The sequence below is a fragment of the Eumetopias jubatus genome, unplaced genomic scaffold, assembly GCF_037043125.1.
Source record: "Eumetopias jubatus isolate StellerSeaLion01/CBP00866 unplaced genomic scaffold, mEumJub1_p1.0 scaffold_9, whole genome shotgun sequence".
Lineage (NCBI taxonomy): Eukaryota > Metazoa > Chordata > Mammalia > Carnivora > Otariidae > Eumetopias > Eumetopias jubatus.
Genome location: NW_028274815.1, coordinates 130,092,360 through 130,235,833, shown reverse-complemented (window position 1 = coordinate 130,235,833; position 143,474 = coordinate 130,092,360). Strand labels below are relative to the sequence as shown.

Below are 143,474 nucleotides of genomic sequence, written 5' to 3'. Positions count from 1 at the left end.
TGTACCCAAGAAGCCTGGAAACCAGCCAGGGAAACACTCAGAAGTACACAGATGGTAATAGTGCAATGTAGCAGGTGACCAGATTGATCAAAAGCCGCAAACAGACCAGGAGTCCTGGGGTCTCCCTGCAGGAGCGGATTTATTCCGGTGGACCTTTAAGGACAGACAAGATTGAGAGGCGAGGGTCCGGGATGGAGGAGGGACAAGGACAAAGGCCAGAAACAAGAAAGTGGGGCTGAGTGCAGAGAGGAGTTCATGTCCATTCAGCCGCCACATGCAAAAGATCTGAGGGGGCCAGGGTTGGGGGGCGTGGCTTAGAACCACGCGGAGAACCGCAAATGCTAAACTGCGTTCAGACTGTCTTCAGAGGGAAATAACAGCTGCACTCTGAGAAGGATTTGGACTGCATCGTGAGGAATTTATTTGATTCCAGGGGGGAGGCAATCAGGGAAGCAATTGCAATTATCCAGTAACAAGTTCAGGGGCCCGAACGTGTGGGGAGCTAGAGTTACAGAGAGGTAAGCCCTCAAATCCCAGGGAAGTCTTTTAAATCCAGACAGTGTGCCAAAATCAGCCACCCATGAATGGGGATGTCTTCCTTGCTGGCTGAAGGAGACACTGCCTCCTAGCACTGACTCCTCAAGGGAATGAGCTTTCTAACTTTTTTTTTTTAATTTTATTATGTTATGTTAGTCACCATATGTCACACAATACATCATTAGTTATGTTAGTCACCATATGTCACACAATACATCATTAGTTTTTGATGTGGTGATCCACGATCCATTGTTTGCGTATAACACCCAGTGCTCCATGCAGTAGGTACCCTCCTTAATACCCATCACCGGGCTAACCCAGCCCCCCACCCCCCTCCCCTCTAGAACCCTGTTTGTTTCTCAGAGTCCATAGTCTCTCATGGTTCATCTCTCCCTCCGATCTCCCCCCACCTCATTTTTCCCTTCCTTCTCCTAGTGTCCTGCATGTTATTCCTTATGTTCCACAAATAAGTGAAACCATATGATAATTGGCTTTCTCTGCTTGACTTATTTCACTTAGCATCATCTCCTCCAGTCCCATCCATGTTGATGTAAAATTTGGGTATTCATCTTTTCTGATGGCTGAGTAATATTCCATTGTGGAATATACGGACCACATCTTCTTTATCCATTCATCTGTTGAAGGGCATCTCGGCTCTTTCCACAGTTTGGCTATTGTGGACATTGCTGCTATGAACACTGGGGTGCATATGGCCCTTCTTTTCACTACATCTGTGCCTTTGGGGTACCCAGGAGTGCAATTGCTGGGTCATAGGGTAGCTCTATTTTTAAATTTTTGAGGAACCTCCACACTGTTTTCCATCAAAATCCTAGAGGAGAACATAGGCAGTAACCTCTTTGACATCACCCACAGCAACTTCTTTCAAGATACATCTCCAAAAGCTAGTGAAACAAAAGCAAAAATGAACTTTTGGGACTTCATCAAGATAAAAAGCTTCTGCACAGCAAAGGAAACAGTCAACAAAACAAAGAGGCAACCCACAGAATGGGAGAAGATATTTACAAATGACACTACAGATAAAGGGCTGGGGTATCCAAGATCTATAAAGAACTTCTCAAATTCAACACCCAAAAAACAAATAATCAAGTCAAAAAGTGGGCAGAAGATATGAAAAGACACTTCTCTGAGGAAGACATACAGATGGCTAACAGACACATGAAAAAATGTTCATCATCATTAGCCATCAGGGAAATTCAAATCAAAGCCACATTGAGATACCACCTTACACCAGTTAGAATAGCAAAAATGGACAGGGAAAGAAACAACAAACGTTGGAGAGGTTGTGGAGAAAGGGGAACCCTCTTACACTGTTGGTGGGAATGCAAGTTGAGCTCTCTAACTTTAAAGCACTCTGAAATCCAATTTTCTAGCTACCCCAAGCATTGAAGAAACGGCTGGCCTGTCAGCAGGTGTGATGGTGAGCATACCTGCACAAGCATGTGAAAGACAGCTCTGGCCTACCCAGTTCCAGACACGAACCCCTCCAACAAACCTTCCTCAGGCTCCAGCTGGGCAGAGGGAAGATGCTTTTCTACGTAGTAACTGACATGCTTCTAGTCTGTAACTATAAAGCAGAGTCATATTTTCCCTGATAATTCAAGGTTCACTGACCCTAAGCCATTACTTGCCCATATTGGCAGGGAGATCAGTAATATCCCGAGGGACCCCTCCACATTCTTTTTGTTTGTCATTGTGGTAAAATACACATAAGGTAAAATTTACCATCTTAGCCATTTGTGAGTGTGCCGTGTCAACTACATTCACATTATTGTGCAACCAATCTCCAGAACTCTTTTTACCTTGCAACTCTGCAACTCTGTATCCATTAAACAACTCCCTGAATCCCCTGGTAACCACCATTCTGCTTTCTGTCTCTATGAACTTGACTGCTCTAGGGACCTGATCTAAGTGGGATCCACAGTATTTGTCTTTTTGTGACTGATTTATTTCCCTTAGCATAACGTCCTCGGGGTTCATCCATGTGGTAGCCTCCGTCATTTCCTTCCTTTTAAAGGCTGAATAATATCCACTGCATGGATATACTACATTCTGTTTATCCATTCATCGGTGGACACTTGGAATGTGACTGATGGACATTTGGGTTGCTTTCATCTTTCAGCTATTATGAATAAGGCTGCTATGAATATGGTTGTACTAATATATTTTCCAGTCTCCGCTTTCAAGTCCTTTGGGCACATACCCAGAAGTATAGTTGCTGGATCATTTGATAATTCTTTGTTTAATTTTTTGAGGATTCATCATACTGTTTTCCGTAGCGGCTGCACCATTTTATATTCCCACAAACAGTGCACAAGGGTTCCAATCGCTCCACATCCTTGCCAACACTTGACATTTTCTATTTTTTGGCAGTAACCATCCTAATGGGTGTGAGGTGATATCTCATTGTGATTTGGATTTGCATTTCCCTTGTGATGAGTGATGTTGAGCATCTTTTCATATGCTTGTTGGCTGTTTGTATATCTTCTTTGGAGAAAGTTCTTTGCTCATTTTTAAATTAGGTACATGTGATGAGCACTGGGTGTTATAAGCAAGTAATGGATCGTTGAACACTACCTCAAAAACTAATGATGTACTATATGTTGGCTATCTGAACATAGTAATAAAAATAAATAAATAAATAAATAAATAAGGCTGTCCTTTTGTTGTTGAGTTGTAGGAGTTCTTTATGTAGATATTAGCCCTTTATCAGATATATGATTTGCAAATATTCTCCCTCATTCCATAGGTTGCCGGACCCGACCACATCCTTAAGGACCACCATCCCCAAGATGTTTCTATCAACCTTTAAATCATACCTATTTCCAAAGTTGCTCTTTCTGAACAGCTCCATCCTAGACCCAGCTCCCGACCTCATTCTCAGCTCTTCTCCCAGGACAACTGACAATGAGAGTGTCTATTCTCTTCAAAAGATCTTACTCCCACCTCCCATGACTTCAACTGACAATCACAAAATAATCCGGAATGAAGATACTTCCCATAGGCGGAGTGATTCAGGTTCAGATTTATTCAAGGGCAATTTATTATACATATATTCTTGAAATTGTACATGTGCGTTGGGTGGTAAGGGAGTGAACTTTTTGTCAACAATCTGAAAAGTGTTGGAATTTTATGCTAAATTTTGCACAAACTGCAGCATTAAGAAACTGCAGCATTAAGAGTTTTCCAGAACAAGAAAGAAGAAACAATTTATAACTCTGGACATAAACAGACTGATTCAGTAGCATTGATTTTTCAAAAAGTCCATAACTTGCAAAAGTTAACTAAATGTGAACGCCAACCGCAGAGTAAATTAGCGTTGAAAGGTATTATTGGATTCCCTACATTCACTGTGAAATATCTTGGGGATTATGATAAAGAGATGTTAATAAAATTAATAAAAAAGGGGGGAAATGTTGTCAACCAGAAAGTCACACTATATTTCATAGTAACATTCCTCTAATTATGATAAACTGCTGAAGAACAATTAGGTATAATAATCATACTATTTACGTGTAACTCCTATGTCAAGACCCACTGCAGCATTTATGAATCTTAGGTAGTTTTCAACGTTAAGTTTTTTTTCACCCAATCTGATTATCCTCTTGAGTGTTTTGCTAAGTGCAGTACACAGGTAAAGCTGTGGTGTGCAAGATGATTTTAGGTAGCACACAAAAAAATTATTTTATTTTAATCTAGTAACATCAGAGAATCTTGTATTGCATTTATATTTTGGATCTGTTTTTTGTTTATGTCAAGTGATTTTGATTTTCCCTTTACCGCAGTGATATAAAATTTCTGTTTAAAATAAATCTATTTAACCAAAAAGAGTAAGTTGTTATAAAGAAAAGCTCTAAGTCAATAATAGCACAGCTATTATGCTGCAGCATGGATGTGGTAAATAGATATGACAAACATAAAGGCAGAAGGCAGAGAACTAAAGTTTGCAAAATATTGCTCTTAAATGAAAGGGAATTTTGATGGGATCTAAGGCAGCTTCTTGGGTATTGTTTCCCTCTAACTGTATTCTTTTAAAATGATCTCCTACCATTACACTATCTTAGCATGGCAGGCTTTAATGCATATTTGTTGGGTAATGGAGTGAACAATGTATCAGTAGAAGAAACTTACCGGAAGACCCACAATATCATTCCTTATTAATTCCATTCACAGGGACAATAATAAAAACATTTACAATACATTATTTATTGTATGCCAAGCACTTAGACAAATGTTTACATATATCATCTCATTAAATCTCCAAAACAACTTTATTCAATAAGTATTTATTCTCCTCTTCTTACACAAGAGTAAGACAGAAGGCTTTTGCCCAAGTGTATCAAGTGTGGTCTGAACCTCAAGGACATTTGTGGCTTATTTAACAAGATGCCTGTAGGTGGATGGTTCCAGGTTCATTCAGCGGCTCACAGAGGTCAAGCATCTATATGATTCTCCTGACTTACCTCATGGTTGCAAGATGGCTGCCACAGGCCCACTCATCACATCCCCACATGAGTGCTCCAGGAAGGAGGCTATGGGGGTTGACACCAGCCAGCTCTCCTCTCCAGAACACCTCACTCTAGGAGCAGTCTCTTTTCCAGAAGCCCCTACCACATTTCCCTGTGCATCTCATTGGTCAGAAGTGTGTCACATAGTAGCTTCTCGCTGCAAGGGAAGCTGGGAAGAGGCCAGTATCTAGCTCTGGGTTGTGGGCATCATGAGTCACAGTTCATGTCTGGTAAAGACTAAGCTCTTCAAAGGGTGAAGTACCCTAGACGTCAACAAGAATAGAGAGGAGAGTTACATTCAAAACAACGCGAAGGGAAGGAAAAGTGGTCCCCAGCCTATGAAGTGGTCAGAGCTCCAAAGGCTGGGAACAAAGAGTTTTGTGAATCTCTAAAGGCAGCGTTTCTCAATCCAAGCACACCTGACATTTGGGGAAGGATAATCCTTTGTTTTGTGGAGGGCTTTCCTGCAGCTGGACGATGTTTAGCAGCATGCATTGCCCCCAGCTAAGGATGTGTGTCCTAGGAAGGTGCATTGGGACGCCCACCCTCGGTGAAGATACCTGTGCCTCAAATATGGGACAGAAACAAGGGTGTTCTCGCTGCTTTGATGATTATGGGGGAGATAGAGAACCCCATGAATGACTGAAATTGAATTTACCAGCCTGAAGAGCGTGTCCAATTTTTGTGGGCTAAGATTTAAACCTACTGCAAAGAGACCCCTGAGAGGTCAAGATTAGACATATGCCAAATTCCCTGGGCTGGGGGGGCACCCTAACATCCCACGCGAATGACTCAATGTCCTTCTGGCCACCCATCACAGGTCCCCTGTTTTAAGGCTGGTCACATCGATGCCTGGTTGTTCCACCTGCTTGTGAGTTTGGTCCACGCAGCTTTTTCGTTCAGGTGACATGGACCAGGCTCCCAAATTATGAATCCAGGTGTAAGCAGCAAACTGGACACAGGCCTGTGTGAAGACAAGTCTTGGCTGGGAACGTTACCCTACAGGATTGTATTTATACTGAGGTAATTAATTAATGTTCTGTGTGTGTTGGGTGGGAGATGAGAAGGGCGTTCTTCCTTTTTGTCAACTATTTGAAAGGTGCCAGAATCTTGTGCTGAATTTTGCAGAAAGCTGTGGCATTAGGAGTTTTCCAGAACAAGAAAGAGAAGACAGTTTATAACTCGGGACATAAACAGCCTGGCTCAGTAACATTGATTTTTCAGGAAGTCTATAACCTGCAAAAGCTAAGTAAATATGAATGCTGAACGCGGAGTAAACTACTGTTGACAGGCATAATAATAATTATTATTATATTAATTAAATTAATAAATTTGTAAAATTAAATTATATACAATTATAATAAATTAATAAAATATAAATATTATTATTATTACTATCACTAATAATTAATGTAATTATTATCTGGAGACTTTCCTAATCTCACCTGGGCATGTTGGGGTTCTCGGCCAGCCTGAGTCACATGCAACCCTATTATGCAGACCTGGTCATGAAGATTTTCAGGGTTCGTGTTGGGGGCCACTCAGCAGATCTCAGGGTTTCCCTTGAGTCTTCAGAAGAAGGTAGGAGGTTAGCAAGGCATCCAGAGGGAGCCCAGGAGCCGGCAGGGAGGCAGAGCCCAGTCAAGACCACCAGGGCCAGCTGCAGGGGCATACAACCTGTGGGCCCCCCATTCAGAATGACCCTGCATTTGGTTGAATGCCCTGTTACTACTGTCTTAAAATTATTAATATTTTTGCTTAACAAGGGCCCTGCATTTTCATTTTGCACTGGACCCTGCAGATGACACAGCCAGTCCAGAAGACCTCCCACCACAAGGGGCAAAGTCCTTTGAGGGGCCAGGTCTGGTTCACTGGCCTCCAGGTGAGGCCCAGCATGTGGTCTGCAGAATTAGCTATGGAGAGCAAGGCAGGGGAGCACCTTGGCTTGCGAGGCAATTTGCCTGGGTTCATCTCCTTCCTCCGCCACTCAGTAGATCTGAGACCTCAGACCATTACTAACCTCTGTCCCTCAATTTCCTCATTTGAGCGAGAACGATGCTCATGGTATTACCTCACAAGGGCTTATGGGAGGAATACATGGGATGGTACGTAAAATCACATAGCCCCAGGCCTCTCTTATACTAGGAATGCCGGAATCCATGACACTTACTGGCATAACCACAGCTGCCAGATATAGACTTCACAAATATTTCACGAACGATGCTGAAGACGCAACGATCCTCAGTTTGCATGAAGCATCTGAGAGACCCAGCAGATTAAAGGACTCACGCACGTCCTCAGAGCTAAGTGAGTGGCAGAGCCAGGGTTCAAACCCAGAGCCACCAGGCTCAAAGCCAGTCATCTTTCCACCATGGCTCATTCCCTCTGGGCTCTTCTCATCCTTGCCAACATGTCCCACCCCTGGATCAGGCTGGTGGGTGTAGAACAGGCACAGGAATCGTCCGGAGGTTTGCAGCCCGGGGCAGGTCCCTGCTAAGGCTACTGTGTCTCGGGAGTGTCTGTCCCAACCTGCAGGGGGGCTCAGCTTCCCAGCCCTAGCCATCCATGGCAGCACCTGGCGTGTCAGTTTACCAGTTGCTCATACTCACAAGCCCGCGCTTGCCGTTACCTTTATTGAAATGCTATCAGATTTGACTTTGCCTGACAAAAATTAATGTTTGCCAAGCCCCAGTGAGGTGCCTGGCGTGGTGCTGGGCGTCTGATGGAGTGGTCGCAGCTGGGAAACAAAGAAACAGCAGATTGGTAGCCCTGCCTCAAAGAGCCCATCTTCTTCCTGGAAATTCTGATCTAGTCACTCATTCACTCATTCATCCAACTGCTCAGCTTATTCACTACAAATGTTATTGAACAATTCACAAAAAAGATATGCAAAGGTCTATTAACCACACAAAAAGATGCTCAACCTCACTTATAATAAGAAAAATGCAAATTAAATCCACACTGGTAACCAACCTCTCCCTACAGATTGGCTGAAGTCCAAAGATTTGAAAATATGTGGTTTTGAACAGGTTTGGAGGAAAGCAGCTCTCTCGAACATTACAGGTGGTGATGCGAAATGTGACACCCCTATGAAGGACATTGACGGTACCTACAAAATGACATATCACTTACGATTTGATTTCAGAATCTATCTCAAAGACACACTGGCAAAAGTAGAGAAGACATACACACTGCCAGCCCTATTTGGAGGAGCAAAAAACTAGAAGCAACCCAATGTTCACCAAAAGAAGAACACTAAATCAAATTTGGTACCGCAACACAATGGAATTCTATAGAGCAGTAAAAGAGAAAGAGGAATATCTACATGCTGCTGTGGAGTGATCCCTATAATCTATGGTCAAGTGAAAGAAGCAAGAGAAAGACCATGTATAAATCGCTATTAATCTAAGAAAAGGACACAAATATATATGCATTTGGTTATATATTTATGGTTGATAATATATACATTTGATATTTTTTTAAGATTTTATTTATTTGTTTGAGAGAGATAAGGAGCTTGCGTACGAGTGGGGGTGGGAGGGACAGGGGCAGAGGGAGAAGCAGACTCCCCACTGAGCAGGGAGCCCGATGTGGGGCTCCCTCCCAGGACCCTGAGATCATGACCTCAGCCGAAGGCAGACGTTTAACCGACTGAGCCACCCAGGTGCCCCTATTTGATCATATTTTTAAAAGATAAAAGGATAAACCAGAAATAGACTTTAAAGATTATAATGGAAGGGTACAGGGCGCCTGGGTGGCTCAGTCATGAAGGGTCTGTCTTCGGCTCAGGTCATGATCCCAGGGTCCTGGGATCGAGCCCCGCATCCGGCTCCCTGCTCAGCAGGAAGCCTGCTTCTTCCTCTCCCACTCCCCCTGCTTGTGTTCCCTCTCTCACTGTGTCTCTCTCTGTCAAATAAATAAAATCTTAAAAAAAAAAAAAGATTATAATGGAAGGGTAGATTAGAGTGGAGGTGGCAAGAATAAGTGACAAACCCAGTTTGGGGAGCTGCATGAGTTTCGCACAGCTGCTGTTAACAAATTACTATGAGTGTCGGGGCTTAAAACAACACAAATTTATTCTCTTACAGTTCTGGAGATCAAAAGTCCAAAATGGGTGTCACTGGACTAAAATCAAGGGCCTAGCAGGGCTGTGTCCCTTCTGGAGGCGCCAGGGGAGACAGGCTTCTAGACTGCCAGCCTCTGGAGGCTGCCTGCATCTCTTGGCTGAAGCCCCATCTCCATCTTCAGAGCCAGCAATGTAGCAAGCACCCTCTCCTCTCTGAGCTCTGTGCACATTATCTCATTTCCTCTCTGACTCTGACACTCCTGCTTCCCTCTTATAAGGACCCCTACGATTCCATTGGGCCCACCTGTTTCATCAAGGTGATATTTGAAATTGTGTTATCACACATGTGGTTACATGAATATTATCTCTTTGTCCCCAAGCCCTTTCTAGAATATAGGTTTCGTGTAGGCAGGGACAGACCGGTCTTATTCATTTTTTTAAAGATTTTATTTATTTATTCATGAGAGTCAGAGAGAGAGAGAGAGAGAGAGAGAGAGAGAGAGGCAGAGGCAGAGGGAGAAGCAGGCTCCCATACAAGACTCAATCCCAGGACCCTGGGATCATGACCTGAGCCGAAGGCACCTTATCTTATTCAATTTTATATTCCCAATATCTGACCAACTGAGCCACCCAGGCGCCCTGTCTTATTCAATTTTGTATTCCCAACGTCTGGCACATAGTACACAATCGATCAATCAATCAATCGATAGTTAGATATGCATATAGTAACTAATAATGATAACAAGTTACCCTCCAGAGTAATACCCAGGGGAAATATTTCCCACAACCCACAAAACCTTCAGCATACCCAAAATCAAGTCGTTCTCCACCTGGCACAATTTTGCTCTCCAAGGGATTTTCATCATTATTTTTTACTGCAGTGGTTTTTGTTTGTCACGACTTTAGGGGTGGGTGCCGCCGGCATCTAGTGGATAGAGACCAGGGGTGCCGCTAACTCTCCTACAGCGTACAGGAGCCCCTCACAACTAAGAATGATCCCGCCCCAAATGTCAATATTGCCGGGTTGAGAAAACTTGCCTAAAAACACAACATTTTCCCATTGGAAGAAACATCTCATATCAAATACAAGTTCCTCATTTGACTAGCGGGCAAACTGAGGCCCAGGAAAGGAAGCAACTTGTCCAAAGATATGGGATAAGGAGGTGGCAGAGCAGGCTGCTGAGCCTCGGGACCCTGCGGTAGGGAACTAGAATGTATTCAAAGCTGCCATACAGAGAAAATGAGGGCCTCTTGCCCCACCCCCAATAACAAACACGGCTCTGACTGGTTCTCAAAGCTGGAGCCTGGCAGCAGGCAGCAGGGGCTGGCTGAGAACTGCCTCTAACCCTCGCACTTGGCACAATGTGCGGTACCCAGCACTGAATGCCAAATCACAGCAATTAGCCGCGGCGTGCCCACTAGCCGACTTCACACTGGGCTAGTGGCCCAGACTGCTAAAGAGACGTGCCCGGGCGCCTGGGTGGCTCAGTTGGTTAAGCGACTGCCTTCGGCTCAGGTCATGATCCTGGAGTTCCTGGGATCGAGTCCTGCATCGGGCTCCCTGCTCGGCAGGGAGTCTGCTTCTCTCTCTGACCCTCTTCCCTCTCGTGTTCTCTGTCTCTCATTCTCTCTCTCTCAAATAAATAAAATCTTTTAAAAAAAAGAGAGAGAGAGAGAGAGAGACATGCCCTCTGCAGCTAGAGGCCTTGGCAACCACAGGCAATGTTCTTGCTATCCCTGGAGCCGGGACCACAAGCCTCTGGCTGCGGGGTGTCTCCTACCTGCTATTGAATGGCCCGTGGGCCCCGGAACAAGGAAGGGAAGATTGCAGTTCCCCCCTTGCTCTTCCTGCAGCTTTGTAGGGAGCACGCAGCCCTGCCCACCACCCTGCTGTCCTCCCTCTCCGCCAGAGAGGTGCTCCCTTTGGCTTGAGTGAAGGAGGAACGAGGGATGAGCACCGGTCACTGCTTGAAGCATCTAACAAGCTGGAATCAAGATCTTGTCCGTAGGTCCCCCCAGAAAAAGCTGGGTATCTTACGTACTGATGGGTAACAGAACATCTGGGATCTTAAGAATTTTGTGGATTTTTTCATCAGAAACCAATTTCAGTGGACCAGTTGGCTGAAAACATCTGTCACTCCCAGGTCCTCATGGTGACCAGTAACACATTTTGCATCTAGACTTGGAGTTTCCGAGTCAACAATGGAAGCATGCACTGGCAGCTGAGATTAAAATAACCAATTCTGTCCAAGATTCTGCCATTTGCAAAGCACTCCCACATCCTGAATTGTACTGAATCCTCACAACCATCCAGAAAGAGATGCAGAGCAGAGATTTTTGTCTGCATTTAACAGATGAGTATCTGGGCTCAGAGGGCACCGTGACTTGTCCAAAGTCACAGACCTGCTTATTGGGAGAGGTGAAGTTCAAATTCAGGCCCTGTAATTCTCTGTTCTCTCTCCACCGCACACATACTGGTGGAAGTGTTGGGGGTTAATCAAAGTCCTATCCTTCGGGCTCCTCATTTCCCACTACGATGTCCCCAGAACTCTTTAGCAAAGCCCTGGGGCTCCAAAGAAGAGTTTGCTTGATCACTTTCTCCCAGCTTCTCTGCGCCCTTGGAGGCCGACAGGTATTGTCCCCATCCTCTGATTGGGCCTGGCCAAGCGGGAGCCTCAGCAAGATCAGAGGGAGAAGGGGAGTGGGGTTGCATCAGGCTGCCTGGGTCCCTCAACAGGAGGGTCCCTGGCCCACTCAAGACAGCTCTCTCTGTCCGCACAGCACTCTCCCTCTGGATTCCAGCAACTACTCCCTCCTCTAATTGCTTCTGACCTAAGGGTAATAAGTGCTAATCAAAATATACAGTGGATCAAATGATGACAAAAAGCTAAGGAGAAAAGGAAAGCAGGATAGGGAATGGAGAGGTCTAGAGTGGGGGTGGCGTGGTTGGAATTTTAAACTGGGAGACCAGGAAAGACTTCACCAAGAATGTGACATTTGAGCAAAGACCTAAATACAAGTGAATGATCAAGCCATGCAGATATCCTGGGGAAGAACTTGCGAGATGCCTGGTGTATCGGAGCAAGGGCAGCTGGAGCAGATGCACAAGGGGTGATCCGGGGCACGAGGGGATTGACGGACCCAGCTGAGGGACTGGGTTTGGGGGAATGCACGCAGGGCAGGAGCCAATGAGAATGGGGTGAGGGTGAGGGTGGCTCAGCACAGCGACCAGAAAAAGAACACAAGGGACATGCGGCATGGACACAGCATCCGCAACTCAGCTCTAAGCCCTTCAAGAAGTAATTGCTGAGTGGGTTGAGAGTACCTGGCCTTGGACAACACTCTCCCAGAGCTGCCCATATCACGCACCCATGTTACTTTTCCACCCTTCATTTATCATTATCTGTCATTCCATATGGATTCGTTTACTTGTTTAATATTTAAGGCACATGAAACAGAGACCTTACCTCTCATAGCCGAAGCCATAGCCCCAAGATCCAGTCAAAGACTTGGCACATAGCAGGTGCTCAATAAATGTTTGTTTAAAGGTGAACGGGTGCATCGATGGCCATGCAAACTATTCCTACTGCTGATCGCTAATTTTTTTTTCCTCCAGATTTTTCATTTCCAGCCCATATGAATGGAAATGCAAGAACCAAGGATTTATCACTGAGAAGAAAGTATATCTTTTAAGCACTCAAGGTCCATGAATCAACAAAGCATTTGGCACACAGTAGATGCTTAATAAATAAACACAGACTTGACCAGGGATGTCACCTGGAAGCCCTAATTCAGCCCCAATCCCATCCCACAATTCCTGAATAGCAGTGTCCTATCTTAAATATGAGTATTTATATTTTTGTTGCCTTCTCTGCCCACCCCTCCCATAGACTCTGCCCCAATAAGTCAGAGGGACCCACATTATGTGGAAGAGAATAGAAGCTGTTTCTGCAGAAATTAAAGGAGAAATTGATAAGTTTCCTTTGTTTTTTTTTCTCCTTACTTCAAAAGGAAGCTCTTGAAAATAAATGGGAGGCCCCAAGGGAAACAAGGCATAATGTGACGAAAAGAGAACAAAGAAATTGCCAGAGACAGCCAGCCCGGGGCGGCCGGAGGAGATTCGACTAGCCTGAGAGTCTGAGGGGACCAGACCTACAAGGAGCGAGACTAGGATTCCAGTCAGCATCAAGAGAGCCTAGGAAGACAAGTCTACCCCCACACACCGCCCACATCCAGCGAAGTAACCTTCTGAGCTATGCAGAGCCAGGCAAGGGCCGCCCATTGGCAGTTGCTCAGAGGCCCCGAGTGATCCTGTTGCGTGCTAACTGAACTGCTGTGGGTCAAACTTCTTGTCAACAGTCCACGATGCTTCTACACTCCACCCCCATCCAGCCCTCTTGATGGCCAGAGGGCCGCCGGTACTCTATGGGAACAAAAGTCCCAGCACCTGGACACATCGGAGCCTGGAGAGTGAGTGGCCAAACCCAGGGCAAGGGTTACATGAGACCTTTACCTCCATGAGCCTCTGTTTCCTCTTCTGGAAAGTGGAGAGGGTGATACTTGACTACCACAAGCCAACAGCTGGCAGATCGAGAGAAGTGGGTCTTTCCACCCCTTGAAGTGTCCTTGGTAGCCTTGGTGCAGGAGGAGCTCCTTGGTAGCCTTGGTGCAGGAGGAGGTGGGAAGAAGAGGAAGAACCAGCCTGGCACAAAGCAGAGATGGCTCCCCCAGGAGCCTGTTTCCAAAGAGCTGGGAGAGTAAGCCAGGCCGTCTGTTCCAGAAGTGCTCTTCTTGAAGAAGAGGCAACGGGATCAAGGTGACCAGCATTCATTTACCAAGCCCTCCATTCGTTCTACAAATATTTATTGAGCATTTCTTATGTGCCAAGCGCACTGTGTGAGACCCTGGGAATGAAGCCCTGAAGAAGGGAGCATTGAGTTTAGTGAGGCAGACAAGGACTTAAGCATACTTAAATAAAAACAACAGAGATTGCTATTGTCAAGAACTCTGGAAGGTCTGAGATTGACCCTCCTTGCAGCTAGTGAGTTAGCCTGCCGCAGCTTTATGGATGCTGGCAGAAGACGTGAGAACCCTGGGTCAGAGACGAGGGACAGTTTATTATTCACAGCACAGCAGTAACCAGAGTATCAGCATTTTCCTGCTCCCATTCCCCAACCTCCAGTTCCCATACGGTAGTGCAAAGACGTGCAATGAGTCACCTTACAGGATAAGATAGGATAGGAACTCTGCGCTTAGGAAACCCAAAGTGTGTGTGTGTGTGTGTGTGTGTGTGTTAAATACACATAACATAAAATTTACTATCTTAGCTATTTTTAAAAAGATTTATTTATGATAATTGACTTTCTCTGCTTGGCTTATTTCACGTAGCATAATCTCCTCCAGTCCCATCCATGTTGATGTAAAAGTTGGGTATTCATCCTTTCTGATGGCTGAGTAATATTCTATTGTATATACGGTGATTTCATTTATTCGTGGAACATAAGGCATAGCATGGAGGACATTAGGAGAAGGAAGGGAAAAATGAAGGGGGGGGAATCAGAGGGAGAGATGAACCATGCGAGACTATGGACTCTGAGAAATAAACTGAGGCTTTTAGAGGGGAGGAGGGTGGGGGGATGGGTTAGCCCAGTGATGGGTATTAAGGAGGGCACGTACTGCATGGAGCACTGGGTGTTATACGAAAACAATGAATCGTGGATCACTACATCAAAAACTAATGATGTATTGTATGGTGACTAACATAACATAATAAAATAAAATAAAATATTTATTAATTTATTTTAGAGAGAGGCAGAGCAGGAGGGAGAGAGAGTCTCAAGTAGACTCTGTGCTGAGCATGGAGCCCAGTGCCAGGCTCAAACTCAGGACCCTGAGATCATGACCTGAGCTAAAACCAAGGGTCAAATGCTTAACCAAATGTACCAGCTAGGCATCCCTATCTTAACCATTTCTATTAAATATATTCTTGTTGTTATACAACAGATCGCCAGAGCTGTTCCTTCTTACAAAACTGAAACTTCATACCCATTAAACAACAACTCCTCATTTGCCCTTCCCCCAGCCTCTGGCAACTATCACGCTACTTTCTGTCTCTCTGAATTCAACTACCCTAGAGACCTCATCTAAGTGGCATCATATGGTATCTGTCTTTCTTGTGACTGGCTTGTTTCACTTAGTGTCATGTCCTCAAGGTTCATGCATGTTATAGCCTGTGTCAGAATTCCCTTCTTTTGTCAGTCTGAATAATATTTGGAAACCCAGATCTTTCATAATGGACAGTAGACATGCCTACCTTCTGCTCTGGAGAAAGATACTATCTCTGTCTTCCAAGGCTGTTCACTACACAAACAACCTCTAAACTAATAGTCGGAAAGGAAGGCAGTTAGTGCCTCTGCTTGCAAGATACGCAGAAATGCAAGACACCCATGGAGAATTGTCTCCAAACAACTATCATTCCAAAATAGATTCAGCCTTCCACCTACTCATCGATGCTGGGTATGGACCAGCTACTCAACACAGTGCTTCGAATTACTATGGTCTGGGCCCCTACACAGTTCACAACCAGTCTTCGGTCACACCTACAGACAGAAGCCTCCAGCACAGGGAGGTGGTCTACCATTGCTATTGAGGACACGGGATTTTTGGATTTTTCTCACCTACATTCCGCAAGTTCTTGCCTAGGAATTTATTAAAAATGAGTGCCCACGTCCACAAGAAGAGTCCCACATGGATGTTCGCAGCAGCTTTATTCACAAAGCCCATAACTGGAAACAACCCAAGTGTCCGTCAACAGATGAAAAGAAAAACAAAATGTGGTGGGTCTGTACAAGGGAACACTGCTCAGCATGGAGTAATAGGGGGTGAACTTCTGACACTTGCAACAACATGGACGTTGAGCACCAAACTCGATGCTAAGCAAAGGAAGGCAGTCGCAAGAGGGTGCATTCTGTACGGTGCCATTCCCTGACATTCCAGAAGACACAAAGCTAATCTATGGTGAAAGAAATTGGAAGAGTGTTTGCCCCTGGTACGGCAGGGCTGGGGAAGGGCTTGCCTGGAAGTGGGGAACTTGAGGGAACTTTCTGGGGTAATGAAGATGTTCTATTCCTTGACAGGTGTGTGTTATTACACAGGTACATGCATTTGTCAAAACTGGTCAAACCATACACTTAAGATCTGTGCATTTCACTGTATATAAGTCATACAATAATTTTGTAAGTAGCTTTGGAAGAGTGTAGGCTTTGGGATCAAGCAGACCAACACCTAGACTTTTCAACCATGTGACCTGATGGATTTTCCTTTGTGTTTAAGCCAATTTGAGAACACTCCTGGTGAACCCCGGCTTCTCCTGGTCTGGGCATGGCCAGCACCCTGCACAGGGCATGCCATGGCCCCAGCACTTAGCAAATGGTGTCTGATGCACCAATCCGTGGCCCTGAAGCATGTTTAAGAGTGGATTTTGTTTACGCAAATAAGATCTTATCTAAAGCAAATGAAGGTGTTTCTGCAGATGTTTCAATTTTCATTGCTTACTGAAAACTATTTCTTTGTTTAAGGAGTCCCCGAAATCCACCTAGCTAGGTTTATTCCTGTGTCCCACACATGGTTATGAAGCCCTCTCGTGTGCCAGGTGCTTGAGAAAGAACAGTGAGTAAGCTAGCCTGCACGGGGCACCTGGGTGGTCAGTTAAGTGTCTGCCTTCGGCTCAGGTCATGATCCCAGAGTCCCGGGATCAAGCCCCACATCAGGCTCCCTGCTCAGTGGAGAGTCTGCTTTCCCCCTCCCCCTGCTCATGTGCTCGTGCATGCTCTTTCTCTCTCTCTCTCTCTCTCAAATAAATAAATAAAATCTTAAAAAAAAAAAAAAAAGCCGGCCCACAGTCCTACCCCCATGGAGCTTGTGTTCTGATGAGAGAGATCATAAAAACGCAAGCTCGACCCTAATAGGGGATCATTTCAGGTGCTGATCAGAGCTCTGAGCCGAGCTCTGAGCTGACGAGAGAAGTGGAGGATGTGAGAGAACGTTGGTAGAGGGCTGGGTTGGTGGGGGGGGGGCGTTGGGGGCAGCCTCTCTGAGGAGGGAACATCTGAGATGCGAGCAGACTGGGAGAAGGAGCAGCCTCTCAGAGAGCTGGGGGAAGAGCATGCCAGGTGGTTGGTGCGTCGGGAGGGGGCCCCTGAGGCTTGGCCTCCTGGGACCCTCAAGAGGCTGGGATAAGGCAGAAGGTCTGCGGCTGGAGCTGCCGGTGGTGCTCTGCCACTCATTTGCTATGTAAAGCCCACAAGTCTCTCACCCTCTCTGAGCCTCGTTTGATTATCTGAGCCCTGAGAGAAGGTCTAACAACGCCATCTCTGGGAGCCCTTCCAAATCTGATGATCCGGGAGCGTTTGACAGGACACTTGCAAAGCGCGGGCCACACTCTCTTAAGGTTTTGAGTCCCCAAGGGCAGAAGATGGAGGGACAGAGTCCCCCAGGGCAGTGCCCTCTGCGGCAGAGGGGATAGAGCTGAGACTCTAAAGCTCTGACAGCTTCGCTGCTCCAAAAGGAAAACGCTCTTCTGTCTCCCATCCCTATCTGCAGGAACAAAAACAAGGTGGCAAAAACCCAGAGCGCTCCGTTTAGCAGTCAGCAGCCTTTCGACTGGCTGCAGCCTTGGAGATAAATGGTCCCGTCAGCTGCTGAGGAGGGTGAGCTCAGGATTTCAGATGAAAATGAAATAAGAGGGAATGCAGCCCAGAAGCAATGCAAAGTGACAAGGGTACTAAAATCTTCCACTGCAGCAAGATGGATGCTCAACAGGGTGCTGACCTCAGACACGGGGACACTGGCAATGAGCTCATACCCAGGGGCTGGCTGGTGGGCCCTGGGCTTCCAGGATCCAGGCACACTGTCTAAGGGCACCTGGCCCCGGCTGGTGTGGGACCACTGCTTTCTTGCCTCCCCCCTACCCCACCCCATGCTCCCCTTGTTTCTGAAGCCTCTTCCCCCTGCGTGTCTCCGGATCTAACAGACCCTCAGGCCGGCTCACTTCAACCCTGTACCAAGGAAAGAACGCCCCAACCTGACAGGAGGGAGACAGGCAACATCCTCAGAAAACGAGGCAACAACCCCAGCAAGAGAAAACAACAGTAACGAACCCATCATCTACCGGTGCCCCGAATCCTGCCAAAATCGAGGTTCCTGGGTCATTCTGGCTATGCTGCAACCACAGCTTCGTGTTTCCTGGTTGCATGATCCTAAGCAAGTTACCAGCCTGAGTCTCCACTCCCTTGCTCGCTCTCAAATGGGGGAAATAATAGTACTGCCCGCAGAGGGTGAGAAATACATGTAGAAATCTGAGAACGGTAGGCTCTCCGTCAGTTAATTTTAAATTTTTTTAATGTATTGTTTTATATTTACACTAAATATATCTCTACATGTTCAGATAAAGCAAAATAGTACCAGCCAAGTTCAAACCCCCATGTGAGTTCACTGATCCTAAAAATCTATGGACTGGATTCATAGTGAGCACCCTCCTGACTTTCCCCTCCCCCCCTCTACCCAGCAAATCTTCAGCAATTATGGCCAGATTCCCTCTAAGCCTTGCTAAGCATGTGCCAGGACAGAGTGCTCTGATGAGCCAGCTCTCCTTTTAAAGAAAAAAGCTGAAAGCAGGGGTTAAAATCTCAAATGCCAATGCGGGCCGTGACAGTAAGCTGGATGAGTAAAGGGGGCCCCCTGGTAGACATTGAGGAGTAGTGGGGACTGTGGCAAACCAGAGAACCCAAGGTCCATCTAAAGGAAAAGTTGCTACCAGATCTAGCCAATTTTTGCCAGGGAGGAATATAAGGTTCAGAGTTGGCACATCTTCTACGTTTTCAAGGGATGCCAGAAATCCAGATTTTTATGTGAGTTCTCCTGATTTATAAATATTGGCACGTAATTCATTATGTTTAAAACATGGAAGTCCTCGCAAGGTGCATCTGTTTGCATCCTGGGAGCGTGGGGGGCGGGGAACAGAGCCCTCCCAGCTGTTACTGACTACCAGACAAGTAACCTCTCCCTGCAAAAATCAGAACACCCTGGGTGCGCTAAAGCAACAAGGAACTCTAGACAAAATCTTCATTAAGCTCCAGGCACAGCGCCTATTAGTTGACAAAGGCTTTGGACAAGAGTGAGGGAGAGTCCCCTGAGGGCTGGGGCAGTGGAGGAAAGCCAGAGAAGGAGGAGGGCTTTGAGACAGGGTTTGAGGGCCATCAGGACTAGAAAAAACTAAGGAACGAACCACAGTCCAGAGGAGGGATGGAGGGAGAAAGGGCGTTAGAAGGAACTGGAAGCTCTAGGTCAGAGCTTGCCCATTCAAATGTGGATCCAAAACATAACCCTTCCGCACTCCCTAGAGGACATTCTATCAGGAAGACAATCATCCGCTGCTCTGGGCTGATGGCATTTGGAGATAGCACCGAGGACGCAGGGTCATCCCAGGAGAAAGGACAGTGCACAGTTCTCTCAGTGTGGCCTTAACTGGGCTGGAAGTCCTCTACCTCATGCAGATTGCTCGCAGCACACGGATCTGCTTATGTGCGGTCTCCCTCACTAGAATGTAAGCTCTTCTAGGGCTGGAAATGTATCTTTTGGATCCCGAGTGCTTGCTCAGTGCTTGGCTCATAGAAGGTTCTTAATGAATGTGTGTCACGTGATCCAATGACTGAAACCAAAGAACAAAAAGTAAGACATCAAAGCATAGGGGGTAGGATCACACTTCCAAAACAGAAAATTTCCCCCAGGACAGAGAAAATGAGCAAGAAAATTAACGCTCATTGCTCACAGCAGCCATGAAGATTTGGTCTGTGCACAGAGGAACGCCTCACTTGGGATACCCACAAAAAGACAGTGGCATCCCATAATGACCAGAGTCAGCGAGACCTAAAACCGCCACAAAGCCCCCAGGAGATGCACACAATGCACAATCCATCAGAGCTCTACCGAGTGTCCTGGATGGTTCTGGAACTAGAGCCAGGTACAACCCCTTCCCTGGATAGATGGTACAGCTGAGAGGCTCAGGGCGCCACGGAGGGGACTCGTGTCCATTCACACACCTCGTCTAGTAGCACAACCTGAACCAGAACCCAGCTCTCCTGACTGCCAATCCCGAGCACCCCAGACGAGGAGCCAAGCTGGGCAGCACTCACTTGGGGTGTGGAATTTAAGAAGGCACTAAAAAGCTCGGCAATCAAGATAAAAAACATCTTGATACAATACTTTTTTAAAAAATCAAAATTTAGTGCAAAACAAATCCATGATGAACAAAATACCAACTTTAAAAAGAAAGACTTGAAGACAGCTGCACGCTTGCGCTCCTCAGCCTCACCCTCTGCGCCCTGATCCGGGCCCGTAGTCCCAAGGGGACAACTGAAACTGGGAGGAACTGGTTACATGGAAAGCTGGGGACAGATCTTTCCAGGCACAAGCACAGAGCTTGCTTGGGGTGTCCGAGGCACACAAAGGCAGAGTGACGGGAGGTGGCAGAGGTGGCCCGGAAGGCCCCCCATCCCGCCCCACCCCCACTCCCAGAGCTGCACTCTTCCCACTGCGTGCACACCCCTCAGACACCTGGCACATCCCCTGCCAGGAGAGCCACCCGTCACCCCTTCTCCAGACTCCTCTCCTAACTGTTGCCAGTTGTCTTGCAAATCGAAGCCCTCCCATCTCAAGGCAGGGGACGGATTAAAAAAAAAAAGTTTGGACAGCTCTGGATAACCCTTCCTGCCATGGAAAAACAACCTGGAGTTTTATGACTTCCTGACAGTTGGTTATGAATGGGAAGGAAACCGTTTGCTTAAACCACTGACAGTAACTCCCTTTTAAGGTATTTCTCGGGGCCAGCGAGACCACACCCTCCTCCTGCCCCCCATATTAATAGCAGCTTTCTGCCCTTGACGGGCTTGGGCTTTTAGGTCAGATGGACCTGGATTCCGACCCATCTCTGCCATTGACTGTGGGCCCCTAGACAACCCACCAGCTCGTGCTTCCAGGGGCCCGGTGGTCATGCTAATGATCCGAGGTGGGCCGAGGGGCAGAGGGGTGGAGGCAAAGGGGTGTCCCCAGCCCAGCAGCAGCACACCACTCACTTGAGAGATGTCAGCCAGATCTCTCAGTGTTTCAAAAGAAAAAATGTCATGTGAAATCTCCCAATTTTTAAAGGCTGGCAACTAATTCATGATTTTTTAAAAAAATGAATCCAGCAGAGCCAAAGAAAACAAGTCTCCGAGCCAGAGCCAGCATCCATTTTGCGCCCTTGACGCCTACAAACCCCCCGGGAACCTGCCTGGCACCTAGAAGGTGCTCAGCAAGCATCGATGGTTCATTTCTTTCCGGAAAACCTTCACTGGCGTCAACATGCATTTCCACACAACAGCTTGGGAAGGAATGCTTCAGGAGGGAAATGAAGATATGAAGAGAAGAGCTGAAAATCTGGAAGGCTCTAAAGGGAGGGAGAAACTGCAAAGAGGGAATTCCTTAAAAGGATTTAAAAGAATTTTATTGGACATAGTTTAGCACAAGTCAGGGATAAGATCAGGCAGTAATTTAACTCCTGGGCACAGCAAGTGAGTCTGTGCGTGTGGGTGGAGTAGGGGGTGTGGGAGGAAAGGACCGTCCCTACCGATGATCTCCACCCAGTGTTTCGGGGTCTTCTGTCCACAGGTCACCCCAACATTTGACTCAGGCACATAGTGTTCTGATAGGCACAACCACCGGGGACAGTACCCCTCTCCCAGAGGTGCTCATAAGGTCCAGCTGACCCTACACCCCAGTGGGTCTCATAGATCATGGAGGCTTTGAAGTCAGACCCAGCTGGGATGAGCTTCAAGACTTCAACATCATTGGTTCTCAAAGTCCCAGACCAGGAGCATCAGAATGACCAGAGAACTTACTAGAAGAGTCCCACTCCAAACCAGAGAACTTACTAGAAGCGTCCCACTCCAAACTGAGTCAGAAATCCGGGGGGGGGGGTCCACTTCCATTCTATATCTTCATCCTGTGCTCCTCAGCAAGTCCTATGTCCCCCTGGGATGATCAAATCTACCCCCAAAGGATTGTCCTGAGTGTTCCTCCGTCAATTATATTTCAGAAACCTGGTCTGTCTGTGCCTGGCAGTGTGGAAGATGCTGGAGGGATAGCACAAAAATGGAGCTTGATGTCTAGCGGAGAGACGAAAAATAAGCAAGGGCAGGAGGCGGGGGGGAGATACAAATGCCCATTTTCAGACGGGATAGGAAGGCAGGGACCTGATCCACCACATAGGGCCTTGTTTCTCAAAGTGTGCTCCGGGGACCACCCGACCACCAAAGTGCACACAGCTAGGAAGCCCTCTCCCACACACCTTCCCCAGCACCTCTCTCTGATGTCCCTGCCATCCCTCAAACATGCCTCCCTCTCCTTCCTGCTGCAGGGTCATTGCCTTTGCTGTTCCATCCACCTGGGAAGCTCTCTTACCAGATCTTCCTTGTTCACGGCTGTGTAAATGTTCCCTCCTCAGAGGTCTACGGAAAATGGTCTCTCCCCTCACTCTGTACCCCCCAACCCTGCTCTGGCTTCTTCCTTGCCCCCCTCACAGACTGCAGTCCTGCTTGTTAGCGGTTTTCCTGGTTCCGCCTCTCCCCGAGCAGAAGGTGAGTTCTTCGGGACAAGTCCTGGACTGTTGTGGTCACTTCCGCGGCACCAGGAAGCCACCCTTTGCCTAATGGACACTCGAACCCTGTTTCTCTTCATCACGTCCCAGAAAGCATGGGCATTCACCTGCCGAGCCTGCTCCCCACCCTTCAAGAGAAGGTCTCAGGCCCCGCCCACAGTGGAGTTTCTTCACTGCCTTTCTGGGCTCCCTGCTGGCGGGAAAGGCGGTAGAGACTGGAAGGAGAAGAGGAAAGGAGAGTGCGAGGCAAGCGACCCTAAGAGGCCGGCTCTGCGGTGGCTCGGGCGGGGGAAAGCCGTCCAACCCAAAGCCCAGCAAAAGCGCAACTACTACCAATTTCGAAGCGAGGCGTCGCTCCCCACCGGCTGCCTGTGCACCACGAGGTGCTGGACCCCGGACCCCAGGCCCCGGTGTGAGTGCCCCGCGTCGGCCGGGCGTGCAGGCGGCCGGGCCACGCGGCCCCCGGAGGGAAAGGCGCCTGGCGCGGCAGGTGCCGTCGCTAAGAAGTTGGCGTTCTCAGGCGCGTGCAGTCCCCGGCCGGCAGTGGCCCGAGGGGCCCGAGGGCCCGGTGCACCCGGACCTCGCGGGAACAGCACACGACAGGCGGCATGTGGCCCCCAGAAGGTTGAAGGGCGTGCCGCCCCCGGGGCCGCGGAGCGTGGGGACTTCACGTGGCACGTGTAGACCCGTGGGCCCGTGGCGCGAGGGGTGGAGGGCCAGCGGGGCACCGGAGCGGCGGGGGAACGCACGTGACGAGGCGCGCGACCCCGGGGAGGCGGGGGTGGTGAGGGCGCGCGGACGGCCTCGGGGCAGCGAGCGCGGGGGAGCGCCGGGGCGGGCGGAGGGGCGGCCCGGGCGAGGGGCGTGCAGTCCCGGCCGGGCTCGGTCAGGGCCGAGCGGAGCGCTGCCCACCCGAGGCGCGCGAGACCGGCCGGAACCGGGCGGCGGGGCGAGGCCGGCGCCGCGCTCTCCGCCGCGCGCCCACTCTCCCCGCCCCGCGCGCAGTCCCCTCCCTCCGTCCCGCCTCCTGCCCCGCTCCCTCCTCCCTCGGCGGCTGCGGCGCGGCGCTCCCGGCGCACTCGGAGCCCGGCGGGGACCGGGAGGCGGAGGCGGGGCGGCCCTGGGTCCGAGTGCGGGAGCTGAGCCGGGCCCCGGGGCCGAAGTTTGCCCGCGGCTCCGGGAGGCGGCCCGGGCGGCTCCCAGCCCCTGCTCGCGCCCTCGCCCGGGACCCGCCGGCCGCCCCCGGGGGACGGCAGCCGCGGCCGGGCCAACTCCGCCGCGGGGACGCCGTGACGGGAACTTGAGGTGGGAACTTTGCGCGCGGCGGCCTCGCCGGGCGCCGCCGAGCGGCCCCCCGCGCTCACACGCTCGGGCTCCGGGCTCGGGATCTGGGGGCTGCACGTGGCCGTGACCGCGGGCTCCCCTGCAGGGGGCACCGAAAGCCGCGGGGCGGGGAGGCGCGGGCGACCGGGGACCCGGGAGCGGCTGCGGGCGGCGGCGTGGGGCGCGCTCGCCACCGGCACGGTGCGGGTCCGGCTTCAGTTCTTCCCGAGCCGTCCCCGGGGTGCGAAGCGCTGGACGTGCTCCGCCGAGGTGACGGGGCGGGGGGCGCAGCCTGGCTGCGGCGGAGGTTTCTGGATCCCGGGGGTGGGGGTGGAGCGGGGGGAGGAGGGAGTGTTAGGGGGAGGTGGAAGAGGGGGCGCCCGTCTCTGGCTTATTCACTCCATCCTTGGGCACAGAATGGAGCATCTCCACCAGCGGGCTTTATTAAGTCGTTCATTTACTCAACTAGCTTTTATTGAGCGCCCACTGTGCGCTCGGCGCTGGGGATCCCAAGACAGCTGTGTTCACTGGAGGTTCTAGCATCTCGTAGGAAAAGTGGGTGGTCGCCTCCTCAGCCTCAGGGGCTCCATACCCGGGAGGGGCTCAGGCTGGATGGACTGGAGTCTTTGGGTAAGGAAGGAAAAGAGAAGTTCTTTTCATTCATGAATTGGACAAAGATGGGTTGAGCACCTACTGTGCGCAGCTCACCGTGCCAAGTGCCCAACATGCATTATTTCATTCGTTTAACGAACAGTTACTGAGGCTCTGAGCTGAAGGAGAGGGATGGGATGGATGGGGTGGAAGCATCTTGCCGCTTAGAGAGAAGTAGGGTTTAAGCCCCAGCCCTTGCCTTGAGGAGGCCCCAGCCTGCCCGGGGGTGGCTGACTGCAGCAACCCCCACGTTAGAGGCAGAAGCCGAATAGCCTTTCCTTGGTTCATGTAATGCAGTCATTCTCAAAGAGAGCAGGAAAGCTGGAATAGGTTCTTGGATAGGAAGAAAATGTCTTCAAAAATCTCCTTAGGGGAGACTGACCATGGAGAGGGGGTGTTGAGAAATACTTACCTAAACTTACTGATGAATGCAGGCTCCCACCAATAATGGTTTATTAAAGTTGTTCAGCAGGCATTTTCTGAAGCACTTAAAGGGTGCCAGGCACCAAAGTCACCCAGAGGATGAGACAGACACGGTGACCCCTCCTTCGCTCATACCTTGAAATAAGGGCAGGGGGAGGTGCCATGAGGGAGCAGGAACTGCTCTGATTCATTGGGGGGGGGGTGTGTGTGGAGGGCCTCCTGTCTCCATAAGTCTGAGCAGAGATTTATTCACTAGGGTGTGTCTGATACCCCCACACATGACTACAGTCAGAGTCACTATGGTGAGCAAGTCTCCAGGGGAAGTTTGGCCTGCTGGAGACGCAGCACCTATGCTGGGGCCAGGGGACACTGTGGGTCATGTGGCCAGGGCCCCACTCTCTTTCTTGAGTGGATTTCTTGGGTTCTCCGGACCTGAGCTTGGCCCTGGTGTCCTCTGTCTCAGACCTCTGCAGAGGCCCCTGCTGAGTGGGGAGTGAGGGAAGGTGTGTCTGAAAGACAGGCTAGGATGGCCCTTATGGGTCATTCCCTAACGCAGCCCATTCCAGTGGAAAGATGTCTGTCGCGGGACACACTCCAAACCTGTGGGGAGCTGTGAGTGGGCTGGACACAAGGCAGCCTTGATCCCTTGATCCCTGTCCCAAAGTTTGAGAACGCAAGCTGGGGGCACCCTGCAGCCTGGTCAGGACAGATGTGGGAGCCAGGCTTCAGTCCCGCTGCCACTTTGAATCCTCTGCATCGGACACACAGCTGGGCCCCCGGCAAGAGGCTCAACTGATGCCCCCAGGGAACGTGAGAGCAGAGAAATGTGTCCTGGATGCAGGGCTAAGACACTCAAGCCAGAACGAAGGAATGAATAATCCCCTGCACCCCTAAAAGTGTCTTGACTGGGCTGTCCTTTCTCCACTTCCCCTTTCTGAATACATGACGAAGCGTCAGCATTTCCGGTCGCCAAAGACAGAGGGGTCTGGGAATCCACTCTTGGTTGATTTATTAAACCCAGAAATGGAGTCCCTGGGTGGAAAATGGTGGCTGGAAAAGCCGCTCTACATAGAATGAATAAAAAGGGAGCGGCAGGGAAGGCTAGCCTGTAAGCACTCAATCACTATGGGCCATTTTGATGATATAGCAGACAGTACATGGTTAACAAAATCAGAACACAAAGTAACGTGCCACAGACAGGATCTGCATTTTGCCTCGGATTTGTCCCTGCTCTGTGGTGACTTCGCCTCACACCTGCGCCTCCCCAGGCAGGCATGTACATCCAGGCTCCCCCTCGTTCCCCACTGGGCTGCCAGGGCTTCCCGCAGACACTGCAGCCTTAACACTTACTAAGGAAAAAGATCGGAGGGACTGCGTACACAGGTGTCCCCTTCCAGCTGCCAAGGTCCCCGCTGCTCCCCCAGCCAGTTCCTCCGCTAATGCCTGCGGTCCCAGGTTTCCCGCTGCAAGGAGGCAAATAGAAAAGGACCCTCGGCTCCCACACCAAAACACCTCTTGGTAGAAGGCAAATGTGCATTTGCTGTTATTTTGCCAGAAGCAAAATAAGGAGGCTCCAGAGGCCACTTGGTCTTTTTTATGGGGGGAGGGGGGAGACCCTGGCACATTTTCTTTTGGGGGGCAGGTGGCAATGGAGGGAAAAGCCCGGCTCCCAGCAAATACGTCACTATCACCAGTGTCTTGGGCCCCAGCTCTCAAGAAGCAGGGCTGAGATCCATCCGGCATGGTTGCATGGTGATGAGGATGGACAGCAGGTAGCTGGGAAAGACAGATTCTCCATGCGGGTGCTGCATCTCGAGGCGGTCCAGCACACTGGGACCTGGGCCAGCCTACTGGCTGGATCCATTTTGATTAATGTTTTAATTGGGAATTAATGCAGCATGACCCGCCTCTGAGTCAGCCCAGCCAGGAGCCCTACCCCTGACAGATGAAGCCACACTGGCAGGGGAAGGGCAGCGTGGGGAGATCTCAGAGTGAGGGAACGGCACAGGCTGAGAATCGTGGTGGGAGAGGAAGAAACCAAAGCCTGAGTTGCTCAGGAGAGAAATGCTTTTCTTTTAGAAAGTTGCCTTTGAGCTTGTGTTCGTTCCCTCCTGCCACAATATTAGCTCCAATGTAGTGGCTTAAAGCAACACAAATTTAGCATCTTACAGAATGGGGGATCAGAAGTCAAAAATGGGTCTCCCTGGCCTAAAATCAAGGGGTCGGTGGGGTTGTGTTCCTCCTGGGGGAGAACCCATTTCCATGCCCTTTCCAGCTTCTAGATCCTGCCCACACCCTTGGCTCCTGGCCCCACATCACTCCGACCTCTGCTTCCGCCATCGCATCTGCTTCTCCGACCCTGACCCTCCTGCCTCCCTCTTTAAGGATGCTTGTGATTATATGCGGGGCCCCCCCGGATCATCTCCCCACCTCAAGATCATTGATTTCATTAATCACACCAGCAAAATCTCTTCTGCCACGTAAGGTCACACATTCTCAGGGCCTGAGGATCAGGACATTGACCTCTTTGGGGACCCATTATTCTGCCTACCACAGGGGCGTGCATCATCAGTTTATGTTACAGATGGGGAAATTGAGGCCCAGCCAAGTGAGTGACTTGACGTCAGTGCGGGCTGAGAGGAGAGCCAGCACAGAAGCCCCCCTTCTGGAAAGCGTTTTCCGCCTCACAGTCCTCCTCTGAGAAAGGAAGCGCGAGGGGAGGTGCCAAACTTGCTACACAAAAGTCATTCTAGCAAACACAGGGCCCTAACATGTGAACTCACAGCTCCAAGCGCTTACAAGCAAGTGTGATGATGACCCCAGCTGATGGCCGAGAACACTCAGGCCCAGAGAGGTGAAGTCATTTTTGTAAGGGTGCACAGCCAGGAGGTGGGGGAGCAGGCAGGCAGCTAGGCCCAGAGGCCATCCCCTCACATCTGACCTGTGTTTACAGCACAGGAGGGCTCTTCTCCCCGGAGGCCAAAATAGCAACTCAGAATTTGACAACGCCACGGCTTTTGTTGATTTCTAACTCTGCTTGTGTGCAAATATACACTAGGAATAAACGTGTTTCCCCCAGCCATGGGCAACTGCCTGCTTCTCCCCAACACGAAAGACTTTCCAAAAGCTTGTCCGTAGACATAGAGAGGAGAGATCCAGTCCCTAGCTTGCTGCAGGTGGTGGAGACCTCCCCCCTCCTCTGGGAACCAGTAATCCAGGGAGACAGTAAAATGCAGAGGTCAAAGAGTCCTACAGGTGTAGATTGATTCTGGCTTTATCACTTATATCACCAGAGTCCTGAGTTTTTATTTACCAAAGCCTTGATTTCTTCATCTATAAAATGGGGGTGTTAGTGGTGATGCCTGACATGGCTCTGTCGATTAAGGCTTTTAGCGCAGCACCGCAGCACTCAGTACGCAGTTAAGGGTGGCTGTGATGGTTGTCACTATAGCACCGTGAGTGTTCAGCACTGTCTCTGCATCCCCCTCCCCCTCTCAGAAGAGGGACAGAGAGCTCCGTCCCAAGGGAGGGGCACAGGACTGGAAGAACAGAGTCGAGAGAGACCCGTGGTATGTTAAGGATCAGTGCAGTTAGGATGAGTGCACACCAGTTTATGGAACCCGTTCATGACCTTGACGGGATGTGGCCACGGCGGTGAGCGATCGGGCGACACTGCTAATCCCTGCAGCAACCCTCCATTCACTGGGTCCTCCCAACAGCTCTGTGAGATGGGCACGCTTCTCCCACTTTACAGGGAAGAAAGAGGCTCAGAGAGGGCCCGGCGAGTCGGCGGGTGCCGATGGCTGTCTCAGGCCAAAGGGTCGTTGGCAGGAGCAGCTGTGGTGGCCAGGCCAGCCCGATCCAGACCTTTACCCCATCCTGCCCTCCCTTCCTACCTCCACTCCCAGGCCTAGCATGTCCATTCGGAGCAGATACTGACCACACAGCGGCCTCTGCCACCCAGAACTCCTTATGGTTTGATGACCGTTTATCTTTGGAAATGATACCCAGCCCTCCGTCATAGCTTGTGCACATCATCTTTCTCCCAAGGGGAAGGAAAAGAAGTTGCATGGGGAGTTTCAGCAGATCTCTGGGCTCCCAAAGGGGAATTGGATCAAGGCGACCCCAGTACAGAAGATTTTTCTCTCAGAACAGAAGGGTTTCTCCTTCTCCAGTGAAGTTTCCCAAGACTGGGACCCACAGAGCTTTCCAGAACCCCCAAAGAGGTGGAGAAGTTGGTCAGAGGGCTCCCCACCAAAATCCAGAGCAGCTCTTGCAGCCCCCAGCCCCTGAGGGGGTGTGGGCTCCAGGTATTCAAGGCACCCTCTCTGTCTCTCTTGAACTTGAGCATACATGAGCATCCATCCATAAGGGAGCCTGTCAAAAATGCCAATTCCTGGGCCCCCCTCAGGGATTCAGACTGCAAAGGTCTAGGGATGGTCCTACGAATCTGTATCTCCACTTAGCACTCGGGGCAATTCAGAGCCTGGTGGCTTGGTTGGTTTCGTGCTCTTCATTTCTCTTTACCTGGATTAAATCCCAGAGTTGTATTAACCACCCTCTTCACTTCTTGCCACCATTCATCACTGGCCTGTGCCAGGCTGTCTTATTCATTGTTCCCTCGTTCCACACACCACCCTCCCTTGCTTATCCCCTGCCCCTGTCCTGCCAGGCACCCTCCCCGTGGTTGATATAGATCCTTCCAAGTGCTTGAGTCTTTGTCAAATTTGTAATGTGTGTGTGTGTGTTCATTTATATAAATAGCATAGTGCTATAAACTTCTGTTTCTTTTCCACTCGGCATCATGCTTTTAAGATCTAAATGTGTTGCTAAACCTACATCTAGTTCAATGCTTCTAATTCCTGTGCAATGTATAGGAGTCCACCATCTGTGTCTACCACGACTCACTTGCCCATCTCACCCCACTCCCCCACCCCCTGGACCCAGGATGGACGCCAGGGGCCACGGGGAACATGGGACAGGCATTCTTGTACTTTGGTCCTCTCTTGGATCTCAGTCCCCAGAAGCAGACCCTGAGCTCAGAAGAGATCTGAGCACAAATACTATATTATTGTGTGCCACAACCCCTGCGAACCCAGGTCTGTTCTCACACCCGGGACTGGGATTCCTGGCTCATACAACAGCAACATCCTTCACTTCCCTCAGCACCCCTGATGGCTGTCCCTGAGGCTGTACCGGGCAGTACTTCCTCCAGCAGGGAGCTCTGGGGGTCAGACAAATGCTGCGTTCAAATCCCACTGGATCAGGTCAGGAAAGGAGTCACCCTTGGCAGGTTGAGAGAAAGAGTCCAGACCTCCCTCATAGCTAATGATGCAGCAGGTATTTGTTGAGGGTCCCTGTGTGTCAGGCATTACGCCAAGCACATCACCCAGGTCATCTGCCTTGGTCTTCACCATAACACAGGGAGGTAGAAGCTATTCATATCCCCATTTTACAGATGAGGGTAGTGAGTCTCCGAAGTAAGACATGACTTGCCCAAAGTCAGAGTGAGCGGCCTTGAACCCAGGTGTTCCTGATTTCAGAGCGCATGGGCTCTTCTGCTTCCCCAGCTTGGAGTAGTCAGCAAGCTGTCCCCCAAGCTGGAGTAAGACCTGCTTTTTCTCAACATCCCCTGTATTACTCTTCTGAGTGGCTGAAAACAGCACAAACTCATTACCTCACATTTTGGGAGACAGAAGTCTCAAATGGGCCTTATAGGGCTAAGATAAAGGAGTCAGCAAGCTGCATTCCTCTCTGGAGAGCCCAGGAGAGAGTCCGGTCTTGCTTTTTCCAGCTTCTAGAGGCTGCCAGCTGTCGTCAGCCTGGGGCCCCTTCCATCTTCAAAGCCTGCGGCAGCCGGCCAAACCCTCCTCACACTGCATGGCATCCAACACACTTTCCTGTTTCTCTCCCATCTTTTAAGGACCCTCGTGATGGCTTGGGTCCCAGAGAATCCAGGATCATCTTCCCGTCTCAAACGCAGCTGATTGGCAACCTTAATTCCTCCTCACCTGTAATCGAACCCATTCACAGGTTCCAGGGATTAGGATTAGGGCACCTCGGTGGAGGCGCGGCACTCCGCCTACATGTCCCCCCCAGTGGTGTCTACCTGCACTAACCAGGCCTGGTGTGGAGTGCAGCTTCAACAGGGAAGTGGGTGCTGAGTGCTGGGCACAGGGAGCGCCTCGGCCTCCTGGCTCTGCCATTTCTCTGCTAGCCTGGCCCTCCTGCCCTCTGTAGCTCAGCCAGGTCAAAACTACCAGCTGAAACTCCCACCCCACACACACACACACACACACACACACACACACAGTCATCAGGACAGCTTTGATATGGTCCAACTCCGTCTTTCCATCCATCCATCCATCCTTCCATCCATGCGAACCACCCTCATGCCTGCTTTCTCTCCCTGATTTGCCCATCTGCCCTCCTGTCCATCATCTCACAACCAGCAAGTGCTGCCTCTTACACCAGTCTCATCAAAACTCCACCTAGTGTCTCCTCAGTGAATGGCACCACTGGAATCCATGCTCTCCCCCCCGCCCCTCACCACACTCCCGTCCCACAAGTCTTAGCCCCAATTCCTCCAAAGTCCATCCGGAATGCAGCCAATGCTCCAGTCCCTTCCACTGACCCAAGTCTTAGTTGACTCTTTCAAGAATGACTACAGAGAATTCCTGCCTGGTTTCCCCAGCCCACCCATAGTCTACTCCTGAGGACCCCCCCACCATGGAGAGTAAACCCCAGCCCCTTGTCATGGCCCACTAGGCTCGGTTCCATCTGGTGTCTGCTGACTTCCCCACGCTCAACTTCTCCCACCTTCCCGTCACTCACTGCACCCCGCCCCTTGGCCTTCTCTGGCTTGACCAGCAAGCCCACCCCCAGGTCAAGGAGCAAGCTCTTCCCATTCCCTCAGCCTTAGACACCCTCCTCCAGGTCCTCACAGGGCTGGCTCCTTCCCATCCAACCTCAGCCCCGAGGCTGTTTCCTCCGAGAAGCCCTCCCAGACCCCTCCATCTCCTGTTGCCATCATGTTCTTGCTGTTTCCTGAAATGATCTGTTTAGAGACCACCTCCACCACTCGGATGTCCGCTCCCTGAGGACAAGGGCTGGGTCTGCCTTGGTCTCTGCTGTGCCTGTAGATCTGGCCCAGGCCCAACACGTGGTAAGTGTGGAATGACATCTCAGGACTCCTTGTCATCCTCACTATCACAGCCCCTTTCTCAAATGGCTTTCTCTTCCCAAGGACCCACAGACCCTCAGAGACAAAATCACTAAAATCAATCATGCTGTAGGACTGACAGACCTAACACTACAGAGAAATGTTAAAAGACCAAACTTCTCATGAGGGTATCGGGCTGAGTAAAAAGTGGCATTGTTTTCCGGAAGCAGGACCTTGGGGCCTGTTTGATTTATAAACTTTGCTCAAGACTCTAGAGTCTAACATGCAGAGCCATCCCCCCTACACCCATCAGACTGGGTGTCCCCCCAAGACCCAAGGCCAAGGAGAAGTGTGCCCATTCCTCATTTGGCAAATCCCAGCATCTGGCCTTCTGTGTGCAAGCAGGCTGCCTGACGCGGGTTTTTTCCTTCTCCATGCTAAACAGTATGCTGGGACAGGGTAACTTTCCACATAGGAGATGCTGAGGCTTTAACTCACAGCTGACAGGGGTCATGAGAGAAAGAAATGAGGGATCACTAATTGGGGGAGCTTTATGCCAGAGGGAGAGCTGAGAGCTTGAAAGAAGACATTCTGTCTGTAAGAGGTGATTACAGCCAAGGGGGTTTCACAAGGGCTCTTTGGGGCTTGCAGGACCAGAGGAAGGTTCCTTTTCTTCTGTCACCATTCTTGCCAAACAGAATGTCCCTTTTCCTCTTGTCTTTGGTGGCAAAGATAAAGCAGCAGAGCTGAAAAGCGGTACCACTCATGTGAAGTGCCTGAAAGGGATTATTCTCGCTCCTCGAAGGGATTCTAGCAGGCTGCGCCCGAGGAGATGGGTTCCAATTTTAGGTGAAGTTAAGAAACATTCTCAACACTCTAAAATCAGATCATTTTCATTTCAAGTGCAGGTATACCTAGTTTTCCAGAACCCAATCTGTGAAACTGTATCTTTCCCCAAAGATAAATGAGTGGAGTGATGATTTGCTTTATGTACAAGAATTTCTGTTAGGAAGGATCCTCTTTCAGGTGGAACCCCCCCTGGCTCCTGTCGAACACTTTCTCGTCCCTACAGGTGTGTGTGCACATGTGTGGGCACGTGCATTTTCCCAGCACATGTCCACGGCACAGATCAACACTCAGGTATTGGAAATGGAATTGGTAGACTTTGCTGGTACTACTTGCTTCCATGGGGGACTAGGCTGGAGGGAAGGATGGTGATTTTAAAAAAGCCGAGTATTAGTCTTACTTTTTCTATGGATCAGCTTCATTCTGGAGAGCTCAGTTGCTATAATCTGGGGGGGGGGGTCTCAAACTCAAACGCCTACAGGGGCCAGGAAGGAAACATCTATGAGTGAAGGAAAGTGGGTATTAGGAAGACAACAGGGAAGGGTGGGGACTGTGGTAGATTGCCACATGCATGCCCTGCCAACGGGGGGCAGTCATTTCTCAGCTGGAATTTAAGCCAAATGTTGCCAAATAGTCTGATTTTTCAAGAGAAACCAAGAATATGAATTTCTACAGAAACTTCCTCAATTTTCAAAATCTTCTCCAAGCCAGGAGAACATTTGTGAACCAAATTCAGCCCGTGAGCTATGAATGAATAAGCAATGTCATTCTAGTAGCACACACCCTTAGCTTTGAGAGTTGGGAAGGAAGGAGCCTGTATAAGCGGATATTTTGACCTCAGGTTTTCAGAAGTGTCTTCCTCATGTTGGCCTCATTCAGCAGCTACTTCTTTGAGCTCTTACACTGCTGGGCACAGAGATTCAGAGCTGAGTAGAGCCCAGTTCTTGTCCTACAGAGCAAGCAGTCTCATAAAGGAACCAGGCTTGCACACAGTTATAGTAAGGATGGTGATGCAGGTACAGGGGTGGGAGGACTCGATTTAGCTGGAAGAGCCAAGGAAGGCTTCCTAGAGGAGTGGTCATGCCTGTGCAGTCCACCCCTATACCCTCAAAATGTTTGATGATATATGAGCAACTCTGGCACTGTTGTGATAATTATGCATTTCTTTGGACATTGCCTCTTATTTATGGCCAGTGATCTAGGTTTTCCACTTACGGAAGCAATACAAGTTGTCCCTTTAAGGTAAACACAAATAGTAATAATAGACAACAATGATTGAGTACCTGCTATGTGCCAGGCACTGTGTTATTAAATGCTCTTACGCACATAATTCATGGATTCTTCTCGTAGGGGAAATGGTTGTACCCATTCTACAGATGAGGAAATTCAAGCAGATCAAGGTTAAGTAACCTTCCCTGGGCCATGAGGCTCCAGAGTCTGTGCTTGTATCCACAAGTGCTTGGAAGTCCAAGTTCAGGGTGCCGAGGTGGCTGGCTTCTGGGGAGGACTCTTCCTGGCTTGTAGGTGGCTGTCTTCTGACTGTGTCCCCACGTGGTGGAGAGAGAGGGAGCTCTGGTGGCTCTTTCTCTTCCCATAAGGGCACTGATCCCGCCCCTCACGACCTCAGCTAAACCTAATCACCCCCCCACCCCCGCCACCAAGGCCCTGCCTCCTAATACTGGCCCACAGTGGTCAGGCTTTCCCCCTGTGAATCCGGGAAGGGGTGGAGGAGGGGGCACACGGTTCAGTCCCCAACAGCGAATACCTGCAGAAGCGGCACGGGCAGCCCAGACTCGGGCCTCGCTGAGGGTCTTTCCTCCCTTCTCCAACCCAGGCGCGAGGGGGATGTGAAAGCCCAAAATGACCCTCCTACCGGGAGACAACTCCGATTACGACTACAGCGCCTTGAGCTGCGCTTCGGACGCCTCCTTCCACCCGGCCTTCTTCCCGCAGGGCCAGTCCCTCAAGGGCGTGTTCTACCGCCGGGCGCAGCGGCTGCGGCCCCGGCCCCGGCCCCAGGACGCGCCCCGCCAGGCCGGCCAGCCCGAGGACCGGCGGCGGCAGATCATCATCAACGTGGGCGGCATCAAGTACTCGCTGCCCTGGACCACGCTCGAGGAGTTCCCGCTGACGCGCCTGGGCCAGCTCAAGGCCTGCACCAACTTCGACGACATCCTCAACGTGTGTGACGACTACGACGTGACCTGCAACGAGTTCTTCTTCGACCGCCACCCGGGGGCCTTCGGCACCATCCTGACCTTCCTGCGGGCGGGCAAGCTGCGCCTGTTGCGCGAGATGTGCGCCCTGTCCTTCCAGGAGGAGCTGCTCTACTGGGGCATCGCCGAGGACCGCCTGGACGGCTGCTGCAAGCGCCGCTACCTGCAGAAGATCGAGGAGTTCGCCGACGTGGTGGAGCGGGACGACGATGAGCCGCCGTCCAGCGAGGACCCCGGCAGCGAGGGCCCGGCCGAGGGCGAGGGCCGCCTGGGCCGCTGCATGCGGAGACTGCGCGACATGGTGGAGAGGCCGCACTCGGGGCTGCCGGGCAAGGTGTTCGCCTGCCTCTCAGTGCTCTTCGTCACCGTCACGGCCATCAACCTGTCCATCAGCACCCTGCCCAGCCTGCGGGAGGAGGAGGAGCAGGTAAGAGCCACAGCTGTGTGCAGGGGAGGCTCGATGCGGGGATGGGGAGGGTCCTCTGAGTTCAGGGGACAAAGCAGTCTACAGGACCCCTCTCTCCAGAAGTCCACCTCCTTCACGCCGGCGCGGTCACCTCCACCAGGAGGCCTTCCCTGACTGCGCTGGCTGAGCAGCATCTCCAGTCCCTTCTGACATCCTGCTTAACATGTGTGTTGTCCACCTCCATGTTCCACCACCAGCTCCGTGCCTGGCCTGCTCTGTGCGGTGCCCCCAGGGTCTAGAACAGTGTGGAGCATGGACAACTCCGGTCCACTCCGCCACTCCGTGGAAGGAACAGATGAGCGGGTCCGTGAATGATGTGATTTATGATGAGCCTGCCCCTGGGCTAAACACATAATAATATATCATCAACATTTACTTCACATGAGCCCTATCTCAAGCTTCCTAATTCCCTTGTTTAAAGATACCCCAGAACCATTTTCTGGGTCCAGCATATAATTTTTATTGATAGCTGTGTGTGTACATGCGTGGGCTCAAACAGTGAGGGTCTCTGTGTTAAGCAAGAGAAGTGTGTGTCAAGTGTTTACTCCGTGGCCTGACCAAGGTGTGACCTGGATTCTCAGCCGGCAGTTACTAGCAGCCAGGGGCTGGGCCGTAGTTCTGCCTACACCTCATGTTCTCAGCGAAACTTCCAGCAACCCTGTACGGGAGGCATTCTCTTACCAGCTGACAGATGAGAACAGTGAGGCAGAGCAGCTTGCCCAGACCCAGGTCTGACTGAGTCGCAGTTCTGTGCTCTTGAACAAAGAAGTATGAGTCCCACATGGCAGCCTGGGACTTCATATACCTCCTCGGAAGTGTGTGATTGGCCCACACTGTGCTCCCTAAAAATTGTACTTGCTTGCCAACATTTAAAAGTAAAGTGTCTTGTATTTAAAAATTCAAACTCTCAGCTTCTCAAAATGTATAGGGTCTGGCCCCCTGGCCTGCAGTCCACACAGCAGCTCTGGGTGGGAGCTGAGTCTATGGAAAGTGTGTGCTCCCCAGTTCAGTTTCCTAATATATGAGACCTTTGGGCCTTTTAAGTTGGGACCCTTTCCCCACATGGGGGTGGGGAGGCAGGGCACGGCGGGGGGCGGGGGGGTTGTTCTAGAAGCAAGTTTAAGACAGACCAAAACATTCCAACAAGTACAAATTGTATAGGCGATGGAGAAATAGGTATGGCTGTATGAACTCAACATAAATATCATGCTGGCCAGCATTTAATGAGCACTGGCCATGTACCCGGCATGTGCTGAGCGCTTCACATGAACTCTCTGATGGAACATTGGAACTACTCACCAGGGGAGGGTTTTTCCGCATATATAATGGAGGAGGCAACAATGGCTATTGCATTTATAACACGGGGTTGGGGGGGGCGGGCTTCTGGCACTTTTTTATACATTTAATTTTTAAAGTGAGTTTTAAAAATCTAACACTCAACCAGTAAAATTAATTTTTGATAAGCAGAAGCGGGAGTGATGAAGAGGGTGGGGCTAGAACCCAATGGCCTGAATTTGAATCCCATTACGTCCACCCTGGCTGCGCACCTGTGGGCAAGTTACTTACCCTCCCTGTGCCTCAGTAGGGTTGCTGTGCAGAGGCTCAGCTCACAGTGTTGTGAGGATTCTGTGAGTGAGTCCACAGGAAGTGTTTGGAATAATGCCTGGCGCTGGAGCGTGCAGGCAGTACTAACTATAAGGATTACATGCACCTGCCAAAGAGCGAGCGAGCAAATGCTTATCATTTGAGACCTGTCTGGAAGTACCTGTACGTGGTATAAATTTTTTCTTGGCTCCAACATATGCAGTCTTGACTTTATCAGGAAAATGCTAATAAAGCTACAGTTTTATTCACCTTCTGACACTTGCTTTTTTATTTTTTTTAATAATACTTGGACTTTTTCTTGATTCAGTGATAATGCTGTTCTTTGACTTCATTTTGGAGACCAGTGAGGTTCACTGTTTCACTTGCTGCTTGAGCACATATTCGAGTGCCTACTATGTTCAGGCATCACCTGGCATGCAGGGTGACCAGAACAAGTTTTCCAGCTACAAGGACTTCAGGTCCTGTGGAGAAGGGACAGTGATACTCTGTGACCATAAGCCCAAGGGGGCTCTTATGAGAGGCCCATCAACTATGCTGGGTATACTTGGAGGGGGCCCACTCCAGGAAGGCTTCCTGGAGAAGGAGGCTTCCCATACCAGAGGGCTGAGACCTCATGGCCCACTGAGTACTAGTTCATTTCTGCAGCCTCTAACTTATTCCTAGAGAGAGAGCTGCTAGGGCAGGACTCACAGAATCCAGCTGTGCCTAGGAATGACAGATGCCCCAGGCTAAATATATGTGTGCCTTCCCACTCTGTCACAGGCCCCTTTGAGACTGAGGTCCAAAGCCACTGGGGACAGTCTCCTGTCCAGTTCCATGGCAGACCAGAGAGACAAGCTGGCAGCCCGCATGCCAAATGCAGCACACAGATAAGTTTGAGTGGCCCACAGAGTGTTTATTTGTATTGAATTATCACAACATTTAAAACCCAGGAGGTTTCACGCGAAACTCCAGCCTGAATTCCCTTGGCGCAGCGATCAGGAGGTACTTAGCAGAAGAGCCGTGCTTTCTGGCTGACCTCCACCCCACCTGGCCCAGCTTCCTCGGGCTCCCTTTGCCCACCTGGCCTTGAGTTGGCACCCCCATCTAAATGCCAGTCCCATGCGCTTCCATCCACCCTGGTGACAAACGTGAATTGGTCACTTGTCATGTGCTAGGCTGTTCCAGGCACTGGGGTCCTAAGAGTGAACAACACACGAGCTGGTATGGTTGCCGGGGGGGGGGGGGGGCGGCTATAATCTGCTGGGGCAAAGGGGCAGGGGAGGTGGAGGGTGGAAACAGATACTGAACATGATACATAAGTAACTTATAAAGCATTTTAAGAGATGATGAGCCCTCTGAATAAATAGAGCAGGAAAAGGAGAATCCGGATGGAAGACAAAGGGGGGGACTTTTAATCGAGGGGGTCATGAATGGCCTCCCTGGGAAAGTGATATTGAAGCAAAGAACTGGAGGAAGGGAGGGTAGAGCCATGTGGGTATCCGGGGGAAGAGCAGAAAGTCAAGGTCTGGCTTGGGGGGTGGGGGGACGCTGGGGGGGGGGGGTAGGCTGGAGCACACGAACAAGGCAGACAGGGGGCTAGGAAGTGGGAGAGGTGGTAGCCAGGCCATGTGTGCCCCCGGAGGACTTGAGCTATCTCTCTGAGCCATGGAGGGTGCTGAGCAGAGAACGCACAGGGTCCGATCCACGTTCTTAGCATCCCTCTGGCTATGTGCGCAGAATAAACTGTAGGGACCAGGGAGTCCAGGAAGGAGGTGCCTGCAACTGTCCAGGCAAGAGAGGATGGTGGCTGGACCAAGGTGAGGGCAGCAGACATAGGAGAAGTGGTTTGATTCTGGAATCATTTTAAAGGAAGAACCAATGGGATTTCCTGAGGACTATGAGAGGTGTCAGAATGAGGCTGAGTCTCCCATCCCGAGCAACTGGAAAGGTGGGGTTGCTAAGAAGGGAAAGCACTGGTGGGCGGGTGTGCAGGAGAAACCAAGAGACTGAAGAGGCTAAATCTTAATTGTTTCCACCCCAAAAAAGAAATTATAATTACGTGACATGATAAAGGTGTTAGCTTAAGGCTACGGTGGTAATCTTATTGCAATATATAGATGTATCAAATCAACATGTACACCTGAAACTGACACAGTATTTTATGTCAGTTATATCTCAATAAAAAGAATTTTTTTTTAAAAAAAAACAGCAGCCCAGTTTGGGACATGATAAATTTGAAACATCCATCGGACACCCTAGGAGTGACATCAAGGAGGTAGGCCTTCTGGGGTCTGGAATCCAGGGGCAGCAGGCCTCGGCTGGGGAGAGAGAAGAGTGGTGGTTGCGGGTGCCTCAAGCCCTGGGCGTGGCCAGCCCCCCACCCCCGGGGACGTGAGCCTCACTAGGGCGGGGCCCCGGGCAAACACACGGCCTGGCCAGTGGCGCGGCTGACCTCCCCCCCAACCCCGACCTCCCCCCTCTCTCCCAGGGCCAGTGCTCGCAGATGTGCCACAACGTCTTCATCGTGGAGTCGGTGTGCGTGGGCTGGTTCTCCCTCGAGTTCCTCCTGCGGCTGATCCAGGCGCCCAGCAAGTTCGCTTTCCTGCGGAGCCCGCTGACGCTCATCGACTTGGTGGCCATCCTGCCTTACTACATCACCCTGCTGGTGGACGGCGCCGCCGCGGGCCGCCGCAAGTCGGGCGCGGGCAACAGCTACCTGGACAAGGTGGGGCTGGTGCTGCGGGTCCTGCGGGCGCTGCGCATCCTGTACGTCATGCGGCTGGCCCGCCACTCCCTGGGGCTGCAGACGCTGGGGCTCACGGCCCGCCGCTGCACCCGCGAGTTCGGGCTCTTACTGCTCTTCCTCTGCGTCGCCATCGCCCTGTTTGCCCCCCTCCTCTACGTCATCGAGAACGAGATGGCCGACAGCCCCGAGTTCACCAGCATCCCCGCCTGCTACTGGTGGGCTGTCATCACCATGACAACTGTGGGCTATGGCGACATGGTACCCAGGAGCACGCCGGGCCAGGTGGTGGCGCTCAGCAGCATCCTCAGCGGCATCCTCCTCATGGCCTTCCCGGTGACCTCCATCTTCCACACCTTCTCCCGCTCCTACCTGGAGCTCAAGCAGGAGCAGGAGAGGGTGATGTTCCGGAGGGCCCAGTTCCTCATCAAGACCAAGTCGCAGCTGAGCACCATGTCCCACGATAGCGACCTCTTGTTTGGAAGTGCGTCCTCGGACACCAGAGACAACAACTGAGCCCAGAGGACATACCCCGTCGCCACCGCCAGGACACCCCCAGCTCTGCCTGCCCTCTGCGGCTTGAAGCTATCGCCGTCACTACAAGATGCCCTCAAAGGCGCCTGCTGCTCTGAGTGCGGTCCTGGCACAGGACCCACTGGAACCACACCCCGAGAAGGACGTCTGCAACATCCACAGAGGGGTCCCTACCCCTCCGCCTCCACGAGAGAAGCAGAAGCTGGTCAAGAACCCAGCACACAACAGCCCCCTCCCCGCCCCCATGTCTGTTTCCCCCAGTAAGGAGATGGCTTTGTTCTTTCCACCATGTAAATAACATGCCCAGCAAAGACTTGCTTTATGGGTCTGCCGGGAGGGAAAAAAAAAAACAAATGACAGCAGGAACATGTCTGTGTTTAGTGTGGATCATGTGCAATTAAAGAAAACCGATGAAAAAGAGAGAAAATGCCTTCCATGGGGCTCTGAAGAGGGGAAGGTGCTTGCCAGCAAAGCCAGCCAGTGTGCGTACTGGGAGGACAATGGCCTGTTTCCTTGGGTCGTTCAGACCTGGTTGCGCCCAGTGGGGTTAGAGAACAGGGAGAGAACAGATACCTTTGGGGAAATTGTCAGTAAATACTGTGTTCCCTTTCTGTTTTTCTTTTATTCCTCTCCCCTCCTGACCTCTCTTCCTCCCTTTTTCCTTCTCTTCCACCCCTGTTCTCTTCTTTTGTGCCCTAGGCTTCTCAAAGTTTTCCCCCAAGACACCCCAATGGTTAAGTGGACACCAAGGGGCCTGTCCGCATTGCCGACTACAAAGGTGAAATCGCTTCGTTTTATCTTTTTAAAAATACGGTGGATTTTCTTCTCTACTCCACATTCATTTTAACAGTCTTTAAAAAAAAAAAAAAATGCTTTAAATCACTTCCCTGACCCTAAAGCTAAACGTAGAATGGGATCGATGCTTTGAGAAGGTGGGTCATGGTTCCCCCGGAGCAGTCTGAGAGGCACTGCCTGGGGCCCCCTAAGGCCTCCCTGTGCCCTCCAGAGGCCTCTAAGAGCACCCACCCGGCTGGGATCTGCTCCTGATGCACATTAGAGAGGGACCCCTCCCCCCACCGCCAGCCAACAGATTTACTCAGCCCGAGGGCATCAGAGCCCCAGTGCTGGGACAGGGAGGGGGCTTTACCCCCACGATATAGCCACAGCCTGGCTTCACCCTCGCGGGTACAGCGACATTGCCTTCTTCATCCCATACCCACTGCCGCCTTGGCTGTGACCCCGCCCTTGGGCCGGCAGCAGGAAGCACGCTCTGACACAAATCTGACCCGCCTCGCCTGAGTCCACCCGGGGCCGTCCATTATATTGAGAATAAAACCCCAATGCCCTGAGTGACCCGGGCCCTGTCCTCTCCAGCTTCATCCCCGGCTTCTGTCTGCTTTGCTCGCTCCACCCGGCCACAGGGCCCTCTGGCTCTGCCGACACACCCAGCCCCCTCCCACCTCGGGCCTTCACACCTGCGGATCCCTCTATCTGGAATGCCCTTCCCAAAGAACCCTCCATGGCTGCCCCTTCCCTCACTCCCCTGACCACCTCTCGGAAGAATGCACACCAGCACCTCCCCCTTACGCCCTCCTATCCTGCTTGATCTTCTTCATCCACCTGTCGACCTTCCAAGTTGCCCCGTGTATTCCCTGCCACTCGGTTACGGTCTGTCTCCTGCACAAGGAGCTCGGTGCTGCTCCCACGCTGTGAGTCCCTACTGGGCAACGCAGCTCACCGCTGGCTCCCAGCACCTAGCCCAGGGCCTGGCACCTAGTAGGTGCTCCCGAAACGGCTGGGGAGTGAATGAATGGGAAGGGAGACGGGAAAGATGGCCAGGAAGTAGAAAGGCCTCCAAGCACGTCTTCTCCCTGTCTTGGGTGGGGAGGCATGGCGACCTCAGCATGATGTACATGCAGTGATGCAGAGTGGAAATACCATTTGAGTCACGAGGGCCTTGTTTAAAGGTTCCCGGACACCTGCTGCCCATGACTCATGCCTGAAAAGTAAGTTTTCCGCCTAATTAGCTCTATCTTCCCCAGCCTGGTGGGTGTCATAGCAATCGGGCACTGCCATCATGGTAACAATACCTTAGATTTAGGGAATGACCTTTTCCCCCCCTCCAAAGTGGCTGTGAGACATGCAACAATTGAAAAGGCTAAACAGACAGATACGTGACACAGAGCCGTATACAATGGAGCCCTTTAAAACTCAATGGAGTGGAAAGCAAATACCATTTGGGGTGAAGGATGGAGCCCCAAATGGGACAGCACTGGTGGGGGAGCTGTGTCCCCCACACACACGGAGGACAGAGTCTAGGGTTGTACAGAGGAGGAACTGGGGTCACGGAAGGGTTGAGACTTCTGCATCTTCTCTCTCGCACAGGTTCTGATCGGCGCTGGGTGTCCAAGATAGAGACCCAGACTTAGGCAAATCTCCAGACCTCCCCTGAGGGACTGAGGAGCTCTAGACACTGACCTGCACACCCAGAGGGCGGCGTAGGGTCTTTGGCCCTAATTAAGAATTAGGAGGCCTTGGAACTCCTAACTAGCTGCTTCTAGGGCAAAAGTGACCAACTTTATGATTATGGATTTCTGCTTTTTTTCTGGCAGTGTGGAATCTAAGGCAGAAAGCCCAGCTATAAATCACACTGAAAAACAACCCTTCTCACTGAAGTGCGGGGGCAAATTCCTTGCCCCTGCCCTAATGGGGCTTCCCTTTTGACCCTGGTACAGGCAACTGACCCCATACAGCTGGGCAGGCAGTGTGCGAAATTCACTGCTCCAGGAGAAACAGCAAAGCAAGCCTTTCCAGATTTATTTTTTTAGGTCACGTGGTTATCCTGCATCTCCGATTTAGCTCACAGCTCCTGTGAGCCTTGCAGCGGGGGTTTGGGAAGGCAGATTTAACAATACGGATTCTCAGGCCCCACCCCTGAGCAGGTTCAGGACTTCTCGCCTTGAACACAGAATGTAAAGGGAAGTCAAAAAAAACTCAGTAATCAAGATAAATCATATTTGAATGCAGTATTTAAAAAAATCAAAATTAGGGGCGCCTGGCTGGCTCAGTCGGGGGAGCGTGTGACTCTTGATCTCGGAGTTGTGGGTTTGAGCCCCACGTTGGGTGCAGAGATTACTTAAAAAAAAATAAAATCTTTAAAAAAGAAAAAAATCAAAATTAATGCCCCAAATCCACAATGAACAAAATATCAGAATTTTAAGTACAGACAGGATCTGCCTTTGCACTTAGGTGACTCGGCCCCACTTGCCCCTCCCTGGTTCTGATCCTGCCGCACCCCCTTGGCGTATCCTGCAAGACAACTCCAGTTGGCCAAGGGCCAATCGCCTGAGAAGTGCAGCTGGAAGCCTTTGGCAACAGGCACCCACAGCTGCTGGGGCATGAGCACCCATCCCACTGAGGGGGCTGAGGGCAGGCACCAAGACCACCTCCCACCAAAGAACCAGAGCCCACAACAGTGGGTCATGTGAACTGAAGACAATAACTTCTGATGTTGGTAAGCACAGAGTGACCTGGCAAGGGGTGACTGGGACCAGGGAGAGGTGGAGAGCAGCCACTTAAGAGGGTCAGGGAAGGGGACCGCCTGGCTGGCTCAGTCGGAGGAACATGCGACTCTTGATCTCGGGGTTGTGAGTTCGAGTCCCACGTTGGGTGCAGAGATTACTTAAATAAATAGGCTGGGGGGGGGGAAGAGGGTCAGGGAAGGTCTCTCTGAGGAGGCGGCCTTTAAAAGGGGACCTGGAGGGGGGTTGGACAGCAATCCAACCAGAGGGGACAGCCCGTGCAAAGGCCAAGAGATGAGGAAGATGGAGACATTTTCTAGTTGTCAAGGGAGCACGTGGGCATGGCAACTTGTCCCTGCTGGGCGCAGTCCTTCCTCCCAGGGAGAAAACTCAGATCTGCAAAGTAGACACTCTGAACAAACATTTCCAGAGAACTTCCTCTGAAACAGGCCTTATCACAGCAGCTGCGGACAAAACAACCAAAACAGAACTGGACTCAGCCCCTTCCCCAGAGGTGCTGATAATCTGATGGAGAAAAAGACAACATGAGTAAGATATTTCCAGACGTATGGAATGACAGGCATGTAGGCACGGGGGCTGTCGGAGCGTGGAGAAAGACGTCAGTCAAAGAAAGCATGGTTTTCACTCAGATTTCCATTTGCTAAAATGGCTTCACGTATGTTTTCCTTCAGAAACAAATAAAGTGTTCCTTCTAACACAAGTTCTGTCTCTCGCACTCTCTCTCAAACCTCTGCCCATCCAAGCTTGTCAGCTGCTAGCAGGAATCTGTCTCCTTGGGTCCTCCAGTGGTGCAGCCCGTAGCCTCTTCCACCTGGGCTGTTGCCAGAGCCTCCCCCCTGGTCTCCCTGCTCTCCCAGCTCCCCTCCCCACCCCCTCTCTGCACAGCAGCAGAACCCAAGTCAGATAATCTTCGTCCTCTGCTCAGGGCACCTCACCTCCCACAATGTGGTGACATCTCATCCCACACACTCTCAGCCCTACCTCCCTGACGATCTTTCCTTGTCTCTCCTGTAAGCTATACCAACCTCTTCTCGAGTCACTGAACAAACCAAATACAGTCCCACCTCCGGGCCTTTGCACTTGCTATGCCCTCCACCTGGAAGACTCTTTCCTAGGATATATCTGCTCGATCCCTCTCTTCATTCAGTTCTCTGCTCAGATATCACTTAAACAGAGAGACCTTGTCTGACCTCTTCCCCCAGCCCTGGGAAAGACCACATTCCCAGAACGCCCCCAGTGTATTAACCTTGTCTTTTATTTTCTGTATGCTGATGCTTTGATAGCTGAGGACTTGCAGACATTAGACGGACTGCCCCCCCCGAGATTCACCAGTTCCTAGAGATGATAATGCACCCACAAATGCGCTTTGCACATACAAACCAATCCAGAGCCTGCGCCCAACTGCCCCTTTTTTCAGGCTCTCACACTCCTGCCCGCTCTCCACCTGCTCTAATCACCGCAGGGCCAGATTCCAGACAGCCAGGGACAGTCTCTCCACGCCAGAGCCCGCTGGAATCATTCAACTAGCCAATCCTAAGCCTGCTTGCCTGGCTTCATCTCTTCCTTCCCTCGGGGATCACAATAAAGACTCTTGCCACAGATCTCCCCAGCACCACCTCTGTCTCTGACCAGCTCCGGTGCTTTCCCATGTGCCCCCCCATTTTGTGGTGTGCCCCCTCTTCTTGGGAACTGTGAGTATAACAAACTAGCTTCTCAATGGCAATTTCTTCTGATCTTTTGGCCTCACCGTACCTGTGTAATAAAATCCATGTTCTAAAGCACCGAGCCCCCTTACCCTGCTTCATCCTTCTCTAAAACCCTATCACCTAACACATTATATATTTATTTGTTCATGGTCTTTTTCTCTCCACTAGATGTTTAGCTACATAAGAGCAGGAGCCTTCACAGAAGTATCCCTGGTCTAGGACAGCAGCTGATACATAGTAGGTGCTCAATAAATATTTGCTGAATCAATGAATCTGTAAATCCCTCACTTCTATGCAGAGTCCTACAAAATATATACACATATTGGGCATATCTGTTCATATACATGGTGACATGAATCTCATTAAAATCTTTTCCTATGGGGACGCCTGGGTGGCTCAGTCGGTTAAGCGGCTACCTTCGGCCCGGGTCATGATCCCAGAGTCCTGGGATCGAGTCCCACGTCGGGCTCCTTGCTCAGCAGGGAGCCTGCTTCTCCCTCTCCCACTCCCCCTGCTTGTGCTCTGTCAAATAAATAAAATCTTTAAAAAATAAAATAAAATAAAATCTATTCCTATGTATTGACACCACGATTATGGCAGGCAGAACACATGACCCCCCCCCCCACCCAGGTCACCCAGTGGTTTCTGTTTAGAAACAATGTCTACTGTATGAATTTAGTCCTCCACCAACATCCTTGAATTTTGAATTAAATGTATGAAAAGATACTGTGGGACTTTGTTTGCAACCATAGAAGAGAGCCTGAAAGATTTTTTTTCATTTCCTTTTCTGGAATGAATGTGCCGCTTATTCAAAGGACCTATAAAACCCAAATAAATGAATTTCTTGAAGTAAATTTAAAGCCATCAACTGGCCTTGCTTTAAGAAATAAGGGGTAGGGAGGAATGTAATAGGACTAGATCCTAGGTCTCAGTTACTGGTTATTAGGTTTATTTATTTTTTCAATATTTTATTTATTTATTTGAGAGCGAGAGAGAGCACAAGTGAGGCGGGGGGGGGGGGGGCGCAGAGAGAGAGGGAGAAGCAGACTCGCCGCTGAGCACGGAGCCCAACACAGGACCCATCCCAGGACCCTGGGATCATGACCTGAGCCAAAGGCAGATGCTTAACTGACTGAGCCACTCAGGCGCCCGAGGCTTATTATTATATATACATGGGACCCAAGAAAAAGTAATTAGAATCATTCTCTAAATGACAAGTGCATTAAATAGGTGGAGAGAATTGCTGCTAAATGGACAGAAACTGTTTCCCATAAAGTTGATTAAATAGGAACTGCCTCCTCACCTTAGAAGCTCAGAGGTCTTTTGCAATTGGCATAAAAATTACTCAGCTGTGACAGTCAGTCAAGGTATCTGGGGACAGTTGTGGGGAGGAGAGGGGAGCCTGCAGAAAAGAAGCAGTACCTTTATTCTCTTACCCTCTGCTACTCAATCTTATCCCATCAGGGGCTGCTGGGCTATGTTTTGCTTTCAAAGGAGAATAAATCTGGAGGCCCAGCTGAAAGCACACTCCCAAAGGCTGAGACTGATGATCTACAAGCAAGGACTTGGAGTGGGCCCTCCAACCTCCTCCGCATACATAAAGCAAGAGCCCGCCTTTGCCCAGAAATTGCAAGACAGGGTCTGGGACGGTTAGGAGGGTACTCCTCTCCGTTAAGGGGGGGGGGGGTCTAACATATTTGCCTGCAGGACCTCGGAAAGATCTAGAGGGGAAGTGACAACCACCTGTGTCTGTGATCAGTGCTCAGACTTCACACCCCCAGTGTTGGGGGGCAGACCCTGCTGGCTACCTACGTGAAAGCCATTCCCCCGACTTCCGCATCAGGAGGTTGAGCTTTTGTTCCGACCCAGGGTTTATGCCAACCATGCTCATCCCATCACCGTTGGCCAATGAGTGTTAGGGGTGGGCACATGACCAGCCTGACCAATGAGATCCCAGAGGAAGTCCGCCTGGGTGGTCACATGACCAGTTCTGGCCAATGAGACCCCAGAAGTCTGACAGGTTGCTGCAGATGTTTTCCATCTGATGAGAGTAAGTTCTTCTCTTTCCTCCCTTCTGTCCTGGATGCTCTTTTTTTTTTTTAATAATTTTTATTGTTATGTTAATCACCATACATTACATCATTAGTTTTGGATGTAGTGTTCCATGATTCATTGTGCATAACACCCAGTGCTCCACGCAGAACGTGCCCTCTTTAATACCCATCACCAGGCTAACCCATCCCCCCACCCCTCCCCTCTAGAACCCTCAGTTTGTTTTTCAGAGTCCATCCTCTCTCATGGTTCGTCTCCCCCTCTGACTTACTCCCCTTCATTCTTCCTCTCCTGCTATCTTCTTCTTTTTCTTTTTTCTTAACGTATGTTGCATTATTTGTTTCAGAAGTACAGATCTGTGATTCAACAGTCTTGCACAATTCACAGCGCTCACCGTAGCACAAACCCTCCCCAATGTCTATCACCCAGCCACCCCATCCCTCCCACCCCCCACCACTCCAGCAACCCTCAGTTTGTTTCCTGAGATTAAGACTTCCTCATATCAGTGAGGTCACATGATACATGTCTTTCTCTGATTGACTTATTTCACTCAGCATAACACCCTCCAGTTCCATCCACGTCGTTGCAAATGGCAAGATCTCATTCCTTTTGATGGCTGCATAATATTCCATTGTGATATATACCACATCTTCTTTATCCATTCATCTGTCGATGGACATCTTGGCTCTTTCCACGGTTTGGCTATTGTTGTCCTGGATGCTCTTGAGCAGGGACATGGATCGAAGACTCTCTGGGTGCCTGGCCCCAGCTTCTGTGTGTTGTTGTGCCTCAAGGCAGCCCCCTCTCTAGGGAATGGCCTCTCTCTCAACATGCAGAGAGGCCTGTGAGGTCACACCCCCCACCGCACCGAGGCAGCTCACCCAGCCAGTGACCCACTGACTCGAGCACGCAAGTCCTCAGCCCTTTACCTAGAGGCGGAATGTGTCCTGTGATGGGGTGCGAGCATCCCAGCTACCCGTGTTGTCAATCCGAAACCCAACTCCAGCTGAAACCACATCCTCATTTCTCCTCTCTCCCACCCAGTCCTGCTGCCCTCCTCCCTTGCTGGTTTCTTTTGCGAGCATGCCTGATAAGGTCACAGGGACCTCAATCCTCATCTCAGTCCCCCGCTTCTGCTTCTGGGGAGCCCGAGCTCAGACAATGGGTGGTGAGCTAGAGGGAGGAAATCCAACCTGTGAAGGAGGTGGGGCTGAGAAACGCAAAGAACCTGTGGGGGACCTCGCAGACATGATTAAGCTGCTGGACCCACCCAGGAACGCCTACCTCCAAGCAATAAAGGTCTTTATGATTTAAGTTACTGCTACTTGGGTAACCATCCTGGTCCGCCCAGGCCCGGGGTGGTTCCTGGGATGCTGTGTTCAGTTCTGAACCCAGGAAAGTTCCCAGGAAACCCAGATAATTTGGTCACCCTACTGCTCGTCAGGCATTCTCAGCTTGCATCCAGAAACATATCCAGCTGATGTGATTATTATCCCCGTTTTACAGTCTGAAGACATGAGAAGCAAAATGATGTGTGTGTGATCACACAGCCAGTTACTGGCAGAGCTGGAATTAGCGATCAAGAACTTATGGCCACTATTCCAGAGCTCTTTCTAAAATATCCATTTCACTGAGGACGAACTATAAGACCCCAGCACAACACTATCTGCCCACATAAGTGGACCCCTGCAATTCCTCTCCCCACCAGCATCTGGCAATGGCCACGGGGACAGAAACTCTGGTGGCCCATCCAACAGCCACACTCCCCTTCCTTCCTAATGTCAGGATAAAATTCTACCAGTTTAATCCAGACACGCTGCCACCAAGAACAGAGATTATGTCTCCTAGCCTCCCTTGCAGCTAGATGTGGCCAAATGGAAAAGTTCTGGCCAGTAAGATAGTCTTGTGGGGGATTTTGAGAAGGTTCCTTAAAAGGGAGGAGATGGTACTTCTGTTCTTCCTGTCCCTGGAACATACATGTGATTGCCGGATCTCTAACAGCCCTCTTGGACCACGAGGTGGCCGTAGAGATACAAGCCAAATGCTGAGGGTGGTAGAACAGGAAGATGGGAATCTGGGTCCTTGAGGATACCTTAGAGCTGTCACCTTCCTGGACTCCATGCTCTAAATGGATGTTAGGATTCTTACAGGTCCTATCCACAAAGATCTCTCTTGCTCACTGAATATAAACCTGAGTGGTATAGAGATGGGAGCCTGAGAATAGAGCCAACACAGAGGAAAGAGATCCAAGGGATGGAGAGAATGAAACGAGGTTCTAGTCAATGTTACGTCTCTAGAACCAGCAGTACCTGAAGCCATCTCTTCCCTTGGACTTTTATTTAATATGATTCAATAGATTGGGTTTCTGTCATTTTCAGTGCATAGTAGATACCTGAGTCTGAATGAGAAGTCCGGGAAGGGTCCTGTGAACTTTAGCATCTATCAAGACAGCCTTAACAAGAGAGTGTCTTAAAGCTGAACTTAGGGGGGCGCCTGGGTGGCTCAGTCAGTTGAGCGTCTGACTCTTGATTTTGGCTCAGGTCATGGTCTCGGGGTCCTGGGATCGAGCCCCTCATCGGGCTCCATGCTCAGCAGAGAGTCTGCTTGAGGATTCTCTCTCTCCCTCTCCCTCTGCCCCTTCCCCCATGCTCCCTCTCTCTCTCTCTTTAAAATAAAAATAAATAAATCTTTAAAGCTGAATTTAGCACTCTAGCCACACTGAGGCCCACTTGCCTTCAGAAGAGTCAATCCACACAATTTTCTTAATTAAACCACCCCAAATAGGCACATACTAATATATGAGTGGGACAACTTGGAGTAACAAAAGGTGTTGCAAGTCCCAGAACAGAAAGAAAGATCTTGGGCTTTGGAGCTAAGAAGTTCAATTCCCTGACAAGCTACAACCTTGCTGTGTATCCCTGGGTAAGTTACTAAAGCTCTCATTCCTCCTCTGTGAAAAAGGAATAACAATACCCACCCTACTGGAGTGACAAGAGGATTGAATGAAACAAAGAATATAAAGCACCAAGAACAGAATCTGGCCCATGGTAAGTGTTCAATAAATAGTAGCTATTCCTATTGTTGTTCATTACTCCCAAGATCTCAACTAGCAACAACGAAAAGAGTCTGGTAAATTAATAGTATACACAATATAACAAGGGTATGCATTAGCCTGCTTTTTTATAACATTTCAAGGGACTTTCACACATTTCTCATTTGCCTGCACGGCGGCGGCTGCTAATTACAAATGCATGTTCGCACTTCGTTCCAACAGATTTGGCAGCACCACGATTTGGAGATCTTTTCATTAGCAGTTAGGTAATGAATGTGGGGGGACTGCATTGTTGTACAATTACTCACCGATCCAGATTTCGCCCCTGCCTCCCCAGCGGCCAGAGAGTCCTCCCTCTGTTGCGATGCGCGGCTCTGGCCGCTTGAGAAGGTGGACAACTGGCTTCCCTCTGCTGGGAGGTAGCATTAAGGGCTTATCCTGCTTCTGCCGCTGACTAGCTGGGTAGCCTTGAGCTAGTTACCTACTTCTCTGAGCATTGTTTTCTTTCTTTTAAGATTATATTTATTTATTTGAGAGAGAGAGTGAGGGTGTGTGCAGGCACAAGCAGAGGGGGAGGGACAGAGGGAGAAGCAGACTCCCTGCTGAGCGTGGAGCGCGCCACAGGGCTTGATTCCAGGACCCCAAGACCATGACCTGAGTGGATGGAAGTCAGATGCTTAACCAACTGAGCCACCCAGGCGCCCCAGAGCATTGTTTTCTTCATCTGGAAGGGGATAATAATAACAGCTTCCTCCAAGGCTGTGTGGGGATGGGGAAAGGATCCCATATCATAATGCAATCAAGTGCTTGGCAAGGAGGAGATAGTTAATCATAATTTTTTCCTAAAGCCATTTTGTAAAAATTAAATGGATATTATATCAGGCAGGATTATTATATTTCTAAATAGCAGAAAACCCAACTCAAACTGGCTCAAGTGGGGGGTGTGGGGGAATGTGTTGGTGGAGGAAGAAGTGTGGAGAAAGGACATTCAGAGTTTCACATAACTGAAAAGTCCAAGGTCCTGCCAGGCTCAGGTGCAGCTCAATGTCAGGAGGAGTCTGTTTCTCTCCATCTTACAGTCTCCACCTGGTCGGCTTCACTCTCCTGTTCCACCTGGCAGCTCAAGACTCTCCCCACACGGTGACAACATGGCTGAAGCTGCCCTGCCTCTCATCTCCTCAAATTCAAATCCAGCGAGAAGGAGCAAGGCACGTCTTGGGTAGCTCCTGCCAGAAGTTCTGAGATTCGCTCAGACTGTGGAGTAGCTTAGACCCTGTGCCCACCCCTGAGTCCATCAGGGAGGCCCCCAGGAGTCGGTGCTCTGATTGGCGAGGCCTGGGGACATGCTCCACCTCCTGGGCTGAAAGTGGGCAAAGGATGAAAACAAACAGAGCCAGCTGTGTCCCTCTCGCGCCCTCTATGGATGGAGCTTAACATTGCACTCACTGCAAAGGAGAGACGCTTACGGAACCCTGTAAGTATCACAGAACAGGTAGTATTGAAGTGTGAAAGGAAAAAACTCTGGCAATTGGAACACATCCTCAGGCCTGCAGCTATAGAGGCATCTGCCTGGCAGGAGCTGTGGTCAGACAGCAACACACAGCTTCAGGCCAGAGCAGGGAGGAAACAGGTAATAAATCTCCCCAACACCCATCTTCTGCTGGTGCCTCCCTTAGCATCCAGAGGACAGAATGCCCGAGTGAGGCAGTCTCTCTTCCCCCGGGGGCAGAGAATGGGTCTGGGGAACAAACAGGGGATGCCCAGCTCAGTAGACCCAGCTGCTATCCCCACATTACAGGTAGGATAAGAAACTTGCCAAGGTCACAGCCCACCCAGTTCCACCATGCTGAACCGGCCTGGAGCCATCCTATGTAAGCAGTCGTGAAAGGAAACAGGGGCGATGGGGGGGTGGGGGGCCGAGACTCCTGCTCTTCAAAACAACATTCCTAGAACTCAAATGTCATTGTTGTCCCCTCCAATAATGTCAATAAACCTGCCTGTACTTGCTTAAGAGAGGGAGAGGGGGAAAAAGCTTTATTTCAATCTCTCTCCAACAGGCGGTGTTCTCATCTTCCCTGGGATTGTTTCCATTTGCACATGGACCCAGGCTACTGTGGGGTGGAAAGTAAGTGAGCTACAAGGCGGAGAAAGGAGAGAAGGCTGCCGGAGGCAAGCCCACTGCACACAGTGAGAAAGCAAACCAAGTCAGCCGTGCCTGTGATGGCTGTTGTCCGTGAGTGGTGTGCGTGGATTTCAAACCGACATATATTCAGCAGCTGATCTGCAAAGCAAATCTGGGGCCTGGACAATCCAGTGGAAACGCGATTGTGCTTTTGGAAGGAGAAAAGCCCCCCTCTCTCCCCTAGTTGTGGTCAAAAGTAGCTGGTTTACAATGAGCCTAAGTATGCTCTCGGCCCTTGCTACTCAAACAGCGGTGCAAGGACCAATGGCACCCATGCCCCTGGAAGCCTGTTAGAAATGCAGATTCCCAGGCCCCTCCCCAGATATGGAATCCATCTGCATTTCAGCAAGGGTCCAGATGATTGATGTACATGGTGAGGTTCGAGAGACACTGGTCTGCACCCACACTGGCAGGACCTGGAGGGATGAAGTGCAGGGACACTCGGCTTCTGCTGGGGTGACCAACTGTCCCGGTTTGCCTGGGGCTATCCTGGTTTGACACTCCGTATCCTGTGCAAACCAGAACAGTTGGTCACCCCCACTGCTACTCCAACCACCTTTACCAGCTTCTGAGGCCCATGTGCTTAAAAAAAAAAAAAAAAAAAAAAAAACTCGGCTTAAAAAAAAAAGTAAACATCTCAGCCCTCAAGCTAAAGTCTAAGAGGCCTTGGGCCATCTTGAGTCATCTATGGCCAGGTTCCAGCTCCCCTGCCCATCGTCTTCCTTCTCCACTTCTCCTTCCCCTCTTGGAAGCTCCAGGCACGTAGGGGTCTGCAACCAGACCATGGGTGTGCGGAGGAGAGGAGGCTCAGCCCCAGGCAAGCTGCCATCGATGGCGTAAGAGTTCATATCCAAACCTTTCAGGTCCTCTAGCTGCCACTTCGCGGAGTTCTCTTTATCTGGGATGCTCTTGGGCGCCTGGGTGGCTCCGTCAGTTAAGCATCTGCCTTTGGCTCAGGTCATGATCCCAGGGTCCTGGGATCGAGCCCCACATCAGGCTCCCTGCTCAGCGGGGAGCCTGCTTCTCCCTCTCCCTCCGCTTCTCCCCCGGCTTGTGCTCTCTCTTGCTCTCTCTCTCTCTCTCAAATAAATAAATAATATTTAAAAAAAAGTCTGGAGTGCTTTTCCAGCCTGCCTTCTTTCTCACTTCCTCCTCCCCTCCCCAACCCCCTGGGAGCATCCTGTCTCTCCCCTCCCTCACTGCTGCATGGGCCTTGGGCCTGCCAATCCAGCAGGTGGATGGTGTGTAATCAGGACTCATCACACTGAGCTGGGCTGAGATTCCTTCTGAAGCTATCCAGAGGTTCTCAGCCATGCTCACATGAGAATCTTCTGGGGGCTTCTTAAAAAATTATTGATACTGGAGGTTCTGGTCAGGGACCACTAAAATAAATCTGCAAGGCACCCCTGACCCCCATTCCTACCCCAAAGGTCTCAGGGAAATGGGCAGGAGTTGGAAACTCAAAGGTAAAACTACAGGGCCCGGACCAACAACTTGCACTGGAAATCGGGAGGAGTACCAGATGATGGAGGGTGGAAGGGCTGTGGAGTATGTGACCACTCAAAGGCTGTCATCATGGCAGCCCAGGCAAGGCACAGGCGATAAATGAATGGCATTGAAAGTGGTTGAGAGGGAGCCACTTCCCCTTTCTCAGACTTAGTTTCCTCATCTGTAAAATGGGTATGCTAATGATAGTAACTATCTCACAGAGTTGTTGTGGAGATAAAATAAGTTACTGCCCATAAAGTGCTTAGAATATTGCTTAGTAGTATTGCCGTAATTACTATTATCCGCCAACCACAGCCTCCTGCCTGAGCTGCCAGAAGCTGGCACCCACTGAGCAGCCAGATTTATATTAGGGTTTGTAGTAAACTTGATTTTGTTTTGTTTTTGTTTTTGTTTTGTCTTCTGAACTTCCTTCCAATTTTGAGAAACCCCCACCTTCATGGTGTGACGCCAGCCTCCTACGATTAGACTCACTTTCCCAGCCTCCCTTGCAGCAGGGCACAGGCACGTGACAGAGGATCCACCAATCAGATGCAGTGGCCCAGGGGTGGCCGGGAAAAGGCAGGGATTGTGCAGAATTCCTCCCCTGCCTGGGCTCCATCTTTGGCGGAAATAATGGGGGAACCGACGGTGTTCCGTTGAACTTAAAAGGCCGCAGGAACTTTAAAGAGAATCTTTCTAAGTAGGCTCAGCCATTAGCACCAACACTTCTGTTACCATTTCTAGGCATGGAGCATAATGGTTGGGAGCAGAGGCTGCGAGTCATTCAAATCCAGGCTCTAACTGTCTACAGAAATGCTCTTGGCCAAGTTAATTTTCTGATCTTCAGTTTCTTCCTCTGCAAAAAGGAAGTGCTTAACAACAGCACCAGCTTCAAAAAGCTGTTTTGAAAAAATAAATAAGTAAATAAACAATAAATAAATGCAAGCTCTTTAGGGGGCATCTGGCTTTTAATCTCAGGGTCATGTGTTCAAGCACCACGTTGGGCATGGGGCCTACTTAAAAAACTAACACACTACCTAACTAAATAAAAAGCTGTTTTGAAAGTTAAATAAGGCAGGGCATGTAAAGCGCAGCACTTAAAACACGGGCACTTAACCATTTTGTGCCAAGGACACCTGCTCAGAACAATGGTTTTCAATTCAGAAAATAAAATGCATAGGATTGCAATAGAAACCCATCATACTGAAATACAGTTTTCAAAATATTTTCTCAAACAAATAGGTGGTTCAATAAATGAGCTTCTTTATTCACCCATTAACAAGATATAGCTGTCTTTCAAATTAAGCATAATTTGGAGGTAATGTGGAACATAAACAGTATTTCAAGACACCTGCAGCAAGTGCAAAGAATTATGAAAATATCTGGGATTTCATCCGTGATCAGCGCAGGAGGGAGAAAAATCTTTTTTTCTTCTACCCCTCTAGGTTCTCAGCTGGGTTGGGTAACAAGAGATAGATTAACAAGAAAGAAAGCACAAAAATTTATTTAAGGGGTGCCTGGGTGGCTCAGTCGGTTGAGTGTCTGACTCTTGGTTTCAGGTCAGGTCATGATCTCAGGCTTGTGAGATTGAGCCCTGTGTTGAGCTCCACGCTCAGTGGGGAGTCTGCTTGAGATCCTCCCTCTCCCTCTGCCCCTCACCCCCACTCGCATTCTCTCTTTCTCTCTCTTTCTCTCTCTCCAATAATAAATAAATAAATCCTTTTTTTAAAAAGATTTAATGAAAGTTTCATGTGACGCCAGAGCCCTCATAAGAAGTGAAGACCCAGGGGGCGGAGCAAGATGGTGGAGGAGTAGGAGACCTGGATTTCGTCTGGTCTCAGGAATTCAGCTGAATACGGATCAAACCATTCTGAACACCTACGAACTCAACAGGAGATCGAAGAGGAGAGTAGCAACAACTCTCTGAACAGAGAAGCGACCACTTACTGGAAGGTAGGACGTGCGGAGAAGTGAATCCGAGGCGATATTCGGGAGGATAGACGGCGGGGGAGGGGGCCTCCATCGGCCGCTTCTGGCAAGTGCTAGAGCCGCGGAGCACAAAATCGGACCTTTTAGAAGTCGGCTCCGCGGAGGGACGTCGCTGCAGTGGCTAAGCGGGGCTGGAACCCTCGCGGGACAGTGTGGTCTCAGGACCCTCGGGGTCACAGAAAGACCGGGGGTGCCTGAGTGCGGCAGAGCTCCCAGGGATCGGAGCGGGGAAGCCGGCTGCAGAGACGGAGCCGAGGCGCGGGCTCTCAGCTCGGGGTGGCCATAAACTGTGATCCGCGGCCCAGTCGGGCCACTGCTCCTCCAGCAGGGACCCAACAAGCGGCAGAGCCGGGGAGACTCCCCTTCCTCCCCCGGGAGGAGCGGTGCGGGAGCGCACCACAGGGATCTGCTGGGTTTGGAGACTCCACACGGGGTCGGGTGCCAGAGATAAAAATGCTCGGTCACAGGCCGGGTGAGCACGGAGAGCGGCCGGAGACCGGGGACACGGGAGTGACTGCTTTTCTCTGGGGGCGCACTGAGGAGCGGGGCCCCAAGTTCTCAGCTCCTCCGGGTGGGATTGGGAGGCCACCATTTTCACCCTGGTCCTCCAAGGGTGTACGGAGAGCTTGCAGGGAACAAAAGCTCCTGAGATCAAACCCGAGCAGCCTGCTTAGCCCGGACCGACAAGGTTGGGGCAATTCCGCCTCCGGCAAAGACATTTGGGAACCACGGCAACAGGCCCCTCCCCGAGAAGATCAGCACGAACAGCCAGCAAGCCAAGACCGAGTTTACCGATCAAGGAGAACGGGAGAACTCCAGGCTAGGGGAATACTGCACGTAGAATTCATGGCTTTTTTTTACCATGATTCATTAGTTCATCAAAGTTAATTTTTGTTAACTTTTTTTTCTTTTTCCCTTTTTCAACCAACATCTTATCAATCTCTTTAAAAAAAAAACATTTTTTATTTTTCATTTTTAGAGTCATATTTTATCCCTTCATAGTAGTTACCCTTATTTTTGGCATATATATATATAAGTTGTTCTCTCTTTAAAATTTTGAGATACAGTTTCTTCTAACAGATAAAAATATACCCTAAATCACTAGTGTATGGCTCTGTTCTAGTCTCCTGCCTGATCACATTCTCTCCCTTTTTTCTTTTTTTTTTAATCTTCTTTCTTTTTTCAAACAACTTCTTATCAAGTCCTTTTATAAAATCTTTTATAATTTTCATCTTTACAGTCATCTTCTATCCCTTCATTGTATCAACCCTTATTTTGTACATATATGTCTTTCTTCCTTTAAAATTTTAGGAGGCACTTTTTTCTAACAGACCGAAATACGCCCAGAATCTAGTGTGTGGCACTGATCTATGCACTAGCCTGATCATATTTGATCACATTCTGCTTTTTTTGTATTGTTCTGTTTTTGTTTTTATCTTTTTTTTTCTTTTTTTTTTCTCTTTCTTTTTTCTTTCTTTCCCTCTCTTTTCCCCTGGTTTCAGGTCTTTTCTGATTTGTATACAGTATATTTGCTGGGGACGTTGTAAACCTGTTAGCATTTTGTTCTCTCATTCATCTGTTCTCCTCTGGACAAAATGACAAGACGAAAAAAATCACCTCAGCAAAAAGAACAAGAGGTAGTACTGTCAGCCAGGGACCTACTCAATATGGACATTAATACGATGTCGGACCTAGAGTTCAGAATCATGACTTTAAAGATACTAGCTGGGCTTGAAAAAAGTGTGGAAGTTATTAAAGAAACCCTTTCTGGAGAAATAAAAGAACTAAAATCTAACCAAGTTGAAATCAAAAAGGCTATTGATGAGGTGCAATCAAAAATGGGTGCACTAACTGCTAGGATAAATGAGGCAGAAGAGAAATCAGTGATATAGAAGACCAAATGATGGAAAATAAAGAGGCTGAGAAAAAGAGGGAGAAACAACTACAGGATCACGAGAGCAGAATTCGAGAGATAAGTGATACGATAAGACGAAACAACATTAGAATAATTGGGATCCCAGAAGAAGAAGAAAGAGAGAGAGGGGCAGAAGGTATATTGGAGCAAATAATAGCAGAGAACTTCCCTAATGTGAGGAAGGAAACAGGCATCAAAATCCAGGAGGCACAGAGAACCCCTCTCAAAATCAATAATAATAGGTCAACACCCCGACATCTAATAGTAAAACTTACGAGTCTCAGAGACAAAGACAAAATCCTGAAAGCAGCTCGGGAGAAGAGATATGTAACCTACAATGGTAAAAACATTAGATTGGCAAGAGACCTATCCACAGAGACCTGGCAGGCCAGAAAGGACTGGCAAGATATCTTCAGAGCACTAAACGAGAAAAATATGCAGCCAAGAATACTATATCCAGCTAGGCTGTCATTGAAAATAGAAGGAGAGATAAAAAGCTTCCAGAACAAACAAAAACTAAAGGAATTTGCAAACACGAAACCAGCCCTCCAAGAAATATTGAAAGGGATCCTCTAAGCAAAGAGAGAGCCTAAAAGCAGCAAAGATCAGAAAGGAACTATACACCAACAACAAGACAGAAGAGAGACAAATCAAGGAGTCGAAAACCCAAAAGACGCCACCCCAAAACTGCTAGCACTCATACAGGAATTCAGTCAAGTAGCAGGCTATAAAATCAATGCACAGAAATCAGTGGCAGTCCTATACACCAACAACAAGACAGAAGAGAGACAAATCAAGGAGTCGATCCCATTCACAATTGCACCCAAAACCATAAGATACCTAGGAATAAATTTAACCAAAGAGGCAAAGGATCTGTACTCAGAAAACTATAAAATACTCACGAAAGAAATTGAAGAAGACACAAAGAAATGGAAAAACGTTCCATGCTCATGGATTGGGAGAACCAACATTGTGAAGATGTCAATGCTACCTAGAGCAATCTACACATTCAATGCAATCCCCATCAAAATACCATCCACTTTTTTCAAAGAAATGGAACAAATAATCCTAAAATTTGTATGGAACCAGAAGAGACCCCGAATAGCCAGAGGAATATTGAAAAAGAAAAGCAAAGTTGGCGGCATCACAATTCCGGACTTCCAGCTCTATTACAAAGCTGTCATCATCAAGAGAGTATGGTACTGGCACAAAAACAGACACATAGTTCAATGGAACAGAATCGAGAGCCCAGAAATGGACCCTCAACTCTATGGTCAACTTATCTTTGACAAAGCAGGAAAGAATGTCCAATGGAAAAAAGACAGTCTCTTCAACAAATGGTGTTGGGAAAATTGGATAGCCACATGCAGAAGAATGAAACTGGACCATTTCCTTACACCACACACAAAAATAGACTCCAAATGGTTGAAAGACCTAAACGTGAGACAGGAGTCCATCAAAATCCTAAAGGAGAACACAGGTAGCAACCTCTTCGACCTCAGCCGCAGCAACTTCTTCCTAGAAACATCACCAAAGGCACGGGAAGCCAGGGCAAAAATGAACTATTGGGATTTCATCAAGATAAAAAGCTTTTGCACAGCAAAAGAAACAGTCCACAAAACCAAAAGACAACTGACAGAATGGGAGAAAATATTTGCAAATGACATATCAGATAAAGGGCTAGTATCCAAAATCTATAAAGAACTTATCCAAGTCAACACCCAAAGAACAAATAATCCAATCAAGAAATGGGCAGAAGACATGAACAGACATTTTTCCAAAGAAGACATCCAAATGGCCAACAGGCACATGAAAAAGTGCTCCACATCGCTCGGCACCAGGGAAATCCAAATCAAAACCTCAATGAGATACCACCTCACACCCGTCAGAATGGCTAAAATTAACAAGTCAGGGAACGACAGATGTTGGCGGGGATGTGGAGAAAGGGGAACCCTCCTACACTGTTGGTGGGAATGCAAGCTGGTGCAACCCCTCTGGAAAACAGTATGGAGGTTCCTCAAACAGTTGAAATTAGAGCTACGATTCGATCCAGCAATTGCACTACTGGGTATTTACCCCAAAGATACAAATGTAGGGACCCGAAGGGGTACGTGCACCCCAATGTTTATAGCAGCAATGTCCACAATAGCCAAACTGTGGAAAGAGCCAAGATGTCCATCGACAGATGAATGGATAAAGAAGAGGTGGTATATATACACAATGGAATATTATGCAGCCATCAAAAGGAATGAGATCTTGCCATTTGCAACGACGTGGATGGAACTGGAGGGTGTTATGCTGAGTAAAATAAGTCAATCAGAGAAAGACATGTATCATATGACCTCACTGATATGAGGAATTCTTAATCTCAGGAACAAACTGAGGGTTGCTGGAGTGGTGGGGGGTGGGAGGGATGGGGTGGCTGGGTGATAGACATTGGGGAGGGTATGTGCTACGGTGAGCGCTGTGAATTTTGTAAGACTGTTGAATCACAGATCTGTACTTCTGAAACAAATAACGCAACATATTTTAAGAAAAAAGAAAAAGAAGAAGATAGCAGGAGAGGAAGAATGAAGGGGAGTAAGTCGGAGGGGGAGACGAACCATGAGAGACGATGGACTCTGAAAAACAAACTGAGGGTTCTAGAGGGGAGGAGGGTAGGGGGATGGGTTAGCCTGGTGATGGGTATTAAAGAGGGCACATTCTGCGTGGAGCACTGGGTGTTATGAACAAACAATGAATCATGGAACACTACACCAAAACAAATGATGTAATATATGGTGATTAACATAACAATAAAAAATTTAAAAAAAAAGAAAAAAGCAGAGAGGACGGAAAAAAAAAAAAGAAGCAAAGACCCAAAGAAGTGGCAAGGCCTCAGTGCTACACGAGGTTGAACAAAGAGTAACAATTATGGAAAAGTGACTAAAATATATGGGAAGGCTAAAGGAAGATGAGTTATTTTAACGAAATTTGTGCAGATTTTTCTCAGCCAAGGCTCCCTGTCTCTGGCGATAAGAATGTTGCGTTCCTCCTGGTGCAGGGAGGAGACATCTTTCACGTGGGAGTTTATCCTCTGCTTTCAAAAAGAAGCAGGGAGGGAGGTCAGAGTGCCCTTTTTTGCACCGGCTGTTTTTCCAGTGCCTTCAGCCCAAAATAATCAATATGTCAAAGCCGCGCCTTTGGAGGTGGCATGTCTTGAATTCCTTCACGTGTCCTGGACTCCATCATGGGCCAAGGGCCCTGCTGATACTATGGAGGTTCGTTGCTATGTACGTGGTGGAAGAAAATGCTAATTTTAGTTAGAGGTTAGTGAAATAAAGATGGGTTTTTTTTTTCCCACGCAAGCTCAAGCACCCCTCAGAATTCTAGCTCTGAACCCTTGGCCCAACACACAGTAACACTTAACTATTAGCTAACCCCTTAGCATAAAATAGTGGCTGCCCCACCTCCCCTGAGGTTTAGTTGGCTTGAGTGAGTCTAAAGTGTTGGCTTGGCCACTTACGAGGTGTAGGGCTTGGCCGCGTTTCTTAAGAACTCTGTGAATATTTTGCTCCTTCTTAATGTACCCACAGTGCTCAAACCCGGGACCTGTAGCATCAGCCTCGCCTGGGAGCCTGTAGAAATGCAGATTCTCAGAGCCCCGCTGAGACAAATTGCATCAGAAATTGCATTTTAGGTGACTGCAGGTGACTGGCGGGCGCAGTAAACCTTGAGAGGCACAAAGGCTATCTCAATCCAAAAGGGGAAGGGGATCCACAGACTGATTTCCCCCACCTCCAGGGGCTTCTCTCTCTTTTTTTTTTTTATTGTAGTAAAATACACATCATGTAAGATTTACCATTGGTGACATTTAGTACATTCACAATGTTGAGCAGCCATCATTACTGCCATCTAGTTCCAGAACATTTTCATCATCCCAAACAGAAACCCCATCCCCATGAAGCATCATCCCGCCCCCCATTTTCTTTCCTCCCAGCCCCTGGCAACCACTACTCCGTTTTTCTGTCTCTATGGATTTGCCAACCCAGGACATTTCATAGAAATGGAATCACACCATATGTGGCCTTTTGCGTCTGGCTTCTTTCACTTGACATCATGTTTCTGAGGCACATCCATGTTGCTACACGTGTCAGAACGTCATTTCTTTTTAGGGCTGAGTAACATTCCATTGTGTGGCTAGACCTCATTTTGTTTATCTGCTCACCAGCTGATGGACATCTGGGCTATTGCCACCCTCCAGTGATTGTGAATCGTGCTGCAGTGAGGCAGGCTAATTTTGAATGGGTGATTTCCAGATGTCCTGGTCACTCGCTTCTGAAGGAGGCAGTACAGTCAACTCTTCTTCGTCTCTCATGAACTGAGCAACCCCAGGCCGTGGCTTGAGCTCTTTGGCTTTCTCAGAATGACCACTTCGTAGAGTGGATAAAACAGGAACGTGAGGTAACAGACATCAAGTCTCCTCCCAGGCACCTGGTGACACTCACTAGGGCTCCCTTCGTCCCCCAGTCAAGAGACCAATAGCAACTCTTTCCAGAGGTGGAAAACTTGTAGCATGGAGACTGCCTTTAGCCCGTGGAAGCCTTGAATTGGGACTGCAAAGTGTATTGTGAGTTGCTAACATTTTAAAACCTGGAGCTTTTACATAACAATGTAGATTTCTGGCTTCTCCACAAAACTGGAACCTCCGGAAGCACCAGACCTGTATTCTAGTCAAGCTGACACTCAGGTGCAGCTGAGTAACAGCCATCCCCTCTAGAGGGACATGTGCTGTCCTTTGGCTCAGAGTTCCCACCAACAGCAGGCAAACCAGTCACTGCCCGACCTCCAGCCAGAGTATCTCTTGCTTCTCTGAAGCCTGTAAGGTTTCTTATAATAGAAAAATCTTTCTCTGTGTTTATGATGCCTACCCAAAATGGAGAAATGAAAACACTACAAAAGGGCATATGCTTCTCAGCTCCCATGGCTTATCCACTTGTCTCCATTCCCTGCACGATCCCTGGTTTATATAGTAGTGGGAAGGAAGAGGGAGATGCTCGCATGCAAATAAACTTGACGTGCCTCAACCCATAACAGGTACTACATAAATGTCCTTTAATTTCCCTCCTGTGGAGCTCATACGTTCTCAGAAATATTAATGTAGCAGAAGCTGCCATTCACATGCTGTATATTTCGCGTTGAGTGATTGGCTCAACCCGAACTGCAACAGTCTGGACGCTGCAAGGTTTTGTCTGTTCCTTATCATTCAGCTCCACCTACAGGTCTTTCCAAGAACTACAGCCGTCAAGACTCAAGGTCAAGACTGAGCTTTTCCCACTGACCTTGCTTGTAAGTATCCAGGTTTAAAGACCTCCATAAAGAAGGTAAGAACCCTAAAATATCTATGCTTCTGGAAGGAGTTCTCTCTATGGCCCCCCTTTATTCCCCATGTTCTTCTGAACCCTTCCATATCCACAGGGAGAAATCATTCAGGCTGTCTATAGCATGTGTTCTCTGTCACACGGAGGCACTCGGTGGGCTCTCTTCAGAATAGTTTTATGGTTTCGACCTCAGATTAGACATCAATCCCAAAACCTGCATAATGTAAGCACAAGAGGAATACAATCTTTTCCCAGATCCTCACATGCCCGGCTACTTCTCTCTTCAGTCCTCAAACTCCGAGACCACCCACTCTGTGGGATTACCCTGACCTCCTTTTTGTATGAAGCCACCAACCACCTGCCCATCCAGTCAGTCCCTCTTATCACATCACCAGGATTGATTTCCTTCATAGCTAAAATTATTTATCATTTGTTTTCTACCTGTCCTTCACCTGTTGACCCCAATAGAACATAAGCATCCTTATATTTTAGTCTAATTTGCCCTCACTACCACCCTTTAGGACTAATATTATTGTTATAATACCCCTTTTTAATGTAAAAGTAGTGCTTTCTCATGGTAGAAAATTGAGATCTGTGTCCCAGCCACTCCACATCTAGAGAGTTGTCCTAGAGAAATAAGTAGGTATTTGTACATGATGTTCATTGCAGCTGGGAACTGGGAAGCAGTTAGGGGTCCTTACCTCCGGGTCCAGACTCCCACAGTGCCCATGGAGAGAACTTCTATACACTATAATCAGCTTCTCTTGTACTCCTGTGTATTTTTCTTTATGCACATAAAACACTTTTTTTTTTTTCTGAGATGTCCATAGGTTTCACTGGACTGCTAGAGGAGATTATGAAAGGATAAAGCCTCCTTCATCAAAAGAGACGAGTTAAAGGCATCTGGATGGCTCAGTTGGTTAAGCCTCTGCCTTTGGTTCAGGTCATGATCTCAGGGTCCTGGGATCGAGTCCCAAATCGGGCTCCCTGCTCAGCGGGGAGTCTGCTTCTCCCTCTTCCTCTGCCTGACCCCCTCCCCGTGCTTGGGCTCTCTCTCTCTGTCAAATAAATAAAAATGTTGTTTTATTTTTTTAAGAGACTAGTTAATGCAGTTATGGTACATGCATACAGTGGAATAGTAATTGAACTGTTAAAATGAATTCGGTTTAGGTACATGTGTTGATCTGGAACAATCTCAAAAGTACATTGCTAAGTGAAGCAAACAAGGTGTAGAATGGTGTGTAGATATGCACACATGTGGAGTTAAAAGAAGGAGGCTTGTTCGTCCATACTTTTACACACACAGGCCATCTCAGGAAGGAGACACAAGATGCTGATAACCATGGCTGATCTAGGGCCAGAGTCTGGAGGGGGACCTCAGAATTTGGGGGGGATAGGTACTTACTTTTTACTCTTTTTGTAATTTTTTTTCTTTAAACACTGCAAGCATCTCTTTTTAAAGAGTTCAATTTGGAAAGTGTAAATATATCTGAAGCTTAATCCTTGAAGCCACAACATTTAATAGAGTCTCAGTACATTTGCTGGGGAAACGATAAGTACATAGATACATGATAAAGTGACTACATACTTAGCTTTAAAAAAAAAAAAAGGCGGGTGCCTTGGTGGCTCAGTTGGTGAAGCGTCTGCCTTCGGCTCAGGTCATGATCCCGGGGTCCTAGGATCGAGTCCCACCTCCTGCTCCCTGCTCAGTGGGGAGCCTGCTTCTCCCTCTGCCTGCCACTCCCCCGGCTTGTGCTCTTGCTCTCTCTCAATCTCTCTGACAAATGAATAAATGAAATATTTTTTTTAAATAAATAAAATAAAAATGAGACTAAAGTGTATTTTTAATTTTTTAAAAGTTGATTTAAAGAATGTTACTTGAGGGGCGCCTGGGTGGCTCAGTTGTTAAGCGTCTGCCTTCGGCTCAGGTCATGATCCCAGGGTCCTGGAATCGAGCCCCGCATCGGGCTCCCTGCTCGGCGGGAAGCCTGCTTCTCCTTCCCCCCCTCCCTCTGCTTGTGTTCCCTCTCTCGCTGTTTCTCTCTGTCAAAAAAAAAAAAAAAAAGTTACTTGGAAAAAAAAAAAATCATGACACTTTTTAAAGTGATCTAGCGCCCCCTCCTGGTGCTGAAACGGCAGCTATCTGGCTGAGCCTCTGGTTCAGAGCAGAAAATCAGCAAGACGGAAGAGGTGATGCTCTGGATGGCCAACCCCAAGAAACGTGGCCCCGCAGTGTTGAAGTAGCTTATCGCGAACCGCCCCCCCCATGCCGCTGTTGTTCAATGGTCATTAAGGGCTCAGTGTGGCCCAGGGTGGAAGCTGACCCAGACTCAGCCGGCCGCCCTGCATCTACTCAGGATCCCTCTTTGGTTTCCCAGTCTGGCACAGCCCTGGACAGTGGTGTTCTCCAGGGAATGTCTGCAGGCTTGAGGAAGCCCAGGGGAAAGCCCGCCAGAGGGTCCTCCCCACTCCAGCTGGGATCTGGACCCCTCCAGCAAAGACACTTCAGAAGGAAGGACTCATCTTTCCTGTCCTCGCGCCCTTGATATATTGTGACATTTCCTTGGTAGGTTCACAGGACACAACGTTCTCACAGGCTCCCCAGTCCCTACATCCTCTGACCCTGACCTTACCCTGCCCTCTCTTCTCTTCTCTCCTTACAGCAGCATGCTGGCCTCTGCCCGCCAATGTAGGGAGCTTCTTCCCACCTCAGAGCTGGTGCCCTTACTGATTCCTCCACCCAGATTTTTGCACTGCTCGGTCCCTGCCTACAGGGGTCTACCTGGTGCCATCCCCTCCTGAAGGCCCCACTAACACTGGCCCCCACCCCAGCTCGCCCCCAGCTCTCTATGCCACTGTCCTGTTCTAGTCACTTCATGACATTCTCAATAGGGCAATTATGGTCTTGCTTTCCTTCCCTGTTTGTCACCTATTTGTCTCACCAGCTGTGAGCTTTGAAGAAACAGGTGCCTACCTGGCTGGCTCACTCACCCTCTCCAGCTCCTACTTCGTGTTCAATACATACTGGTTTCATGAATTAACATTATGCCCACCTTACACACAAAGAAAGCCAGAGAAGCAGAGGACTTGCCAGATAGTTAGAAGTGTCCTTGAAGGTCATGCCTTTGACTTAAGCCAGGCCGCCCGGGTCTGGCATGGCCACACCAGAGTTGGGTCAGGCATCTCCAGTGGAATTACTTTTCCCTTTTGGTGGGGAGTGGGACTGTGAGGCTGGTGGCATCACATGGGGGAGATTTAGTCATCGAGCCAGCTCACTGGCCAGCTCCATGGTACAATCCTTCAGCCCGTGACTCATCCCCACTGACATTTTCAAAGAATGTGTAGACACATCATCAATGGAACTTTTCACTCACAGGCAAGAGTAATAGATTACTCATTCCCTCAGCCACCAGATTGGCTAGTGAACTGCCTCTGGGAGCTGTGGACAGAAGGGGAAACCTTCTGCATCCTCAAAACTCAGACAGATCAAGCAGATTTTTTTTTAAAGGGTCATCAACTCTTCTAAACCCTTATTCAGACCATAAGGTGGTTGCCAGGGTGATCGGATCAATCATTTGACAAATATTTATTGAGCACCTACTGTGTTCTAGGCACTGGGATACAGTAGGGAACAAAACAGACACAAGTCCCCACCTTGGCAGAGCTGATGCTCTAGAGACAGATGGTAAACAAATAAACAAGGGAAGCATATGGTACCACAGAGAGTGACACGCCATGGAGAAAAACAAAGCAGGAAAGGCCAAGAGGAGGTACAATTTGAAACCTCATCTTTAATTTTAAATTATTTAAATTAGCTAATTAGGGACGACCTCCCTGAAAAGCGACATGTGGGCGAAGCAGGAATTGCCTGTGCAAAGGCCCTGAGGCACACATCTGGTATGTTGAGGCACAGCAGTGAGGTGGTGTGACGGGAGCTGAGTGAGCAGGAGACATGAGGAGAGCAGATGGCAGTCCTCTGGGCAATTTGGGTTTTGCTCTGAGTGAGATGGGAGCCAGGGTCTCCTTGGGCCTGCTTTAGAGCACAGGTGTGACAGGAAGCACCTAGGTGCTAACAGATGCCCTCTGGCTGCTGTGACTGAGGTGGGCGACAGGATGGCAGGGATAGCAGGGAGGCTAGAGGTGGTAGTGCCCCGGCCAGTGGAGGCAGGGAGAAATGGGCAGGTTCTGGCAGTATTTTGAAGGGAGAGCCAACAGGGTCCGACGACAGATGGGATGTGGGAAAAAGTGAAAGACAGGGGGCAAGGCTGATTCCCAGGTTTATGGCCTCAGCGCCCAGAAGGATGGTGCTGTCACTTTCAAAACTGGGGCTGCTGTAGGAGGGGCAGGTCTGGGAGATCTGTGTAGCAAACCAAGCTTCTTTGGGTCCAGAAAGCTCAAGATGATCCCAAACCAATCCCTCACAAAAAAACAAACATCAGTCCAGCAAGCGGCAGAGAAAACAGTGCAAAGTGGGTGTGCAGACACTCCTGCTGGCATCCGCTGAGGAACAAAATGGGCTGCTAAAGCCTAGAGAAGGATGAAGGCTGAGCACAAAAGCCTCCTGCTGGAGGAGCGTGGCACCCAAGCCCTCTCTCCCAGGCTCAGGGCCCTGACTGATCAGCTCCCCATCCAGACGTGACAACCACAACATCACAAAGGACGCACTTTCTGATCTGCAGCTTCTGATGAACGCCCAGCTCCCTGGGGAGGGATCTCAGTAAGGAAGGAGGCAGAACAAAGCGGGCAGGGCCCCTGAACACACAACGTGTCTTGAAACCTGACAGTCCTTTCTCAGCAGAAACCGTCCAAGTGGCAGCAGCCCCAGCGTGCGTCTCTCAGGGAACTAACATGCCCGTTAACGCCTGAAGACAAACATCTTAAATTGCTCAGATCACCCCTTGCTCCCGGCGACAGCAGGCCCAGTTTCTGGGCGGTTTTCAATAAAGCAAGAGGGTCTGGTGCCAGGGGAGGTGAGAACGGCAGCCACTGTCAACCGTCAGCCTTTCCCAGCCATGGTCCCGTATGGAGAGCAGTGGCAGGTGCCCCCGGCGGGCCCTGTGACCTGGGGCGGAGGAGCCTGGAGAAGACCTGCCCCACTTTGTCAGACCCAAGGAGGGCTCCCCGGAGGCCCATGGGGGCAGCGAGCCCCAACAGCAGGGAAAGGCAGCCCTCCTGGGAGCGCGAGGATAGAAACTGACAAGGAAAGCAGGGCTCTAATTTGGGGCCAGAAGTGGCTGGAACTGTGCTTCTGTAGCGTGTCTCTTTTGTTTCTGCCTGCCCAGCATCTGCCCGCAGAACCTGGATTTTTATTTGGAGAACTCTATTGGTTATGTCTTTTCATTATGTATTTTTTATGCCTTCCTCTAATGGGGCCTTGCTGGCGGTGGAGGGGCTGCCTCTCCCAAAGTTCACCAATTCCTAGAGACAGCAAACACCTCTGGCCTGGAGCCCCCTCACCCTGCCCAACCCCAGTGCTTCCCCATGAGGCTCCCCCTAGCATGCCCCCTCCATTTGGGTGCTGTGGATATAAAACCATCTTACCAACAGCAGTCATCTCCTGATCTGCTGGCCTCCCCACTCCTGGATAATAATAAAACCTGCATTAGCAAGAGCCACCTCTCCCCCACTTGCAGTCCGTGGAATTAGATGGAGCTTACCTACCCCAGCCCAGTTCCAGGGGAGCATAGGTGACCAGACCTGGCCAGTCAGGACATCCCATCCCTGCTTGCCCTAGTTAAATGCCCAGCAAGAGTCAGTCCTCAGTTAGAGCAATTGGGAAAGTGGTCGAGAAGATGATCTCTCTTGTCTGCTTTGCTCTTCCACTCAGTTCTCAAGCGGATTCTCCCCAGTGGGCGGCCAGACCCCACTTGGCTGAACAATAACGCCAGTCAGCACGGTGGTGTTTTCTCCTGCCATGCTGAGCTGCCCATGTGCAGGAATAGACCAGAGTCTGGATTGAGTTAGCTCTTGGACTTTGCCAAAGGTGCATATAACACAGCAGGAGGGGCAAGGGTGTGGAGTATGCTAGAAAGTGATCATGGTGATGGGCAATGGAATCTAAAATGGGTTGGAGGGAAGTGAAATGTTGGGTCAGGGTGCAGTAAGAAGGCTGTAGGATCATGGATTTGTGAGGCCCCAGGGTCAAGGCATGGCTGGAATTGAGGCACTAGAGGGAGTGAGTTGAGAAGTAGAAACAGGGTGGATCCAAGGGTGAGAAGCCTAATGCTCCTATAATTTAGGGATCCTCATGAAGAAAAGGATTACAAAATTCTAAATGAGAAATTAGTAGGATCCCATCCAGGGCCTTGAAGAAGGGTCCAAAACTTAAGCTTTATTAGCTTCATGGTGAATCCACCACTGGCTAGGATATTCCTTGAAATTTGACTGTGGAGGATACGTGATTGATTGTTGGTACTGGTCGGGTCTGGGTCCAGGTTGTGATGAGATTGTAAGTGATTATCTTTTGGTTCCAGTAAAGCTTCACCTCAAGAGGCAGAGTTTTGATGACGATGGTTGTGGCTTGCAGCCCTGTCTGCAGGCTAGAATTCTCAACCATATTACAGAGAGTCTGGCTTTAAATCATAGCTGCCAGGCCCATGTTGGTTCTGCTTCATTTTTTATTACTCAAATTTTATTACTATTTTTGAGGGACTCTGCTTCCCAAAGTCAAATCTGATCAGGGAATTGAGGAGGAATGGAGATGGTTTGAAACCTCTGAGTTTCGTTCCTACCATCAGAGCAGAAATAGTGGAAAAATGAAAACCTATACAGGTCACTCATCATTTTGCAACTCCCGACGAACATATCCTCCTGGGCCACGAAGGGCAGCTAACATCACAGACAGAGAGGCACCCAGACATTCCCGGCCTCCTGTTGGTGGCTATCTACGAAGATGATTTGCCCCCAAAATTAGTCCTAAATCTGATTCAGCCACTAGCTCTAACAACCAATTTACAGGGAACACAGAGGATAGAGGAACATTTTAAACTATACCATGGGGCTGCAATCAGCCAAATCCAGACTGTGGGAAACTCTACAGGACACACCACCTGGGGGAAAGAAAAGATAGAGCAAGAAGTCTATAGGTTAAAAGATATGAAAGACATATATCAACCAATTGGAATATGTGAACATTATTCAAATCTTCATTCAACTTTTTTTAATGCTAATATTTATGAGACAATTGGAAATTCGAATACTTATTGGATATCCAATGATATTAATATCCAACCATAATTAGAATTATTTTTAAGATACAATGATGGTATTGTGGTCATTCCTTTTTTTAAGTCCTTGTTTTTAAAAATATGGATAAAATGATGTGGTAGGCAGAATTCAAAGATGATCCCCAATCTCTCAAGCCCTTGAGTATGGGTGAGATCTGTGATACGAGGATTACCACTCCCACCGTATATCACCTTATAGGCAAAAGAGATTGTTGCCATTGTAAGCATGGTTCTTAACCAGTTGAAGTCATCACCAAAAGGGAGGTTACCTTGGCTGGGCCTGACCTAATCAGATGAGCTCTTTAACTGCTCTCTGGAGGTCAGAGACAGAGTAAGTTAGAGAAAGGTGCTCCTGCTGACCTGGAATAAAGCCAATAGCCATGTCGTGAACTGTCTGTGGGAGCCACATGGCCGGCAATGCCCAGCAGAAAGAAAGCAGGGATCTCAGTCCCACAGCTTCAAGGAAATGAATTTTGCCAAGAACCGCTGACCTTCAAAGAGCACTTCAAGCCCCAGATGAGAATTGCAACCTGACCAGGGTCTTGACTTCAGCCTGGTGAGATTCTGACCAGAACAGTGAGCTCACCCAGACCCAGACTCCCGACTCGTGGAAACTAGGAGATCATAAGTGTGTGTTGTTTGAAGCTGCCAAGTCTGTGGCGATTTGTTACACAGCAACAGAAAACCAATAGAAGTAACCATGTTTGGGGTTTCCTTCAAGCTACGAAAAGCAAGAGAAAGTGGGTGGGGTCACACCTAAAAGGGTCGTTCGAGAGCTGACTGATTCTGGGTGAGGGGTACATGGGGTTTCATTTTACTATTCTGTCCCCTTTTGTGATTGAAGGGTTTCATCAAAAAAAAAAAAAGCCAATAAAAGAAGGGGGTATAGCTCATTAAGCTAAGGATGAAATAAGGTATTTCCCTAGAGATAAATGTCAACATCTAAGAAGACAGCCAGACCAAAATGAAGAAGGAAATGGGAAATGAAAGGCCAATTTTTTCCTTTTTTTTTTTTTTTTAGAGAGAGAATGAGTTGGGGGGAGGGTGCAGAAGGAGAAGGAAAGAGAGAATCCTAAGCAGGCTCCATGCTAAGTGTGGAGCCCAACACAAGGCTCAGTCGCATGACCCTGAGATCATGACCTGAGCCGAAATCAAGAGTCAGATGCTTAACTGACTGAGCCACCCAGGCGCCCCATGAAAGGCCAAAATCTTAAAGGGAAAGGGACTACAATCAGGTCTACCATATCCTACAGCGGTATTTGAAGAGAGGAAAAGCCCTCATTGCTACTAGGAATCAAAGAAGCCGACCAGGAGTAGAAAGGCCAGATCTGGACAGCCTGGAGCAGCCATCAGATATGGAGCTAAGATATTGGAAACCTTTAAAGCTGCAGAGAGAAACTCCAAATTAAGAATGATAAGGGAATCACCCGTTGAAGGTAGGAACAGCTAGAACAAGTGGTTCAGATTCAAGGGGAAAACATCATAGTAAAACAAATCAAAATTATTATTGGACATAGGACTTGCCTGTGTCCGAAGAAAAGACAGGCTTGAAAATGTTATTCAGTCGCCTGGACGGCTCAGTCAGTTGGGTGTCCGACTCTTGATTTCGGCTCAGGTCGTGATCTCAGGGCTGTGGGATTGAGCCCTGCATTGGGTTCCTTGCTCAGTGGGGAGTCTGCTGGAGGTTCTCTCTCTCCCTGTCCCTCTGCCCCTCCCCCTCCAAATAAATAAGTAAATCTTAAAAAAAAAAGATGACTTCAGCAAAGATGAGACAAATTAAAAAGGAAGCATAAGACCAAGCCCAGGCTAGTTCAGAAGTTGGTCTGAAAGGAGAATGTCTCCCAGGGAAGACAGCCCAAGTCAAGGAGGAAAAGGGGCTAAGACTCGTTTAACTGTGGATGCTCTTGGCAGACCTAGAATTAACTTCTTAAGTCTCACTCTGAGAAATCCCACAAAGAACAAAGAGACCCCAGCAGAAGAATATGGAAGAAAAAAAAATGGCAGGGCCAGAAAGCAGAGGGAAAGAAAAGAAAGCCAACCCACAGGTCTAGCAGACAGTGCTTGCCTTCCTTGTGGCAGAAAGGGAAATGGACCAGCCTTGAGATACAAGTTAAACAAGGGGTTGGCCAACCTCGACCCACGAGCCAAATCCAGTTCTTGTCTGGCCTGCCACTAAGAATGGTTTTTACATTTTTTTTTAATGGTTGGAAATAAAAATCAAAAGGAAAATAATATATCATGTCACATAAAAATTATATGAAGTTCAAATTCCAGGGTCCACTGATAAAGTTTTATTTAAACCCAGCTACACTCATTCATTTACATCCTGTTTCTGGCTGCTTTCATGTTACAGCTGTGGAGGGGCGTAGTTGGGACAAAGGCTGGATGGCCTGCAAAGCCAAAAATACTTACTGTCTGGTACTTTACCAAAAATGTTTGCCAACCCCTGAATTAAACCATTAAAACTCTAAATGAGTCTTTCCTATAGGATGAGACCAGCAGGAGAAATGCAAACTGAGTGCAGGTGTTCTTAAACGAGGTCCACAGACTTCTAGAAGCACCTAGGGTGTCTCTGAACTTGGATCAGAAAAAAAAACTTTATTCTCACCAACCTTTAACCAACATGGTACACTTCTGGACCAGCAGATTAACAGTACCTATGACTTGGTGACCAGTAGAAATCATGGATATTTTTATAATGCATTAGAGTTGTCACAGGTATTTCAAAATACTGCTTCTGCTCAGAGTTAGGGTGGTTGACCTTGCCATCAGATTGTTATTCAGTGCATCAATAACACAAAAATACAAGAAGCACAAATATTCCATCTCGCAAATTTGTTTCTATAAAAATTTAACTGTGTTTCACTGGAAACCACACAGAGGCTTAACGAAGGAAGCCAACTGGATATTCTAGGAAGGGATTCATGGGCATCCGTAAACTGCCAAAGGCACCAGGGCACCGCCCCAAAATTAAAAACCCCTGTTAGCAGAGTGTAGCCCACTCCCGCAGAAAAAAAGGGAGGCCAGAATATCCTCCTGCGGATGAAAAGCCAGACCTTGACATAGGTTCTCACCAAGAGCCCAAGCCTGCTTCCCATTAGGGCTCTGGAAACACAAGGTTCAAAGGGGAAACAAACATAAAGAGGCTTTAGGCCAGTTGGACTGCATGGTCCTCTTTACTGCTACCTCCCAGTTGTGTAGACTTGGACCCAGTTATCTAACTGCTCTGTACTGTAGTTTCCTGCCCAGCAAAACTGGAAGAATAACAGAATCTACTTAATGAGTTCTCATGAAAATCATTAAGTAAAGAAGTATACGGCACTTAGACCTGCACAGGTCCAATAGCTGGATCATTATTTGCTGTAAATGATGATCCTAAGTAGGAAGGAAAAGACCTCAAATAAGATCCTCATGTCTTAAAACTTGGCAAAAAAGAAACATTTAATGGCTACTCTCAGAGGAAGGAGTCACATGAGTTAATGGATTTGGCCCCCAGATATGGTAAATGGCTAGTGCCAAGAGTAACTTTTTGGTGGGAGATTCCTCCCAGTTAAAGGACTGGTGGATTACAGCCCATCCTGGTTTTATAAATAAAGTTTTATTGCAACACACTCATACCCTTTGGCTGAATACTGTCTGTTGCTGCTTTCATGCTGCAATGGCCAAGCTGAGTAGTTGCAAAGGAGACCATATGCCTTGCAAAGCCCAAAATATTCACTTTCTTGTCCTTTACAGAACAAGCTTTCTGATTCTCTTTCCAACTGGATTTACATTTACTAGCTGTGGGCGTGTGGAAATTCAGCCTGGCTGCATTGCATCCTAAAGAAGCTGGTGTTTTCTGTTCTTGCCATTATTAATAATAATGAGGGCCTGGGTGACGCCAGGTGGTGAGTTGTGGCACGATCATTCTGCTTGAAGAGCTGCTCAGAGTGGGAATAGGTTTCCTCAGAAAATGTTGTGGGTATGGGGCTGGTGCTGCCATATGCTGGTTTCACTTTCCCTCTTTTGGACCCTGAAGCAAGGGCCCCCGGGAGACTAATTCAACCTGTGAGATCCTTTGGGAACTACACCTGTTCAGGAGGAAACAGCCCAGACCACAGCTCCTGAAGGACACCCAGTTCTACCTGCCATAGCAATGAGACCCCTCGCGGCTGAGACTGAGCTGAGTGAGAAAGTAGGGAAAATGAATATGGAGCCTAACTGCTTTGGTCTTACAACTTAGAAGGCAAGTGGATTGGAGCTCAGCCTTTAATTCCTTTGGACTTCAATTTATTTGCACTTCCAGTTACAAGGAATCTTTGGACGTTCATTCATTCCAGGGAATATAAAAAAGACTTCATCTTCAAATGTGGGGGAACATACTATTAGCTTTTATGCTGGGAGTATATATAACCTCATTACTGAACCCTCAATGAGCCACACTGGATAACAAGGCTGGACATAATCTGAGATAGAAAAATAAATAGGGAATTCATTTTTGGTGAGGAGTACTGAGTAAGCTTTGTGTGGTTTTAAAGACAATGCTTTTCCCAGCCCACTGCCGAGCCAGGAGGATCTTCAAGGAGCACTAGCTGATATTGGGGTTCAAGAAGGCAGGACTGATCAGAGAGACTGCTATCCCCCCCATGGGGACAGCCCAACCCTGGTTGTCCACAGGCTTGATAGTTATGCTTAATGGGTCAAGAGAACCAAAGGCAAGAAAATGTAGGACAACAATTTCCCACGCTTCCTGCTTCCTTGGTTCGGTGGGGCTTAAACTTGACTGCAGGTGGAAATCATCTGGGATCACAGGGTTGCCAGATTTAGCAAATAAAAATACGAGATGCCTAGTTAACTTTGCATTTCAGATGAACAACACACGCATTGATAGTCTAAGTCTGTCGCATGGGATCTTTGGGATATACTTGAACTAAAAAAAATGTATGTGTTGGGGCGCGTGAGTGGCTCGGTCGGTTAAGTGTCTGCCTTCAGCTCAGGTCATGATCCCAGGATCCTGGGATCGAGCCCCACGTTGGGAGCCTGCTTGTCCTTCTCCCTCTGCTGCTCCCCCTGTTTATGTGCTCTTTCTCTCTCTGTCAAATAAATAAATTTAAATAAATTTTAAAAAACTTTAAAAAAATGTATGTGTTACTTATCTGAAAGTTAAGGGCATCGTGTGGTTTTTCTGACAACCCTGGGTGGGGGAGCTTTAAAAAAAAGGTGCCTGACCCCTTAAATTCTGGCTTCATTGGGCTTGAATGCTGCCCTGGCAACAGGGCTTTTCAGAGGTCTCCAGGTTATTGTACTTCCCTTGACCTTCACTTACCCTCTCGCGCCAGCTGGTGAGTGGCCAGGGGCCGGCAGCGGGGGACTACTGGTCATATATGCCTTAGCCCCTTCCTGTCTTCTCTTTTTGAGACTGGTGGGGGGTATACTCTGGTGACCGCCGAGCAGCTCTGTCCCTCGGGGGGAGGCTGCCAGCTGGTACAATAAGTGCATGGTCAGAACAGCAGATTAGCAAGTGTGGTCATACCAAAGTACAGTCCCCGAGTAGCTTTTCGAGTTGTAAAAGTGTCACCTTTGTCTACCTTTGCCCCGTGTCTCTTTCTCACTTGGTTTTGAACCTCCGTAGGGATGAAAAGGATGTTAAGAATTGACACCGCCCCCCCCCAAAAAAAAATCTCAATCGCTGCCATCCCCTCTCCTCTCGAGCTTGGCTAATTCATACCCATTCTTTGTGTCTCAGTTTAAAGGGTCTTTCCTCCAAGAAGCCTTCCCCAGACTAAGGCAGGTACCCCGGCTGTATGTTGGCAATAAAACCCTCTGAGTTTTGGGGGGTTTTTCTGGCACATATTAAAACTGTCATTAACTGAAGCAGGATTTCTCAACCTTGACGCAACTGAAATTTGGGGTCAGATAAATCTTTGTTGTGAGTCTGTCCTGTGCATGACAGTATGTTTAGCAGTAACCCCAACCTGCCAACAACCCCCTCCCCTGCCCGTCCCCAGCTGTGACATCACCACATAGCCTGCACACGGTAATTATGCTCAAGCCCTGCTGCAGGTGCAGTCTCGGAGTCCCACATACGGTCTCCTGCTCTGCCGTCTCCATTATGAGATTCTCGGCAGTGTTTGAATAAAGGGCCCTGTAAATTATATAGCTGGTTCTGGTTGTGTGCCTGTTTGTTTTTTTAATTTGGGGGGGGGTTGTTTGTTTTAGTGTTTCTCTCCCACTACAACATGAGCTTTGGGAGTGAAGAGTGTGTCTACCTTATTTACTGCTGGACCCCAGTGCTGGCACAGAGAAAGTGCTAAAAATATATATATATATATTTGAAGAAGACAAGGAGCAAGGCAGAAACTGAATGGAGGCCCTGCAGCCTCTCCTGGCTGAGGAATAGAAGGGAAATATAACCTCAGCCAACCTGCTTAAGTTGCTCTATTGAATAGCCCGCCTTCCCAAGGCTGCCGGGACATTCTTCCAAACTCCTCATGCGTGTCGAGCAGCAAGTGTACCCTGTGTGGTCTGTAGGTCTTTCACGTGGCCCTCCATATGCCATGTCAGCTGGACTGAGCAGCAACCCCCAGATGTAAGAAGACAAGGCCAAGGCGAGAGTCCTAACGCTGAATTTCTAAACTCTGCCCATTCAAAGCAGGCTTTCACTTTGCATTAATTCTGGCCAGTTTAGCTTGTGCCCCCATCCAAAAATCTGGGTCCACCAGGTTGCAATTCTTAGAGCCAGATGAGCTAAAGACAGCAGGCCCTCGCTAGGCAAGTATGGGTAGCACCAGAAAAGTGCTGTTGATAGTAAGTCTACTTAAAAGGGAGACCCACATTTCAGAGTAAATAGTGGAGGGGAAGAAATTTGACTGGGGCTTTATCTTGAAAAAATGAAAGCAAAATTTATTTTAAAAAGATAAATCTATTTATGCTCGTAGCAGCTTTCTTCATAATCGCCCCAGACTGGAAATAACCAGATGAACGATTAATCGAGTGGCTGTACCATCCTCACCACAGACCCCACTCGGCAATGAGAGGGATCCTCGCAACAACTTGGATGGAGTTTCCGTCAGTTTCCTAAAGTGACTGTAACCAATTATCATGAATTTAGTGGCTTTAAAAAGAGGAACTTTATCCTCACAGCTCTGGAGGCCAGAAATGCAATACAAGGTGTCGGCAGGGTTGGTTCCTACCCGAGGCTCTGAGGGAGAACCTGTTCCAGTCCTGTGTCCCAGCTTCTGGTGGCCGCCAGTGACTCTTAGCATCCTGTGGTTGCATCATGCCAATCTCTACCTCTGCCTCCCCTTGGCCTTCCCCTCCACGTGTCTCTGCGTCTCACATCTCCCTTTTCTCTTATGAGGACACCAGTCATAGGACTTAGGGCCCAACATATATCCAGCATAATTTCATCCTACGATCCTCAAATTAATGCTATCTGCCAAGACTCCATTTCCATATAAGGTCACATCCACAGGTTCCAAGGGTTAGGACTTAGACCTATCTTTTGTGGAAAAACTATTCAACCCACTAGCGACCTCAGGGAAATTATTCGGACTGAAAAAGAGCCAATTGCTAAAGGTTACATACTGTATATTTCCGCGTATATAACAGTCTTGAAATCACAGAATTATTGGTGGTTGCTGGGGTTGGCACTGGGGGAAGGTGGGTGTGGCTATAAAGGGGTAGCTGGAGGGATCCTGGTGGTAATTGAATAGCCTTGTATCTTCACTGCTAAGAATCTACACCTGATAAAATGGCAGAGCTACACACAAATGAACGCAGGTAGCTGGTGAATCTGAATGAGCCCTGGATTGTAATAATGTCATTTCCCAAGTTTTGATGAATAGTTATTTGTTGAATAGTTATTTATGCAAGTTGGAAACTGGGGAAGGGAATGTGGACACCCTGTACATGTTCCGCCACATCCTGTGCTTCTATAATTCCTCCAAAATAAAAAATTCTTAAACTAATTTTATTTAATAAAAGTTAGGTTATTGCAGACCTCATTCTTAGAACAAAGGCTAGAACAAATCAGGAATAGATTTTTTTTTTTTTTGGTAAGTTTTCAACAAAAACCATCCCATGGTCCAACAAATTATCCACTTCACTTTCATAGCCCAAACAGAAGGAGGGTTGTTTCAGAAATATAATTTCTGGACACTCCTGGATATTACATGAAGGTTCGTTGATGTTCTAAAGGACTCTCTTAATTGTTATCACATCATTCTCCTAAAGAAGTGCCACTTGGAGCATCATCCATGTGGATTTCATCTTTGCTGTTGTCTGCCAAATCCTCATGTAGTACCTTTGGGAGTTTCAAGCAGTTTTCCAACATCACCTTTATTAGCCTTATGAGATCCTGCATCTTTTGTGAGATATTTGCAGTAGATTTGATTTGCTGGGTGACTGTCATTGGTCAGTCTCCTGCTGACCATCTGATGTCCCCAGCATCCAGCCAAGCGAATCTGCCAGCCTGGAGCAGCAATGGGCATGAGAGGGCATTTGTTTCTGTCTGACCACTGCATTACTGAAGAAGCCAGTGATGGGACAGCTTCTGCCTCCCCATGCAACCTTGTGGCTGGGGGTCCCAGCCCAGGTATGGGGGGGAGCCCCAGCAGAAGTCCCTTCTGTGTGCTTCCTAGAGGCCCCAGGAATAAAGTTCCAGAGGAGAAGAAGTTCCAGTATCTGGCATGTAGAAGAAACCAGAGTATTTGTAGAGTGCATAAAATGTAATGCAGTCCATTCAGGTAAAATCCGGTGTGAACCAAGGCAAATATACTCTCCAGTCCTCCTTTTAAAAAGTAAGTCAAAACCAAAACAAGAAGAAATGAAATCCTAAGGTTCCATGCCAGTCTTTCTCTATATACTTCAGCTGCCAGAGGCATTGGTTTAAAGGGTTTCTGGACACCTGCTGAGTGTCAGGTCCCAAAAGAGAGTTGAGTGAGAGGAGGGGTCCTGAGACAAGAATCGGGGGGAAGCCATTGCTGTGGGAGGAGATCCTAGATCTAGGAGGGCAATGGAGGAATGAGACACAAGGACTTGGAAAAGTGGTAAGTGCTAAGCCATTATCCTGGTATATCCAGCTTTCAGAAATCCAACCAATGAGAACCAGTTCCCACGATATGTTTGTTTTCAAATCAAGAAACTCAAGTGTGAAATTATATCATAAAGACGTACCCAGGGAATCTCAAAGTAGTATATGCAACCCATGCACTGGAAATAAAGAAGGTGCATCAGCTAATGGTCTAAGTGTCCCAAGTGTCCTGACCGCAACTATCTCCTCTTAAATTAAGACCCAAGATGGCACCGACATCATCAGGAAGCCATCAACAATGGACCAACCGGACACAAGCCTCATTACAGTGGCATTCATTGCTTACAATGACCCACCGTGGCTCCAAGAAAAAGATTTTCTGATGACAATCAGAACACATAAAACACTTGGGAAGAGTTGAAAAATTCACCCAGGCTACAGTACAATCTTTTCTAAAATGCTGTACAGGGACAAGAGAGGCTGACCTCATTAGTGATGGAAAGGTTCCACTTTGAGAATAAGGCTCCCCACCAACTAAGTTATTTCAAGGAAATCTATTACTGGTAAGAACACGTAAGAGGAACCTCTGAACAAGAGATAGTTCTCTGTATCTCAGATAAAGGACTGAATCCCTGTTGAAGGACTGGATGAAACAATGTAGGTGGGAAAGGCTCCGTAAATTACATGTGTAAAGTTGTAAAACGAGCTACGAACACCTGGAAGGCAAGCCCCACCCCCTATCTCGTACCCAGAACGTGGCCAGTGCCTGGTACATAGTAGACTTTCAATATAAATCTGCAAAAATGAATTCATTCAAAACCATTTTGCTAAGGAATACAGATTTTTCCCCCAAGTGGTCTTTCTTAACTATATATATCAATAAGAAGAGATCACACAACTCAGTAGAAAAGTGAGCTAAGAATAAATAAAATTTTTATTCAAAAACACTTTTAAGCAAATGAAAAACTACTCAAACTTATAGTAAACCATGTAAAATAATACAATTAGATTTTTTTTTAACCATCAGATTGGCAAAGATCTAAAAGTCTGAAAAGACTAAGTTGGCAAGGGTGTTGGGAAGCAGCCTTTCTTAGGCATGTTGGAATACATTAATATAGCCCCTTGGGAAGGGAATTTGGCACTGCCTACTCAAATTCAGAACTGGGCATACTGTGTGATACAATACCATGGCAAGGAATTTATCCTACCCATATATTCTCACAGCTGTTCCTAGAACCATACCGGGCACGTGGTAAGCACTTGACTATTTGTTAAATGTATTTGTACAAAGATGTAAATATCAAGATATGCTTGGAAGTATTATTACTAATAGCAAAAGGACCGTAAAAATCCTGAATGTCCTCCAATGGGGGAACTGGTTAAAGAAATTGTAAGGCATGTATATGATGGTGTTCTAAACATTGGATAAAAAGCATGAGGCTGGTCTATGTGAATGGAGAGCAAAGTGGCCAATGTATAATACTTTTTTATAAAACAAAGTACAGGGGTGCCTGGGTGGCTCAGTTGGTTGAGTGTCTGATTCTTGATTTTGGCTCAGGTCATGATCTCAGGGTCTTGAGACCAAGCCCCACATTGCGCTCTGTGCTGGGCATGGAGCCTGCTTGAGATTCTCTCTCTCCCTCTGCCTCTGCCTCGCCCCTCCCTGGGTGTGCTCTCTCTCTCTCTCTCTCTCTAAAGAAAAACAAACAAACAAAAAACCAAAGTATACACGGACGCCTGAGTGGCTCAGTCAGTTAAGCGTCTGCCTTCAGCTCAGATCATGATCTCAGGATTCTGGGATCCAGCCCCATGTTGGGCTCCCTGCTCAGCGGGGAGCCTGCTTCTCCCTCTGCTCCCTGCTCGTGCTCTCTCTCACTATCTCTGTCTCTCTCTCTCAAATAAATAAATAAATAAATAAAATCTTAAAAAAAAAGTATTGAAACAGTGTAAATACCATTCATATTTAAAAGGTATATGCACAAAACGGTGTGTATAGGAACACACCGAGACTGGTTACAAAGATGGTCTCTGGGGAAGGAACTGAGAGTAGTTAGGAGTGGAAAGGAAGACACACTTTCTGTGCACACAGCTGACCATTGAGCAACATGGGTTTGAACTGTGTGGGTCCACTTACACGCAGACTTTCTTCAATTAAGATACACTACAGTACTGCAAATGTATTTTCTCTTATGATTTTCTTAACATTTTCTATTCTCTAGCTTACTTTACTAGAAGAATATAGTATATAATGCATATAACATACAAAATATGTGTTGATCAACTAAGTATTGGTAAGGCTTCCAGTTAACAGTAGGCCATTAGTAAAGTTTTTGGAGAGTTTTTTTAACTGCACGGGGATTGGTGTCCCTAACTCCTGCGTTGTTCAAGGGTTAAATGTAGTACTATTTTTTGTTTTGTTGTTAAATTTTTATTTTCTAATAATTTTAGAGTGGTAAAAATAGTAAAGAGAGTTCCCTTCTACCCAGCTTCTCCTAACGTTAACACCCTGTAGCCCAGGGTGCATTTGTCAAATCGAAGAAATTAACTAAACTAAACCACAGACTTTACTTGGATTTCCCGTTTTTCCATTAATATCATTTTTCTGTTACAGGATTCCATCCAGGATCCCACATTGCATTTAGTGTACATACTTTTGAGCTGTTCAAATTTTACCATGAGCATCAAGTATTTTTTTTTAATTAAGCCTTTTTAAAAACTGAGTGTATGATCGTATCACTTATGTTATATTGATGTTTTGAAGGTATATTTTGCTCTTTAAAATTAGGAGTAAGGGGCGCCTGGGTGGCTCAGTCGTTAGGTGTCTGCTTTCGGCTCAGGTCATGATCACAGGGTCCTGGGATGGAGCCCCGCATCAGGCTCCCTGTTCAGTGGGAAGCCTGCTTCTCCCTCTCCCACTTCCCCGCTTGTGTTCCCTCTCTCGCTGTGTCTCTCTCTGTCAAATAAATAAATAAAATCTTTAAAAATAAATAAATAAATAAATAAAATTAGAAGTAAATGTTCAAAAGGATAATAAAATCTCTTTTTCAGATAATCATTATGAATCAACTATCTTTCAATAGTTTATTTTTCTTGAGAAAACTTAACCCATTTTTTTAAGATTTTATTTATTTATTTGAGAGAGAGAGAATGAGAGCCAGAGAGCACGAGAGGGAAGAGCGTCAGAGGGAGAAGCAGACTCCCAGCTGAGCAGGGATCCCGATGCGGGACTCAATCCCGGGACTCCAGGATCATGACCTGAGCCGAAGGCAGTTGCTTAACCAACTGAGCCACCCAGGCGCCCAAAACTTAACCCATTTAATCACTCTTTTTTCCTGCCGTTATTTGAGGTTAATTTATGAATCTAATACAGCCTAAACACTACAGGTGCAAATCTCCAAATATATCATGTGTAAACTCCCCTTCCCATTACAAGTGTCCATCTTCACTGTCATTATCTATTTTACAGGTACCTTTCTCTAAGAAATTACGCTCAAACACCAATTCACCAAAATACTAGGAAAAGCAGAGCATAGATTGGCAGTGCAAGAAAGACCCCAGTTCCAATTTTTCAGTCTTTGAAAAATATCAATCTCAAACCACTTTATGTGATACTAAATTTACATGGCATGAAAATGAAGAAAAAAAAATAATCTTTCCTTCAAAACTTTAGCCACCTAGGATGATCAGCTTATAAATACAATATAAATGAAAAGCACAAAATACAAGTGTTCAATTGTTAAACTGCTTTAGGCTACCCCCAACCCTCAACTCTGTCTCCACCAAATTAAATAAGACCCAAGTCATGTTTTGTTTCATTTTGTTTTGTGTTTCTATTTACACCTAAAGGCTTTATTCACGGACACCTGGGTGGCTCAGTCAGTTAAGCGTCTGCCTTCGGCTCAGGTCATGATCTCAGGGTCCTGGGATCAAGTCCCACATTGGGCTCCTTGCTCGGCAGGGAGCCTGCTTCTCCCTCTGCCTGCCGCTCCCCCTTCTTGTGCTCGCTCTCTCTCTGACAAAGAAGTAAAATCTTAAATAATAATAATAAAGGCTTTATCCAGCCTACATCTGTTTCAACTGGTAAAACAGTTTTGGAATTTTAAAATTCATCTTTAACATTTTTTTTTTTAAGATCTATTTATTTGTGAGAGGGAGAGTACGAGTGGGAGGGTCAGGGAGAGGGAAAGAGAATCTCCAGCGGACTCCATGCTAAGCACAGAGCCCGAGGCAGGACTCCGTCTCACAACCCTGAGATCGTGACCCAAGCCCAAACCAAGAGTAGGATGCTTAACCGACTGTGCCACCCAGGCGCCCCTTCAACATTTTAAAATCAGAAGATTTCACAGAAAACTCCAAGAATCAGTTTTCAGATCTACAAATGTCCAGATTTTTCCTCAATACAGAAAGATTTGGGAATATCCCACGCACATTCCTGCATGGCAACGTTGGCTAAAGCCGTACCGGTACTTCAGATGTGCTGTGTGTCCTTGGTCCACCACCTTCCCTTGCGGGCCACCCTCACTCAGGTCTTTATTTGGCTAGCCCCTGTAGGTATTGAGCTTACAAATCCCTTTAAGCTCTGTGCAAAATAGATATTTAACTGTTGTTCATTATGTCGAATGAAACTTGTGATCTTAAAGTCCAAGGACACTTATATTAACATAAATTTGAGGCTGTCATCCCTGCTTTACAAAGGTACCTCTTTTATTATCTTAGGACCTAAGTAAGATCTATATAGCACTCTGGGCACTCAGCCGTGCAACTGATGGTGTGTGTGTGTTTCTAAAGGCTATACATTTGATGGAGAGATGACTTGACTAGGGTGGCAGCCGTGAAGGTAAGTGAGAAGTGAACAGATTTGAACTGTATTTGATGGAAGAAATTGTTCAGAAGGGCAGGTTCTGGGCGCCTGGGTGGCTCAGTTGGTTAAGCGACTGCCTTCGTTCGGGCTCAGGTCTTGATCCTGGATTCCTCGGACCAAGTCCCGGATCAGGGACTCCGCCTCTCCCTCTGCCCCTCCCCACCTCATGTGCTCTCTCCCTCTCTCATTCTCTCTCTCAAATAAATAAATAAACAAACAAACAAATAAAATCTTAAAAAGAAAAAAAATAGAAGGGTAGCTTCTTCAAAACTGCAGGGGAGGCTAAGAAGGGATATTTTCAGCCCTGCCAGCGAGGAGGAAAGTGGGAGTGGGGAGGCTGTTGGGTAGACAAGCCAGAGTTTGCCCCCAGGGGATGCTTAAGTCCAGGTTGTAAAATACGACTTCCGGACATAAAGCAAACCTTGCTTGGGAGTTTTATTGCATTTAAGAGTCCACTGTTGTAAATCATCTGAACTTTGGGCTGCTAAATTCTACTTCGTTTCTGGTCTCCCTCATCTGGGAAGCATCAGGGAAAGAAAGCACTGTTAATTTAAAAATATGCCCAAAACACCTTCCATCAATGTCACCCTACTCTGGCACCTTAGTTAAAAAGGCAAATTTTAAGACCTAACACTTTTCTCTTTCCTTACCTTTAGCACCCTGTCCAACAAATGGCATTAAAAGTAAGGAATGAAACACCTGAACAATTCATGATTCATTGTTATTGTTGTTTTTTTACATTCTGAGTAATTGGGCTGAAGATTAAAAGCCAGAATCAGTATCACTACACAGGACTTCATAGTAAACGATAACCTATCTATCAGATAACCCCATTTCTGGGCTGGCTTAATTAGCTTTTCTCTCACATCCTGAGTGCTTCAGAGATTATAGCTCATCGAAGGCATGAATTAACCCTTTTTACCATTTTGTTTGCAAAATACTTGACCACCCCTGCACCGTTTTCCTAATATTCCAAACTGACTCCAGAATTATCCTGAATCTGAAGGCAGATGCATGATTTCAAATGATGAGATTTTATTCTTACCTGGACAGGGCTACCTCCTGTTACATATGGAATCCTAAGATACAACATATAAAAGCAAAGAAATTTTCTCCTGGGTAGAGCAAACTGGGCTACATACATACCTGACCTCAGGCTCTGAGGGGCCCCTCTGCTGCTGTAGGAGGGAGCAGCTAATTAAAAATAAACAACCTTGAAAACAAATAATCCCTCCTCTCCGATGGTAACGGTCTCGGGAGATTTCCTGCCCTTTTTTGACCCCCCTCCTTGGCAACCCTTCTATTTACCAGCTGTGGCTCACGTTGAGAACTTATTTCTCAATTTCCTTGACCAAAGTGGCTCATTATTAACTGGACATTACCTAGGTAACACATCGGCGTCAGAGGGCTCCTAGGGATTTCACTCTGGGTTTCCTTCCCTAGAGAGAAGTCTGCAAGCCAAGTGCATCGGAGTACATTTCTGCATCTGAAATCCAAGCTCTTCTCATCCTGATGCTTACGGCATAGGTGAAAACATATAAAACATGTACAAAGTTTTTCAAAAGTGAAAACATATAAAACAAGTACAAAGTTCTCACCAAGAATCAGTATAGTATATTGCTTAGAGCATGGACTCTCTAGCCAGACCATCTGGGTTCAAGTTCCAAATCACATAGTAAGCGTCCAATAAATGTTAGCTGTTATTTTCACTTGGAATGAAAACCAAACTTCTGGTCTACAACCTACTTGATGTGTTCCCAATCTCCATAAACCTCACCTTGTTCTACCTTCCTCAACTGTTCATAACCCACATGCCTCTTCCGTTTCTCAAACATTATAAGTTTATTTGCCTCAGGGCCTTTCCACTTGTTTTTCTCCCAGTTAGGGAGGTTCTCCCAAGTCTAACTGGCTCCTTATCACCATTTAGATTCTGGGTTTCATGTTAACCCTTCTGCAAAGAGCTTTCCTCTAATTAATCTACCCAAAATACATCCCCACCCCAATACATCAGTTTCATTTCTTTTATGACACTTAACACTAATTTATTTGTTAATTTGTCTCCCCCATTTACATGTAAATTCCAAAATAGGAAATCTCTTGGTCATCTTTTTTCTTGTTCATCTTTATCCCAGAGTTTAGAATAGTAACTGGTACACTTGATGTCTGTTAAATGAAAAGGAAAAAAATATATATATATATCTAGTTAAAAATCCCATCTGAATGTAAAAAAAAACTGGCCACAATCCCCAGAGAAAACAAAATTTCAAAGAATAGAAAAATTTGGATCCTGTAACAGATACCGGTCATACTGATATCCCAACTTTTGAAAAAAAAAAATCTTTCACTAATTTGAGAAAATGCCAGATTGGGCTCTGTCTCCCGATTGCAGATGTCAGGACCCAAATTCCCAGACGCTCTTGCAGGTAGGACGGAGGCATGTGACTAGGCTCTCCCTACCAGACACACCTCAGAAGACTGAATCAGAAGAGCAATCGACGTAAAGCGATTCTGCCTTCTGTCCCCCGAGCAGTGGCTAAAGTTCTGAGCTTTCCGGGAGAGCAGTGAGACTATGCTAGCAGTTTCCTCTAGTGCTAGATGGGGCAGCACAGCATACAAAGTGTTCTCAGGTCACTTCTATGCATGGTTTGGGGCATCACTCCTGGAATTACAGCTTTAAGGCTGTCCACAAAATTCTCAGAAGCACTGTCTTACTTTAATAAGCCCCTTTCCCTCTTAAGCAGCCAGAGTTGTCTTCCGTTGCCTGTCCTATTGAGAACCAAGTTTGCAGGAACTACCGAAACTGCTTAACTTTAGGACGCCAGCCTTTAGAATAGGAAATAGTTCCCATGTCAGTCCCCTTTGTTTCTTTGTATGTATCAGAAGTGGCTTTTGTCCTGGTAGTAAGAAGCTGGAACACAAGCCAGCCATCTTTACTCTCCTCTCCTGGTCTCGGTCATTTATTTCCACAACTCCTTGGGAAAAACAGTCTAAGAAACCTGCTCCACCTTTACAAAAAAGGTTGAGGCATACCCATTCAAAACATGGGTTACAATGTTTTTACAGTTAAAAGGTAAGGACTATCCTAATTTTGCATTTGATTGTTAAATAATACCATCCTTTTATGATAAAATAAGAGTCTATATAAGAGGTTGCAAACTGAGTAATCTGACCTGCAAGGGTTTTGTCTGGTCCACAAGATGTTAAACTTAAAAAAACTGCAGCCAGAAATACAAAGATTTCACATTTACATCTGTGATTTCTGAGGATTACAGACCCGCATCCCACAATCAGCTCTGAGAGTGGAGGCCCTTTTGACACAGCAAGTATTCTTAAATTGCCATGGATACCGACCAAATCTTTGCTTTTAATTCTGTATAGAAGTTACACAGATCTGCCATTTCATGAAAATGTTAATAAGTAAACATAAAAACACCTACATTTTGTACTACTATAAAATATGGGAATAAAATACATGAAATAAAATAAAAAAGGCAAATTGAAGGGAAGAATTGGGGAGTGGTTTGGTGGGTGTCAAGGTTCAACCATGCAGGATGGAAGGTTCTGTGATCTGTTACACACCATGTGCACGTGGTTGACAATACCGTATTTTACACCTGGAAGTTACTGAGAGGGGAAATTGTGTGTGTGTGTATGTGTGTTGTGTTTCGCCACCAAATAGAATCAATGTGATCCACTGCATCAACCAAAGAGAAAAAGGCAGCATGTAACGCAGAAAAAGCACTTGATGAATTCAACAAAAACTTAGCAAACTATAAAAGGAAGGAAATTTCTTTAATCTGATAAAGGGCAGTAGCTACAGTAAAGCAATAACAAGTAATATTGGTCAAAAGTTTTTCACCTGAGATCGTGAAGGACGTAAGAATGCTCACTATTCCACTTTAATTCAATATTGTATTTGGTGTACTTGGCCAGTAAAGCAAGAAAAAAAAAAATAACAGACTGGATTAGGAATAAAGGGCAGGGGAGAGCAGAAGGTTGGGACTTAGGCTTGAGGATTCCAAAGCAAGCCAAACCACAGTATACAGTGTGTACAATACTGTAAGAAATTTTTTTCTTAAATCAGCAATTTATAAGAGAAACTGACAGACTACAAAGGAGGTTTCCTTTATCTTACTAAATATCTCACTCTGATACTAATTCAAATACTTAAAGTCATTTACATTTTAAACATTTCTGTAGAATATATTCTACCATTTGAAATAGAAAGAAGACCCAAACAATGTCTTAAACAATAAATTGACCTTAAGTATATCATCTATGATCAATTCAGGAAGACTAAGTTTACTACACCTTTCCAAGCATAAAAATACACGATTTAAAGTACTTTTTGATTGGGGGAGGTGGGAAAAAAAGCAGAACAGAGAAATGACCTGTCAAAACACAAAATCCTGTGACTTAACATTGTAACTCACATGTTCAAGACATCTTTCAAGCGCTGAAAACACTAGATATTTCTCAGAAACAGTATTAAAACCCATTAATAACAACAGCATCCAAGACATTACAACAAAAAAGCCCTTAATAAAAAGGAGTCCATGTATTCCGTTATTGGACAAACCCAGTCTCTCCATGCATTCCTGGGGGAAAAAATGCAAATAAATGTGTCTTTTGGGTAACATGGCAATCCACATCTGCCTCCGGTCAGACTCTCCCATCCACCTCAGTACTGCGGAAATGTTCCATCGATTTTGGCAGCCCAGGCCATGAGGCCCCCCACAACATCCTGAACTGTTAAAGATTCTAACTCCTGGACTGCTGCCAAGGACTGCAGGATCTTCACGGCTTTCTGGGAGTCATTGCCAAGTTTGCAAATCACATAAACTGGGAAAGTTACCCCTTCCTGTGTGCCCTGCTTCCCTTCCCGGATTGCTTCCCCTAGGAGTTCCAGGCTCTCCGCATTCCTCCGTTCCAAATGTTGCAAAGGGATGTGTAGGGCATGGGGCAAACGACAGATGTCCACCTCCACTTGAGGCCTGACGTCCAGCAACAGGTGAGGTGAGCCTGAATCCAGAAGTCGCTTATAGTCGGTGACCGAAACTCGCTCCTCTGGGCTCAGCAACTGCAGCGAACGGCACTTCTCAATGGCTGAGGAGCCACAGAAGGCTTCGTAGTCCTGCAGGTCAGTCACAGTGGGCCGCTCGCCGCAAGCTGCACAGTCAGGCCTGCGGCTCCGAAGCTGAATACAGCGAAATTGTCCTCTGAGGGCATCAAAGATCAACAGGCTGCGACTGTAAGACGGACCCAGACCTGCGGCGATCTTCAACACTTCCAGCGCCTGCAAGCAGCCCAGGACCCCAGTTACGACACCGAGCACGCCGCCATCCGCGCAGTTGGTCACTGTCTCCGCTGGAGGTGGTTGGGGGAATATGCAGCGATAGCAAGGCCCGCCGTCATAGTGGTACACTGTGATTTGGCCCTCAAAGCGCAGGGCGCTGGCTGACACGAGAGGCCGGCCGGCTAGCACGCATGCGTCATTAACTAGGTAGCGAGTGGGCACGTTGTCAGAGCAGTCAGCCACCACGTCATAGCGGCGGATTAAGTCTAGCGCCGTGGCTGGGGTAAGCGCCTGAGCATAGGGCACGCACTCCACCGCAGAATTGAGGCGGCGCAGCGCGGCGGCGGCCGAGAAGACCTTGGCTTGGCCGGCCAGCGCCTCGCCATGTAGCACCTGGCGGGCCAAATTGCTCACTTCTACGACGTCATAGTCCACAAGGCCAAGGCGGCCGACGCCGGCCGCTGCCAGGTACTGCGCCAGTGGGCAGCCGAGCCCACCGCAGCCCACGACTAGCACGGACGCGGTGGCCAAGCGCAGCTGTCCGTGCACGCCCAGCTCAGGCAGCACTAGCTGCCGGCTATAACGCAAAATCTCATCTCGAGACAGGGCGGCCTTCGGCGGCAGGGGCGACACCGGAACCAACCTCCCTGGCTCCTGCTCCGCCAAAAGAGCCGCCGCCAGCCTCTGCTTCAGAGAACTTAGCTCTTCCTCACGCCGGGAAACTTCCGCCTGCAAGGCGAGCACCTCCTCCCTAGAAGCCATGGCGCCTCTCTCGGAAGTTGTCCTGAAAGGCATTTCCTTTTCCGGCTTAGCGTCTCCTAGCGACTGGAATAAACTAAGAAATTTTTACGGAGCATAGGAAAAAGTGATAAGTAAACATGTACTTCCTGGAGAAACCCTCAGATTCAACTTTAAAGATTCACAGTGCCTGGATATTTCCAATGGAACCACGAAGAGAGCCTTAGGTTAACTAGAACCTAACCACATAGCCTGTACCCCCTCTTCCTGAATTTGGTACGGTCCGACCCGTCCCCTTCCCGCGCGCCGCGTGACGTCATTCCGTTTCCGGCGTCTCGCGCAGTTCCGCCATGGCCTCCGAGGGAGCGAGCGGTAGTCCTCGTAGGTCTCGGCGTGAGCCGGAGGGGCGCGCCCCGCGACAGGACAAGTATTCAGTGCTTTTGCCCACCTACAACGAGCGCGAGAACCTACCGCTCATCGTATGGCTGCTGGTGAAAAGCTTCTCCGAGAGGTAGCGTGCCCGGCCGCCCTCCCTGAGGAATGAGATGAGCTGGCTTCGCCGGCCTGGGTGTCGGCAGTTGGCTGCGCGAGGCGGCCCTGCGCGGCCTCCCTTCGGCACTTGAGGGAATCCTTGGGGAGAAGTCCACCCTTGGAGAAAGCAGAGGCGGATACTTCTGGGGTTCTGCCCGTGTCTCGGGTTCATTCCTGCCCTTGGGTTTTGTAAGACATTCCCTTATTGTACACTTCCCACCACCTCTTTCCCCCCTCCCCCCCCAGCTACCCCCCCCTTTTTTTTTAAGTAGGGTTGGGCACCATTTCACTTGGAGCGAGGTTCAAAGCTTGACCTCACTCCTACTTCTGGATGGTCAAGGTGCGGCAGGAGCCGGGAGTCTAAATGAGCACGCTCACTCCCGCCCCCGTGCTGAGTGCTTATGTAAGCATGAGGTTTGACTCTGTGGGTTAGGGAGCTGCTGCTGGGCTGGGCAACTTCGTTGGTCACTAGTGGACGTTTGATGTGGTTGTTAGAAACTAGGGCTTTTAGAGGTTGAAAGTGTTATACGATATTTTTAAAATTTCGGAATATCCTGGTATCAGTACGAAGTTACTTGTTTTAGGGTTATACCAATGGGATCATGTATAGATCCCTGAAGATCTTTCCAGATCAACATACACCAACTTAGAAAATTATTATTTTTTAATTCGATAATATTCCATATGACTTATAATTTAACTAACTGGGTCATCCCAGTGAACACAGATTATTTCTAGAGCTTTTTTTGTTTTTCTTTTTTGACTTTTGCTTTATAAATGAAAACAGACTTTGTTCACCCCATATTTTCCACCATTTAGAAAAGTGCTGGACCCGTAGTGAATGCTCCTTTAGAAGAATGTTGCAACAAACACATTCATACTTTTACTAGTGTACTGGGGGTAAAGTCTTCAGGATGGAATTGCCGGCTCAACAGATGTGCTTAAAATTGACAGTTATTACCAAATTGCTCGCAAAAAAAAAAAAAGATTGTACCGCCTTAAGATGGGCATTATTCAGAGAGTGCTTGTTTCCCCACCAACCAGCCAACCGGGCTGTTAGTAAACTTATATTTTTGGAAATGCTAATTGGTGAAAAACATGGCTGTTTTGACTATAATTCTTTGAATGACATAACTATTATAATGTGCATGGCTCCTCACAGTTTGTTTTTTTTTTAATTCATATCTTTTTCCTCTTTAGTTATCTTCTTCTTTTGGTTTCTATAAGCACTTTCCACATGAGAGAAATTGTTATATAGTAAATCTTGTTCAGTTTGTCCTCTGGGTCTCAAATATTTTTTGCTTTAACCCAAGTGAAGTTTAAAGAAGGAAACGATTTTCTTTTCAGATGTGGTCAAATTAAAGGCAGCTTAACTGGATTCCATTAGACTACCTTACCCTCAGGTGTTCTGGGCACGTTGAAGTGAGAGAAAGTATAATTTGCTAATAAATGACTTCATTTGTTTATGAAGTATATCTCTTTCAGCATATCAACCAGAATCAACATCTTACATATTTTGGCTTGTAAAGTAGTTGCCCAAATTAAAGCATCTCAGGGAGCTGAAGTCCTGGTATTTCCTCTTAACAGGCTAAGTTTAGCTTTCTTCCTAATTTGCCAGGCCTGACTTTTTTAAGCCTTTAACAGTGCAATGTGTTTTCTGGTTGATTTCCTTATATTTGTTTTTAGTATGGACAAAGAGGAAACAGTGTTGTGGGAGTTTTGCTCTGCTTTCCTTTACTTTCTGCTTCTTAAGTTTCCAATAAAATTGTTAAAAAAAAATCTAAAACGAGTTGGGGGAAAACATAGTGATAACATATACAACCAAGTATTGTGTTCGCTTGTTCTTAGAATAGAAACTGTAACATAAAGTTAATGGAGAACCAATAGAGAGATGTTCATTTTGAAGCACGTTGAAATCTTATGTATTTCTCTGCTTTTTGTATGTAATAGTGTGAGGTAATGGGTACAACTATTTGAAATAGTGGTGTTAAGAGAGTATGTCACCATTTTAAAGGGGTTTTTTAAAGGATGAAATGAAATCTAATTGGTTCCTTGTGTTATTTCAATCTATTTGGAATTTAAAAGAATATTCACTCAGCAATTCAGTCAACTTGAGAGATCTTTTAAATGTACTTTTGAAGTATTTTTTATAACCAAGATTGATATTAAGGTCCTATAATTCTATTTCCAAATAGAATTCCAAATTGTACAGCAAGGTAAATAAAATTTTATGATATTCGTATCATATATAATATACAGTTGCTATGATTTTTTAAATTAGAGTATGTTTTCTGTGTGAGAATTTTTTAACATCTCCGGACTTCATTACAGCATTTTTCAGCAACACGCTGAGTTTGGAGATGAAGTACTAAATGACATTTATTTCATTTGGTAATTGAAGTTTTCCTTAGTGATTAATATGACAATAAATTCCCACTTATACTGAGGAGGAATTAGTAATTTTAAAATTATTTTTTTATTTTGAGAATATAGTCTCCAAACAATACAAACTTTCATTTTGTTTTTTATTTTAGTGGAATCAATTATGAAATTATAATCATAGATGATGGAAGCCCAGATGGAACAAGGGATGTTGCTGAACAGTTGGAGAAGATCTATGGGTCAGACAAAATTGTAAGTCATGTGAACATTTTTCTATCATATCACTTGTGTTTGTTTAGGGAAAAGATGAGAAATGACAATGCTTAAATTCAGTCTGTTTTCTGGAAACTGAAATGATAGAAAGCATCTTATACACTTGGGATTCAGGTGCATTTTCATTGTGCTTGAAGTTATACATGACTTTGATATGTTGGATCAGTAGTACTTGTACAGCAAGGGGCACCTGGGTGGCTCAGTTGGTTAAGCGTCTGCCTTCAGCTCAGGTCATGATCCCAGGGTCTTGGGATTGAGCCCCACATCGGGCTCCTTGCTCAGTAGGAAGCCTGCTTCTCCCTCTCCCTCTGCCTGCTGCTTCCCCTGCTTGTGCTCTCTGTCAAGTAAATAAATTAAAATCTTAAAAAAAAAAAAAAGGTAATTGTACAGCAAAACAGCTTTTACATAAACTGTTTTTACAACTTTCTCTGCAGATAAGTTCTCTTGAAGGGCGAAATTAAAGCATGATCAACTGAATTGACAAGGAATATTACAGAAGTAGATTGCAATTAATAATGTGTGTCTTGATCTTTCTGCCTCCCTTTTTTGCAACTATAAAACCTTGTAGCGGGGGAGGGTGATTGTTTCCATGGAAATTTGGCATCTTTTTATTTTTCAGAGTACTTAGCATCTCCTTACCTGTAAAGCAGTCTTAATGGGAGTAGATTGACTTTCCAAGTCTTAAATTTTCCCACGTACTTTGAAGGGTGTTGTTTTTCTACTGGAGAAACTTAGATGTAGAATTCATTTTATAATGACTTTATAATTTTTGTTTTTGATCACTGGTTTATTTTTATAATGGTTTGTATTTGCAAATGTTTGAATATACTTGTGAGCTCAACTTTAGATAATTCTTGGGCCAAAAGCATGCAGTTAAGTCCAGATTTAATTAGAAAACACATTCTAGGCATTGGGTATTTTATAATATGTATAGACTAGAGTTTCTCAGTCTTGGCACTGTTGACATTTGGGACCTAATAATTCTTTGTGGGGGTGGGGGGGTGTTGCCCGGGCGGCGGCTGCATCCTGTATGTTAGAGCACATTTAGCATCATCCCTGGACTCCTACCCACTAGATGCCATTTGCAGCCCCTCTCCCCAGGGTGGCAACCAAAAATGTCTGTGGGTATCATCAAATCACTCCTTAGGGGCAAAATTGTCCTCTTCTCCCAAAAGAGAACCATCGTTATAGACATAAATGAAAGAAGTCTCTTGGAGAACCTTTATTGATACTTGCATTTTAAGAAAAGGTAATTAAGCATTATAAAAAAAACTGTCACCGGGTACACATATTCTTGATTAATCCTGATAATGAAATAATTCCTATTCAGTTGAAGGAGATAGTGGTCAATAGGAAGAGTTTAAGGGAAACGTGTTACTCTTATACACATGGTAAATCTTTTCTCTGCTAGTTATTCTTTCCGTATCACACATGGGCAACTCAAGGATTACACCTCCAATCCTCTGAATATCTCCTGATATACAGGAGGAGATTAAAAATTGACAGATTTTCAACCTGCTAGCAGTGACTTCTGATGATGTCGGGTTCATTTTTTTAGCCACCAGTTCCCCAGTTTTTCTTTTAGAGGTTGTGAGCCAAGGCACTGACATTTGTTATTATATAGAATACTCTGACTTATGTGTTATTTAATCTGGGAACATCAACCTGACAATATTTTGAACACTTCTGTCATGGACTCCATTCAGCCTTGAGGTGTAATTGATTGATCGATCTTAGGCTATGTCTACTAAATTGACCTTTTCAAATTCTAAAACAACGTGGCCCTCAAAAAGTTCCATTTTTCCCATCAACCCAATAAAATTCAAAATAATGAGAAAAAAATTATATTCACCGTTACGATTTTCCCGTACAATTAGCCTTTCTTAGCTGAAGACTTATTTTTATCTTCATTCTTCTTTCAATTTGTTGGATTTGAGAGTATGATAAAAACAGGTCCACTTAAATATTATGGATCCTAGGCTTCCTAAAATGTCATCAAGATTTTCTGTGACAAAAATTTTTTATAAAATAAGTTTTTTGTCAAAACAGATTATAGCATTACAGGAAGTAGCTCATAAACAGTGTGGTAAGTGTTCTTCAGAGTGTGTTTGCGCACACTTTGTGTGAGTTCCCGCCGGCTCTCCTGTTGGCTGTGAGACGAGCTCTGTCGTGCCCTTCACTGCTTTCTGCCATCCTTACTGACGTGAGGCCTCAAAAACGGGAGGGGGTGGAACTAAGGATTTGAAAGTAAAACAGTGCAACAATGGGTACTTTTTATTGCATAAGAAATTAAAAACTACATTCTTGTTAGAAAATGAAAAAGTTGCTGATAAAACTGAAGTTGCCTTTGATGAGCATTTCGTGGTCCACCTCCTAATCTCTTCTCCAGGGGACACCCCAGTCAGCAGCTTGGTGTGGGTTGCCTGAGACCTTTGTGCATGTATGTGTATGTGTCTACATTTGTTAGAACTAGGCAATATGGTGTTTTTTGTTTTTAAACATAAATGCAGTCTTTCTGTATCATTCTGTTGATTTTTAACTGTAGCTGAAAGATCTTTTATCCCTAAATTATCTTTCTTTTAACTGTTCCATAGTACTCTATTATATGCAGCATGATTTATACTTTATAAAAACTTGAGAAAAAAATATTTTTCCAACTGAAACAGGTTTATAGAAAATCTAAGGTGAACTTTAAAGGATTTGTTTTTTCAGGCCAGATACCAGGTCAGTATTTTGCCAGTGATCATCAGTCACAAAAATAAAACCTGATACATCTTGTTTGATTTTGTTCAGTGAATTATAGTTACTATACATGATTGTCTAGTCCTTTTGTATATAAGAGCTCATTGAGCAGGAATGTATTTTATCTTTGTTCCTCCCCAAGACCTACAGCAGTTTGCATGAAGTTTAAAAATTGAACTGAAAATACTTTGTTTAGAGATTTGCAGTCTGAGGTGGCCTGCCTATACACTGGCAAATGCAGAAGGGGATAAAATGGGCTCGGTAGTGAGTCTGTTTGAGCCCCGTACCTCAGAAACTTAGAGTCCAAATCCTGGCATTCTACTTTTTCAAAAATTTCCAGACAAAAGAAAAAAGCTAAACAAGAAGTCAAGGTTTATATACGAAGCAAAAAAAAAAAGTAGAAAAACTAAGTGATTGACAAAAAGTAAGAAAAGAAAAAATTTAATTTTCTTGTTAGGCATATAACCCTAAAGTCATGTCATTGGGCCAGTAGAGAATGTAATGAGGTCTTCCAAGCATAAAGTCAGGATACGTTGATGGAGTGATGTCAGCATTTAAAATCAACCAAGGAATCTAGAGAAAAAAGTGTGCATACCCTTTCAGCCAGTGATTCCACTTTTGGGGTGCTGCTTACAGAAATGACAGGACCCCTACAAAAGGATATATGTACGAGTATCTTTATTGTAGCAATATTTGTAATGGCAGATACCTGGAACCAACCTGAACGCCTTAACTAATGAGTGACCATATATTGTCTGACTTGTAACCGTAGCCTGTATTATTTTTGTAACTAAAAAAAATAAAGGGGGGAATTAAGAACATAAATAAATAATAAAATCACAAAAGAGATTGAGAAAACAGACGTGGCTATCAAATACTCAAAGTATAAGATGAGTGAGTTAAATCCTTGATTTTCTTAGGAGAAGGAATCAACAGATATTGTTCAAAATGGTAAATCAAGTAATAGAGGTAACATTGTTTACGTGCTGTTTTCTGGTGGATAGCACCAGAAAAAAAATGTTTAAAATTTGACCTGCAGGGTTGGGGTAAAAGAATGTTGTTTTTCCAACCTGTTAAACCATTTGATTTGTTACTAAACACTTTTTTACTTTGGCAATAAATGTTAAACATACTCTGCTGTAAGTTCTAATAAATGCAGCTGTATTTCTGTTAAAAGGAGTAGACAGCTATAAGAAATTTTTTATTAATGGGATTATTTTTGTATTTGTGTTAAAATGCTTTTTTTATTCTTGCAGCTTCTAAGACCACGGGAGAAAAAGTTAGGCCTAGGTAAGTAGAAACTCTCACCCCTCATACTTACTTCTTGCACTGGTAAGATTACCCTGTGTGTATTTTCCTAATTTGGAACAAGGCCAAAATACAGTGACCACCTGTGATGGTTTTTAATGATTTTAATGACATGTATATGGTTTAACCTGAGTTGCCTGTATCAGTCAAGGTCCACCTGGGAAAACAGAAACCACTGTCAGTCTTTCAATATAGGGAATTTAATACAAAGAATCTGGTTACACGGATGAAGGAATGCTGAGAAGCCAAATGGAATGGAACAGTGAGGCTACTCAAATTAGTAGTAGCTAGAGGTTGCTACCACCCCTAGAATGGAGCAACAATAGGAGGAGATGGTGTTTTTGGAGCCCAGGAACCCAGGCTGTTTAGAAGGGGCTAGAATGATGGAGTGGGGGATACCTGGCAGGAGCTAGAGCTGTCAAGGATACCCAGTCAGTGCTGGGAGGCAGAGTAAGAGGGGGGACACACTTATACTTTTCCTTTTCTCTCTCCTGGAAACTGTCCCTCCTGCCTCCCAAAGCCATCTGACAACCAGTTGAGGAGAGCACCTGGGAACTATAGTTCCATGCAATGTAGAACAGAGGCAGGGCCAGAGAAGGGATCTAAGGGCAAGTGTTTTGGAAAACCAGCACGCTGCGTTAGCTGTAACTCTTTGAACATTTCTTTATAAGTAATGGCAAAATGTAAAAAGTTATTTATTTTTAAAAAAGAAAACTTTTCTAGCTTTTAAACATAGGGGGTTATAGAAAATCTCAGATGAACTACGCCTGCAGCAGAGGGAATGGAGGGAAGTCATTCTGAGATGAGTATCTCAGTGCCTTTATTTCTGATGCTGGTTACAGTTGCTTATGTTGAGAAGTGCTATAATTTTACTGAAAAATTGAGCCAGCATGGAGGAAACACGGTTCTTAAAAATTGAGTATTTGCTGTCTTGAAGATCATCAGTTCTCGGGCATCATCAAGTGTTCTGAATATCTGAACCCAGAAGTTCTTTGGGATTGAAATAATCTGGAAACTGCCATGAAAGCAACCAGGAATTCCTGACCAGTCAGTGGAAATCCAAAAAGCTGTGATCCTCACTTTTTAGCAAAAGAAGTTAGAAGAGTTCAGCCTTGCTAATAAGACTATGGAGTTTGGAACTAGGGAACTTTTAGGTATGAAAGTGTCTAAGTAATTGCTGGCTGTGCCTTTAACCCCAAATACCAGACCCATCTAGTGTACTAGGCTTACAGTGTTGACTGCACTCAGCATTGTGGAAATGGGCTGGGAGTGATGGGAAGAACAGAAACAGGGAAACACTTTTAGGTAGAGAGGTGAGCATCAGAGGGTGGTGCCTGGGACTAAGGTGAAGTTGCAGAAGAAAGAATGGAATGGAGAGATGTTTTTGATTGAGAATAAATAGAATTTAATTATAGGTTAGTATCACCTTTACGGGACTGATGTATGCTTTTCAGATGCTTAATTTCTTCCTTGTTCGTGTGTATATTTAAGCATTTCTGATGGCTTGCTTTAATGGATATATTTTCATTGTTAGGAACTGCATATATTCACGGAATGAAACATGCCACAGGAAACTACATAATTATTATGGATGCTGATCTCTCACACCATGTGAGTGGTATCATTCTTTATTAGCTATTCATGATAGTCTAAGCCTGTTTTACTGACTTAATGTTTATTTTTTCTAAATTTCAGCCAAAATTTATTCCTGAATTCATTAGGTAGGTATTTTTAATATTTGAAAGAATTATTCAAATCATTCATCCTATGTTAATTTTAGACTTATTTTAATTAAAAATGCACATGCTATTTTAAGTTTGCTGTCAGAAATGAAACCAGAATAACAGATCTGAGGCTCGTGACTGTAGATCTGTGGCTAAATGATACATTTTAGGGACTAATCAAAGATAATTACTCCTTTATTATCTAAATTCTCCCAGACTACAGGAAAAGATGGAAGGTGACTTCCCTGTTAAATGGAATTAAGCTCTGCATCATAAGGGTAAAACACCATGAACAAATAGGGTTTATTCCAAGAATGCCAGAATGATTCATCATCAGGAATTCATCCACATACTTTATCACATTAGCAAAGAAAGCAGCATGATTAAGTGTATAGATGCTAAAAGGTATTTGATAAACTGTACTAGCCACTTCTAATAAAACTTGGAAGTGGAAATAAAAGGAAACCACTTAAACTTGATAAAGACAACCCAGTCCTAACACAAAAATCTTACTAAATGGTGAAATGTTGAATCATTAATAAACGCATCAAGGTAGGAATACCAGCTGTCGTTATATGTGGACGTTTTAAGTGATGTAAGAACAAGAATTTAGTATGGATGTTGAGTAAGAATACAAAATGGTATTTATTTGCAGGCAATATAGTAGTATTTTTAGAAAATCCAAGACAACACGAAACCTCTCAGGATAAGAATTTGGAAACTGTTAATGTAAGCTCAGTATACTAAAACAAAATTAAGTAATGTTACTCTCCTGTTTCAATCACTTCAGCGAGTTCTTGTTAACAGATGGGAAGAAACTCTTTTCCTTGCCCCTCAAACCGCTATTTGATCTGGCCCCTGCCTCCCTTTCTGAGCTCATCTTGTGCCTCTTCCCTCCATTCCCTCTGCTGCAGGCGTGCTCCTTCTATTTCTGTGTCACACGGAGCGCTGTGTTCTTTGCTTAAAATGCCCTTTTCCTGCTCCTTAATAGCCAGCTACTTCTCATCCTTTGATCTCTGCAACAAAGTCACCTCAGCGATACCTTCTCTGCTTGTATATCTAATTCCCAAGAGCCCTTTGACCTGAGAAGGAAATGGAACCAGGGGAATAGAAAATGGGTGAAAGATACAAACGGGCCATATGTAGAAGAAAGACCAATGGCTCATAAGCCCGAAGGAGGACACCCTGGGGGGTGTTGTCAGGGAAACACGAAGTGAAATAACTGTGGCAGTATTTTATTACCCATTAGTTTGTCGTAATTACAAACTTAAAGAGCAACACATCTAGCACCAATAAGATGGCGGGAAGTGGACACACACAAATCTAGCTGGAGGAAGTGTGAGTTGCTACAACCTTTTTGGAAAGTAATTTCTGGTGATACCTGTTCAAAATACTTGTAAGCTTTGTTTTAGCAGTTCTCTTATGTTCCACTCTGGGTTGTCTAAGCACCAGGGTGTAAGTTTATGAGAACGTTGCTACACTATTCATTGTGGTTGTGTTGTTGGGGGTGGGGAGACCCACCATGAAAACATCCATGCAAGTATACAGGTCCAGTGTTCCATGGGATATTTAGAAGGGGAAATTCTCTGTTGACCTCCAGGGGTGTCATGATTCCATTATGTATATTGTTAACTGACAAAAGGCAAGTTGCAGAATATATTTTTTTGGGTTCCAATTTTGTTAAAGCAACCAGAATCCCTGGGGTTATGTGTGTCTTTATTTTTCTGCAAAGAGAAAGGTCTGGAGGGTTACCAGGCTGTTTTAGCACTGTTTACTTATTAGTAGGGCCAAGAACAGAATGGAGGGGAATTACATTTTAGGACGGTTTCACATGGTGCAATCAGCAAATACTATTTTTTAGCTTTAGAAATTAATAAAGGAAAAATACCAGGTTTGCAAATCTTAACGTTGAAAGATTTCTGAGTGGTATCGTTCATTTGTTTTCTTGGCATTGTTTTTCCTATGCAAATCTGAAAAGTTCTTTTTGTGTAGCTCATGAAAATAACTATTGAAAGCTCAATAGCTTTTTCTAATTGACAGCTAATTTATTTTTTTCTGCAGGAAACAGAAGGAGGGTAATTTTGACATTGTCTCTGGAACTCGCTACAAAGGAAATGGAGGTGTATATGGCTGGGATTTGAAAAGAAAAATAATCAGGTATATACATGTGCTGCAATTTGTCTAGTTTTTATTATAACTACTGGAAATATGTTTATGATGGGTATTTAGATTACATTATCATGCTGCCTTGGGATTTCTGGGATTAGATTGTTAACTTCCAATATGTACTCACAGATAGGTCCTTGTGTACAATTTTTCCTATGATCAAAGTATTTTGGATATTTTTCACTAAGGAAAAATCAGCATAAACCTTTGAACCTTTGTTAGAAATGGTCTAATTCAGCAAAATTTATTCTGTATTGGGACTGAGTAGTACACACACACACACACACACACACACACACATTTCAGCAAAATTTATTCTGTATTGGGACTGAGTAGTACACACACACACACACACACACACACACACACATAATATATGATAGCATACCTTTATACATATTCTTAATAATATTAGTGTTTTTTATTACCCTTTTCATTCCTGTTGAAGATTCTGTTAAGTTAATCACAGTTCTGCCTCTTAACTGTGGAACCTTGGGCAAGTCATTTAAGACCTGTAAGAGCCTCAATCTTCAGTGAAATGAAGGGGTTGGATAAAACAGTGGTTTTTAATTCTGCTGAATATTGGAATCATGTAAAGAGAAAACCATACATTACTGTTCCCTATCATTTTCCCTTTCTTTGTGTGTGCGCGCGCACACACTGTAGACCATGCGAATGGATCTCCACGGGTGGGGCAAAAACCATCAGTATTTTTCACAGGTTCTCCAAATGATTCTATTGTGCAGCCAGTGTTGAGAACAAGTGAGTGATCTCTCAGGCCCTCTGAATTTGGTCATCACAGCTCTTATTTTAAAATTAGGGAGTCCCAATCAGAGACCTTTTACAACCTTTAGTTGGATCATTAGGTTGTATTGAGTTGTGTGTGTCATTAGTTGTTAATGTCTGCACTGATTCAGAGTATATATATATACTCCTGAGAAAGATTACGTAATCACTTGCCCACGGACTCATTTGTATGAACTAGAATTTCAGTCCAAGCCCATCTGCCTCTTGCTGCATTTTAATTTAAAAACCCCAATTTAGGGCGCCTGGGTGGCTCAGTTTGGTTAGGCGACTGCCTTTGTCTCAGGTCATGATCCTGGAGTCCCAGGATCGAGTCCTGCATCAGGCTCCCTGCTCAGCGGGAAGCCTGCTTCTCCCTCTGACTCTACCCCCTCTTGTGCGCACACACGCACGCGGTCTCTCTCTCTCTCTCAAATAAATAAAATAAAATCTTTAAAAAAAAAAAAAAACCCAATTTAGAAATATATTCACTTGATTAGAGGTACAAATAATATACGTATACATATACGTATATACATACATGCTCACTTTCCTTTTGATTAAACCCATTTTGAGAGGTAAACTGTGTCCTAGAATTACTTTGTTATTGGAAGCAATTTGAAAGGGAAAATGTTTTTGTTAGCTATTATCCCAGCTATATCCCTAACCATGTTTAATCATATAAAAATAATCTTTCTTAGGGAGGGCCTTGGTAGTTACCTTGGTTTAGGAGAGAAACTGTTCTTTCCAGTCTGCCCCAGAAAACTTTTTTTTCTGAATCGGAGCCCACTAAAATAGCTGCAATACAAAAGTCACTTTTTCCATGGGCACTTCAGATCTTTTTGAAATGTTTAATCGTAGCTATTAGTAATAGCTTGAAATTGATACTTAGTTGTGTTTGAAGCACATACCCTGTCATTGTTACGGACTGGATGTCTCTGCTAAAATTTATGTGTTAAAACTTACCTTACCCTCAAAGTGTTGGTATTTGGAGGTGGGGCCTTTGGAAGGTAATTAAATTTAGTGACCATGGGGCACTTACGGTGGGATTAGTGCCCTTTCCAGAAGAGACCCAGAGAGCTTGGCTTCTGTTGCCCTCCTCCCCTGTGAGAGCACACAGCAGGAAGGCAGCCCTCTGTAAGCCAGGAAGAGGGTTCTCACCAGGAACTAAGTCTGCTGTACCTTGATCTTGGACTTCCCAGCCTTCAGAACTGGGAGAAATAAGTATCTGTTGTTTAAGCCACATAGTCTGTGGTGTTTCGTTATAGCGGCCCAAGTAGATTGAAACAGTTTTGGAATGAACCTTTTGTTCAATTTCCAGAGATTGCCAAAAACCAAAACCCTTGCCCACTTGCATACATTCTTTTTTTAAAAAGTGCCATTTTTATGCAGACTGACCTGTTGCCTAATTGAAACCTGTGATCCCTTGTGATTATTAGAACCTGAAAAGGAAACTCCAAATCCCTGATCCCTTTTGCTGTCTGAGAGATGTTCATAATTCTAAATGAGGACTGGTGGCAAATACGCAAGTTGAATTAAAAATCCGTTAGCCTTTCTTACCTAAAGCTTAGAAGAATGATTGTTTTATAAGTCCCCTCTAAATGTCACATTCGAAGAATAAAAGACCCCATTTCCTCAAAAATGAGAATATTAGATCTTTTACTGACTAAAATTTCTGTAAAATTGACATTTTTGTGAAATAGTGTTGCATTTATGAAATTAGTGTAACAGTTTGAGCACTCTGATCTGGGATGTGTTTCTCTTGTTTAGAAAATGTATTATATAAAGAAAATCTAATTGTTTTATTTAAACAGCCGCGGGGCCAATTTTATAACTCAGATTTTGCTCAGACCAGGAGCATCTGATTTAACAGGAAGTTTCAGGTACAGTAAAAACTGTAATTTTATATTTTCTATTATTTACAACTTCTTGCCTAAATTTCTTGGTATACAATGGCTTATTTTTAAGAAATGCTTTTTAGTTCTACCCCTTTTTTGTTCCGGAACACACAAAGATAGACTGAAGTTCTTTAGAAGTTGCTAATGAGGCTTGAGCATCTTCTTAAGGAAAAATGTACTTTCTAAAGAGCATCAAAGGTAGGGCTTAGGTTAGTTTGCTTGTTAACATTCACATTGGTGCTCAGCCCCTAGGGGGGGCCTCAGGGGGCCAAGGTGGCTGCTCACTTCTTATTCAGAACATTGCTATCACTGGTAATAGGCTCCAAAGAACAGCACCTCTTCCAGCAATTTTCTGCAATTCATATGAATATTTATAGCACTGTCCACAGAAGAGCTTAAAATAGTTAATGTTTAGGTTGTATTCAGTTGCCTTGATCTCCATGTTTTTAATTAAAAAAAAAAAATTCTTGTTTAATTGGAACAAAGCCTCCTTCAGGTTGGGGGAAGGGTAATTTTTGTTTGTTTTGGGGGTGTGGGTTATTTTTAATTTTAGACTTGGCCGTAGAAGATGAACTGTTTTGTATGACCATGCCAAATGACTAAAGACTGCCACATTTTTTTTAATCTCTGAAACTATAAGATGCCTGTTCATCTACTTTAAGGTCCAAACTTCATGCATTAGTTGATAATTTACATTAGTTGGTATTTGCTTTTTTCCATTAAATAATGTTAATTCTTTGGTCTTTTGTTAGATTGACACACAAGGTTAAGACAGGAACCTAGGCATTGCAGGATTGAGGCAGTCCTGGTAGGCTACAGCTATCACCAATTGAGGTCACAGTTAGACACCTGTAATGGGCAGATGTGCAGGCCAAACACGGAGCACATCAGATTTATAAAGTAAGAGAGAGGAGCTGGGAAGTCACTTTCTTCAGGAGCTCCCTGTTAAGTCTCCTAAAGGGACTTCGTTTATCTCAGGAAATTTACTTAGTACATCTTGGGAAATAGAAACTGCTCAGACATTTATGAGGAAGCACCTGTTAATTACCGGGTTTGCTCTTGTCATCTACTGTATATTGTTGATTATTCATCATCTATCAACTCTATTTTTGCAGCATTTGGAACAGTTTCTCTTCGTTCAACTTTAAAAATAAATTTTAAGAAAATTTAAAAACTTAAAACAGTGGGTGGTTCTACTTCAAATGATTCACTTTACCCTATTACAATTTCTGGTAGTATAGTAGGAAACTAATTCCCTAAAAGATACTAAGAATTCATTTTCAAAATTATTCTAAATTATTCACCAAATATTTCATGACCTGGATCCAGTTCAGGACAGATGTATCATAATCATAAGCTGTGACAGTTTTTCTGCATGCAAATGTGTAGTGAAAATTTTAGGTTTTATAAATACCAGTGAACTTTCAAAAGGTCAGGATACATACAGGCAAGTGTATTTACCTAGGTGTTCATATATATTTTAATTTCTCACAGGTTATACCGAAAAGAAGTTCTACAGAAATTAATAGAAAAATGTGTTTCTAAAGGCTATGTGTTCCAGATGGAGATGATTGTTCGGGCACGACAGCTGAATTATACTATTGGCGAGGTAGGCAAACTGATGGTAAACAGAATGTTGTATTCCCCATAAAGAAACAGTAGGTTTAGACTTTTTATGATAAAAAGTTTAACTTGCACAACTACTAAATAAATGTGGGTGGTTTCTAGTTAGAACGTCCATACACTAAAGGGTGAAAATTCACTTTCAAATTAACTGCATTTGACCTACCAGGATTTAAAACATTAATAGAAGGCAGTATTCCCTTTTTTTAAAAGATTTTTATTTATTTATTAGAATGAGAGGGGGGAGGGTCAGGGAGAAGCAGACACCCCACCGAGCAGGGAGCCCAATGTGGGACTCATTCCTGGGACTCCAGGATCATGACCTGAGCCAAAGGCAGTCACTTAACCAACTGAGCCACCCAGGTGCCCGGCAGTATTCCCTTTTAAAGAATTAAAAGGTACTGGTACCTTCTGCATCTTGCCCTTTCTTCTGACCACTCAGCACTGTGGGATGAGTGTGTTTGCTCCCTTTCCTCTTGCCATAACCAAGAGCCACTCTAGTGATGAATCCATTTGCCATTTTGTATGAGTAAATGAAGAAGACAGGAGTTATGGGGGCGGAAGTGGTCAGTAATATTTACAGCTAGCTGTTGAGCTCTTAGGAAAGGCTCTCTTTCTCTAACACTAATGTTCTTATAGCGAGAAAATAACTAGAATGCCACGTCTCCTGTGGAAGTGTCAAGATTTTTAACTTAACACTAAAACAGAGTAACAGATAAATTTAATGGACTACTGAAAAAATTCAGTGAAAGGACATTTTACTTTGGAGTACAATTTTTTTTCTTGAAATAAGAGGTTGAAACTTTGGTCAACAGCTTAATTCAGGGTCATTGCTTTTCAAATGGTTGTAGATTTGGTTCATATGACCTGTATTTGGGTAGTGAAATGTTTAATTTTAGAGATTTGGAGGTACAGTTGCTATAAGAATCACCTAACTTCTGAACTTACTTGAAGGACTATCATAATACAAATCTTGTTTGTACTGTATTGTATGCTTGCTATGCTTCCTTTCTAATATTTTTGAAGACTGACAACGTATATTTTTTTAACCAGGTTCCAATATCATTTGTGGATCGTGTTTATGGTGAATCCAAGTTGGGAGGAAATGAAATAGTCTCTTTCTTGAAAGGATTATTGACTCTCTTTGCTACTACATAAAAGAAAGTTGTTCATTATACTTATGTTGATTTCATTTAAACATAAAAGAAGCCCGGTTGCTGATTTTTATAAAATGTACTCTTAGAGCATAAATCATAAGGTAAGGTAAATTTCATACAAATCTTTTTTCTGAGGAAACTCCATTTTATATGTCAAATTAAATTAGAAAAATGAGCAGTGTTCTCAATTTCCATTTGATTTTGCTGTATTAAGACTTGTAAATAAATGTATTTGGGTTTTGTTTTTGTTTTTTTTTCTTTCAGAAAATATTGCTGCTTTCATTAGAGTATATGAGTGCAGAATTTCTTAACGTGGGAAAGATTTTGAAGTATATAAAGAACTGGATTCATAGCTCTTTGTAATAGATGTCAGAAGTAAGAATAACGTTAATTATATTCATGAAATATATATGCCTGTTTCCGTATGAATGAAGAAGTAGACACCTCTGCCCCTTCTTTAAAAATGTATCTCAAATTTCTTAAACTAGATAAAACAGTATGTTTAGATCACGAATTTAAAGTTGGGCTGTTTGTAGCTCTTGAATTGATGAAGCATTTCATCTGTCAAAGCAAGTCTATTTAAAAATACATACTGAATTGGAAACTTGACATCCATTGATTGCATAGCTACTTTTTTTTCTATCCTGAGCAATAACTGCTATCAGTAAGAAAAAATACTGATGACATTAAGGCATCAATATTTTGATGACTTCAGGACTTAGCTGCTATAGTAATTTGTAAACATCTTACTACTAAGCTGTAAGTGTTCTGCTGGTTAAAATGCACATTAAAGCCAGCACAAATATTGTTTACCTACCTTCTCTAACCTAAGTGTTTCAAAAAAAGATAAATTTCTAACTGTAGCATAGCTTATGAAACACATGGTATCTTTTGAATTTGGGGGAAGGCGTTACTTTGAGCAAATAAGCTTAAGATCAAGTTGACTGTCCTTTGCAAGTAAAAGGAAGAGACATCTCTAAGTTATTTAATAAGCATATTTATTGAACAGTATTCCTAATTATATTTTCCTGGCTTAATTTGGCTGCTAAAGAAATTTAAAATCTGATTTTTCCATTGCATTTCTGACAGATCCTACCAGAAATAAATACCAGACTATAAAACCTTTGGTGTCATTTTGAACATCACCTACTCCCATAGTTGAATCCATAGGACACGTTCCAGTAAAGGCCTCTACTATTCTGTTTCCCTTTTACACAGAGCTGTGTAGCCAGCCAGCACACCATGGACCCACCTTCTTGGGGGAAATGACTTCTTTCATCATTAATAATAACTAGAAAATTCATCACTATCTAATATAGAATTACTTAATGTAATAGAAATACAGTACTCTTGTTGTTGTTGAGTGTTTAGATTCCCTCCTTCTTCATCTAAACCCAAAGTTTTTATTGTCAAGTATGTGGAGCAGAGATTAAGTAACTCCCTCAGAGAACTCACTAAGTATTGCCTTCTTCAGACCTCACTAGAGTAGATAGTGATCTTTTGCCTTTTTAATCTTTTTGGTTCTTAATCCCATAGTCACAACCCTGTCACTACTGGAATTGATAGTAAAGAAAGTATTTGAGCAGTGAAGACTTTCATCATGTAGAAGTTATTTAGAAAAGAATCTGGACTATTTAGATGCATTTTTGTAGTAAATCCGATGATTTAAGCACTAAAATCTTAAAACATTTACGTGTGAACCTAGCATCTCCTTTTACTTTGTAAATTAGGCCAAATATGAAATCCAGATGTCTTCCCTTTGTATTTATTTGTATTATCACTGTATGAAATCTAAGTATATTTAAGGAAAACTAAACTTGTTATAAAATTATTTTGCTTATTTTATAGTAGCTTGCCTGTCTTCTGTAACATGTAATTAGATTCTTCATCTTTGTTTCTCTAAATCAGATGCTTTGGTGCCACTCCCTCCCCCCCCCCCTTTTTTTTTACTTTTCCAGTTCTCGTTTCCCCTTGAAATACTGATTTGGCTTTTAAAGATATATTTTGTCATAATTTCAGAAATTAATGAAATTCTGTGTTGGATGAAGTGGCTTGTTTAAACCTGCTAACTGAAGTCTTCACTGAGCTATATGTAACCACAACTAGTACTATTTTCAATTAAGTCAGAATCTTTTGGGATGTTAAGTATGGTTTGAAACTATTTTAACTTGAAATTTAGAGAAACAGCCAAAGATCAGTGCATTTACAGAGCACACCTTAACAGGCTTGGTTGGTCCTTCATGATGGTGTTCATTACTCTTCAGTATGTTTAGCCTATGACATACTCTCAGATGCACTCTACTCCAAAAGGTGGGTTCAAATGTTGAGATAATGTGTTGGTTGGGATTGACCTAAATTTGCACAGACTGTCCATGTGCTATCTTGTGCTATCCAGATTGTGGTAACACTAGAAGTGTCCCTGGGACCACAGTTGAAGTGTAGTTTTTGAGCATCTTGTGGAGGCCCATCAGCAACATCATTGCTCATCTTTAGGCTTCACCAGTCCGGTGGCCCCCAAACGCTAGGGTTCGCATTTGTTTTCTTCAGGCCAAAGAGAAGAGCCCATCACCGACTTGGAAGAATGTCAGCCCCTGTCCACTAAGTAACCCACCCCACCGGGAAAGAACCAGGGCTCCATGGGCTTGGGGCTCATCTCCAGTCGGTGTGCGAAGCACGAGGCCCTCACACCTCATATAAGGCAGGAGGCATCACGCACGACGGGCCAGGTGTCCTTGCCCTTCCCGGGGCTGCCCGGCGCGTGAGAGCGCAGGCCTCCCAGCACGTGGAGCCGCCGGGCTGCCCGCACGCCCCCTCCCGCCAGATGTAGTCCAGGCCCAGCTGGGCCCGCGCAGGGATCCCCAGCACGGCCACCTGACTGAGTGCAGGGCGTGCTGCGGCCCGCTGCTGGTGCCTCCGCCGCCGGCGCTGCGGCCAGAGGAAGGCGCCCGCCGTGCACACGGGCCCTGGAAGCGCACTGCGGCCATTATCCGCGGCGCCTCCTAGTGGGTCAATGGCAAATCCTCTTGGTTCTCGCGAGAGCTCCCCCTCAGTGGGGATTATATAATTTCCCTTAGGTGGGGGTGCTGGTGCTACCCTCCCTCCAAAAAAGTTAGGTGCAAAGCACAGGTGGGAGTGAGAGAGGTGTCCTTGGGGGACATGGGGGTAAGGGGTACTGTCCCCCACTACCCCCCTACTTAGCTGGACAATGAGTCCTCTTATGCTAATGAGGTATTTACGTCACTTCCGCTCTTTCTCGGCCGCCATTTTGGCTAGGGCAGGTTCGGGGACTCGCTCCGAGGCGCTTGTATTGTCTGCTGAGGGGAGACGCGGGATCAGCCCCCTCCCCCGCCCGTTGCCGCCGCCGCCTCCGCCGGCCCGGTCTCCCCTCCGCCGCCTGCCGGGATCCATGAGCTGAACTCCCGCCCCCCCCCCCGGTCGCCGCCATCTTGTGCCCCCTCCCCCTCCCTCGGGCAGCGCTAAGGGGGATTTTGGCGTCTCCTCAGACACAGCTCCCTCTCTCGGTCCCCGCTGCTGAGGAGCGAGAGGAGTGCGGCCGCCGCCGCCCGCCTGCCCGCGCCGGTGAAGCCGCCTCTCCCACACCCTCCGTCTCCTCCCTCCGCCCCTCCTTTGTCTGCACCGCTCGACGACGCTGCCGCCGCCGCCCGCGCGGGGACTGGAGGGAGCCGCTCGCGCCGCCGCCGCCGCCCGCCGCTCTGCTGCGCCCGCCGCGCCCCCCGGCAGCAGCCGCGGCCGCGGCGCGAGCCGGAGCCCGCCGAGCCAGAGCGCGACGAGGCCCCGGGCGCGCCCTCGCCGCCGCCACCGCCGTGCCGCCGCCATCCGCCCGCCGCCGCCGCCGCCGCCGCCGCCCGGCCCCCGAGCACGCCGGCCCCGCGCGCGCCTCGAGGCCGAGTCAAGGTAAGCCCCGGCGGCCGCCGCGCGCCGACCCCGCGGCCCGGCCCCGCTCCCGCCGCGCCGGCCCCGCGGGCGCATTGTTGTTCCGACTGCCAGCCCTCCAGCCACACACATGCTCCTTTGCATACTCCGGTGCTGACGGAGCGCCCGCCCCGGCGCGGACCGCTACCCGGGTTCTGCTCCGGGGTCCAGGCGCCTCCTCCTGCAGCCCGACCCCCCCCTTCCCCGCCCCGTGAGCCCGCCGAGGCCAGCAGCCGGCCTGGCCCCCAGAGCTTGTCCCGCTGATGGCATCTCCCTCCACCCCGCCCCCAGCAAGAACCGAGCTGCTCCCATCCCTGGAACTAATCCCTTCCTCCCGCCCCCCCCCCCCAAACGAGCCCCCCACGCACACCCCCGGTGCCTGGGACGAGCCTTCTGCCAGGTCTACCCATCCTTAGCTGGGGGAGGGGGGGACAGATTGGGGGGCGGGGAGCATGCATGGCACAGAGTGGAAAGTCTTTGCCTCCGCCGTGCAACCCTTCCTCCCCAACATGCCAGCTCCCCTCCTAACCACGGAGTCCACCACCACCCCCTTTTCTCAGTCGCAGCTGCCTGGTCAGCACGACCTCTTTCGAACATTCTGAACCCCAACTTTGCAATAAGGTGGTAAAAAATGGCAATCCAGAAAGCTGCGAAAAGATTTTTTTTAAAATGCAATGAATGGGGAGGAGTTTTTGAGCACCCTTTTATTCACCTCTCTTTCCTCTGGGCTGCCTGCCTGCCCTCCCCTCCCCCCCCAACCTGGATGCCTGTCTGCTGGAAAAGGCGCGATTGCTTCTCTTCCTCTTCTGCCCAAGATCAGGCGCTAAGGTCTAATATCTTTTTTAGCCACACTAAGTCTTCTTGATGTTCTTGCATTCACCAGTTCCTCTGGGCAGTTCTTGCTATAACCCCATTTCTCAGACAAAGGCATAGGAGGGAAAAAGAACCAAACTGTTTCCTGTGTTTGCCATTTTAATGCTGTCCATCCCCACACACCCAATTCCTGTCCCTGATGCTTCTCGTGCCAGTGTCTTGAACCTTCAAGATGGGGGGCGGGGGAGAACCAACTCCTGGGTAGCTTGATACAGTTTCTTTATAAATCTGCATTGTTGCTTCTGGTTTATGGCCATCAAGAAAATACCAGCCCCCACCCAAAATGCACCGCAGCCAAGTCGGCTAAAGGCGATGAGTGTTGGAGTCAGTAGGGGGCGCATTCCCTGCACTGGGTAAGGCTGCAGAGGGGGGAAGGGCCCCAGAGCTAGAACAGGATGTGCTTCACAGCGCCTTCTACAGACCATGGGAAAATGGACCCAGCAAGACACACACTCTCGCACTCTTAGTTGGTGAGCTGACAGCAACATGGCGAAGGATTAAGTGAGTCAAGAGCGGTGATTTTATTTCTTTTAAAAGAATCCACCCTGCATTTTAGAAGTTCCTTCTTTTTACTTTTTCAAAACTGTTGACCCTCAGACAATCCACATTTGTTCTTGGCACATCATTGGTACACAGATTTCCTATTCTCTGGAATCTGGAATTCTTCCACCTTAAGCTTTGAATGTGTCACCATGTCTTTTTCCAAGGTCAGATGGTAAAAGGGAAAGTTTAAAACCTGAGAGTAATGGGTTTGGGGGTATTGCCGATTACCTCCTTTCTTCATGGCCCAAATCTTTCCAATTCTTTTGAGAGGTAAAAATCATTCTTGAAGGATGTTAGATTTTAGTGGGGTAGTAATTTTCATAAGCATGTAGATGGGTGTCATGATTTGCAAAGCCTTGTTGGTAAACATCAAACCCATGTTGAGTTCTTCATTGTCAAACTCAACAGAGTTGATTGTAAAATTTTGTTGCCTTCCAACTTTGGACTTGTAATTGCCATTCATTACCTCAGTAGCCAACCACCTTTGCAAAAGTGTTGACACCGGTCTTCTGTGAGCACCCACCTTCTTAGGGTGTGTTGATTTCTATAGATTTTACTCCTCTTGTTATTTCCATAGGTGTGAGATGCACAATGCGAAACCTAGGCCCCAGCTTTTGCACCATGATGCACAGGGTTGTACTTTTTGTACTGAACTGATAGGTGGCCTAGTGGTTATGCCCTGTACTACCATTTTGAGGATCTGGACTCCGTTCCTGCCTTGCTCTTTGGACCACATTGTCAATTCACACCGGTGGGTATATTCATTTTGGAGGGTGGGAACTGCAGCAACAGGGAAGCCAGAGATTTCTTCCTCCTTGGTCACCACCAAAGCCAGCACTTCCAAAATTTCAGCCTAGCCACATTCCTCAAGAGCTGGTTGCAATCGTGGGTTCTGAACAGAGAAATGACTTATGGCTTGCTTAAGAGAAAATTTTTAAGTTGCTAATATTGTTTTAATCATTTGCATTCTGCACTCTTGTGTATAAAGTATGTGAAGTTCTCAGTTATTGTTATCTTGATGACCCAATCTCAAGAGTTGCTAAGCTTCTATAAACCTTAACAGATTCTCTGATCAGAACAGGCCTTTCCATGTACTTGCTACCAATGATTGACAGTGGTTGTTGATATTCAGGGTACTTTTAAGACTTTGTTGCAAGTATTTTATATAGATACATCAAGGTAAATTTATGGGTGTATTCTTTGATACATAGTTAATCAGTTGGTGCCTAAGGGAGAATTTTCATGGAACATATGCTACCAAGTAACATTTTGGTGACTGAAAAGGAAGCAGCTTGGTTCAGGTATTCCAGTGGAGACTTAACTATATTGGTTTTGCAATTTTTTAGTAACCACAGAATCAGATTTTAAATCTAAATGGTAATATTTATAATTTTTAAATACTGCTTCGTATATGTTAAATAGATATAATTTTGACCTGTACTTGGTCTTTGATACATAGTTATATTGAGTTTTTAGAGGAGTAATTTGAAAACAACTTATTTGAGGGTATGTTTGAGGTGAGGCTTGTGAAGGTGCTTTTGTTTGATTTGGCAAATTATACATAAGATACAGTGTTAACTGATAATCCTTAGTGGTAATAGCCATTTTCCCCCTACAGGAAAACTTGCTATGAGCTCTTAGAAAGCATGTATTCTGCAGTTTCAAGGTTTCCTGGTTTTGGCATCAAAATAAATAAAAAGTGAAACGATTGGGCTTGAAAGCTGGAATTTAGGTAAACTGTGAGGGTTCGTTAAAAGTTCGGTAAAAAGCCTCAACTAACTAGAGGGTGGGGATGGGTATTCTGTTTAATTGAATTTTAAGTAGAAATTCCTTCTTTATCTGGCCATTGTTGAAAATTTCCTAAAATTACCTTATCAGAGGCTGCTATACGTTGAACTAACTAAATCTTTGATTTGGGTTCTTATTGTCTCTATAGAAAATATAGGAGATTGGGCTTTGAATCTCTAAAGACCTCTGGCCCCGCCTGTCCTGGAAGTCATTGGTTGTAAACATACCCACTGTGAATTTGTTTTGCTTAAATTTCTCTTTTTTTTCCTTAAACCAGAGTGCAGGAAAAGTTCTAATACTATTTATGTTAAAAATAAAACGTCACCATGTTGAACAGATTAAGTGTCAAGTAAGTTCTCAATTATTGTTATTTTGATGACCCAATCTCGAGAGTTGCTAAGCTTTTAAAAACTAAAGATTCTCTGATCAGAATAGGACTTTTCATTAACATGTAGTTGCTACTAGATAATCAGCTTAAATAGGCTTTTACCAAGTAAAAATGACTTCTGTTTTTTGTTCGATTTGATTACTAAAAGCATAATTAAATAAGGTACACCATGTGTTAAAAATTGTTGCTTTCCTTGTAACTAAATGTAATTTCTAGTATTTTGAAAATTTAAGTGTTCAGCAATCTGTCGGTTGATACACTTAAGGTGATGTACACATGCTGGCTACATGTTTAATTGTGGGAATTACTTTAATGAGGAAGATAGAGCTGATCAGTTACAAAGGTGCAAGTAGGGATCAATACTTGGGTAGAGAGAGAGAAAAGAAAAATCTCAGAATTTCAGTAGTATTTTTGTCTTTTGGGAACTATATATAAATAACAAAATTACATAAGTTGTAATAGACCTTGGCAGGTTGATTCCATCAATTGGTGTGTACATAGATACACACAAAATACAACTCACTTTTTTAGAGTTGGAAATAACTGTCATTAAATACAAAGTCCGAGCATCAGAGATGTGGTTGGGAAATAATACATTTAGCTACGGAAAAAAATGTCGGAATCAGACATTGTAGTTTTTTAAAATAACCTGTTAAAATGTTAGTGAGATGACTTGCAAAATGATGTGAAAGTAGCCAAAAAATGGAAATTTTTATAAGATTAGAAGCTAATTTGTAGTTTACACCAAGATGCCGAGTACTATTGTGTAATAATCTACGTGTTCATCCTGAACTTCCAAAAGGGCTTTCCCTTTAAAGTCTGTTATGTCTTCCAGAAGATAAAATATATTTTCCATGGGAGTTTAACTTTGATTTATTTGCCTAAAAAGCATGAACATTAAGTAAAATGTTGCTCCCCTGAGTAAATAATTTAATTATAGAGTCACAGAGCTTGACATGTTCTTAGCATCATGCAAACTTCCCCTAGTTTTGTAAGAGCTTGTGGCGTTAAATCTAGAACAAATGCCATATTTTGCTGATGTGCATCACTGTCAGTTACACATTTTATGTTGTTAGTTTGGAAACTTGGCATTTGAAACTAGTGAGAACCAAAGCCCCCCACTAAGTGAATTGATACTTTGAATGTAGAAGCTGTTTCTTGTTTACTCATTTCTGCCTTAATCACTGAGATACTTTATAGAAGAAGCCATTCTTGTTTACCCCAGCATGAGTGGCCACGGTTCCCTCCTGACTTCATGTTTTTTATATTGTTTGTGTGCCTGATCCTGTTAATTACAAAGTGAGAGGAAGGATGATTGTGCTCCCTCAGTATTTTCTGTGTCTTAGTTCTCCTTAGACCTAGACCTGTGTTTTGGTTGTGACCTACCTTTGATATCTGGCAGTTAAGGAGTCATCTTAAATGAGAATCCATATTCTCTTTCACTGGAGGAAGGCTCTCCTTACATATTATCAGGCTTCTCAGATTGGTATATATATATCAACTTGATTATAATGTGATGTGTTTGTCTATATTAGGAAGTCACAGATAAAATGTGAGCCAACTATATATATACAGGAACTGTTTTGATTGAGGGCACACATTTTCTAATCAGTGTAAAATGCAAAGTTCTTTTCACTATTTCCGTTCTGAGTTCTCTCATCTCCACGTATGCATTCAATCGTCCTCTGCCTGTAGTTCTTTGAAATGGACTCTCAAGCTTCCTTGCTTTTATTGATCCCTAGCTGAGTTCTAAGACCACAGCTTGAGAAACAATGAAATCTCCAGAATTGCAGCCGAGTTCCAGAATTAAAGGTGTGGAAATTAAGAGGAGAGCATAAACGCTTTTGATAAAGTTTACTAAGGAAGACTGCCCTGAACACGTACTGCAGTTTAAGATTTAAGGTTTAACTCAAAAACATGCACACAATCTGTAGGAGACTTGTACATTGTTTGACCATCCCTTAGAATTAAAAATAAATCCCTACACATCCTGACTCCCTCTCCAGTAAGGGTGTAGATTTGTAATTGAGTCACTCAGCTGTGGGTTGTTTCTGTTTATGTGTCACTTCTGTGACTTGGTTGATGCCTTTAAGAAGGGTGAGCTGTAAGTGTAAAGGCCTCTTTGCTGGCCTTTAGGGTAATATTAATGGCATGCCCATTTTATTTGCCAAGCATTTTTTAAACCATTCTCAATTTTCTCAGGATTGTCCTTGTTTCACAAGTGGGGAAATCAAGGCACTGTGACATGCAGTGATGAAGTGAGCCTCAGAATGTGTTCATGCCAGGCCTGTGCTTGAACACAGGCTTTTGTAGGTTTCCCTTGTGCTCTTTGGCTCATGAAGGGTCACATGAATGCTTCATAACTGGGTAGTGCTGTTTCGTGCTTGTGTGTCGTGAATACCCAAGGATCCTAAATGGGCTTGACAGTCAGAGGCTGGCCACACCCCCAGCAAGAGAGTACCGGCAAAATTGTGCTAGGGGTGGTTAGTTGAAGCAGCACATGTCTGGTTTGAAGTTGCCTGTACAAGGATCTAAAAAGAAAGTTTGTTTAGGGTCCTGTCGCTTTTCCCAGTGTTTTGGTTTAGGGCAGTCTTGTTCTTTCTTTCCTCTGAACAGTTATTTTTGCTTAGACAGATAATTGCTGGCTTTTGCCCTTCTGCCTTTCCTTTTTCTGAACCCTCTGGGCTCTGTTTAGGAGTTTGTGGAAGGCTGTGCTTCCATTGAAACATGCAGCTTTTTCTGGTGGGAAGTGGCAACAAATGAGAACCTGAATGAGTGGTTTCTTTTGAAATCTGGTGTATCTGAAGAAACTTCCATCTAGCAGAAATATGGAAGAATTCATTAAAAGTTTAAATTGGGGGTTGTAAACGTAAGTCAACAGTTAGAATTCTTGCTCTTGTGAAAGGGGTGGGGAGTGTCCTGTGCAGTCGGCTCAAAGTCCTGGTCCACAATCAGGTAGGCTTAAAAACAACACCAAGAAAAACTTCTCTGCAGAAAGTTTAAGAGTTGAGCCCACCAAGTGGCAAAGCCTGCTACACGAATAATGCTTCTGCTACAAAGAAAGCTTTGCCTGTAGGGCTTGGCTCCTAGGAGATCACTCAGAAAAACTTGAGGGGATTCAAGTAAACTATTCTGTTATTCATGAATGAGGAGAAAAGTACCTTTCCCTTACTCTGGGAAAATTATTTCGGAGTAGTTTTGATAGAACATGGAAATTTTCTCATTAAGGAATTAAAAATAACCTACTTTGTGTCCTATGCCATTTAGATGACCAGACCAGTGACATGCTACTGGAATGATTATAAGTGGACACATCTGGATGTCTTCTTAGGCCCCCAGTTGTGAATTGATTTCCCTTTTTCACATTTCTCTTTAGCCAGGTTGTCCACCTGTATTGACAACAGCCGTGCTCCGCTATGGAGTTCTTACATAGATGGCAAGGTGTTGCGGTCATTCCCCATGGTGTGTCGCTGCCTTGCTGGAATGCCTACTTCAAACAGAGCAAATTAGGAAATGCTCCCCGTCTCATTCTCTCTAAAGCTAGATTAAGGTGTTAGAGATAGTCTCAAACCTTTTTTTTTTTTTCTTTTGGTAAGCTGTGAGGCATCTTTCTTTCTTTCAAGTAAAATTCGTTGTGAACTTCAGTATGTAAAATTGATAAAGGGTTAGGGAGCACACCTTCAGTTGCTCAGCTTTCATCTTGTCCCTCCAGCGTCATCTTCCCCTCCATGCATATATTCTATCATAGTCTCAGCACATTCTTAAAACACCCTGAAAGCCATTTGGCTCCGTTAGTGTTCTGTAAATTCTGGCGGTCACAGCTAGGATTCTCATCTAAAATCTGAATACTCCCAAGTAATGGGATAAACAGCAACATAATAGTTTCTGGTTGTAGGCACTAGTCTTTTAGTCTGAAAATCTTAGAAGTGACCCACATATTTTTTTTAAATAGAATATGCAAAATCTAGATCATACCTTGATGTGTCTATGTGACTTTAAGTCACCTAGGTTTATTGTGGGTACTTGCAGATATTCTATTGCATAAGCGTTTTAAGTGCCACAGAGCTTATAAAGTTAAGAATATGCTAACTCACAAATGTAAACTAGTATGTGAAAACACTATTAAGTGTGTGAATGCACATTATGATGTGTCTAGGAACAGATATATGGCAACCACATCTGATTATCAGGATTAGTAGTCCATATTTTTTAAAAGATTATACCATAGTGTGAGCTCATAATTTTCAAAGTGACTATTCTAGTATCTGATCTGGTTTAAGATAATGATAACTGCTTTAAGTGTTAACTGGCAGCATCTCATTTAATCTTTCTGGCATTGGAGTTGAACAATGGAATCGTGTCCTTCTGCATATACTATAAGGAAAGAGACCTCCAGAGGTTGAGTACATTTTTGGGTTCACAAAGCTAGTAAGTGGCAGAGTAAGGATTAAGTAAGGACACAGGTCTGCCCGGCTCCGGAACTGTCTTCTTAATCACTACATCGTACCATCTGTCTTTTGAGCAGAGGAAAGCTTTTACTGTGTTGTGTCACCCTACTTGTTAACAGAAATTTGAAGTTGTGAGGTAAAAATTTTACATGTAGCTGATAGGTCAGCTGAATTTTTATTCATGAAGACAATATAGCTTTACTGGGAAACACAAACGTGGATGTAGACTGTAGGCTTCACCCTTGAACTTCATCTTCCTTTTGCCATCACTTCAGTATCTTACTGTCTTGTACCTAAGGCTCTGCTCCGGTGATCTTGCAGACCTTTCAGATTGTGTGGGTCTGAGGTGGGTGTAAACTCGGCTGTGGTGATTCTGACAGTTGCCTAGGTCTGGTACTCCACTCCGCATGGACTTCTCTAGGCTTTTTGTAATGGGACTTGCCAAACGGGCCAGATTAATTCTCTTAAAGTGCTGTTAGAATTGTATCCTTTCTCTCCTTCAGTGTCTGCAGCACCTCCTCAGTGCCTACCAGACACGGTAGCGGACTCTAGCTGCACACTCAAGGCTTCTGTCCTGTCCCCAACCTACCTGCCCAACCCTGTCATTCATTATTACTCAGAAGCTTGGCATAGCAGCCGTTCTGGACTCTATGTGTCGTCCGTAGAACTCCTTGCTGTCCCACCTCTAGAACTGTGCCAGCAAGTTTTTTTGTTGTTTTGTTTGCAGTGAATGCAGATTCTCAACTTACCTAGTGGCCCCAGCTTAGCATCTGCTTCCACCTTCTCCTGAGCTCCCCTGCTGAGAATGAATTCTCCCTCTTAGGAAACCTCAGAGCTTTTAGTTCGTGACACATCTGACACTTCGCTTCTTTTCCTGTAGATATTTATGGGTTGTCATCTCTGTAAGTCCTTTCTAGGTAGGGGCTTTTCCTTAGTCTACATTTATTGAGTGCTTGCTATGTGTCAGCCACTGCTGTAGATGCTAGACACCTAGCAAGGGGAGAAAAAACAACAAGGAGCATCTTCTTAATAGACCTTCTTTGCTTTTGATCATGAGATGGTACCCTTGTCTTCCTGCATATTTTAAGGGTTCGTAATTCCATCCTTTGAGATCAGGAAGATCAATCTCTGCTGAAAAATGATTCATAGTGGTTGTAATTTACAGACATAAATACCTCTTTACCATACTGTATCAATTATAATTTCAGGTCATACTTTCCTAAATCTGAAGTCACCTGTGATCAGCATTTAAAATAAAACAAATTTTAAGTCACAGTGTAATTATAATTTTGGAGATTGATAATATGGTGAATGGGGCTGCTTATTTCCCATTAGATTCTTGGTTTGATATTAATGAGCCACACCACATGAAAGAAAACAAAACTTGCCAAGATTAAGTTGTCATCATTGTGTTACCTTAATTTATTTTTCCTAGAACCTCTCCCCTTTTGCAGTTCTGTCCTTATAACTGTTTGAAAGAAACTTAAGGTTATTTAAAAATTTAATACATGGAAATTCTTTGAAAATCTTTACTGATACATGCTCTAGAATCATTTCACTTCTGCAAAACTAAAAAATAGTTGAACTTATTAAAGTAACCCCAGCTGGATTAAATCTGTTAGTTAAGGCAGAGGGAATTGGAGCCTTTGACAGTGACAGAAGTGATATGTTCCTCTGTTCCTGGCCTCTTGGAGTAGAGCAGATTTGCTAGGAAAATGAATTCTAAGATTTTGCGGGGGGGGGGGGGAGCATTAATAATGTTACCATAGAGTCATTCATTTAATATTGTCCAGAATGGTCTGGAAATTATTTATAAAGTCCTTCAACGTTCCTATGTTACATCGAGGACTTGGTCTTAGAGGATCTGTCCTGTTCAAAAAATAACAGATGCTTAATATTCATAGTTTTGGCAGAGAGTCATCAATGATAAATGCCTCTAATTTTGAACCCACACTATCCTGCTGATAAAATTACGAGCAAACCTTATTTGGTTCCATATTCAGTACTATTGCCTTAAATTTTCCAGTAGCCACATTGGGAAAAAAATTTTTTTAATTGTGATAAAATTTACCATTTTAATGACTTCTAAGTGTAAAGTTCTTTGTTATTAAGTACACTCACATTGTCATGCAACCATTACCACTGTTCATCTCCAGAACTTTTTTCATCTTACAAAACTTATTCTTATACCCATTTAACACCAAGGCCCCGTTCTTCTTTCCACCAGCCCTTGGCAACCACCTTCTTTCTGTGTGAATTTCGCTTTCAGTATCTCATGTGAGTAGAAGCACAGTATTTGTTCTTTTGTGGCCAGCTTATTTCACTTAGCATATGTCTTCAAGGTTCATCTGTGTTTCCACTAGCCACATTTTAACATTTGATTTCATTTAATGTTAACATTTAATTTAAAGATGAAATTAATTTTAATATATTTTTAACCTGGTACATCCAAAGTATTATTTTAACATGCCAATATTTTTGAAAAGGTATTTATGAGACATTTTGCATTTTTTAATACTAAGCCTTGGAAATCCCAAGTATATTTTACATGTGAAAGCATATCTCAAATGGGCAAAGGACTTGAATAGACCTCTCTCCAAAGAAGACACAAGTAGCCAATAAGCAAATGAAAAGATGCTCAGTATCACTAATCATTAGGGAAATGCAAATCACACCTAAAATGAAATACTACCTCATACACATTAAGATGGCTATTATAAAAAAACATTAACAGGTGTTGGTGAGGATGTGGAGAAATAGGAAGCATTGTGCGCTGGTGGGAATGTAAACAGTAGTACCACTATGGAAACATAGAATTACCATGTGAAGAGATATTTGTACACCCATGTTCACAGCAATATTCACAATAGCTAAAAGGTGGAAGCAATCCAAGTGTCCCATCACCTGCAAAATGTGTATACATATAGCGTGGAATATTATTCAGCCTTAGAATAACAGATAAGCAAAATATGGTGCAAAGATAGTATAGAATATGATTCAGCCTTTAAAAGAAAGGGAATTCTGACACAGGCTCCAACATGGATAAACCTTGAGGACATGATGCTAAGTAAAATAAGTCAGTCACAAAAAGACAAGTACTTTGTGATTCCACTTACATGAAGTACTTAGAGTAGTCAGAATCATGGAGACAGTAGAATTGTGGTTGTCCAGTGCAGAGGGGAAGGGAGTTATTGTTTAATGTACAGAGTTTCAGTTTTGCAACATGAAAAGACTTCTGGAGATGGGTGGTGGTGATGGTAGCATGATAGTATGACTAAATACCACTGAACTATATACACTTAAAAATTCTTAAGATGTAAATTTTATGTTATGTGTATTTTACCACAATAAAAATAAACTAATTTAAAAGCATATCTCCACTCAGTTCAGACTAGTCACATTTTACGTGATGAATAGCCGTTTGTGGCTAGCATCTACCTGTTGGAAGGAAAGCGCAGTTCTTAAAAATTAAAAACTTCAGGCATCATTGGTTTTCTTGCTGCATGACTTAAATGCTGAGATACCTAAGATTCATTTCCTTTTAAAAGAAAAATTACATGTGCATAAAAATCTGGAAGGATAAATATACCCAGTGTTAACTCTTTACATATAATTATTTGTGTTCTTGCCTTACCTATATTCTGTTAGGCCCAGTTGCAACAACTTTACTGAGATGTAATTCATACACCATAAAATTCACCCCTTTAAAGTGTAGAATTTAATGTTCTTTAGTATATTCCCAGAGTGGTGCAGCTATCACCACAGTCAATTTTAGAGTATTTTCATCATCCCACAAAAAAACGCGGTTCCCATGAGCAGTTAGTTGCCCTCTACTGTCCCCAACTTCTCTAGCCTTTGGCGGCTTTACTCTTTCTGTCTGTAGATTTGCATGTTCTGCACCTTTTATGTAAATGGCATCATACAATAAGTGGTCTTTTGTGACTGACTTCTTTCACTGAGTATTATTTTTCAGGGTTCATCCATGTTGGAGCATATATCAGTACTTCATTTTTTTATGGCTGAATCATATTTCACTGTATAAATATATCACATTTTATTTTATTTATCATTCAGTAGTTCATGGAGTTTGGGTTGTTTCTCCTTCTTGGGTATTAATGACTACTGTGAGACCATTCGTGTACAGGGTTTTTTGGTGTTTTGGTTTTTTTAGGATTTTATTTATTTGAGAGAGAGTGGGGCCATGGGGAAGGGCAGAGGCAGAGAATCTCAAGCCAACTCCCAAGCTGAGGGCGGAGCCCAACAAGGGGTTCGATCTCACCACCCGTGAGATCACAGCCTGAGCTGAAATCAAGAATCAGATGCCTGACTGACTGTGAGCCACCCAGGCACCCTCGTGTACAGGTTTTTGTGTAGATGTATGTTTTTATTTCCCAATTGCTTTTGTAATAAAAACAAATGGAACTTTATTTGCAAAAAGGAGCCTAAAAGGTAGCTGAAAGCAGACTAGCCTCCTGCCTAACCCTACTCTCCAGAAAAAGAAGGATCACCAAAGCCTCTGTTTTCCCAAGCAGTTTTTGGAATAGCATGTTTTGAGTATTGATAATGGGAAGGTGATAAAAGAGAGACATAGGATACATCTGTTTTTGAAAAGTTGTTGTTTTACTTAGGGATACCAAGGTTGTAGTTTTCATATTGCAAGGTATTATTACAATTTGGATATCTTTCCATTGCGACTATCTATTGACTGTTGGCATCCATGGTGATGGTTAAGAGCACTTCAGGCAAGTGGTCTCAGAGCTCTGGATCTGATGGGACCGTCTGACCTGAGATGTGTAGGTATTCTTACTCTGTTTCATCTCTTCAGCTAGTTTGGTTGAACTTGTTTAAGGTCATTTCAACCTTGAGTATGAAGTTGTGGCACTTTCAGATGTATGTATTTAGTATTTAACTTGCTCTTGTTTACCTTTAATGTCTGAGATCAGAGCTTTATCTACAACGGTAATGGGAGGAGCGCTGCATACTAGATCTGGAGATGACCTTGAGGCCCAGGTCTGTCACAGAAAAGCTGATCACCCTTAGGCCAGTTGCTTCACTTCAGTTGCTAATCTGTAAAATGAGAAGAGTTTAGATGAGGCAGTCCTTTGGTTCTCTCAGTGATTCACAGTGCTACATTTTGGAATCAAAATGTTCATGCCCCTTTAATTGAGAAGATACTTAAAGACTTGATAGTTAACTTCCCTTTTAACCAGACATGGATTCAGTACAGAAAATTTTTGTTCCCACCAACTGAACCACCTAATACTGAAAAACGCAACACATATTTATTTTTAAAAAAAAAAAGAGATCTTGGTTGGTTGTTGTCATATGTGTAAAGTGGCTGCCACCAAAACAGTGCACCTTTCAGGAACATTAATTTAAAAATAATATCCAGGGCGCATCTGGCTGGCTCAGTAGGTGGAACATGTGACTCTTGATCTCTGGGTCATGAGTTCAAGCCCCACATTGGGCATAGAGATTACTTTTTAAAAAATAATAAAATTTTAGGGACATCTGGGTGGCCCAGTCAGTTAAGCACCCAACTCTTGATTTTGGCTCAGGTCATGACCTCAGGGTCGTGGGATCAAGCCCCGCATTGGGCCCTCCACCCAGCACGGCACCTGCTTGGGATTCTCTCTCTCCCTTCCCCCACTCCCCACGTTCTCTTTCTCTCTAAAAATAATAAAAATAATAAAATTTTTAAGAAAATATCTAGAGCTAGAGAAGTATTGTCCCACTTGACCTTGTGATTGTGTCACATCTGGAATAAGTTTATTCAGGCACCAGAGAGATTGACAGACTGGAGCCCATCCACTGGAGATTGGCTCCTGTGATAACAGAAGTAATGGTAGAAAGAACTGAGCGTGCTTAACTTGGAGAAGGGGGAAGACTTGGGAGGAAAGGAGGAAGGGTCTTAACGTGAAAGGCTGTTCTGTGGCTAGGGAATTCGATTTCTGTAGCTGAACTGAGAACTGTGGGCTTGTGAACAGAGCTGTCCAGTGTGCAACAAGCTGCCTGGAGGGGTTTGTGCTCCGCTCACTTGAGGTGATCAAGCAGAGAGAGAGTCTTAGATTATGAGCAGGGCTGCTTGTGGAAGGGATTCACACATTGTTTATAGACTGTGGCCAAAAGTATTCCTATGACCAAGCATTGCTGTACCGGATGCTATATTTAAGTAAATGTACTCATTTTGCCTTTCATAAATAACAAGTCTACCTACAGAAAAAAAAAAAAATAGTATAAAAACTTATGGAATTTAATCATTGATTTGGGGAAAACTTGAAGAAAATCAAGTGTCTTTTTTCTGGAGGCAGTTTTGTATTTGACACAATTAACTCTATTGGGATTTTTTTTATTACTAGAGAATAGTAAAAGTCAGTGCAGTTAGTAGAAGTATAGAAGAAAACAGAAGTTGGTTACATTTTCTGTTGGCTTCTTATCTTTATTAACAGTGTTCTAATACGATTAACCTAAGCAAAGCAATTGGTGTTCATTATTCACATTTGCCTTTTGGTACATGTGTGTCTTCATTTGCAAAGTAGTTTTCCTAATCCTCCTGGGCTTTCCAAATAAGCCCCCCCTTTTTGCCTCAACACTACTGCACGTTTTCCATTACTTAAGAGAAAGTCTGAACTTTCTTTCCTTACCACTGTCACGCTGCACAGTTTTATCTGCTAATCCAGAAGAGCATTCTGCCTCTGGATTGTCAGTTACTTGTTCTGTGGTATTTGGGATTGAGAAAGAGAGGAGACAATTAGAGCTGCCTTTCTATGAAGAAGAGCCTGTGGCATCTGCAAGGTCTTTTACCCAAGCTTATAGGAAATTGAAAGATTAGCTGCTTCTGTTTAGGACTGTGGTGGTGGTTGTTGCTGTTGTTGTTTTTTAAAGATTGATGGGGATGGTTGCTTCCAGATCAAATGTAGGCGCTGGGCTCTCAACTTGCTCATTCATTGGAGGGTTCTAGAAAGGCTTTATGGGTTTATTTTTCAAATACAAACATATAAACCTCTTTACAACTGGTTTAGTTTAAATGTAGGACTTAGTAACACCCTTAAAAAACTGATCCCAGAGTAGTCAGGAAAGATAAGCACTTACTGATTATAAAAAGAAACTGTTTTACAGTGACCACAGTTTTATTCAGTGATATTGACAGGTATTAAATATGTTGCTGAGCAGGTGGCAGGAGGGAAAGTGAGCACATAAATAAGGAAATGTTTTTTCTTTCTGCCTAGTTTTTATTTTAATGGGTCCTAAATGTTTCCACAGAGACGTCACAAAATCTGTTTTTAAAGAAAGAGCACCATCATGGGTAGCATGAAGATTTAGGAGAATCTTATTAAAATGTCTGTGGCTCTTAACAAAACAGTACTTTTTAGTTAGTGGTTTAAAGAAACTTCAAATATATCTGACCCTTACACCCCAGTGCAGGTTTATAAGATCTTTATAGAACTGCTTGCATCTCCATGACATTAGAATACTTTGTTTTCTTGATTTAATATCAAGGATCTGAATTTCTTCTTACGTGTTAATTTGTATTTATGATGTTACCAAAAATGAAACTGTCTATATTGTAGTAGCTTGAATGTCCTCCTAATTTTTATTAACATAGAAAATACAACTGCTCTTTTTCTTCACTGGTAATGGCATTATTTCCAGCCTTTGATCCCTCCCCCCACCCCCAGTAAAAGATTTTCTCAGATGTGTGTTTTTCTTTACAGCTTAATGTAGAAAATGTTTAAAAGACAACACCAAAGTATAAACTGTATTCTAATCCTTAGGCTTACTGTGGGCTTCTGACAACCGTACTCTGATCAGACTGTAATTTTACTTACGGGAGATTTTCAGTAAACTTTTGGAATTCTGCTATAGCCATCAAACTTCCTGCTTTGGTTGATTGTCCACTAGGTCCCGATTCTACATTTCAGAGGACTGTCACCTTGGCATAAATTTGCATTAGAAGCTTAGTTTAGACAAGTAACTATTTCAAGGAGATACGTAGGAACTGAGAACTTTTCCTTCTTCCTCTTTCCATTTCAACCCCTGAGCCCTTCCACTTTTTATCGTTTTTATAATTCAGCTAAGATTTGTTTAGAAACAAGGGTTTCCGCTTTAAAAAAGGGGGGTAGGGGAGTGTTGAAAACCACTGGTTTAGACTAAGCAGCTTATGTTTTGGTGTTACCGGGAAGAAGTAACCATTCCTGTCTAGCTGTCAATGCAGTGTTAGAAACTTTTCTTACGAAAATTGTAAATTTGTATTCACTGATATAACTGATGCATTAGTTGTCACTCTGGTATATGTTCAGATTTCGGTTCCCAGATACGAGAAAGTTGCAGTTATACTTGCAGGTGATGGAAATTAGGGCATGCTGTCATATTTACTTCTGTACTTGCTGGCATGTTAAATTAGTACCGTATGTTCTTATTTAAGAACTTGGGAAACCCAAGAATGCACATAAAAACATGAAGAATTTTATCCTGGAAGATGCCATGTTACATCCATACTTGCAGTAGCTTAAAATATAATCTGGAAAAGTTTGATCTGGAGGCTTTTTTTTCCTCCTGGCTTGTTTGATTAACTGTGCCTGGTCAAAGGTTTAAGGTTAGGTTTTATGGGTGTTTCTGCTTTTTTGATTTAACTTTCTGTGGGCACAGTTATGTTTTTCTGCTTTTTTTTCTACCCCTAAAGACAGAGACTAAATGATGTCATCCTTGATCCCTTTGCAAGGGACCTTATCATATACATAGACAAACTTCACTGACTCTTGGTACATCAGGTCCTGCAAACCTTGACTTGAGCCGGTTGCACTAGAACTATCTGCTGTCGGGTTCCCCTCTGTCTTCCTCACCCAGAAGAGCCTCAGTACAACACCTGACTTGATCCAAGCCTTTTGGCAGAGCTATTGTTTCATAAATGATTATAATTATGTTTCTCAGATAATGACTTCTTTGCTTAAGTGAAGTTCACCGTCATTGAGGTGCTGTTATCCTCTACCTGTTACAGGTTCAGCCTATAGATATTTCCTCATAAGACAGGCTCATTCTGCCTCATTTCTCTTGGTATGTGGAGTAAAGGAGTATTTTTGGTTTTGGAATTTGGGGGGGAAAGAGAAACCTGTGTTTGATCAGTCTTCTGTATATGTTTTCAATTCATCTCTAGCCTAGGGCTACAGATCTCAGATTTTCATTTCTGCCATCTGACTCTTGCTTTCTAAGAAAGCACATGAGTAGCAGTTTGGCCACGATTATTAGTAAAATTTTAATGTTTTGGACCCAGTCAGTAGGTGTGGGTATAATTTGCAAAGATCAGTAGGAAGGAATGTGGCTGAATCATTCAGCAGTGAATTTAAATCATTCTCAAAAATTGATATTTTTAAGTCTAGTTCATCAGATGGCATATGCTTACCCAAATGCTACTTATTTTCAGTTAATAAAATACTTGCAAATGTTAACTCTATTATTAATAGGTCTTTCCCCCAGATCTTTTAATGGTTCTTTTTATTTTTGAGTGGGGAAGGGGCAGAGGGCGAGGTTGAGAATCTTGAGCACTCTCCACGCCAAGTGCAGAGCCCGACACTTAACCGACTGAGCCACCCAGGCTCCCCCTTTCTAATATTCTAAAAGATTTAGGGGAGGGGCATCTGGGTGGTTTAGTCTGTTAGGCATCCAACTCTTGATTTAGGCTCGGGTCATGATCTTGGGGTTCTGGGATCAAGCTCCACGTCGGTCTCTGCACTGTGCATGAGCCTGCTTGGGATTCTCTCTCTTCCTCTGCCCGTCTGCCTACACCGATCTGCCTGTCTCCCTCCCTCTGTCTCTAATAAAAGGTGGGGGGTGACTGTTCATACAGTGTTTTTGTTTTTGATTAATGAAACCAGGGGCCAAAGCATCTTTCAGAAGAACTGTGTCTTCCTAACAAACTGTTATTCTTCTTACAAGACCTGACTCACAAGTGTAATTACTTAGCTTAAAGTTCTGCATCTTTTCTCATGTTTGCTTCCTCTTCTGTGTCCCACTGCCCAGTGGGTCTACTAAGACTTTTGGTAGCAAGGAACATGAACCAAAGTTTAAGCAAAAGTGGTCATGTACTTGGCTCTTGTTTAGGAAAGTCTTTGGAAGGGGCTGTCAGGCACAGCTGGATTGAGGACTTTAAGTGTTATTGAATAGGAGTCTTTCCCCTCCCTCTGCTTTCTCCATGTAGCAGCAGGTCCTGAGTCCTTTTCAGCATCACTATCAGCCTTGTTTGGGGCACACACCTAGTTCTTCCAGTCACTGTCTGTAGAGGTAGAATACTCTGATGGATGGACCTGAGTCATATACACTCTGCTCTAATGGAGGTAGGGCCAACTATCAGCACATCATTTACACCAGGGGTGGCTCCAAGAAGCAGTGTGGCAGGCAAAAACAGCCGTCGTCTTTACTCCAGTGCGCAGGTGCCTGCTACGTGCTCTAGGTCCTGTCCCTTAGACATGATGGACTGTTGAAGGGAAGAACTGTGTCCTGTTCATCTCTCTTTTCCGAGCACATTGACAAAGTGTAGGTACTTCAAAAATGACTGATAAACAGGTGAACAGTGGTTCCATTCTATTAAATTGGATATTTTCCCCTTTTTTGTTAAGAGCTGAAAGGTTTATGGTTTGACTGAAGGAGCTCTCCCTGGTGTTGGGATAATGGTGCTGACCTGGTGAAAATGGCCATTCTGACAGGCAAGGAGGCTCAAGAGAAAGGACTAGCTACCTGGGGACAAATCTGGAGAGAAAGCCCATCTCTATAGACAGTTTTTGACATTATTGTAAGGCATCTTGCTTCCTAAGAGTGATTATTGTTAAAAGAAAAAAGTGATTATTGTTAATATTTTGTTTTTAGCTCTCTTTCTATTCAAAAGTGAGGAATCAGCCCTTAATCTCAGACAGTTGATTTCCTGTTTACTCTATTCATGCCCCTCAGTCACTTTTATGGTATGGACCCCTTGTCCAGGTTTCTAAACAGGACTTTTGAGTGGTGCAGAGGAGGCTAGGAGTAAATCTTGTAAAAGTTTTTAAGTATGAGTCAAAGAGATAACATTGATGAACCCTGAAGCCAGCTGTTTATTTGAAGTTGTTTCCTTTAAAAAAGAAAAAAGCTTTTATTTGACAGAGAGAGAACACAAGGAGGCGGAGGGGAACAGGAGAGGGAGAAAGAAGCAGGCTCCCTGAGGGAGCCCGATGTGGGCCTTGATCCTAGGACCCTGGGATACTGAGCAGAAGGCAGATGCTTAACTGACTGAGCCACCCAGCTACCCCTTGAAGTTCTTTCTTAACAGCAAGCAAGAGGCTGGGGAGAACAACGTAGAGTCCTTGAGTTCTTTATCTTGTCACCCATAATAATCCTAACATTCACAGAGTTTGTTAATGTTCTTTGAAGGAATCTTTGGTTTGTTGCAGAAAAGCTTGACATAACAGTGGCCCCTTCCAGAAGGGGAGCTCCATGGCTGGAGGATAGGAGAAGGAGGAGGGATCCTTCTTTGCTTATGTTTTTACATTGTATGCCTGTTTATAAAGAATGTTTAACTTAAACAAGGGTCTTTGTAAATGCTTTTGATGATGCTAACACATATGAATGAATGTGTTATTCTAGCTCCAGATGGACGAAATCTTAAGTGACCTCCCTAAGCAAATACATAGAGGGTACCTCCATCTGGGGAAGAGGGCAGATAGAATTCCCCCGGATCCATTAACAGTGCCACTAATCTTAACTCAGTATTCTACATCTTTCAGTGTAAACTTTAATTTAGGTTCCTCCTAGTTGCTAATCATAAAAAAAAAAACCACACACACATTTTTGTACAACATGTTCTGGTAAGCAGTGTTCACTATTTATATGCCTATTTAATTCAGCCTAAGTAAACTTGAGATTTACTCCATGGCTGAAATACCCACATTTTATAAATTACAAGTTTCTTGTAACTAAGCTCCTTTATGAGCATACTCACATTTTCAGAACTATAGATGTATAAATTGGGTACCTACCATGCAGTGAGGTGCTTCAGTTGGAGGTCTTAAAACAACTTGGTTAGCTCTGGGTAGTGAGCACTTGGAATGCCCGATGTATCGTCCATAGGAGAATGAGTTTTCCTTTATCCTCAGCTGCAGTTTAACTCCCTGGGTGTTTTCTGTATAGACTGGTGACGTCGGTGGTGGCAACATTTCCAAATCATTGTGTATTTGTTTTTGCTGAGATGTTGAGCTGCGTATAAGCAGGAGGCAGGGAAAAGCAGTAACGGCTGTCTTCTGGGCTCATCTCTCCTCTGAAGTGAAGCAGGACTGACGTGGGAAGTTCCAAAAGAACTGTTGAATTTGGGCCCACAGAGAGTTTATGAAATGAATAGAGAAACAAGCTGTCTCTTCTCAGGCTGGGGCATTTGTGGGCATCTGTTTTGATGCCTGGTCTCTTTTAACAATTAGCCTGTAACATTTTCAGTATTTCTGAAACATTGCTGTCAGGTAGTTCTCTCACTGACCTGGTTGGGGGAACAGGTTTATTAAGCAACTGATTTAAAACTTTCAGGAAGATGGTTTAAACAGTTTAGCAATATAATTTCCACAAGGAATAATGGATTTGGCTTTGAATGCACATTAATTAGTAACCAGAGTGACTTCTGAGTCCGCTGTTAAGTAATATGCAGATTGTTGGATGGCAGAGTGTGTAGAGGACACATAGTCGTGCTTCTTAGCTGCTGAGGATGGGAAGGCTGATCCGTTTTTTTTTAGTGAAATGCATTCCTTTTTTGGCCTCAGTTATACTTCGTACTTCTTGTAGAATATTTTGAAACTTCTAAGTTCTGATGACATATCCAAATTCAGGATTTGTAGGAGTTGTTTGTTTTGGTAGGCTTCACTTTTCCGTTTTTCATAGTAAATATTGATTTTTGGATTAGAATAATAAAGGAGGTAACATGATGCTATATTACGTTTAGATTAGTTGATTATGGTTGTACTTACAAATGGTAGTGGTATTATAGAGTAACAGCCTTTATTAGAACACCAGATTTGCGTGTATTAAACTTTAATTCCTATTGCTTTGGCTTTTGGGTTTTTGCCTCTGGTTTTGGTTTTTGGAACTATTTTATATTCTACAAAATTTATTTGGATTATTACATTGATAAATTCTTACCGTATTTTATAGGATACATTTATGGTCACGTGGAAGCCATACAAATACTAATTTTAACTTTTGTTTTTTAAGGAACTTGGGGAAGTGGATCTAAATTTGTGCTTTAATGTATTAGGTCATTTAAATAATTTTTCAGTTCCTTCACACATACATATAAGCTTTTCATTTTTCAAGAGGAGCCCCTAAAGTCTGTAACACAGTTATCATCTGCCCTGATGCTGAGTGCCTTTGTCCAGGTGTGGTGCTGGCTTGGGGGGACGAGGTACACAATCAGTAGTGTCTTTAGTTTGGATAGTATTTGGAAACACTGAAGGATATTTCTTTAAGATCATCACAGCAATGTGCAGGACAGTTCCCAGAAAACAAAAACTTTTCCCTGGCACTCAAAATTTTGTGATAATGATGCTGAAATGGTGAACATTTTTCTGTTTTCAGAGGTTCAACAACACAAGGAGAAAAGCACTCACACTCGATTTTAAGATAATCGGTTGGTATTATTAACCTAATTCTAATTCTCAACTTTAAAAAAAACCAGTTTGGTGATGAACTTAAAACTCTAATTAGAATTGTGCCAGATTAAACTCATAGTTGATCTATAACATAAAATGTCCTGTTAAAAATAGAAAAGATCAGAGAGCACTTACTTTGCCTGCCTGCTTTAAGTAATCGGAACATACTAGATAAGGGTATCCACTCACCTTCTTGGTCAGCGGGCCAGGGTTTGTGGTCCTACCATCAGTGGAACTAGGAAATATTACAAGTTGTACGTGTTTTGACTTGACTTAAATTTTTTTTTCCAATAGAAACTATGTTCCAACTTCCTGTCAACAATCTTGGCAGTTTAAGAAAAGCCCGGAAAACTGTGAAAAAAATACTTAGTGACATTGGGTTGGAATACTGTAAAGAACACATAGAAGTAAGTAGCATGCCATTTTTTAATTTTAACATGACTCAGCTTCTGATCCATTACTTTGTGTCAGCAGCCGGGATTGGTTAATTCTTAGTTGTGATTCTGAATTGTAACTGCAGCATTAGCTTCACCAGAGCTTTCTCAGTTGACTTAACTTGTTCCCTTCTCCCTAAAATGGGCTTTTTCATCTTTGCATCATGAAGCAAAAGCAGTTCTACTGGTGAGGATGTATCATGTCAGACACTTCAGGTGCTTTAAAATTGTCTCTAAATTCAGATTCTTAGAACAACCCCTGGGGGAGATGTAGGAATTCTTATCTCCAGTTTACAGTGAAGAACCAGTAAAGATCTAGGGCCACCTCACAGCTAAGCATATGGCAGGGTCTGTCTGCGGGACTCCAGAGCCTGTTCTCATTCTGATATGCCTGAGTGTTCTGGTTGACCTTCTGATTGTTGAGGCATGATGGTTTGGGTGCTTGTTGTCTCTTTCCTTAGGATTTGAGCATTTGTTGGCCCTTCTGACCCATCATACACTATTATCTTCCCCTTGTATAACAGTTTGGACTTTTGAAAACTGTTTTTCTAACCTTGTGTCTGTGAGCTTTATAACAGCCCTGTGGGATAGCCAGTGTACTGGTCTCCTCCTTTTCCAGATCTCATTGCTCCAGGTCTTGCGGTTTAGTTGGTCAAAGCCTCTGATTGAAATATTTAAAGCTGTTTTCCCCACTAGCCTTTAAGTTCCAGCTGGCAAGGGACCATAACCACCTTGTCCATCCATGTATAACCAGCACCTAGCACAGTGCTGGGTACGTAATAGGAATTCAGTAAATGTTTGGATGGAATTGAAGGTTAAAAAACAGTTTCCTTCATGCAACAGGTTTTCTTTTCCTGATTCCCATGAATAACTTGAGGGGTATATCATGAAGACTGAAGCTTCTCAAAAGTGGGCTTCTCTAGTTATGTTATCCCCAGTAGTGGAAGTTCACTGCCTCTCCAGCCCCTCAGATTCAGGTAGATCTGCCCGATGAAACAGTCCATCTACTTCCACTTTGCACTCAGTGGAGTAATCTGCACAAGGATAAATAATGCAAATGTTAAGGTACCTTTTCTATCCTGCATTTGATGTGTTCCTCCCATTATTATACCCATTACATACTCTGGAATTTATATGTATTTGATTTTGCCACACTGAACTGTGAATCTTTAGCAGCCAAGGGGAATTTTCTCCTAAGACTTTTTATCTTCCTGGCCTGGGGGGAAAATGGGCCATTAAATTTTTACATAAGAGTATAAATTTAACGTAATACTGCTTGCTTTTCTTCAAATAGCTTTCTTTCTTCCTTTCGTGGATTCAGAAATCCTGAGTTTTCTTCCCAGTCCATTTCCACCCCTTTTTTCCCTCAGAAACAGAATATCACATCCATGGTGCTGTAAGCAAACATTGCTAGCTTATACTGCATTCTAATACTACAACTGATGAGTCACAATACTCTAATGAAAGGAGCTTTGGTATTAATATGTGGCTGAATTTTTTACTTAATTAGAATTTCCAGTAGTTTCCTTGGAAACCTTGCTGACCATGAGGGGTTGTTAGAAAATGTTGAATGTAACTTCCAGATGCCTTTTTGTATTTCCTAAGAGCCTTATCATTCCTAGTTTAGTTCTTGGTGGGGTTGGTTTTTCTGTGTGTCTTAGCTCTAGCTAAGAGATGGGATTTCTAAGTAAGGTTGGGCTAGAGTTGGTATCACTGTGTTTTTGTAAACTTCTTTCACTGTTTTCTAGGATTTTAAACAGTTTGAACCTAATGACTTTTATTTGAAAAACACTACATGGGAGGATGTAGGACTATGGGACCCTTCACTTACAAAAAATCAGGTAAGTAGCACAGGGGACTTCCCCAAATGGCAACATCCTTGGTATACTCCCCATTCAGCTCTAGGCCTTCCATAGTGAAGCATTGTTTTGTGGGCAGCAACCTTGTATGGAAAATGTCAAAATTGATTATTTGTTTTCCTAAGTGGCAGGGAAAACTAGGAAGAATTTGTCTTTTTTGTTGTTGGACTGAAACTTCAAGTGTAAGAATAGGAAATTTTGTTACTTAAATGTTCTAAGGTCTGCTGTTATAGCAACAGTGTATCAGCAGTACTTTGGCTCTTCTGTTTCTGAAATGTAACCTCCAGCATTCTGTTCATCTAGGCCATCCATCATTTTTTTGTGTCTGTCACAATTCATGTTATTTCTGGAGAGGGTGTTTTTTTCTGTGTTGGTATCATCCAACCTCTGGGGTTGCTAAGCGAGCACATGGGGAAGGGGATGGGTGGCTTTGTAGGACGGTAGTGACAGAAAGGTATAACTTAAATTTTTACAAAGTGGTATTAAAAACACTATTAGGTTAGTCCAAGGTACCAGTGATGCCAGCAAGTGTCAGCAGGTGAAAAAATGTGACCAAGAAGATGGTATAGGTAGGTGGTGGTTCCTGTCTCACAGGGAGAAGTGATTGTCACTGCAGACTTTACTATTACCTATTTCAGTAATGATTGTAGTTCTGTAATTATTGATCTGTTTATCGGAATATATTTGGGCAGGGATTTTAAACGTTGGCAGTACTTTTAAACTCTGCCTCAGAAATTTGAGAGTATAGTTACCTCGTTTTTTCTTATCCATACCCCAGGGAAAAAAGGTATGCACCAGAAGCCTTTGAATGTAAAAGCTTTCCAGTGGGACATATCACTTAATTTGTTTTTACGAATCCCAAAGCTTCACATTCTAACACATTTAAATAGGGGGTTGAGCTTTAAGGAGAAGCAGAGTATTTTATTTTGTGTCAAACCAGTATATGAAACAAAGTAGGTTTCTAGGGAGGAAAGATAATCTCTTGCCCAGCTTGTGGTTTCACCGGTCTTCAAAGGACAGGTCTTCAAAGGACAAACTAACTGCGCAAGTGCTAATGAGCATAATTCTGGAAGTTGCTCTTTGATACCAGTATATCCTGCAATACTTTACTGGATTTTTAACATCATGCATTCCTCATAGTCTATAGGAAAGAAATTTTTATTTAACTTCTTAATTTGAATCAAAGCAGCTATCACTTTCTTTTGAAGCTGCTCTTGCTTGAGAAACGAGACCATGGCTTATAGAAGAAAGCCAACTCTTCAAATCAGTAGCTTTTTGATTAGTAATGAAATCAAAATACTACACTGTATACTTCGATCAGAGGGAAACAGTGTTGAGATTTTTGAAGATTTTCCATGAGGGGAGGAACAGAAGGTGTATCTTTATATCTTACTGCCTAATTGCACTACAGCACTCTGGCTCCTGAGTTTTCTGAACAGTAAATCTGAACAACCTTTCGCAACTTTACTGATTCTCATGGAGCGAGTGGTTTCACAGTGTTTATTCTTGTCGTTTCCAACTGTAAAATATTTATCTTTGAAGCCATTTGTCTTTGTCTTCTCTAAAACCAGTCAGCAAATGTGACTGATCTTTTTTAAGTATTGAGGGGAAACTTAGAATTGAGGGGTTTTTTTTAATACTCTGGGACCCAAATAAAAATTTGGTTTAGAACAGCTTTCTCATTTGGGTTTATATTTTACAAATTAGTTTAGCAAAAGGAAGAAAATTATATCAGTGCATTACAGAGTTTCAGTTCTAAAAATAGCAGTATATCTCTATTAAAAATAGAGAACATCTGGAGGAGAAAATCTAGAACCTGTTACTACCTTTCTGAAGTGGCATTCTAATCCAGTTTTTGTCTTTTATTTAGGACTACCGGACGAAACCTTTTTGCTGCAGTGCTTGTCCATTTTCTTCAAAATTCTTCTCTGCCTACAAAAGTCATTTCCGGAATGTCCATAGTGAAGACTTTGAAAATAGGATTCTCCTTAATTGCCCCTACTGTACCTTCAATGCAGACAAAAAGACTTTGGAAACACACATTAAAATATTTCATGCTCCAAACGCCAGCGCACCAAGTAGCAGCCTCAGCACTTTCAAAGATAAAAGCAAAAATGATGGCCTTAAACCTAAGCAGGCTGACAGTGTAGAACAAGCTGTTTATTACTGTAAGAAGTGCACTTACCGAGATCCTCTTTATGAAATCGTTAGGAAGCACATTTACAGGGAACATTTTCAGCACGTGGCAGCGCCTTACATAGCAAAGGCAGGTGAGAAGTCACTCAACGGTGCAGTCCCTTTAGGTTCAAATGCCCGGGAAGAGAGTAGTATTCACTGCAAGAGATGCCTTTTCATGCCAAAGTCCTACGAAGCTTTGGTACAACACGTCATCGAAGACCATGAACGCATAGGCTATCAGGTCACTGCCATGATTGGGCACACAAATGTGGTGGTTCCCCGATCCAAACCCTTGATGCTAATTGCTCCCAAACCTCAAGAGAAGAAGGGCATGGGACTCCAGTCAAGAATTGGTTCCCTTGCTTCTGGAAATGTCCGGTCTTTGCCATCACAGCAGATGGTAAATCGACTCTCAATACCAAAGCCTAACTTAAATTCTACAGGAGTCAACATGATGTCCAATGTTCACCTACAGCAAAATAACTATGGAGTCAAATCTGTAGGCCAGGGCTATGGCGTTGGTCAGTCAATGAGACTGGGTCTAGGTGGCAACGCACCAGTTTCCATCCCTCAACAGTCTCAGTCTGTGAAGCAGTTACTTCCAAGTGGAAATGGAAGATCTTACGGGCTGGGGTCAGAGCAGAGGTCCCAGGCACCAGCAAGATACTCCCTGCAGTCTGCTAATGCCTCTTCTCTCTCATCAGGCCAGTTAAAGTCTCCCTCCCTCTCCCAGTCACAGGCATCCAGAGTATTAGGTCAGTCCAGTTCCAAACCTACTGCAGCTGCCACGGGCCCTCCCCCAGCCAATACTTCCTCAACTCAAAAGTGGAAAATATGTACAATCTGTAATGAGCTTTTTCCTGAAAATGTGTATAGTGTGCACTTCGAAAAAGAACATAAAGCTGAGAAAGTCCCAGCAGTAGCCAACTACATTATGAAAATACACAACTTTACTAGCAAATGCCTCTACTGTAATCGCTATTTGCCCACAGATACCCTGCTCAACCATATGTTAATTCATGGTCTGTCTTGTCCATATTGCCGTTCAACTTTCAATGATGTGGAAAAGATGGCGGCACACATGCGGATGGTTCACATTGATGAAGAGATGGGACCTAAAACAGATTCCACTTTGAGTTTTGATTTGACATTGCAGCAGGGTAGTCACACTAATATCCATCTCCTGGTAACCACATACAACCTGAGGGATGCCCCAGCTGAATCTGTTGCTTACCATGCCCAAAATAACCCTCCAGTCCCTCCAAAGCCACAGCCAAAAGTTCAGGAAAAGGCAGATATCCCTGTTAAAAGTTCACCTCAAGCTGCAGTGCCCTATAAAAAAGATGTTGGGAAAACCCTTTGCCCTCTTTGCTTTTCAATCCTAAAAGGACCCATATCTGATGCACTTGCACATCACCTACGAGAGAGGCACCAAGTTATTCAGACGGTTCATCCCGTGGAAAAAAAGCTCACCTACAAATGCATCCATTGCCTTGGTGTGTACACCAGCAACATGACCGCCTCGACTATCACTCTGCATCTCGTTCACTGCAGGGGTGTTGGAAAGACCCAGAATGGCCAGGATAAGACAAATGCACCCTCTCGGCTTAATCAGTCACCGGGCCTGGCACCTGTCAAGCGCACTTACGAGCAAGTGGAATTTCCCTTGCTGAAAAAGCGAAAGTTAGACGATGATAGCGATTCGCCCAGCTTCTTTGAAGAGAAGCCCGAGGAGCCTGTTGTTTTAGCTTTAGACCCCAAGGGTCATGAAGATGATTCCTATGAAGCCAGGAAAAGCTTCCTAACGAAGTATTTTAACAAACAGCCCTATCCCACCAGGAGAGAAATTGAGAAGCTGGCCGCCAGTTTGTGGTTGTGGAAGAGTGACATTGCTTCCCATTTTAGTAACAAGAGGAAGAAGTGTGTCCGAGACTGTGAAAAGTACAAGCCCGGTGTGTTACTGGGCTTCAACATGAAAGAACTGAACAAAGTGAAGCACGAGATGGATTTTGATGCTGAGTGGCTGTTTGAGAATCATGACGAGAAGGATTCCAGAGTCAATGCTAGTAAAACTGCTGACAAAAAGCTCAGCCTTGGGAAGGAAGAAGACAGCTCCTCAGACAGTTTTGAAAATTTGGAGGAAGAATCCAATGGAAGTGGTAGCCCTTTTGACCCTGTGTTTGAAGTTGAGCCTAAAATCTCCAACGATAACCCCGAGGAACACATACCGAAGGTCATTTCTGAGGATGCTTTAGAAACTGAGGAGAAGCTAGACCAAAAAGAGGAGGCTGGTTCAAAATATGAAACTATTCATTTGACTGGGGAACCAACCAAACTGATGCATGATGCTTCTGACAGTGAGGTTGACCAGGATGACGTTGTTGAGTGGAAAGATGGTGCTTCTCCATCTGAGAGTGGCCCTGGTTCCCAACAAGTGTCAGACTTTGAGGACAACACATGTGAAATGAAAGCAGGAACCTGGTCTGATGAGTCTTCCCAGAGTGAAGACGCAAGAAGCAGTAAGCCAGCTGCCAAAAAAAAGGCTACCATGCAAGGTGACAGAGAGCAGTTGAAATGGAAGAATAGTTCCTATGGAAAAGTTGAAGGATTTTGGTCCAAGGACCAGTCACAGTGGAAGAACGCATCTGAAAATGATGAGCGCTTATCTAACCCACAGATTGAGTGGCAGAATAGCACAATTGACAGTGAGGATGGGGAGCAATTTGACAACATGACTGATGGGGTTGCTGAGCCGATGCACGGCAGCCTGACCGGAGTGAAACTGAGCAGCCAGCAGGCCTAAGTACCAGGTTCTCAGGCATCGGGGACACGCTGCAGCCTGGAGCTGTGCTCTCCTTTCGGCAGGACTGCAAAGCTGTATTCTAACTGGTACTGCCTTTGGAGTGCTGGGCCGTCGGGCTGTAGGGATACGTGGCCACTGCTAATCCTGGTGGTTATTTCTAAGTCTATGACACACGATTGGCTGATCTTGCTTCAGAACTTGCTGTGACAGACACAGTAAATAAATGTGAAAAACCAATAAGCTGGTGGCTCACGAATGCACATGAGGAAAAGCAGAGGTTTATTTTATCTGCCTTCTCAGCATTTCTTTCCCTCTGTAAAATGTTTGGTTGGATGTTCTTGGGAAGCGTTACCCTGATTCACACGGTAGTGTAGGGCCAACATTCAAGCTACCAGTCCAATGTGTATAGTAGACTTTGGGGAAAATCAATTTTTTTTCATGTATTCATTCTGAATAGTTGAAATGTATATTTGTACAGTCTTTTAGACCTATTCAAGTGATGCCTATGATATTGTTATTGTGTACCCATCCTAGATTTCTTTTTTTTTAGTGTTGCCCTTGCTGTGTAATAAACGCTCTATCTAGTTTACCTAGCAAAAGCTTGAAACTGCGCTAGTATGGACTTTTGGACAGACTTAGTTTTTGCACATAACCTTGTACAATCTTGCAACAGAGGCCAGCCACATAAGATATATATCTGGACTCTCTTGTATTATAGAATTTTTCTTGTTCTGAATATCCTTGACATTACAGCTGACAGAAACAAAAACTGGTATTTCAGATCTGTTTTCTGAAATCTTTTAAGCTAAAAAATCACATGCAAGAATTGACTTTGCAGCTACTAATTTTGACACCTTTTAGATCTGTATGAAAGTGTGTTGTGTTGAAGCAGCAAACCAATGAGTGCTGCATTTTGGATATTTAGTTTTATCTTTAGTTAAACACCACCCTGGTGTATTCATTTATACCATCTAATATATGACACACTGTTGTAGTATGTATAATTTTGTGATCTTTATTTCCCTTTGTATTCATTTTAAGCATCTAAATAAATTGCTGTATTGTGCTTAATGTAAATATTTGCTTTATTACACATTACAGTCCTATGTGTCCATTATGTCTCGTACCAGCTGATGCCATGGCTTCACTTTCATCAGAGGCGGAAGCCACAGCCACTGAGGAAACTTACGGAAGACCAAGATGTGCCATTGGCATTAAGAATGCTTTCTCTCAAGGCACCTGTTAACAAATTCTTTTGGTTTGGTTTTGTCTTTTTCCTTTTTAACTGCAAAAATAAACATTCATGAGTTTTTCAGTTCCCCTTTTGTTAAGGAGCAGAGCCTGCTTATATATGTAAATGTCTCAATGATAAAAGGATGTAAACAAATTGGCATTAATTTGCAAGCAGAATATTAATACCCTGGCCGCCTTTCTTCTAAAAGGAAGTAAATATTAGTTTTCACCTTATAATGGGAACAATTGTACTAAACAGGCAACTACTCTCTGCTTTTGTTGTAATTCTCTTGACCATCCTGCTATTAAAAAGGCTTTGGAGATCACACACTTGAAGGGCTGTTAAGATGGAAGGAGCTAGTATATTTACTTCATAGATTCCCAAGAGCAGCTTGGACTAAATGCAAGAGCATGAGGAGGCAGTATTAGGCCACCGTTTCAGTAATTACTACAATGATGGAAAGCTCCAATCCATGCAGAGGGCAGAAGCCCAGCAAGCACCTCTCGGGGACGTTGGTCTAAAGAGGTCTTCCAGTGGCTGGCATCCGTAATTTCTAAGACTCCTTCCCAAAGATAGCCATGACAAAAGCATTAACAAGACCAAAGAAAGTTGACCAATCTCCTAAAATGTTAACATCCTTCTCAGAAACTACAGGAGAAAGTGCAAGAATAGACCAGGCAGGACCTTTAGGACATTCGGGGCTGGCATGGAGTTATATTTTAAGTCTATTCTACAAGGAGATTATAAATTCTACAGACACCAGCTAATAATATTTAGGACAGGATGTCCCCAAATTAAGATGCCATGGATTATCAAATCAGAAGAACTGGCATTGAGAAAGCTTTTCTCTTACTTAAGGATAGTAATAGCAGCTGAACTGATGCCCTCTCACCCTTGGTTTGAAATTAGTCTGCCTAATCAATCACTAGGTTAGGTGGGAAAGGGCGGAGTCTGGGCTTAGGAGGCCTAAGGAGACTTGTATAGAATAGCTGAGGGGGACATACATTCCGGATTGAACATTTGAGCAGAGACTGTGTGCTTCCTCGGCAAGGTGGTGGGAATGGGCATTGCAGGCATTCGGAGAAGAATTTAGCCACCTAAGAATTGGAAATAAAGAAGATCCCAACTAGCGATGTTGCAGAAGCCCTATAAGTGTCTCAATAAAAGCCATTTTAAAAGAATGTCGTTGCTACTGTTTGCTTTTGGAATAATCTGGAAATAAAAGCTGTGGCAACGTGCCACCCTCTTATTAGATAACGTCTATAACTGTAGACCGAACAATTCTGTAAATTTTCTTCCCAGACTTTTATGTCCTTCCGATTTTCTTGTGGCCCTGACTTCCAGAGTCAGACTGATGAGCAGCATGATTTCTCTCCCTTTTCAGCACATCGAGGCACTTTCTTCTCCCATCGTTGGTCTCCATCAAACAGCTCTTTGTCCCTCTCAAGATCTAAGCAGAAAAGGATTTACCCCTTTGATGGCCCTGTGGTTGTGTATCCAATCCAAATGCCTGCCCATTTGTAAAGATACTTTTCAGAAGAGAACAAAGTAAGTGCCA

General features: G+C 45.3%; 4 protein-coding genes across 10 annotated transcripts; 3 read left to right on the top strand and 1 right to left on the bottom strand.

The window, feature by feature from the left end:
- The first annotated feature begins 35,087 nt into the window (after positions 1-35,087).
- KCNG1 (potassium voltage-gated channel modifier subfamily G member 1) lies at positions 35,088-40,834 on the top strand. The gene is made up of 2 exons (XM_028125181.2): positions 35,088-35,870; positions 39,985-40,834. The coding sequence occupies exons 1-2, from the start codon at positions 35,088-35,090 to the stop codon at positions 40,753-40,755; spliced, it is 1,554 nt and encodes a 517-aa protein (XP_027980982.1). The 3' UTR covers positions 40,756-40,834.
- Positions 40,835-88,932: 48,098 nt separating this feature from the next.
- Positions 88,933-91,286, bottom strand: MOCS3 (molybdenum cofactor synthesis 3). Its single transcript, XM_028125256.2, has one exon. It carries the CDS (start codon positions 91,248-91,250, stop codon positions 89,841-89,843), a length of 1,410 nt encoding a protein of 469 aa, XP_027981057.2. The 5' UTR covers positions 91,251-91,286; the 3' UTR covers positions 88,933-89,840.
- A 249-nt stretch (positions 91,287-91,535) lies between these two features.
- On the top strand, positions 91,536-107,781 carry DPM1 (dolichyl-phosphate mannosyltransferase subunit 1, catalytic). Its single transcript, XM_028125245.2, has 9 exons — positions 91,536-91,704; positions 94,259-94,358; positions 98,378-98,411; positions 99,964-100,040; positions 100,125-100,150; positions 102,215-102,310; positions 104,917-104,985; positions 106,495-106,609; positions 107,677-107,781. The coding sequence occupies exons 1-9, from the start codon at positions 91,544-91,546 to the stop codon at positions 107,779-107,781; spliced, it is 783 nt and encodes a 260-aa protein (XP_027981046.1). The 5' UTR covers positions 91,536-91,543.
- A 46-nt stretch (positions 107,782-107,827) lies between these two features.
- Positions 107,828-143,097, top strand: ADNP (activity dependent neuroprotector homeobox). 7 transcript variants are annotated; one of them, XM_028125241.2, is made up of 5 exons: positions 113,740-113,880; positions 115,195-115,266; positions 133,703-133,815; positions 135,591-135,683; positions 137,572-143,097. In XM_028125241.2, the coding sequence occupies exons 3-5, from the start codon at positions 133,708-133,710 to the stop codon at positions 140,680-140,682; spliced, it is 3,312 nt and encodes a 1,103-aa protein (XP_027981042.1). In that variant the 5' UTR covers positions 113,740-113,880; positions 115,195-115,266; positions 133,703-133,707; the 3' UTR covers positions 140,683-143,097. The 7 variants fall into 7 exon arrangements, with proteins under 7 accessions (XP_087882926.1, XP_027981043.1, XP_027981042.1 ...); XM_088026799.1 differs by lacking the exon at positions 113,740-113,880 and adding an exon at positions 114,653-114,861; XM_088026800.1 differs by lacking the exons at positions 113,740-113,880; positions 115,195-115,266 and adding an exon at positions 107,828-107,881.
- The last annotated feature ends 377 nt before the right edge of the window (positions 143,098-143,474 follow it).

Bases quoted from the DNA above. Each gene is read 5' to 3' on its own strand.
- KCNG1 (XM_028125181.2), top strand. From the start codon at position 35,088: ATGACCCTCCTACCGGGAGACAACTCCGATTACGACTACAGCGCCTTG. The intron at 35,871-39,984 runs GTAAGAGCCACA...CCTCTCTCCCAG, and splicing joins TGCGGGAGGAGGAGGAGCAG to GGCCAGTGCTCGCAGATGTG.
- MOCS3 (XM_028125256.2), bottom strand. From the start codon at position 91,250: ATGCCTTTCAGGACAACTTCCGAGAGAGGCGCCATGGCTTCTAGGGAG.
- DPM1 (XM_028125245.2), top strand. From the start codon at position 91,544: ATGGCCTCCGAGGGAGCGAGCGGTAGTCCTCGTAGGTCTCGGCGTGAG. The intron at 94,359-98,377 runs GTAAGTCATGTG...TTATTCTTGCAG, and splicing joins TCTATGGGTCAGACAAAATT to CTTCTAAGACCACGGGAGAA. The intron at 98,412-99,963 runs GTAAGTAGAAAC...TTTCATTGTTAG, and splicing joins GGAGAAAAAGTTAGGCCTAG to GAACTGCATATATTCACGGA.
- ADNP (XM_088026800.1), top strand. From the start codon at position 133,708: ATGTTCCAACTTCCTGTCAACAATCTTGGCAGTTTAAGAAAAGCCCGG. The intron at 133,816-135,590 runs GTAAGTAGCATG...ACTGTTTTCTAG, and splicing joins ACTGTAAAGAACACATAGAA to GATTTTAAACAGTTTGAACC. The intron at 135,684-137,571 runs GTAAGTAGCACA...TCTTTTATTTAG, and splicing joins CTTCACTTACAAAAAATCAG to GACTACCGGACGAAACCTTT.